At 39.8% G+C, this 114,177-nt stretch overlaps 2 protein-coding genes and 1 long non-coding RNA gene across 3 annotated transcripts; 2 read left to right on the top strand and 1 right to left on the bottom strand.

Moving 5' to 3' along the window:
- Window positions 1-149: 149 nt before the first annotated feature.
- On the bottom strand, window positions 150-88,301 carry XRCC4 (X-ray repair cross complementing 4). Its single transcript, XM_079332285.1, has 8 exons — window positions 88,215-88,301; window positions 73,728-73,877; window positions 70,857-71,044; window positions 33,896-34,062; window positions 28,930-29,082; window positions 28,464-28,567; window positions 1,465-1,612; window positions 150-174 (listed from the first exon to the last, which is right to left on the bottom strand). Exons 1-8 carry the CDS (start codon window positions 88,285-88,287, stop codon window positions 165-167), a joined length of 993 nt encoding a protein of 330 aa, XP_079188411.1. The 5' UTR covers window positions 88,288-88,301; the 3' UTR covers window positions 150-164.
- A 23-nt stretch (window positions 88,302-88,324) lies between these two features.
- TMEM167A (transmembrane protein 167A) lies at window positions 88,325-107,174 on the top strand. Its single transcript, XM_079332286.1, has 4 exons — window positions 88,325-88,433; window positions 97,818-97,927; window positions 102,611-102,645; window positions 106,514-107,174. The coding sequence occupies exons 1-4, from the start codon at window positions 88,431-88,433 to the stop codon at window positions 106,582-106,584; spliced, it is 219 nt and encodes a 72-aa protein (XP_079188412.1). The 5' UTR covers window positions 88,325-88,430; the 3' UTR covers window positions 106,585-107,174.
- Window positions 107,175-110,278: 3,104 nt separating this feature from the next.
- LOC306815732 lies at window positions 110,279-111,325 on the top strand. The gene is made up of 2 exons (XR_013777452.1): window positions 110,279-110,935; window positions 110,984-111,325. It is a non-coding gene; the product is annotated as an uncharacterized lncRNA (long non-coding RNA).
- The last annotated feature ends 2,852 nt before the right edge of the window (window positions 111,326-114,177 follow it).

A 114,177-nucleotide genomic window follows, 5' to 3' on the forward strand; every position in this document is an offset into this window, starting at 1 on the left:
CCATAGGTTTTCCTTCAACAATTATTAAATAAAATGAACCTGAACTTCAGGCAAACACAGGCAGGCTATCAAAATCAAACTGACCAAACACAATGAGGAAAGGGCATTTTCCATTGCAGTGGACTGGGATGTAAAAGAACAAAAAAGCCAGGTCTGACATATTTCTACACCATCCTAAAAAAAAAAAGAATTTTTTAACTAATAAAACAGTATTGCAAATTCAAACATTCCTAGCTGGCGTCAAACTGCAACTTTTACGTCAGTAAGAGATAATTCTCCTGCTGATGGAAGCAGAAATCTTTCCTAATCATGGGAAATGTCTTTGTAGTCTGCTTGTGTCCATGGTTGTTCAAAGAGTTTACAATCCATGGAATATTACAGATAAAAATGGAAAATATGTATTTTCAAATGTAATTTGCCATGTATTTAGGGGGAAAAAAGGGTTTTTGAAGAAAACATTATCAACCCCATGGCAGCTCTGAGGCAACTCTATGCATAACTACAGCAACTCCCAAAACACATGGAAATATTTCCAGAAGTTGCAATGGACATAAGAAAAATACTTTTAAGTGTTAAAAATCCTGACCCCATTTGTGTTTTAAGACGTAAGTATTTTTCTGCCTGGAAGACTTAATTTTCAGAAAAATCTATAAAAGATGGAATTGAGAGGTAATTTCTTTCTACTGGAACCCCAAAGGCAGAATCTCAGGGTGGAGAGCTGTCTTAGGTTGCAATACAGGATGTGACCTAAAGTTTGTATTCTGTCACCATCTTTAAACCAGCTGGGCAATCATCTTTATCTTCCCACAGCCCACCCTCCCTCCAGCAGATATCTCCTGTTCATGGCCACTGAGTCCCAGGGCATGGCTGATCAAATTCCATCATCCCACTGGGAGATGCTCCAGCCAGGGCAGGAGCCAAGCCTTTCCTACCCAGAGAAAAACTGACATTTGGGACACCAAGGCACCTTCTTTCCACTGGATTCCAGAGGAAAACCAGAGCCTTGCACATCATCCCTGGAGCTTCAGAGGAAACTGCCCCTTCTCCAGGAGCACTGCTCCAGCTGAGCCACATCTGCCCCTGCAGGAGGATGCAGCACCATGGAATGGGACTGTGCCACCACCCTGACTGACTGAGGGTGTCAGCTTGGATTCTGGCTCTGGCAGGGCTGGGATTGTTCTGTGTAATGCTGCATTGCTATTGGAATTGTCCTAGTGCAGAACTGTTATTCCTAATTCTCATATCTTTGCCTGAGAGCCTCTCAATTTCAAAATTATAATAATAATTTGGAGGGAGGGGGTTTACATTCTCCATTTCAAAGACAGGCTTCTGCCCTCCAAACCAGGACATGAGGTTGGAACTCCTCAACCAGAGGTTGTCCATGCCCAGCTGGTTTTGGAGTCCTACAAATCCAGAGAGATCTGTGAACACAAAAACATTTCAATACATTGAAAACCTGCTTACTTCTCCTGGGCTGGCTGCTCTGCCTCATAAGCAGCCACCTTAGCTCCTGTCCCTGCAGGTTTTGCTGCCCTTTGCCTTCGTTTTCTCCTTGGAGCTGGGTCCACGATGTCTGGGCTGGCCAGGAGGGAGGAATCCCTTCGTTCCAGAGCTGCCGAGAGGAAAACCAAACAAGGTCAAAAGAAATCTGAAATTTGAACTGTTTCAAGACAACCCTTACATTATTTATTTTCTGTAGCTTTCTCACAAAAATCCCTATGGTCCCAGGATGGCCTCAGAATAGGAGGGAGGAGTTTGTGACAAAAAGACAAGTTAAAAAAAACTGAATTTAACCTACAAAGCCAATCTTCCCTCAGTAAATCTTTTTAGCCAGAGGAGAGAAAGGCCAGCAACCCCAAACTGGACAATCTGTCTGGATTTTCTCTGTCTCCTCTGCTGAAGCTGAGTGAAGCAGGCTCTTTCTAGGTTCATCTACCTATTTAAATTACCATGTAAATTCATAAAATATGCTTTACCTACACTTCAACAACAAACCCCTCTCCACTTGGACAATTATGTATCAAAATTCGGATGTCAAGACAAACAGATCCTTCCCTAGGCTGAAACCCTCCATAAAAATAAAAACTGAACAACAAAATTCTATTAAAGCATTCAGAAGTCATACAGACATTTTTTATTCCAGCTACCAACATCCTGCAGTGTATTTTCATTTGGTATGCCTGCTTCCAAAATGAAATCTTTAATTACCTGTAATTTTCAAGACAATGATATCCAGAACAACAAAAACTTCAGCTGAAATATATTAAATAATAATATGGTGACTGAGGCTGAAGCTATGAGGGTAACTTTCCTGTTTATTACATTTCTGTGCATTTCAGGGTGGTTTGATCCTCACATGGATGAAAGATGCCATAATTTGAGATTCAACATAAATGTTTTTTGGTGTAAAAGTAAATAATGAGTCCTGTTTCCCTATTCCTTCCACAACTGTTACTCAAATGAAGCAGGGAGGTAAAACACAGTGGCATTTTTACTATTTCTCTAAAAAACATATGTTTCTGGCCCAGAACACTGACAAATTAATCAGAGGCTCCCTTGAGCCTCTGCTCACAGTGAAGCACATGCTTAACATTTAATAATATTAAATATTCACCAGCATGCACTACACTGCTTCACAGACTTGCAGATATTTGCAGGATGACAACAGGTATTAGCTGACATATTTCCAAGGCACAAGCCAATTAACAGGTTCCAAAGTCCAGCACAGACAAGATGCATTCCTACAGTAAATGCTGAGAAGGGTTAAACGACAGCCAAAGTCTCCATAATAAACTTTAACTAGATATGCATAGTTTTCCAGTGTTAAATGCTGGAAAAATGTTTGTGATAGTTACTCTTTACCTGCCTGGGGCATTTGCACAAGCATTATTTTATATATTCCAACATATTCAAAAGTTGGCTTCTTCATAAGGAATACACACAGAATAGTTTACTGTCAAGAACCCAAAAAACTTGAATAATTCTACTATCATAACTCCTATCCTTCCTTTCTGCAGTTCTCCTCCTACACCCTGTATTTTAGCCAAAAAGTAGATCCAGAGGTGAACCTCATGTACAAAACCTACATTTTCCAAACATAATAAAGAAATGTCTTTGTATTTTCACCTGTGCAATGTGCACTGGTGATCACAGCCCTTGTGCTCAGCATTTTTTTTTTGCTGTTTGCACAGAATTCTTCAGTACCTCAAATGAATTTTAAAAATAATTTTTTTCTTCTGTTTCTAAAATAATTTATTTTAATTGCACCAAAAGAAAGGGTTCTTATTCAGGCAGCCCAGAATTCAATCTCACAAACAGCAGCAAACTTGCTCATGGGTGAGGGTTGATCACCACAAGCTTTGGGGGTTTTTGTTGTGTTTGTTCCTTTCTTTTAAGCTAAAACTCTCAGAACTTCTGAAGAAAAGATGGAATACACTTGACTCTCACAGTACCATGCATCACCACTGGACTTTAAACACACACCCACTACTGCTACCCAAAAATAATTCCCATTAATGAATTCATTTATAGCACTTGACTAAAAGCCAAAGAAAGCTTCAGCAAAATATTATTCATTGCTCAATGTAAAAATCTTTGGAAAATGAGAGACAGTCTTAGGCACAAGTCTAGCTTTTCATTCTGAAAATATTTTCTGTCTAAATTTAAGCAACATTTTAAGGAAGGAAAGTTCCTTGACTCCTCGTGAAATTAAATTTCTTGCTTTTATATTATGTAATTCAATATGAATTGTTGTTATACCTTTGAGAAGAATATTAGCAATTTAAACACAGACAAAAATACTGCTGGTAATCAAATCTCCTACACCAAACACTGATTAGGAAATGAAAATATTCCCCAATAGATAACACACTTCCTGCAGGTGAGTAACTGCAAGAAATAAGATTGATAAGAGAGCAAGAAAGGGATCATGGTTCAAGTACTAGAAGAATATTTGTGCCAAGAAGAATCACAGCTTTAAGTAAAAACTCCTGCTGGTTGGAGGTTTTTTTGTTGTTTTGGGGTTTCTTTTTTGTAATTTTGAAGAGTGATATTATTTGGTGGGTTGAGGGAGTTTTCCAATAGGGTATTCTAGCAAATAACTGAAAACTAAAAATAGCTGTCACTGGTTTGGAAGAGCCAGGATGAAATTAAATCAGTGCAGCCCCACAATGTTGGGGACCTAGAAGGAGAAGATGCCTTTAACACAGAAAAATATCAAGACTCATCCTCAAGACATTTGGAAATGCAACATCAGGATCTCTGAAATGACAGAAATTAATTTCTGCAGCCTAGATATAAGCAGGCAGTCCTGTTAGATTCTACAATACACTTTTGCATTACTTTATTTTGATAAACAGAAGTCAGTTATTCAAAAGAGAAATCCAGTCTGTCATATCCACCTTTCAGTGTGAAAAAAACAACTCTGTGCATCTTCATCTGTGCATACCATCACCTCCAATGAAAACCTGCAGAATTGACTTGTCTAATTATTCATGGCAGTGTCACTGAGAAAACAGGATCCAGATCCTCTCAGTACAGCAATAAAGGGCTAAAATCAGCACCAAATGCTAAGGTTTGCCATATAAAATATAAACAGGGACCAAAGCAAGCAATAAGCAAGCAGAAATTTTCCAAAATTGAGGGATTTGTTTGCCTACAATGACCTAACTTCACAGAGACAGAATACACAGCCTCAGTGTCCAAATTATGAATGATGGACCAGAAGCAAGAAAAAAAGCTGCAATTCACTAGATTTTGCCTACAGGAAACTCAGTTACAGACATTACTTCTCTTCAGCTTGCTCTTATATAGTCAAGATATAACAAATGATAAGTGGATTCAAGGAATATTCAAATTTTCAGCCTGTACCACTAAATGAAAATGCATTTAGTTTAATCATGATACAGAACTTGCAGTTAGTAAACAAAAACAAAGGAAAAAAAAAAAAAAGAAAAAAAAGACAAGGTTTTCCAGATTAATATAGAACAGGAAATATTTTTGAAGGACACAGGCATTTACCCTGAAAAAAAAGCTTTTATTTAAAATCATCAGAGATTCCATCAATAGCAGCACAGAATTCTGACAATTTCAATTTGTCTTCTGAATGAAAATTCAGCTTTTTCACCAGAGTAATAAAGATGTAGCAAAATTTATTCAGATTTTCAGATCTTTAACACTATTGTAGCTGCCCCAAATTCCTGCCAGATCCCCCCTGTTAGCAGAGCAGAACTCCCTGGTTGAATTCTGCCTAACTCCAGGCAGCATGTGCTGCTCCATGGAATTAATCTACTGAACTTCCAAGTTCTGCTCTTTAATTAAGCTGATGATTTAATGCAAAACCAGCACCAGCATTGGACAGGATGGGCTGAGAGGTGGCCAAGTGGCCACAAAACCATCACCAGGAGGGAAGCTGCCAGAGAAAGGAAAAATCAGGGAGGGAGCAGAAATTGTCGCTTTAATCCCTGGCTGCAGTGTAACTCCAGCAGCCCCCTGGTTCCTCAATCCCAGCACATTCCCCAGGGATCACCCTGGCTGAGGATAATTAGCATCCCTTTGACAGCCTCAGCAGAGCCCTCTGAATGAATGGGTATGGAAATTAACACATCCCAGGGAGGCACAGGCAGGATCTGCAAGGCAGGATTAAGTCATTCCTGACAGGCAGCTGAGGAAACACCATTCCTACCTAAGCTGAAGTTATGCACAGATCCTGGCATTTTCCACCACAAATTGATTTATTCAGATCACTCAGGAATATTAAACACTGCTGTTTACAGTCCATGCATCTGCTTCAGTGAAAGCAACAGGTATATGTCACTGTATTAATTTTAGGAAAACAGTGAGAGCCAGTCCCTATTCCCTTTGTCCTGCCCTACTGTATATTAAATTCTTTGTATAAATTTGGGTTTACTGTACCATAATCCTCTGGGGCCAAGAGGCAGTTGAGACTGAGGTTCTATAAATTCTCTGTCAGCTGGTTATTAACGTTTATTTTTACAAAGAGTATCTCCATGGGAAGTGTTTATGAAGACACATTTTAAAACAACTCCAGCAAAAAGTTTAGATCCAGCTATACAAAATTTATAAATTGTATTCAGCTCAGTAAGGAAGTTTACATTTCACCCTTCTAGGCTGTATTACCACTGAGTTTTCTATTTGCAAAGTCTATTCTTTTCCTGACGTCACCCTTTTCTAAAAGCCTTTTAAATACAACACTTTAACTAAAAAAAAAAAAACCAAAGAAACAAAAAAACAAAAAAATGAACCAAACAAAGAGCTCCATACAAAACAAACCAAACAAAAAAATCCTACATAAAAACCCCTCATTTCAAACCCGCAGGAAAACAAATCATGTTATGGTAAAATCTGTTTGCCATAAGGTTTCCTTCTTAATGTTATTTACTGGGGATAACTCAGGTGCTCATCTGTTGCCATCTCACATTGCCTTGAACCTACATGGCAAAAAAAATTTGACAAGCAATAATAAGTTTGGTCAGGAAGCATGAAAAAGTCTCTTTCCATCTATCAAAATACAAGAGGGTAAAAAAAGAATGCATTTTACAGACATCCAAGAGACTCTGAGTGAGCTCATTAATTTTCATCATAGAAACCATGATCTGTAATAGAAATCCCTCTTTTAAAAAATACCTTGAGAAGGGAAATTTCGATGAAGCACATAATCAGATAAGAGATAATCATTTTCAATAACCCACACCAATGTGTTTTCCCAAAAACACTTCAGTAGTATTATAATTCTTAAAAATTGCCTGCTTAGAAGCACTGCTAAAGGTCATCATTTTGCTTGAAAATAATACAAATTTGCAGTGTGGCTGAAAGCCAGCATCTCCCTCTGAGCACAAAGAGAAAGGTTTGGGAAGTGCTCAGATGTTCCTGATGTGGGTCAGGCAGGAGCTCTGCTGAGGCAGACTTCAATTTGGACACCCCAAAATCTCCTAACCATTAAGGTTGTTTTTTCCCTGTTTGTTTTCCATGGGTGCCTGACAGAAGCAGCACCAAAGCTGGTGACTGAGATGCTCTGGGGCTGTTTGGGGACAACTTTTGGGCTGCTCAGCAACAGCTTTTCAACAATCCTGATTTACTGCACGGACCTTTTCTCCCTCTCTGGCTCTGGAATCTTCTCAAACCTCTTGTGTTAAGGAGTTTTCTGTGCACCAAGGCTGGATGTGCTGTCATCCAGCACGCAAGCACTTCCAAACCCAGGCATCAGCCCCCAGAAAGGTCGTGGTTTGAAAAGGTTTGGATGAGCTCAGTGTCCCGGGTGTGCCTGTTTGCTGCAGTCATCCTCTGGGCTCCCGGGATGTCCCGTTTGGATCATCTGTACCACCCAGGGTGGAGGCAGGAGGCTTCTGGACACAACTCCCAGGAGGCATGAAGCACCAGGCAGGTCGAGCAAACAAAACAGCAAAGGCAGACAGACACAAGGGCTGAAATCACGAGGCCACAGAGAGCTTTGGAAAAGATTTCTGGGCTGTGATGTCTCAATTCAACGTGAGGTAGTGCAGCCCGGAGTGATTCCTCACCAGGCTCGTAAAGCACAAACCTCATGCCTGGAATTCCATAGTTTCTGCTCCACTGGGAATTTCTGGTGTCTGAGCTGATGGTGCTCAGCCCACCCAGCAGATCCTGGCACCAGCAGGGGTGGGGCTTCCAGGGATCATGGCAGAAATCCTTATTATCCCCAATCCCTGGCAGTGGGGATGTGCAGCCACAGATCTGAAAGTCAGTCTTAAAGAACAATGGGAATAATCAATGTTATTTACTGACTTCAAACCAGTAAGTGATTGCTTTGCTAACCTTTATACAGTCAGAAAACCACAGAATTGTGGAATGGTTTGGGTTGGAAGGGATCTTGAAGCTCATCCAGTCCCACCCTGCCATGGCAGGGACACCTCCCACTGTCCCAAGCCCCAATGTCCAACCTGGCCTTGGACAATTTTGGGGACAGTTTTGGGAACTCCACAACCTCTGCAGCTAACAGTCACCTGTGCTGCTATTTGGAATGTGAAGGTAAGTAGCATATTGGTTCATGACCACTATTGAAAAAGGGCTTATGAATCAACACCAACAATAAGTTTCAAATCCCTTATGAGAGCTGCTGTGACAGAATCTTCACCCAAGTATGGCTTGGATGGAGAAATACACAGCACAGGCTGCAAGATCCATAGCCAATAAAGCTGTTTGACTTTATTTAGCTTTATTTTTACTTTTTATTTTTGACTCTGGGCTGTCCCAGTCATGGTGTGGCAGCAGGAGCAGGACAGTGATTTGGGGGATTTGGGATCTGCTCCCAACAGGGAACAGGGACAGGAGGAGAGGGAACAGCTCAGGCTGGGCCAGGAGAGCTCAGGGTGGAATTTCAGCAGGAATTTCCCCATGGAAAGGGAGCTCAGGGTGGAATTTCAGCAGGAATTTCCCCATGGAAAGGGAGCTCAGGGTGGAATTTCAGCAGGAATTTCCCCATGGAAAGGGAGCTCAGGGTGGAATTTCAGCAGGAATTTCCCCATGGAAAGGGAGCTCAGGGTGGAATTTCAGCAGGAATTTCCCCATGGAAAGGGAGCTCAGGGTGGAATTTCAGCAGGAATTTCCCCATGGAAAGGGAGCTCAGGGTGGAATTTCAGCAGGAATTTCCCCATGGAAAGGGAGCTCAGGATTGGCAGTGCCCAGGGAGGGTTGCAGTGCCCATCCCTGGAGGTGTCCAGGGAATTCCTGGAGGTGGCACTGAGAGCTCTGGGCTGGGGATTGGGAGCAGCTGGGACTCCATGGGCTGGGAGGGATTTTCCACCCTAAATAAATGATTCTGTGATTCCACCCCTTGTTAAATTCAATTTCTTACTTCTCTGGGTTGCCCTGGTGCTTGGACAGTGTTTGCAGCACCTGGGCTCCTGCATGTGCCCATCCAAGCTGGTTTGGAGGATCACCATCCTGACACAGCTTATTCCCCAAAAACCCCACAGGAATCACAAGCACAGGGAGATTTCCCCCAAAGGCAGCCTTAAAAACCCCCCGGTGCCCTGGAGCTCAGACTCCTCTGCCACAAGAATGATTTCTCTCCCTGTTAAACAACCTTTGAGGAAATCAATACAACTCAGGGGAGGCCATAACTCTGGAAAATGTATGTTTTCATAACAATGGCATTTGGTGGTGGATATATTAGCAACCTCTACCAATAACTTGATCATGCTGTACTTATAAGCCTAGGATTTTTTAATTTGTATTACATATTCCAATTTTTTGCATTGTAGCTCTTTTTACTTTAGGTTGAGAAAACATTTCAGCTGAAAAAATCTAAAATAAAAACCTATTTAAACTTTTCTTGCCTGTTTAGCAAAAAAAGCACAAAAACATTTAAACAAATCCTAGATTAAGAACAAAAGGTATTTTGCTCCTTATTTATACAGTAACATAAATACCTGGTTCTATTTCAGAGATAAAATAGCAACATAAATATGTGGCACTATATCTTTTAGAGAAAAAGACAGATTTAGAGCTTTAAAATAACCCACTCTAAAATCAGTCAGTGACACAAGACCTCTGCCCCCCTCCACAACAACACAGAGCTTTAACCCTGGAACACAAACCAGCCACTTTAAATCTGTCCTTGCATGTGAGCACACAGAATTAATGGCAGCACAGAGGCTAATCACTCAAAATGTCATTGTCAAAGGACAAAAGTTGAGAGGAGTGAAAGGGGAATGGTGATTCCTGGGGTGGGCAGGCACGAGGAGAAGACCAGGGTTGTTGAGCAAGGCTCAGACATGAGAAAATCTGTGATATAATGGCCCATGAGCAACTCTGATGGCCAGGGTGATTCTTCAATGTGAAAAATTATAAAGTGTGTCCACAATCCTTCAGTCAATGCTGATGGGGAACAGCTGAGGGTGAAAAGCCTAATTAATGCCCCAAAAAGTTATTCTGACAGGGCCAAAGGTGATGTTATGAACTAATTAAGGATACATATTTAAGACATTAAATGTGTTTTTGACTTCTAAAAACTTTTTTTTTAAAGTATTTTAAAGATTAAACCACTGCCCAAAGTACTCAATGCCTTGAAAAATGAAGTGAAAAAATGGAAAACAACCTCAGGAAAACCAAGCTTTGCCCCAGCACCCTCCACACTTCAGTGATGATCTTCAAAAATTTGGGGTGAAGCCTGTGAGATTTTGCACTGCCTTCTCTTATACCAATTCTCCTTCTCTTTCCCTACCTTTAGCAAACTTTGAGACAAACTGAGGAGGCTGTTGTGACTGGTAAAAGCAGATCCCTGCCCAGAAAGTGACAGAATTATTTCAAACTCCTTCCTTCTCAAAGACTGTTCCATGAGAAGCTCGTGCCCTTTCCAAATAACCTTTCCTGCAGAAGAGATTTTTGGAATATTTACATTGTGTTTTTTATATGTATAGACATTATTTTTTCCCCTGAATTTAATAAGCTTTTATTTCTTTTATTTCTACTTTGTATTTTAAAATTTTGTGTAACCAGCTGATACAGTTCCAAACTCTGTTATGCATTTCCCTGTATTTGCTGTAAAATGAGCAAGATGAACTGAAGTTTCACATGCCATTCACTAGGAACAAAGCTCTATTTACACTCTTACCTTTCTGGACCCATTTATTTTTCTTCAAATCAATATAAAACCTCCACTAAATAAAAAGACATACCACAAGTATCATCTACAAATTGCTGTCAGCTCTCTGCCTTTTTTTTTTCTTTTTTCGTCATACCGTATTCCTAAAAGGCTTTTCATGCTGTGAATTTAAAGACAGCATTTAAGATGTCATTATGGCATGTCTTTATAAACAGCTGCCATTAAGGTCTTTGTAATGGATTCAGAAATGATGAACATGGAAGGTGCCTCAGTCAGACATGACATTAATGTTTTTTATGGCAGATGCACTGGCACAATCTCAATCAACATCACAGGATAATTCTGCTTTGGAAAATGCTACAGGTAATTCTGGTTGCCCTGAGAGGCTTCGAGGGTGTATTTAAAGAGTTTTAAAGACCTCAGTAAGTACTTTGAGAGCAGCAACACATTAATATTTATTACAACACTTACTGAACAATGAACGTGAAGCGCGGTTACGTGCAAAATGTTCATACACGACAAACAAAAAATTATCAATCAGCAGGTCTCAATAAGGGTCAAGAAGTTGGTTTAATCTGTAACAGCTTCTGTTTAGATGCTCTTAAACACTCACACAGCATGACTTTTAGTCATTTTGTTATTCCTTGTGAATGGATTGTAACACTTGTGGCAGGACCCCAGACCTGTGCTTACACTCTGACCTGGGCTGGCTTTTTTCACCTGATCCTTGGGCAGGGCTCTCCTGGGCTGTGACCAAAGTCCAGCACTGACAGGGCACAGCCTGAGAGGAACTCAGCTCCAGGAGATGAAACCCACACCACAAAAACCCCATGGACAAGCTGAACATCCTCAGGGATTCTGGATTTTTTGGAGGGCGGTGGTGGGGATGAATGGCAGAAGACCATGGCAAAGCTGCTGGCCCCAGGTCAGGCAGGCAGCAGGGATGCAGAGCCAGGCTGCAGGGTGAGCTCAGCGTGTGTGACTCGTTGCAGGACTGGCCCTGCTCCCCTGGGACCCACTAACTCTGGGATAGTCTTTCCATATGGCAAAAGCTGCAGCCCTCAGTGAGAAAAAACAGGATCACGCCCTGAGCTGTGCTCATGTTCCACAGATCCTCCCCCTGGAGCCACCAGGGCCAGCAGACACCAGGAAAAATGTTTATTGAAATGGGAATGACCACCCAAACCCACTTGGAAAACAAACCCCAAATATCCAAGCCCAGGAAACATGGTATTTTCTTCTGATAAAGAGTCTCCCCACTAAGTTTTGCTGACAGGCAGAGTATCCTGATTCCTGATTCCTGAAACACAGCCTGGATTGGCAAAGCTTGATGCAATTCCTCTACCCCTCCATCAACGTGCAGTGATTCTAAAAAAAAAAAGTATATCTATATATAGAGATAATTTATGGTTGCTTAATATTTCATGCAAGCTCAAAATATCAGTATGTAAGAATAAAATGCTTTTCTATATTTAATGTATTTTTGTAATTTCATTACACCGGGCAATTCTCATGCCCCTCTACCATCAAAAATTCATTTAAATTATTAAGGCCCTGTGGAAATTTTAAACACTTCCTGACATTTCTCCAAAACAACAGTTACTGTAATGGTAAGGTTTGATTACAAAAAGTAATACAGTCTCCCTCTAACTAAATAAAGCTTAGAGAAAATGGGATTTAAATACAAAGGGTGTGTAAACACACACTCCTTTTCCCACCACAACAAAACAGACTGGTTTAGACTGAAAAGAGTTTTTCCTCTGGCACCTTGCTTCAGGAGAAATATCAAGGGATGATCACTCTGATATAAACCACATGCTAAACTCCAGTGATGAAATACTGTAAAAACACGATGTTGTCAAAGAAAGAATGCCAGTGGGTTATTTCCAGAGAAATTTGCTGAAGATGTTGGAAATTATGAATGATTTTATGACTTTTTCTAGAGAACCAAGAGAAAAAAAAAGGTGTTGCAGGCTACAAAGACCTGAGGAATTAAGCTCAGTAACAGTGAAAGCAGAATAAAGTCACTAGGTTAAGCAGGTGATGTTTGGGATGACAGAAAGCCATAACAAGGTTCTATAAGCAGAAAATATTGCATAATTAGATTTTTTTTTTTTTAGTTTTTCCAGAAAAAAAAAAAGAACCATAAAACAGAGAATCTTGGTACCACATTTTCTCAAATTAAAGGTTCCACCTTAGAAGTCCTTCAGCTATCCTGAGCTGAGTAGTGGTACATTAGAGAGCCTGATCCTTAGAAAAAAACCAATGTTGATTATTTAAAGCTAGAATTTTTGCTTTTAACTAATATTTTTTCTAACCATCATAATACTTGCCTAAAAGACCTTTGCACATTTCTTTTATGCAATGGGCTATTTGTCATTATATTGGTACAACTAACTTAACCAAAAAAAAAAAAAAAAGAAGAGGGAAAAAAAAAAAGAAAAATCAGAGTTCCAAATCAGACATTTAAAAAAATATTTTCCTTCCTTGTGTGAAGGCTCCACAGTGCTGCCCTCAGTCCCATGGTTGCTGGTACTGGGTGTTATTTTGGCACCCTGCCTCCCAGGAAGGCCAGTCTGGTCTGACTCCTCGTGGAGGAGAACACTGTGCAGAAGAGTGAAAAACGTCAGAGCAGAGCTCAAAAGCAGAGAAAGATACATCTAATCTTTGCCCATGCACACAACACCCTCTTTGTTGACCAACAAAAAACACATTAAAACCTCCAGGACTGGACACAAAGTGCTGATGTGAATAGTGGCTGCTCAGATGAGTAACACTTTTATTACATATTCAGAACTGAACACTTTGGCCAGGGATGGGGCCAGAATAAACCAGAGAAGCCTCTCTGGAAGTTAATGGAACCATAATGAATTACACCAATTGAGAATTCAGAGTATTATTCTGGGATAGAGCTTGCTGGTGAAATGCACAAAACAAAGGGAAAGGCTAATTGCATGCTGGGCATGAACACAGTCACTCCAAATTGCATTTCCTGCAAAGGCAGCTTGAGTAGTATCATTACCTGAAAACCACCTAGAATCCTTCTTGACCATTCCCTCTCTTGCAAAACCTCCACATAATAGCTTTTTTCTTTTTTGTTAAATTATATGAAAGAGCTTAAAGTCCATTACTGCTTTCTTTCCCCTGAAGCAGCAGGGGAAAAGCAGTACCATGACTAAAACATCCATTTTTTAAACTGCTAACACACCAAACCTACCCTGGAATATGAAATTCTGTATGATGCAACAACTTTTCCCAGCCTTGGAAAATCTGAAGGGAGATGTGTGGCCAGGGCAGTTTTGGGAGGCCATTCCCAAATGCTGTGATGGGCTCCCAGTCCATGCAGCTTGCTGGTCCCTGACTGCTGCTAGCCCACATGCTCACATATCAGAGCCTCTTGTTTTGGTGGTTTAAAAAAGGAAAATGCTCTGTGCCTTCACCATTTACCCTCAGGAACCCTCACTACAAAAATACCTGTTATTTCCTCTAACACTGTTTTCACTAATAACAACTATTCCAGCTGATAACAAGAACTGTGTTGATCTAGTTATCCAAAGATATCTAAGGAAAACAAAGCCACCTCCTGTCTGCCAGACAGGGATTTTAAAGCTCCTCAGGCCCATGAGAAACAAGGGGATGATTTGTTCTGAGAAGCAGACATGAATTAAAAATGTCAGTGTTGTCCTGAATGGGGACAGCAGCGGCCTGGGCACTGGGAGCAGCTCAGCTCTGGGACACCAGGAAAGATTTGGGGGCTGTTTTCCCTTCTAGCTTCCTACCCCAGACAAAGGACATGGATGCACAGCAGGGCTAATTCTCTGCTGCTGGGATAAGGGTCACAGCTGACTGAGCCACTGGTTGCTGTTAATAAATGTAATGTCACATCTCTCCTGCAGCAATTTGAGCAATCCACAGCGAGGAGAATGAAGTGGGAAATAGCTCAATCTCACTAAAATGCAGTGCCACTTCTTCCTGCCTGATATTCCATTTTTCAAAATACAAAGAAAAAAAAACATTAGGTGAAAATGCAACTTGTTCTGTCCTTTACTGCTACTACTCATTGCTGCAGGGGGATGGAGCAGCACAGAGTGGAGCAGACAATTCCCACCTCAAAGCTGCAAAATCCCTAATCTACCAGAAATTTAACACCCTGTCTCCCAACAGAAGACAGGAACTGTGGATTTTATCCCATTGCCCCACTAAGGCTCATCTCCTGTGCCCATTCCTTTCCCTCCCGCTCAACAGGGGCTGGCTGGAAACTCTCCTGCACAGGGGGAACTCATCAGTGATTTATTTTAAGGCAATTTTCTACTGTTTACGCAGTAAAAATTCTCCTCAGCACATCTTTAACGGGGCTGGGGCTTTAGAAAACTATTTAATGTTTTTTAGCCATGAAATATAAGTATCTCCTGAATATCTGGATGTTTGGTGCAGCTCTCTCTGTGACACCTCAGTGGCACAGTTGGCCTTTCCCTGCACATACACAGTGCACATAAAAGTGCCTACAATGGGATTGGCAGCATGTCTCCCATCCTTAATTTATCCTAAATAAACCATCTCCTCTCCTTGGCTCTCCAAAACTCACAGGTCCAGCATGGGGGTTGATCTCTTCTGCCCCCTCAAGAGACAGGATAAGAGCAAATGGCATTAAGTTGCACCAGGAGAGGATTAGTTTGGGTATTGGGAATAATTTCTTCACACAAAGGGTTTTCAAGTGCTGGAATCACCCTTGGAAATGTTCAGTAAATGTGTGGATGTGGTGTTTAGGGATGTGGCAGTGCTGGCTCTACCATCTAACTCAATGATCTTTGAGGCTTCCCCAGTCTCAGTGATCTCTGAATCTACAATTCCATCTTTCTGTGAGGTGGACAAGACCCTCCTTCTCTGCAGTGAGAATGATGCCTGTTTGCACTGTAATGTGATTTTCTGCCTGTTATTTCCTCAGATTATCAAAATTCAACTGTGCCATGAAGCTATCTGGGAAGTTCTCAGACATTGGAGCAGCTTTTTGATGTTGATACACCTAGAAAGAAAATAGATTTTTTTATTTGGCAGCTCCTGAACTAAGTGTTGCCCTGGGTAAAGAATAAAGCACCAGGAAGCAGCTCAGTAGCCTAGAAAGAGACATAATTCCCTCACACAGACACACAAACCAAAGGCCAATCACAGTTTTGACCTTCCTGGTGCTTTCTGAAAATGACTGACATCAATCTCATGATTCACATATCTCAAGGATAGCCTGAAAGCACTCACTCAAAACTCCTCTGCTGGGAATCTTCCAATTCCTGCTCTGCTTTATGGGGAAGGCTCCTGAAATCTCAGGACCCAAAATCTCAGGCAGAGATCTGATTTTCCCTTGGTGTGATGTGGTCAGTGTCATCAGCCTGCAATAACTGAGGTCAGCTGCTCAGTCTTATGGCTAGCTGAGCAATACCTTTCATTTCTCTTTCTCAAAAAAAAAAAAAAAATCAATTTAGGCAGAGGGAAGTGGCAAATAGAAGATCACATTTCCATCATTCACAGCCTGCCTCTATTTCTGATCACAAGGAAAAGACAGATGCATTCATGTCACAACTGCCAAAAATTCTTATCAAGTCCTTGGTGGGCAGAAGCACTTTTTACATTTCCCTAAAAGCTATAAGACTCAATCATTTCTGGGAAGTTTAAACTACAAGTTCCATAAAGAAAATAATTCTCTGTTCTCCACTTTGATGAAAAGTTAAGCTAAGTGCACAATAGGAGCTTATCCCTCCTGGGCATGCAGAGAGGAGGTGTATTTAATTTTCTTCTGTGATCTGGTGGCATTTTCTGCTGGTTAGTGATTTGTTAAAGTCCTCAGAAGTTACAGAAACCTGGCAGAACACCTTCCTAAATTTCAACAGTTAATGAAATAGTTTTAAACATGGGAGGGACAGAAAAAACAGCAAGGTGAAATAAAAATGGGGCACATCACACGAAAAATGAATGACAGCATAGTGAAATGACTGAAAATACACTTAACCTAAAAATCCACCTGCATTTCACATCACTCCCCAAATTTTCTTTTCCTTTAACAATCAAGGAAGGTGAAGACATCAGAACTGACCATTTTGCTCAGCAGAACTGGAACCAGGTCAGGTGCAGTTTGGAAGCACCAGCATGTTTGGAACCTGCTGCACAAAGGCTGGTTCTGCAGCAGCAGCCACACAAACAGCAGCAGTGTGCTCTGCAGGGAGGTTTATTCAGCACACACATTGCACATGGCTGGGAACTGTGACTCAGATTTGTTGGGAATCAGGGAACTCTGTCTTCAGGCAGGCTGCAAACAGGGACAGACTTTGGGAAGGGCAGGTAATTAACCCAGTGCTCTCAGTGCTAATTGAACCGAGGAGCAGGGCTGGAATAAGATGAGGATTCACCTCTGGACACAGATGGAAGCTGATGGCAAGCAGCAAACGGAGAGGAGGTGATCCTGATTGATGGAAAGGCTTTGTTTAGCAGGAGGGCTGAAAAATAAAAAACATGAACTGCTTGTTATGTGCTGTGAAGAAATTCAGACCAAGAAAAGCAGGCATGGGTGCTGTGAGGGTGGGCAGGTCCTGGCACAGGGTGCCCAGAGCAGCTGTGGCTGCTCCTGGATCCCAAAACCAGCCTGGGACAGGGGAAGGTGTCCCTGCCATGGCTGGGGTAGGGCTGGACTATTCTCAAAGTCCCTTCCAACCCAAACCAGTCTGTGTGATCTGCACACAACCCTGGTATCATGGATTTTGTGGGACTTTTACAGACAGGCCAAGAAAATTCCTTACTACCAAATATCCTTTTCATTTTGCACATCCTGCATATCTCCTCCTTCCCACACCAAGGGGGTGTTCCTGCAAATCCCAAGCAAAAAACATTGTGAGTCTCCCACATATGGAAAACAGGAATCCCTGATAACCAAGCACAAAGTGTCTTACCTAGCAAGGGAAATTCACAACACGCAACTGCTTTGGAAAAATCGTAATTTCCACGAGATTTCCCCAAGGTTGCTTACTGCACCCACAGAGATGTTAGGGGCTCTGTCAGGTAACACCCTGTGTGCTGTTTCCAATATAAAAACACCTTTTGGTTTCTGTTCCATCCTCATTCCCCTCACTCACACACTGATCAATGATGCAGCAAGACTCTGCCTCACTTGGCAGAGATGTCCCAAACCTTATCACACTTTCCTTCCCTGTCCCAGGCCACAGGGCAGCTCCATGGAAGTCTCTGTTTTTTCCTTTTTTATCCTCACCTCTTGAAATAAAACAAGAAAAAAACTAAACCTACCTAAAATAAAAAAAAGAAAATTTCACCTTTGAGTTCTAGCAAGACCTGGAGAATTTCAACAAAGACTGCACCCAAAATGTTTTGATGCTTCCTGCAGGAGCAAGGAGCTACTAGTGAATCATTTAGTTAATGATACTGCTCCCAAAGCAGACAAATGTCATGCCTAACCAGAGAAGTTAATATTTGTTGAGGTGTAATGAAGTAAACAATCAAGCAGGGAGCATACAACAGCTTTATTTTATATTTAGAATGTCTTATTTTTTTTATTTCAATTACTTTGAAGCTTTCAGCAGATGAGGTGCACCCACACTACATTGAGATGGTGGGACAAAATTCAAATAACTCACTGGAGAGTGCCAGAATGGCAAAATCACCCCCTGAAAGAACCCCTGGGGATTAGAGACAGGTTAACCAGGAAAGGTCTTAAGGAAATTGCTGGCAATCAGATACTCCTCTCCCAGGAACCCAGGTAATGAGTATCCTTGTGAGAATCCAGCACCTGGCTATAGATTAAAGAGCTGTTTTTCTCCTGACTGAGACAACAGCTCACAGTATGGCTAATCCCAAATAAACCCTGCTTTTCCTGTATGGAATTGGAGACAGTTGCAGGATCAGCAGAGGGAAATCTGGGGGCTGTGTAAGCAGGGACAACACTGCAGGTGAGCACACCTGGAAAACCCAGCCTTACCTGAGACAAAGCCTGCTCCAAGGGGTTCTCCTACAAGCTGAGTTTATTTCTCCAACTGAAACAGGCTCATTACAGAGACAAAAATTAAGATTTTTGGTCTTGCCTAAACTGGTTACATCCAATTTATTTTCAACCTGCTGATGGATTAACCCATTAAATCATGGAAATTACTCTGGTCACTCTTACAAGCTGAATTTTAGCTACCAAAGAGCTGCCTACTCACTTTGTGCTGAGCAAGTTATATATCCTTATTAAATATAAAAAACCCCCTTCTGCTCTCAAACTGAACAGAGGAATGCCTTGGCAGTGAACTGGGAGCCATTTGACATAGGCACAGTAAACTATTCTTCTGCCATGCACATCAACACTGAAAATTAATTTATTTTCATTGTGTCTTTCAAATGATTGAGGTAGTTACTTGGTTAAGAGAGGCTATGAAAAGCTAACATGGAATAAATGCCAGTTTTTAGTATTTATTATATTCTTAGTACATTCAGAAATACTGGCACAAACAAATGTGTGGTAATGTGTTTTTTTTTTTTTTTTTTTGTAGCTTAATTTTAATTACCCTGAACTTGGACACAGTTGGTATGTGCACAATAAGGTCTAAATTTTATCCCATATTCTATAAAAAAAAGACAATTAAAGATGGTCATTCATTTCAATTTATATTTAGATATTCAGATTTCTAGAACAACATGTTCTGAACTTCGCACAGAGCATCCAAATTTCTGTTTGCAGGAAGAGTGATGTTGTGCTTTTTTACACAGTGACAGAATTAGTAATGAGAGATAAATGAGTTATTACTGACATTTTCATAAGCTACAATGGAAGAAAAGGTTTAGAGCTTGACTACAGGGATATTTCCTCTGGAAAAGTGAATTACTGGGTTTAAATTTGGGAAGAATTTAAAAGAGGGCCCAATTATTTCAGTGTGATTGGTCCCAGGTGATCACAACCACATTTATTAACTCACAGGAACAGGGACTTGTGAATTGGAGATGAAAACTGCAGGAAGATGGATCCCTCTGTGAACATATCTTTATTTAAATCTACTTCTGCTTTTAAAACAGAAGTTAAATGTTTAGTTTCTAAGAGGGGAGGGTCATACTCAGGATGCCCAGAGTGGGTTTGGCACCTGTTACTCTAAATAAAAGTGCTAGGCTCTGAATCTCATGAATTTGACTCTCTCTGGAAGGTTAGGAGGTGTCATGTTTAGTGTGTCCTAACAGAATAAAATTAATCAGATATTTAAAAAACAGATTTGTATGTACATTTGTATGCATGAGGAAATACATGCTCTCTGTGTTCCATATATGTTGGGTTCTCTCTCCACCCAATTAAAAAAAGCATAAACTCAGGGTTTACAATACTTTTGCTTTGGCATTAGATCCTTTATTACTTTAATTTATACAGTAAATAAATAAAAATCCCAACAAACTAAGAAGATGCTGCTGACAGCTCCAGTATTGAAAACATCTCCCCTCTATCAGATCCCATATGGGAAAATTCACTTTTAGAGCAACTTTGTGTTTGATCTGCCTGGACACAGGGTGTGTAACTGAGAGCTCCTTCATGAGGTCATCTGTATATAAACCAGTGAGGCCAGGTTAAGCTTCAAAACCCAGCAGAATACAGCAAAATGCATGACAAAATCAAAAATTACTACCAATGCCATTTGTCTATTGTGTCTGGATTATTTTTAAGCCATTTTCCCCTTCCAAGTTTCACAAATTCTTAATATTCTGCATGAAATTTGTGCACATATGCAGAGTCATGGATGCTGAGGAAAAGGGTCCTTGAGAAGAGCCTTTCATCCTAAAGATGAAAAGGAACTACTCAGCCTTCAAAACAATGACTGACAAAACCCCCCCTGCCTTCCAGGAAGTCTGGCAACATTCCAAGTGATTTATGTGGAATTTGTGTATCAGTTTAGTGCCATCATTCAGGGTTTCTACTGAGTAAAGCAAATTTTTCTAGTGCAATTTTATCACCTCAGTCTCGGACTCTTGGCTTGATCTATGTGCCACTTTAAGAAGAAAAAGCTTAAGGACACAAAGAAAGGTGACTTTAGGACAGTACCTTCTACTTGAGATGGACACAAATAACAAAAATATCCAGTGAAATAAGCAGGACAGTAGATAAGAGAAGAAGGGAATAAGTTAAAAAAAAATAATTATGGGACTATTATATTCATGACTTTTAGATGAAGCAAAGACATTTCCTTCTTCTTAATGATAGGTGCATAATAGCATTAAAATAAAGACAGCTTTTTACTCCTATTTTACACAGTGTGCTGATTTTGACATTTGCTTAGGTGTAAAATCTGTTTCACAATGGCTACAGAAAGCAAAGCCAAACATGGAAACCAACTCTCAAATCCAGCCAAGACCCACCAGACTCACAGGGTGCAGCCCAGCTGAGAAAACCTCCAGTCAAAAACAGAGATGTGTGCTTTAACCTGGAAAAGCAATAAATCAAAACAACAACCACAGGGCATAGCGCAATCCTGAACAATCCAGCTTTTAATCAAGATAGGCTGTTTGCTGGGATGAGACACTGTAATACTGTTGGGAAGTCATTAAGGTAATTATGGCAGTGAGTGTTGCACAGGTGGCTGGAACAAATGACCTTACAGGGAGAGCCACACTCCAAATAAAAAAAAATAAACTGGTGTGCACGCAGCAGTGGGGAACTGCCTAAAACACAGAGGAAATGTGGAGTTTGGGAAGGCAGCTCACCAAATACTCAACTCAGCATCAGAAGAGCTGTTATATGGAAGGTGGAACAGCCACAGGTGACAGCAAGCTCTGCTCCAAGGTTGTGTTGGGTTGTTGTGGCCAGAAATGTGAATTTTGTCACCATCTGTGAAGCCAGCTGGGGCAGTGCCCCTGATCTCCTGGCACACATTCTCTGCTCATGGGCCATCTTTAAACCAGCTGGGCAATCATCTTTATCTCCCCACAGCCCATCCTCCCTCCAGCAGATATCTCCTGTTCATGGCCACTGAGTCCCAGGGCATGGCTGATCAAATTCCATCATCCCACTGGGAGATGCTCCAGCCAGGGCAGGAGCCAAGCCTTTCCTACCCAGAGAAAAACTGACATTTGGGACACCAAGGCACCTTCTTTCCACTGGATTCCAGAGAAAAACCAGACCCTTGCACATCATCCCTGGAGCTTCAGAGGAAACTGCACCTTCTCCAGGAGCACTGCTCCAGCTGAGCCACATCTGCCCCTGCAGGAGGATGCAGCACCATGGAATGGGACTGTGCCACCACCCTGACTGACTGAGGGTGTCAGCTTGGATTCTGGCTCTGGCAGGGCTGGGATTGTTCTGTGTAATGCTGCATTGCTATTGGAATTGTCCTAGTGCAGAACTGTTATTCCTATTCCCCTATCTGTGCCTGAGAGCCCCTTAATTTCAAAATGATAATAATAATTTAGAGGAAGGGGGTTTCCATTCTCCATTTAAAAGAGAAGCTGCTGCCTTTATTGGCAGTCACCTGTCCTCCAAACCAGGACAAGTGTGCTGCTCCCTGGTGTGGCAGCACCTACAGCATCCAGGGTTTGCTGTCTGGCACCCACAGGCAGCCCATTCCCTAAAATAAGGGTTTTTATCCCAATGTTCAGGATCACTACCCTCTCAGGAACCTTTCTTCCCCAAGAACCAATACCTCATCTTATTGGAAGGATCCTTCTCCAAGAGCCAACAGTGCTGGACCAAATGTCAGCTCCTCTAAAGCACAGACATATTTTCAAGACAGGAATCCAAATGCACTTTGTTTCCTGCATGCCAATTATCTTATTCTTAGTCTATCATGAAATATACCTAAATATTTTTATTTCTTCCTGTCTGCATTCCAGCTGCCAAAGGGCAGGGCTGGATGGGATTTTGGGCAGGAATTGTTCCCTGGGAGGGTTGGCAGGCCCTGGATCCCTGGCAGTGCCCAAAGCCAGGGTGGACATTGGGGCTTGGAGCAGCTGGGACAGTGGGAGAATAAAGTTCAGAATGTAATTGTGTGGCAGAGGTTTCCTGGGCAGGCTTGCTCATTCCTGTGTGCATTCCTCCAAGTATTGAAGAATAATTTAAAAGAATAAAAAAATTAACATATTCACATTCTTAATAATAAGAATTAATAATATGCCAGGTCTTTAATTGCACCAGATGCCAAAAGGACCATTACCCTGAGTGCTGAACAAATGCAGGGACTGTGGATTAAAGCAGAAACAAAAGCTGAAATGAGGATTGCCCCTGGCAGGTTGCTGATGGAGTTTGCAGTGACTCTTCAGCAGGGCACTGGAGGAAGATGAGGAAGAGCAGGGCTGTGGTGCCACAGCTCCAGCACCACTGATGCTGCAGTTTCACAACTGGGGAGTTAAATTCTCTACCTACAGGTGTCAAAATAGGCTTGGGCAATTATTATTAATGGAAGGAGATAACATTTATGAAGTCACTGCTTCATTAATGGATTTAATTTTGATTTATTTACTTAAGAATTTGAACTTTATGTCATTTATGCCCCTTTGCATAAACATATCCCCTGTCCCACAAATAATAATTCCACCTTTGTTCAAAGTGCACATTGCTGAACTGTTGACATTGCCCTGTTTTCTCAATTGTCAAGGGAAAAAAAACAACACTGGATTCACTGGTGTGCATCATCAAGCCTGGAATCATCAGCTTGGTCTAAAAATGATTCTAAAATAAGGCTCTTACAATTTAACTGAAATACAATAAAGGCAGTTAATTTGATGATTTATGCAGAAATTAAATTGCACTTGACAAGATTTTACAAATCATCAAGGAAATAGAAGTTCTTTCCTGTGTAACATTTAGTAGTATGTGGATAATACAAAAACAGACAGTTTTAAATTTCATGTTAATCAATGTTGTTGCACTTAACTGTGCAATGTGATCATTAGCTGCTATGAATTATATGAAAAAAAGATTAATTTTTTGGATCAATTACCAAACTTTCAACAGTCTTACCAAAGCGTAGATCTGGCTCCATTAGTTTTATTATATTACTGAATAATGACTCATTTTGGGGCAACCATATTCAGCTGCATCACTTTATGTGCTGAAGCAGGAGCAATAAGAACAATAAGAAACAGTAAGAATGCAGAGATATAAGCAATTTTTATAATTTCCATAAAAAAGACAAAGGAATATGTTTTAAATCCCTTTTAGTGCAATACTGAGAACAGGATTTTTAAAGGGGCATGGAACATCTTGATGCTTATATTGTAAATGTATTTTGGCCATGGCACCTGGTGTAATACAGAGGGAAATCAGTTTGGGAGCCACCAAGTATTTCAGAGGCACGAAACCATCAGGCTGTGAGGGAAAAATCAGTATCAAGTCTCAGGGGGAAATAAAAAAAAAAGGTATCTACAGGTTTAAGGGAAAGGGAAATTAGATTGTTCCTTGGGATGAACTATTTTCAATTGCAGCCTGACAAAAAGAGAAATAACTTAAACCCAAGGTAAATTAAAATGGCTAAAACTACTTAAAAACAGACTTTTAAAGAGAAACTTTCACAGAAGGAACTTTAACTGCACAGCACAGCTGGGTGCTGTGACAACAAGCTTTTTTTATTATTATTAACTTTGATCAAAGCTTTTTAACCAGCAGCACCAAGCCATCAGTGGATTGGGCTACACAGGAGAGCTAATTAAACTAAAAGGGCCACAAAGTCCTGAGGGCATAACACACAATCCCCAAGGCAGGAGCTTGAGTGGAGGGGCTGAGAACATTTGCATGGTGAGGCAGTGGGAGATGGCAAGGTGCTTGTTTTTATTTACTGTGAGCTCTGCAGGGAGTTTAATCCAACCCATTCTGAACCTGTCCTCGTCATTAAACCTGCAGAAAGTGTGGGCACTGAATGTCTGGGGAAATATGGAATATTTCCACACACCTCAGCAAGAAACACAGATCATAAAACTGTATTTGATCCAACAGGGCAGATCATGACATCCCTCCTTACCCTAAGGAGAGTTAACTTCCACCAATTATAATGTGAAATACTACTAAAGAATTTAGGATCAAGAGAAAATAAAACAGGATGCAAGCTGACTGTAAATTGGTGCACAGCAGCAGACACATATAATAGCATTTATAAGTGAAAATAACAACAATAAATCATACAACAATTTCTTCCATTCACTACATCCCACCTGCTATGTTATCCTTCCTATCTACAATAGATTGCAATGATTAAATCTTTCCCTGCAGTTTTGTCATATACCTGGGAGGAGGAGTAATATTCTCTTTTCTGGTCACTTTCCAGGCACTGTGAAGAGTAAACTATCACCCTCCATTCTCCTTTCAAGCTCCAGGGAAGGCAGCAGAGAAGGGAAACATTTATCCCATCCTTGCTCATCTTTTAAAAGCCCCCTGACATGTGGACCACTGAAACATTTTTCAGTTAATAAAAGGAGCTGATTTACAGGACAAAGCCATTATTTCCACCCATGATATCAAATTGTGATTTATCAGTCTGATATTGTCATTTTGACACCTCTAGGAGGAAGGGCTCAGTAGCTGGAGTAAGCAAAACCTGTAAAATCCAGTGCAGAGGGGAAGAAAGAGGAATTGGTAACAGCTGGGTTGTCCTTAACCAGAATTAGTGTTGAGTCACCCACTCACTCCTGTGGGCTAAGAGAAACACAGGCTGGCAGTTTCTGGGGCTTGCCATTTGGTTTGTTGGGTTTTTTAAAGAACAATTGTGTCCAGCTGGCACCAGCACATGAAGGGAATCACAGCCCTTATTCCACTCCACACTTTCTGTGGTATTTCCAGGTCTGCTCCAGATGGGAGAACTTTGCTGAAGCACCAGTAGGGAAAGCAACAGCTACACCTGGGTTTGGCAGCTCAAAAAATCTCACCAACCCTGGAGCAAAACCTGGAGCAAAGCATGACCAGCCCTGTCCTCTCCCAAGAAACATTCCTGACACTCCATCCATGAGCAACAGCAGCAGGATTTCCTTCTCTTCCCCCCTCTGTCAAGAGGAGCTCACAGGAATTTCAAGGACCTGACACATCATCTGTAGCTGCTGCTTCAGAATTTATTAAACTGCAGTGAGAGCTGGACTTCTGTGTCTTTCTCAAATTCACATTCACAGCCCTAAATAAGATTCCAAATAAATTCCCCTGTGCTCATGGCATGGTGGGCAAAGCTCTTATATAGACTCACACACAGTATTATATATTTAAATGTATTATTATTTATAAATGTTGCACTATTTCTAAGGGGTGTAATTCTCATCAGCTGTTTTTCTCAGTGCTTTAAAATACTTACTAATTCAATTTTAATTTCTTCCTTTACAATGCAAAGCATTAACTAAATCAGTGTAGGCAAGACATAAACTACCATGTTTCAGTTGATCTTTGCTTTAAGCTATGAAGCAGAAATTGTTGTGAGAAAGCAAACCATAAATCAAACCTACAAATAGTACTGGAAACACACAAAAAAAAGAAATAAGTAAAACTTTTAGGCTCCATATTCTGCCCCTTTACAAAGATTGCAATTAATCATTCTTACTCATTTTCTTACTGCTTTTCTTCATTGGGTCTTGTTAACAATATTTGCATCAGATCAATACCAGACTGATAACAAATAAGTCATCCAATTTTATTTTATTAAACATTAGCAGGATTTTCTTCCATGTCCACTGAAATACCCTGGTATTTCATTCAAGTGCCCCAAAAATTCAGGGAGAAGAACAATTACTGGTGGTTAAATAAAACCTTCCAACAGAGCTTTACACTCTGCTGGTTAACAAATCCTGATTTTTTGTGTTGCTGATTTTGCAATGTCTGGATTTCACAGCTCCTGTGTAACATCCCCATGGCTTGCTAGAACAGAATAATGTTGTGATGGAACCACCCCAAGATTTCCCCTCCCAATCACCTGCTGAGCACTGCTGCTTTTTCAATTAATACTGAATTATTTGGACAACATGCACATACAAAAATGTATTTTTACTGTTAATCTGTGTGTGCATACACACCCCTGCCTTCACTTTCCTTCAAATAAGTTTTCTAATTATGATCTTCTCTCTTGATTGTGGGCTTCACCAATATCTACTAAAATTACCCCAATGATCTTCTAATTCTCATTGACTCCTGCAATGACATTTCAAGTCCAAAAGGAAAAGAAATACAATGATGGACTAAGAGATAGGAAAAATAAGATGAACAGGAAAGAAAACCCCAAATATTATGTTGTATCTTTTACGTCTTACAGATCTTGATAAAGCTTTGTGCTTCATTATCCACTCATTCCACTCCTTCCTGAATCACTATTTTTTCCCTAAAGACATGATCTGCCTCTTGTTGAGTGTGAAAATTCCAGACTTCAGATATTCAGCACCCAGCTGTGCTTTCCACTGTTCACTGCAAGAGAAATCTGTGCACAAAGGAAGAGCACCAACTGACCTCAGGGACACTCAATGTGAGGGCTCAACAAAAACTCAAATGTGTTACCCAAAGCATTAACTTTATGGTCTTCTTCATGTTATCTGTAAATTTTGCATCTGAACTCTTCCAGTCTGGACCAAAACCCTGAGGATTGCATCCCTCAAAGGCAAAATAAAGTATATTTTTTGTTTGCACCTCAAATAAAAACACAGCTGGTGTATTTTCCTGTAACACTCATCAGTCAAGTCCCTCACTATTGCCAGGGCAGTGGGTGTTGTTTTCATTATTAAATAAATATCTCTGTCCCAAAACTCTCATTGAGCTAGTTAGGCCCCACTGAACTTAGAAAAAGACTCCACACCTTCCAATATTCCTTGCCTTTTCATAAAACAAAGTATTTCTCATCCTGTTACCTGAACTGACCAATTGTCACCTGACAGCAAAGACTTTGGAGGGCACAGTGCAACAATTAAACTATTTATGTGATTATGATTTCCTCCACTTGTCTGAAGCTCTGCCTAGTTTACACAAAGCCAGAAATTCCTCAGCAAACAGGCCCACATGGGTGACAAAGCTGTTTGCCACTGGCAATGCTGGTTCCCAATGTGCACAGAAAATTGCTGTTTTACTGGAACACACTGTTGCCTGGATTACCTTTACCTGTGGTGGAAATAAAAAAAAATCCACAGCAAACTTTGCAGACAAAAAGGGAAGTCTGTGCATGTATTTTTATATATGTATATATATATATATATATCTATGCATATATATAATCATATAACAACTATCAATGCAGTTTTGAAACTTTGATAGCATTTACCCTGTGTATTCCCACTAGTTTATCACAAACATGCCAAATTATGATTCACAGTTAAATATCTTGTACTGTATAATAGGCCATCACTGCATCCCACACACTTTACAAGGCTCTAGGCCTGGAAAAATTCATCAGATTAAGTTTCATGAGCATCTTCACAAGGCCAAAAATCCTCTGACAAATTAAAGTGGATTCTGCTATAAATACATTTTCATTCCATTTATGCACACAGCTCTTTTTATAGCTGTTAAACCTCCTCTCTTTCCCCTTTTTAAACACTATTGAAACTGTCAGGAGCTACCTTTTACACTTTATCAATCATGGCACACACATCATGATTCCTAGAATTTAAAATGGAATTGTTGATGGTTCAGATACTGTTAGACTGTCATTAGCTCCACAAAGTGTGTAATTTGTCACTTTGCAAGAAATGACAGTGCCTTCACTCGTGCAACGTGCTTTTAAACCTCCCCTCTCTAATTTGAAAATGCCAGTATTGTACTCTGCTTCAGGAGAGGTATTTTTAAGGCTTGCTGGCTGGCTTGTCACAGAGAAATCTGTCAGGTAGTATTTTGCCTTCCTTAAGCTTTATTCACACAAAGCCTGTCTGTGATAAAACAGGAAGACAATGCTTTCTGTCTTACCTGATGGCAACGAGGCCCCTGCTGGATTTTCACTTTCCTCATCAGTGCTGGCATCATAGTTGTTTTCTCTCTTTATAACCATCTGAGTAGCAGCTATACTATCCCTAAAAGCATCAAAAGAAAGGGAAAGAAATGAAGGTATTTTTGTTTTTAAAGGAATTAAGTTATTCAAGGGGAATATGTATGGAATTATCGCCTATGGAAAGGGCAGGGGTATGATCTGGTTGGAAAATCAACTGAGCAGAAAACAGGACAAATCCACCAAGTATTCATTTCTTGGCTACAGCACCCACAGCAATTTGCAAGGATGCCAGAAAGAATCCTCCTCTCCCACTTCCAGGATTGGTTTGGCTAACCCAGCACCCAGCCAGGAAGAACAGCCAGGGCCAAGGAAATGGAAACTGATCTGAGCTAAACTTAAACATGCACCAGGTACCACACCAAGAAACCCAGGGAAATTAAATACCTGGAGCATTTGGCATCCACTGCAGATTCTCTAGCTTCACTCAACAGCTTCTGCAGGTTTCTTATCTTGGCCTTCTTCTCATTCAGCACCAAAACAAACCTGCTGTAAAGGTCAGCCTCCAGCTCCTCTTTAGCTTCCACGCATTTTTCCAGCCTGCAGCACAAAATTAAGTGTTATACAAATTCCTCTGGTTCCTGGAAGACAATTCTGTCGTGAGGCCAGCCAGGAGTCCCCACTCCAAGCCAAGGTGCATGACTGGTCCAGCACCTTGTGCCTGAAACAGGACAGAAAAAGCTTTTTTTGTTGTTGTTGTTTTTCCACAGAGAAGTGCAATGAATTCTGCTTCCAAAAGGGAAAATTTCTCAGATCTGAACCTTTATTTTCATGCCTCTTTTTTTTTTTTTTTTTAGGTAGGTTCTTGCACACCTCCATCTGAGACAACTAAAATTTAAATAGGCAAATGTTCTTTATTTTCAATGCTGAATACAAAAGTGGATATACCTTAGCAGGATACACATAATGAGATTATAAACAGGTATGATTCACCTTGACAGATCTCAAATCTGGACCACACACTGGTGTGACATATACTTGAAGAGGAAAAGAAAATTCCAAAATATAAAATATGTTTAGAAGTCTTAATACCTTCAGAGAAAAATACACTTCAGATTTTAAAAAATTTTAGCATGCATCTGTGGAGAGATGAATGTCAATAAAAGGAAGTACAATGGGAGCATTAAATTAAGAATATGGGTGTATAAAGTCTCATAGGCAAAACTGGAATATAAGCAAACCTGAGCACACAAATCAAATGATTTGTGGCAAATGCAATTCTGGGTTTAATTCTTGTATTTCATAACCCTTCAGTCTTTGGGTTGAACCACAAACATTTTATTAGCTGTGTAAACAAGAAGCAAATAAATATCTTGATAATCTTACTGATCATGGTAAATACAGTAAATAGTCATAACTTTAAAATATTTTTTTTCACCAGCCTATGTAAGGCTGTAAAAAGAGATTAGAAGGCTTATCATGCTATTAAACCCAGACATGTAACAGACTTTAAAAATATCAATTTATAAGGCAAGAGATTTCAACAGACTTCCTACATAAATACTAATTACTTTGTTCACAGATCAAAACCATATATGATGTAAGAAGCAAGACAATAGCAAAAAAAAAAAAACAAACCACCTCCTGATTTTTATGTTGTGGTGAAATGTGTGAAATCTCATGAAGTATTAAGCCTACTGTTCAATGCTTTAGGGATATGCTTGATAGTTGATAAATAATTCATCTAATTTAAATGCAAATAGCAGAACATCATTACCATATAGATCAGTTCAATAATTCCTAAATGAAAGATCATAGGTACTAATCAACTATCAGGAGACTTTCCACCTACAAAAGGGAAGTTAACTGTTTAGTGGGGAATAAATAGACAATTCACAAAGAATCATAAACCCTAATGCAGGGCCCAGAAGAGCCTGGACATGCTGGATACTAATTATTTCCCTATACATAAAAATGGGGGGAAAAAAGGATTTTGCCTAAAATATGCTAATCCTGTCTGCATCAAATCCTGTAGAATAATCCCCTCTCCCACACATAAACCAGGAAAGTGTTTGCTCTCTGCTAAGGCTGGTTCAAATGTAGAGAAATGTGGCTGACTTGGCCAAAAAAAGTTTCATTTAAGATAACTCCAGTGAGGCCCTTGGGTGCTGCAAAGACATCTCCTTCTGAAAACCCACACAAATGGAAACTTCCAGAGAAGTAAAGTTGATGCTGCCTGGACTGTGAGGAGTGCACTGGAGAAACCTACTGCAAGACTAGCCAATTTCTTCAGTGTCTGGAGAAAAAAAAAAATAAATTAGCATCTTGAACATTAAAATTAGAATATTAAGTCTTCCCTCTGGGCAGATCCAATTAGTAGTATACCATCAGTTAATCTTATATGATTGTTTTCATTTATGTGAACACCTTTTCCTGACTTTTCTTTTCCCTCTGTTATTCAATTCCTCTGTTATTCTTTTTATTTCCTCTGTTATTCCAAACACATTCTCCAGACACAGAATGGCATTAATTTGGCAGAACACTCAATGCAAGAGCACTGATCACCACAAAAGCATCACATTAATGCTGTACTTGCAAGTTATGAGCCTTTAAAATACACTATCAAATGGCATATCTGACATTTTAAAAGAGGCTGGTAAAAGGCAGAGGTTTTGGGGGCAGAGATTCATTATGAGATGCACTAATTGTGCAGTGGGGTGTGTCTGTGGAGGATTCACTGGGATATTCACCCCCTGAGCTATGTGAGCACAGAGCAGAGCTGGCTGGGCTTCATTCCAACACCTCAGTGGCTGCAAACACAAACTTTAATTGCCTCTCCTCACTTCCCCTCCAACACCATCTCCCCAGGCCAAGTGCAGGAGCTGCTCATCTCACAGACAAGCTCCCAAAATGGGGTTTGGTTGCTGTTTGGGTGCCTCCCAACTTGTGCATCCTCAGGTCTTTCTGCAATGCTCCTCACGTGCCAAAATGCAGGCAATCAAACATCCTGCACAGCCCACAGAAACCAGACACTGTCAGGGGCTGTGACAAACAATAAACTGAGAAATTAACAACAAAAAACAAGATTTCAAGTGCTGGCCCAACACAGAGCAATCACACAGGCTCTACAGAGGTAAGCACGAGCTATGAAATTTAATGGCACTTCTTTAATTACTAGTGGCAACTTTCACAATCCAACACTATGAAGGAAAGAATTCAGCATCTCTGGCATTCATCCCTGTTCCCAGTGCTCTAAAATAATTCCTGGATCTCACAGCACTGCTCCCTTGCATTTCAGATTCACCCTCCCCCCAGCACTGGCAATGGTATGGAATGTAGATGAGCTAATGCTGAAGACTCAGTTTCAAGACCAAAGTACCTTGCTTGCATTTTTATAATCTGCTTGTGGTTTAGATACACTGTCACTGCAGTTGACCACAACAGAAATTGGCAGCTATTTTGAATTTGGCTTGTCTGCACAAATTTTAGACACCTGATAACAATATATATATACCCCACACACCAAAAAAAAAAAAAAATTGGATTTTTATTGTTAAGGGAATTCTTTTGCTACAGGTTGTTATTATTTAAAATTTGCCATGTCTATTACATTGGAATCACAGACTGGTTTGGGTTGGAGGGGATTTAAAGCCCATCCAGTGCCACCCCTGCCATGGGCAGGGACACCTTCACAATCCCAGGCTGCTCCAAGCCCCAGTGTCCAACCTGGCCTGGGGTGTATCAGCCTTGAATTTTCTATATGAAATAAAGAGAACAGCTATTCTGCTCTGGTATTTTAACTCATCCATCCCTGGGGTGCACACACACATACACTCAACCCCAGGCAGCCACCTGCTCACCAAAACCTCCAAGAAAATTCCATCAGGGAGATGGAAATGGGATGCCTGAATAATTCCACACCATGCCCCACGACTCAGGGGCACAAAAGCAGCTCTCAGAAGCCTGCCTGCTGTGTTTTAGCTCTAATAAAATCCTGAGGAGAGAGGCTGTGAGCAGAGGGAGCTGCAGGGGCTGTCCTGGCCTGGAGCACAGCTCTCCACACCAAGTGTTCTGTATTTGATGTTTCACCACTCAGCACCGTGAGTGGTGCAGGATGTAAATCCTGAAATCCTGCCTCCTGAACAAAGACAGGCACAGCTTTGTTCAGCTCAGGGCAACCCTGAAACAGCCAAAACAGCAAAGGGAGGCAGTGGGGTAGAACTGGGCTGTGCAAAAAGTAATTTAAAAAAAAAAACCACCACACCAAACCAAATTTTAAAAAAGAGCAAACAAAAAACCTCCCCAAAACCCCAACCAAAATACTTCTTGAATGAAAATGATTTTTGAATAATTTTTATTCTGTCAAAGAGTGGTGACCATAAAACCTTCAGCGTATATTTTGAAAATCCATTTTTCATCTGCTCAAAACTATAAACACACTAAAGAAATCCACCAGCTTGCACTGAGAACAAAGTCATGCAGCTCTGATTTTTTTTTTTTCTCTTTTTCCTCATTTTCTCTAGGGTTATTCTGTAAAAAGTGCCACCCCACCATGGAAATTGATACAAGCACTAATGCCTCTTACACATCAGCGTGTAATGAAGCACAGAACACGGGTTGTACAATACACTATTGTTCAATTACACTGCTAAGCAGTAAAACACTACTTAGGGAGGCCCTCTGCTTGTCAGGGAGACTGTCAGGAGAAACTGTTACTCATTTTAATGAGAGGGGAACAAAACTAACTCCTCCCTAAAAGTTGGCTCTCTTTTTCAAGGTAAATTAATGCAAATTAGGTACATTCTTTCATCAACCTTCCTAGATTGTGTTTTTTTCAGGTAAGGCTAGAGAAAAGCAAGATAAATCTCTGATTTAGCTCTGTGCTAAGTGTTTTATGCTTACTGAAACAAGCACAGATTATTTCACTACAGAATCACAGACAATTGAGATAGTAAATGCAACAGCAATTGCAAAAAATCTCATGAAAAATAACACCACTTTTTTCTGCAATACTGCATTCATTTTTCAATTCCAGCTTCTTCAACAAAGAAAGTAGATGAAACAGCAATTCATTCCCCACTCAAAAATGTAAATAATTTTGAATGCCAGTCCTAAGAATTAAAGTAAATAATATTAATATAAATAATATAAGTAAATAATATTAATGAAAAGGCTCCCTAAAGAAAGTGAAGCTAATTCCACAGATTATGAGGTGTTTGGGGTTTTTTCCTAACTCATAAACTAAAACCAATTTTAACTGCAAATTTTTAGTATCAGTTGCATCTTTGTCAAAGGGAGGAGCTCCACAACCACATGGATTGCATAAAAATTGCATTAAAAATGCATTAATATTGCATAAAAATTTCTGTCCTCTGCTGCTGACTTTCTCAGGTGAATCCACCTGGGAACTCACCTCTTCTCCACATCACTCCAGTTGCTGAAAAGCCTTTCATTTTCTCTCTGCAGATGCTCAGTTTTGGCCTGCAGCTTTCCCAGGCTGTCCAGGCAGTACCCAATGAGTTCCTTGACCACCTCTGCTGGGCTTGGGACTTCCTGCAGCTTCAGAGATCCAAGTCTGAACTGGGACACAAGGAAAGAATGAGTTATTTCAACTGTACAAGGAACTTCACTGGAGCCTTTGCTCCAGCAGACTTGAATACATCATTAATAAGCATAAGAAATACCTTACAGTTCTCCAGTTCAAAGGGAGATAATAAATTTGTCATGCAGAGAATGGAGGAATATGTGGAATAACAAGCAATGGGGATGCCCTACAGGATATATAGGAGGTCTGAACATATTTGTTTGCCTGGTCTGGGACAAACAACAGAAAACTGTTGTTTTTGTCATGTTTTAAAGGAAGAATAGGTCAGCTATACATAGAAACCAGTGCCAGCTGAGCTACAACCATGCAAACCTGGGTGAGGACACATTAACATCCAACACAATAGTTTGAGGGAGTGGAAGAAGGACAAGGGTCATCTCTCCCATCTTGAGACTATCAAAAAGACTGACATAAATTTTGTGGCATTTCCCTATGGAGAGAAGCATTACTCATCTTTTCAACTTGAATCCACAGGTATAACATATTGTAAAAATATAAATGTAAGTGGTACACACTATAGAAAAGGTCACTCTGTGTTGTGGCACCTCACCTATTAAAATCAGAAATGCAGTTTGTTTTTTCTCCCCATTTTTCTTAGAAGGGTATGGAAAATTGCATAAAAAACATCTATATATATTTTAAAAGCCTATTATTTGTTAACTTTTTTAAATGCAAGTTTCTCTAATGCCATGCTGAAGTTTAGGCTGAAAAAAGGCTTGGTAGAAACTGCTCCCAAAGCTTTCAGAGACTTTGTTTGAAACAAGGAGCAGTCCTTCCATGCAGACCTTTTATCTGTGGAATAAACTGCCACAACACATGACACCATCCTGACCTCCTCCAGCAAGGTCAGTCTGTCAGAAAACGTGGAAAACCCAAAGGTTTAACTCCCAATTAGCCACCAAATTCACATGTGCTGTCTCTAAAGCACTGTTGTCCTTAGCTGGCGTGCATCTGATGGCTGCAGATGAGAAGATGCTTCTAATTTATTTTTGGAAATTAGATTATGCTATCAGTAGTCCACAGATTGGCGTACACCCCCTGAATATCACACTTCTGTCTGACAGCATTAACAAAGATGGACGTTTGTGTAAAAGGAAACTGTTTTTCATCACTTGCAAGCCACCACCACGCTATTTGGATAAAGAATTCACAGAGATAGAGAGGCACAGTAGCACAGATAAATAGCATCACAACCTTTCACAGTGAAGGAAATAGCAAGGAGAGCACATCATTTTTGTCTTGTGCCTTAATATAGTCAACTGAGATCAAGTACAGGCAAATATATTTAATCAGGGCAAAAAAAATTACAGTTTTCACTGCACAAAAAGAATGAAAAATGCATAATCCTACAAAAAGCTGAAGTGAAGCCTGGTACCACTGCACAACTAAAATCATGCTAGACACACAGAAGATACTCCAAAAGTAATTGCAATTATATTAAAAAACCAAAAAGCTAACCAACACTGCTGCAGGGACACAGAGTATTGTGCCCATCTTTGCAAGTGTTGAAGTCCCAACACTGATGGTTGATCTTTAGTTTAGCCTTTAGCTCAATCTCTATGCAAAGCAATTGACTATTACATACTTTCTCACAATAAAATTCACTGTCGTGCTTCTGTGTTTTAGACATTGAGACCTCTGGTCCATTTTTAGGAGACCAAAAAGGTGAGCAGAGCAAAAGAACTTAAATTTATCAGGCAGGTGCTGACAAATCAATTTAAAAAGGAAAAAAAATAGCAAGGTTTTCTGCAAAACAAGTGTTCTGTAGCTTCCCTCCTCTCCCAAATCTTAATTTATCCAGCCACCTCCAGGAAAACACAGAATGTTTTGATGCAGCCCTAATTAAAACAAAACCAATGTCACAGCCTGGAACTGTGGAAGGTGTCTCTGCCCATGGAAAGGAGTGGAGGAATGAGATGGGCATCCCAAAAAGCACCCAGCAATTCCATGATCCTGGACTGCGTGTGCCACACAAAGTGCACCAGAAAACCCTTCCCCGAGGCTGCTCCTGCAGCAGGGAATTGTTCTACACCACCTTTCTCAACAGAGGCAGAGCCAGCACTAACAATAGAACTGCTGCTATCTGGGCAAACTGCAGCTGAGTGGTGCTTGCCCCACCAGGAGCCCGGGCTGAGAGGCTGATAAACCAAAAAGGCAGATGAATTCCCAAAGCAGGACTGAAACTACACAGAGGGAAAAAACAAACCTCAGGGCAGTTCTGCCCTGGAAAGCTGGTAGAGGAGAGGATGACAAAATAACACAATTTCACATCCAAGGACTCTGAATTTGGGGCGGGCATGTAAATTGCAGGCAGAATTATATTAAAATTAAATTCTGAATTTGGGGCAGAAAATATATAATTGAAAAGGAGATGTTCATTTTTCCCACACAGCTAAGATTTTCCTTGCAACCAAAGCAAGAAACGATGCAGTTATTTGTCCTCCACCACCAAAACCACAGCAGGGAAACTGCAAACAGACCGAGGGAGATGCAGTGGAAGTGGTTAAAGATCAGGATACCAAAACAAACAGTTAACTGGGTGGGATATCAAGATAAACAGCTCTTGCTTACTGCAGGAGTGAAAGAAAACATCATTAACACCTCACTAAGATAATTTGACAAGCAACACGTCTTGGGTTTGGATCACGTTTCCAAAGTGATATTATAAATTTGTAACGGTGAATTTTAATTTTTTTTTTTTTGTTAGCTTTGTAAATTCCTGCACGTTGCTGCTCCCCAGATGAATTTAAATTTCTCACCATCCTTACAGCTGCTGTAACTCTCTGGCTCTGCATCATCTGCAGATGTAACTAACGTGCCTTCTACTTCCCCTTTCAGATCATTCAAGAAAACACTATGTAAAATGCTGAAGCACTAAACACTTCATTTATACAGAGAAGGAGCAGATCTGGTAGAGGTCCCAGGGGATAACAGACTGACTGTGACTGATACACTGCTGCCCTTCAATACTTGTTTTATTGTTTGTTGGGATTTTATTTTCTTAAATTTTAATTTTCTTAAAGGCACAGGAAGATGAACACAGAAGCATTTAGGTAACTGTGTTCCCTTAATCAAAAATCACAGTTATCATGTGCCCACCAGGCCTTTATTTTGAGCTTAGGAAATAAAAACAAGAATTAGAAGCTTATGAAAAAAATGTCATTTTACCCTGACATCTCACCCTGCCCACTGTTGGTCTTGTAGAGATGAAGAAAGAAGCAATCTGAACCATAAGACACAAAATAATTCAGAAATAACTGAAAAAGTTTCTCAATTTTTCTTCTAGATGCATATGCTTATGCGAATATGTGCTTCACATAAAAACATAACAGTTATTAAAAAAAAAAAAGAGATAACACATTTTTCACAGAAGATGCCAAAATGGAAAGTTACTTCATTATATAGAGACAGTGAATTTTAATTTTGCATTAGGTTACACATATCTGCTATATAATCTCTGCATTATTACAGTCCAATAAAAATGAGAGTTATCATGTCCAAGGCAATAATTATCAGAGGTTATGCACTGAAAAGAGGAGACATTCACACAGCAATGCCTCTCTTCTGAGTCAGAATCTGAAACTAAACACCAATTTTTATTTCCAATATTATTTCCAATAACATTTTTCACGATGTCTGTAAGAAAAAAGAATCATCCTGGTAACTCTATTTACATCTGCTTTGCTGGTTGTGATTTCTCTCTGTATTAGTAAAATATCCTAACAACCCTTTCTAAAAGTATTTTTTACCCACAATATAACCAAGGAATTCTATACTTCCACAAGATGGAAAAAAATATTTGCTGTCCTGGCAGAGAATACCATATATATATGTATATATATATATGTGGATATATAATATATAGATATATAGATGATATCTAGATATGTATCTATATAGATAAATAGATAGAGATATAGAGATGGAGACAGAAATAGAGATGATAGATGTATTTGTAGATACAGATATGTGTATTTGAGAGCCTCTCTCTCCTATTAAATCTGAACCCGCAACATTTCAATTTTTCCTTCTCTGTTTTGAAAACTAATTAACGAATAATTTTTGGAGAGAGCACACTTGACAGATGCTTAGGTCTGATTTTGAAATGAAAATATTCCCAGCATGTGAACTGAATGGTAGAGGTTTAATCATGCAAGTCAACCTTGTAGAGCCTGTTACAGGCTCTAACTCAGCTCACTCAGCTTCCACTGCTCCAAGCCCTGATCCCAGTGCTCTGCCCCCAAAACAGCATTTCAGACTGAGCCAGCACACCCAGGAACACCTACATCCTTGCAGACAGATGCTGCCTCCTGCCAGGTATTGCCCAAGCAATGTCCTTTCACCAGGGAAATATTAAAGAAGAATTTGAGGGGGGAAAAACAAATTGCAGAGCAGCCCACCAGCACGGAGCAGCTGTGCAGTCCCTGTCTGGCTTCTTGGAGACCTGCAGACTGTGAAAGCAGCTGTGACCCCTGTGCTGGAGCAGGAGAGCCCTGCAGATCCACACAACAACAAATCTTTCTGTCACTGCCTGGATCTGAGCACAGAATCACAGAATCAGGGAATGGGAAGGGTTGGAAGGGACCCCAAAGCTCATCCAGTGTCACCCCATCCATGGCAGGGACCCCTCCCAGTGTCCCCAGTGTCCAGCCTGGCTTGGGCACTGCAGGGATCCAGGGGCAGCCACAGCTGCTCTGGGAATCCCATCCCAGCCCTGCCCACCCTGCCAGGAACAATTCCTGCCCAATATCTCACCTAATTTTCCCCCTCTTTTGATTTCCACCCATTGCCCCTTGTCCTGTCCCTCCATTCCCCATGCAGAGTCCCTTCCCTGCAGCCCTTCACATACTGGGGTCTCCACACAACCTGCTCCTTCACAGGGTGAACAAACCCAATTTTCTCAGCCTGTTTTCATAGCCCCAGTTCTTCTTCTCAGTTTGTGGCTACCTAGAAAACTCCTGCTCAGAGAAGGTGTTAAGAGCTCTACAGGTGAGCTACCCTGAAGTCCCCTACCTGTGCCCTTGTCCACTGCTGGTACAGGAAGCAAATTCTTTGCAGCAGAGGCTGAAAATCTTAATTAAAACTAATTAGACTAGAATTAATTTAATTCCAAAGAAATTATTATGCTTTGAGATATAGCAACTTTTTCTCAGTTGAGAGCTGGAGCCCTTGCAAGACAGACAGGCTGTGATTCCCTGTTAATATCAGCTACCTCTCCTACTTTGAAATAAGGTAGAATCAACAGCTGGATAAAAATAAGCTTTTGCTATGAAAATACCTAAGAATTTAAAAGAGAAAAATGTTAATGAAAATTCATGTACAGGGTTAAAGAAAATGACCTACAAATGAATGATGCTGACACTTGCACAAAGAAAGTATTGTTACAAGCTTGAATCTGGAAGGCATTATACCATTTTTATTTCTTAAGTCAATCAGTGAGTGGTCTTGATTTTTTAAAGCTGTGCCACTGTTACCTCGAGGGAAATCATTCAGCAGTAACTATGACATCCCTGGGTGTGGCAATAAAACCAGTACACTCGACTTGCACAATACAGTGATGACAACCTGAAAGCAGAAGTTGCTTGTGTAACAGCAAACTCTAGGAAGCTACAAAAAATTACACAGCACCATGGAAGCCAAGAAATCCAGCAGGTTACATCAGACGGTGTAAAAATATGATCACTAACTCCAAAAAACAAGTTTAACACAAAAACCCTGCCTGCAACAAACCTTCCCTGACGAAGGCATTGCATCTGCTCTGGAGCAAAACAGCTGACGTGTTGATATTTTTCTCAAGTTTTTACCACATGCTGCAGAAGCCTTCAGAATTTCCACCCTATCAGCTCCACATCCACTGGAAATTCAATTCCTTCTGGCTTCACTATTTAGCATGGGAGCAAAATTAAAAATACAATTAAAATATGATTATATATATACACACATACATAGATATATATATACACACATATATATACACACACATATACATATAAAATAAGCATAGAGAATAATGTAATAAAATATAATTATATTATTAATAATATAATAGAATTTTTAATAATATAATAGTATAAAATAATAATATGAGATATATAGATATAGATAGATAGATAGATAGATAGATAGATAGATAGATAGATAGATAGATAGATAGATATAGCTATATATAGATATAGATATATAAAATTAAAAATATAAAAATCTCCCACGTATTTTCTGGAGAGAACTCCACTGTTTCTCACACCCTCAAACCCCATCCACTGGAAGGATTGTGGAGCAAGGAGGCTTCACCTGTAGAGGAAACCAGAGAGGAATTGGGAGCATCACCAGGTACTGGAACACCTGACACCTGTCCCCATAAGGACAAGGGAGGTTTTGTTATTCCTTCCACCCTTCTCCAAGTTTATGCTCTGATCCTGAAAGCTCTTCAGCTGTGCAAGTCTGAACATCATTTCTGTGGAACCTGCAACTCTGTGCAATCACAAGAAACACTGTCACATAAACCCCCTCATACAGGAATTCAATTTTCCAAAATATTTTCTTCATCTCATTAGTGTAGCTGAGTTATTTTTTCCTATTTTCTCTCCTGAACGCACACACACGCCCAGTTTGTATCAATTTGTTCTAGGACATCTCTATTCCCTGGCTTACAGTGTTCTTTTCCCTCTGTCATGTTCAGACTGCATAATTTACAGATAAATCAATTTCTCAGCCAGTATTTTTTTCTGTTGGACTAAAATTCCATGTAGCTTTGGCTACGTGTTACTTTCTCCATCCCTCATACAGCCTTCCTCTGAATTTCAGCTTGCATTTCTTGACCAGTCCTGTACATTTAATTTCAAATATAAACCATCTCGAAGTAGACAGTGAAAATCCACAGAAAACACACACAGACCTAAATACTGATATATTCAAATAAATCTATTTGCATGTTTTGTTTCTCTCCTTTAACCCTGTCATGTGTACCCTGTGTAAGAATCACCAGGATACAGGGATTATCTACATTTTAGGATGCCTGGTTGTCCAGATAGTTTTGGAATTAAAAACAGTAAATGAAAATAGTAAGAACATCAGATAATTCTTAAATATCCCTCTCCCAAGGAAAAAAAAAAAATGCCATGTACATAGGGTAAAGTACCCTATGTACCAAAAACACCCACTGAGCAAGTAACAACTAATGAATGGCATTCTATGTATATGTCTTTCCTTAAAGCCTTTGGAAAACTTCCTTGTTTAATCTCTACACTCCTCAGAAACACCATATTTCACATATCTATACAATCAGCTACTTCTGTGAAGCTTAATCCCACCCAGGCTGAAAGGGTCTTTAGCTACTGAATTTTGACAGCTGTGGCATGGTCTGGTCAGGATCTACCCAGGCTGTGATTCCACTGCCTCAAAAGTGCTCTGAAACCATTTTCTCAGACTTACTCTAAAAAATATTGCTCATGAGAGCTCTTCCTTATGTTAACCACCCTTAAACATACACATACATACATATATACATACACACACACACACACACACATACATATGTGTATACATATATATATATGTATATCTGCAAGTTCCAAATCAGGTATTCATAAAAAGATATATTTCCAAAAAAGAAAAGAACTGAGTGAACTTGCTGATCATTTACATCACAGAAATGCTCATCTCTCAGGGTGCTAAGCCTTGCCACTAATTTCCATGCCCCCACCGCCAAATTTTTTTTGACCACTCTTCAATTGAATCCCTTAAAATCAGAAATATACTAAATACTAAAATGAATTGTGGTTGTAATACTCAGCACCTGTAAAATCAGGTATTTCTTCCACTTTTTCCCCCTTTTTTTCTCCCAGTGGTAATCACATAAATTGTTTCACTTCACCAAGGGAAAAAAAAATATCAAAGCAATTACAGTAGAAAAGCCAAAGGCAAAAATCTATAAAAATCAGGTGCCCAAGTTACTTTTTAGGACAATAAATATGGAACAGGCAACTACACCTTATAGTTCCACATACAATGATAACGTGATTACATGAAGAACCAACAAGTCAAGCATTTTGTTGGATTTGAGATGAAATTACTATTTCACCACACAAAAAACCTGTCAGGTTTGCATGCCATGCATGCACCCCAAATGGTTTATTCCTCCTCTATGCTTCCCCTCCTTTTATCAATCCCTGCTGTATTTCAGGCAATATTGTCCATTCAACTCCCAGCTCCCCCTCTGCCTCTGAAGTGAGCTCACAAAGAGGACTGAGGCAGGACACCCTGAAAGGACCTTTATTATTTTCATTTTTTTTTCATCTTTTCCCTCATTAATTCCGTGGCTCCGGGCGGGATCAGATGCGTTCCCACCTCGCTGAGCAGGCAGCAGGTCTGTGAGCAATGGAACTACTGAAGGCTGGTTTCCTATGGCTATGACTCTTGTGCTGGATCCCCTAATGTCTAAAAAGGTGAGAAATCCAGTCAAAGCTTTTCCCTTATTTAATGCATTCATAACTTCTCTCTCCCGTGAGGGTTTGCTAGTGTCTAATAATACAGTTGATCTCATTCCACGGCTTTTTCCAAAGCAGGCACATGAATAGGGTCTCTTTTTCTCCATCCAGGCACCTATTTCCATGAAACTAGTAGGAACCTGATATCTCTGAGACCTTTACTCCTGTCAAATCTGTTTGAAATTGTCCAGGAGTTTCAGAAGTTATTGGGGGGAAAGGGAGGAGGTAAGAGGCTGGCAGTCAGCAGAGGCACACAGCATGACCACATAAGCTTTGTTTCCTTAGGAAGCAGGGTAAAACACTTGCACTTTTCATTATTTTTAAAACCTGCCCTAAATGAATTAGGAAATGAGCTTTACTTGGAGATCTAAACTTGTTTTCTTCCTTGTTTTTCATGTAATTTATAGTGTGGCAATAATACAATAGACTCTAGACATAACATCTGGATTCAGGTCTCAGGGCTTAAATGCATGAACAGTTCACAACTGTGTTAATTTATATTTCAGAGGGAAAGCCTTATGAGATAGCTTAAATCAGGATTTATTTCCCAGAGAAATAAAGAACAGAACATGGGTCCATTACCATAACATAGCTGGCACACAAACTAATCACACAGCAGCTTCCTTGAGTTTGAGACTTGAGTCTTCCTGAAGTATGAAATTATATTTGCCAAGAATTTTTAATTTAATCTGTGGGATTTGGGGTTTTTTTTCCCCCAAATATTCTTCATTTATGTTCAGGTATCCAAGTTTAAAATTATTCCAGAAAAAAACACAACTTATTTAAGTAAAATGTTTAAAGGAAGCTTTTTTTCTGAACAGTCACAAAGCATACATAGTATGAACATGAAACACTGAAAAAAGCACCATGCAAGCCCTTAAAAAACTCCAGAGAAGTTTCTACAAGAATTATGAAAGGTAGACCTGTATAAATCTGTTCTCAGCCAAAAATCTCCAAAATAAAAGCAAGACTTGCAGGAGTGCTGGTGATATTACTGTCAGTAAGGGTTCCACGGTAACAAAATATAAATGATGAATACTTCCAAGATTAAAAAAAACACCACCACATCATGTGCTGCATAATAGGAGTATTTTAATTCTACCTGTCAACTGATCCTATTCCTACATGTGGAGCCCAGACTGCAGCCTTCCTTTAAGAACTGTAAAAAAGCACAGCTGAAATGTCTGGAGTAATAAGTGTCAGATATGAAGACAACTCGTCTTGGGAGCTGCTTCCCTTCAAACACTTGACCTTTAGGCTTTGGGAAGTAATGGAAACTGCAAAGTGCTGGGTGAATACACCCTGGAGCTGACGTGCCAACGTTCTGCAGTAATCTGGGTCTGATTCCCCCTGAATGTGCTGGCAGTAAACAGCTCCAGGATTGCACACGACTCCTTTTTTCTCCCTCCTCTCTTTGGAAAGTCAATGTATAACCACGTGAATAAGCATGAGATAATGCCTAGACCGAGGCAAAATATAAAAGTGTTCCCAGCTAAGCACTACAAACAATTTTCCAGTGTGAGTAATAACACTGCACTCATTTAGAACAACCACTGACTGTTTTCAGGATGGTATTTCACCTTTTGTTTGAAAAAAAAAAAAAAAATCCCTTCAGGATGTTGACAGCCACCTGCTGAAGCCTTCAAGATCCAATCACTTAACTGCTTAATAAAAATTTCACTGAATGGAGTTATTCTATGCCATTAAACAAAAAACAAAAACAAAAACCAACAGATTGAAGACTGTCCACCTAATCTGAGCAATCTGAACATCTGTGCATTCTGTGCCCCACCCTCAAACGTGGAAATAACTCATTGCATCACAAGATATATGCACTGAGTATGAAAAAATTCCAGTAAAGCCAAAATTCCAAGCCCTGATGAGTTCATAGAAGGACATGAACACTTCTATAAATTTTAAAGACATAAATAGAACATTTATTTGCATCCAAAAACCTAAAGAAAAACAAAAAAACCAAAAAACTAAAAAAAACAAAACAAAAACACAAACCAACCAACTAACCAACCAACCAAACAAAAAATGAAACAAAATAAAGGCCAAAATCTCATTTGCACCTAGAAGGAAACCAGTGCACCTTCAGATTCAGAAATGCAATGCAGGTGAAAAAAGTTCTCTCCCTATTCTTATGGTTCAATTTCATTAGCAGGAAAAGATTTCCCCACCCCTTAGGATACTCTTTTAAGTAAGCTTTAAGAAGAATAAGAATGAAAGGAGTATTTTTAATAATCAAGAAGTACTTCCCTTTGTTTCCTTATAAAACACTGTCAAGGAGAAGTTTGACAACCAACGTTTTTTCTAGACTACACACTCTGGTGATAGCAGGATGGAAATTTTTACAGCTGAGATTCTCACTTGGTTGCAGGTGGGTTGAGGGGTGCATTTCCCCCTTCTTTTGTCACAGGAATAACCCCTTCAACAACAGTGAAGTGTTTTTGTCCACACTGGTCCCAACAGGGACCCAAGAGAATTCCAGGTTCAGCAGGAGCAGTGGCACATCTTGAACTCCAGACTGGTGGTCCTTGGAGCCATTTCCCCCAAAAATGTCTGGAGGAACCACTGTGTGACTCCAGTCAGAACTATGTGTTCTGTCATGTAAAAATAATTAAAATATGTCATTTCTATTCCATAGGTAAAGGCCATTAACTCATTATAGGCCCTCTAAAGTATGAGTGATTAAATGTCACTTCACCCTGACTGATACCAGGTGATTATTAAGTTCTCTGTCAGATCCATTCATGGGCACTACAAATTCAACTCCAGCAAGCAATTTTTCTGTACAGATCATTATAATGATAAAAGATAAAAGGTAAAAGTCTTTGCATTCAAGAAAGCATATTAAGTTCTAATAATAGTTCTAATAAAACTAGGTTTTCTGGAAATTCAAATCACCTGAATCTATGCAAAGACAAAAAATTTCCCCCATCTTAAATCCCTTACCTAATTCTTAAAATGAATGCAATTATAATATGTCTTTTCACAAAGGAAGATTTTACTCAGATCAAAAGCTGGAATAGATTCAATTAGAAAATATTTTTCCCTGAAATCTTATAAATTCTCATCTGCAAAAGAAATATAGTTCACAGATAAAAAAGTTAGACTAAACTGGTTGCTAGCAACACAAACAAAACATTTACTTTCTTTTCCGCATAATACCGTTTTCAAAAGTTTTCATGACAAAGTATTTAGAGGATTAATGTTTTCTTAAGCCAAGCCAACCCTGGATGAAGGAAAGCATTTTTTTCTCACAATTAGGATCCTGCAGAGCACAACTGGAGACTTCCTGGGATCGTGTTGTAGGACATGAGGTGCTCAGACAAGGCACCAAAAAAGCCACCAAAAAATCATGGTATTTTATTTGCAGAAGCAAACAAGAGGCAAAAATTTGCAAGGAATCAAGTGCAATGAGTGAAGTCTCCTTAATTTTGCATCTCCCAGTGCAGAGACAAAGACAGGATTCCTCTGGACAGCCCCAGCAGTTTGTCAGAGGCCAAGAGCAGAATACTTAACTTATCACAGAAATGGCTCAATGTGACAGAAGACCAGAGAGTTTAATTTCATCTTTGCAGCAATTTCAGTGGAGGGAAAACACAATTGTTTAAGTCTGTTGTGTTTTATTTTCTTCATTTTTATTGGCCAGCAAACCAGATCAAGAGGGAGAATCTGTGGATTTTCTGAAATCTGTAGCAGTAGAACTAAAGGTTTCTTATGAACCAGAAAACGCTGGGGTTTAGTGGTTTTGTTTTTTATTTTTTGCTTTGTGATTGTATCATTTCTAAGCATTCATTTTATTAGGACACTAAGGCAACATCTTATTAGGATAATAATATAATATTAATATAATGGCATTGTTATCTTCTTTACTACAGAATAATAAAATACCAGCAATGGGATTATATAAAATTATATAATTATATTATATAAAATACCAGCACCTTAAAGAATATCTTGTTGAGCTAGTGCTGTTTAACACAATCAGTAAGAAGAAAAAACTCACTAACCAACCAAAAAAAAACCAAAAAACCAACCCAAAAAGCAAACAAACAACCCAACGAAAGAAAACCAACCAAAAAAACCAGCAACCAGAGAACAATGCTTACATTGAGATGATAAAAAAAGGCAAAGCTCAATAAACACACATATTTCAGTCAGCAGCAAGTTGGAAAAGAAGAAACCCAGCAGCAAATGCAAGCTGGAGAGGTAATTTTTCCTTTAAAGCACAAAATGTCTGTGCCACATGTCAGCCATCAGTTACCAGCATTAAAAAAAAAATTACTATTCTAAAATTATGAGCAAAATAAGAACTAAAGGGATGTCTCTATCAAGAAACAACTTTCCAGGGCAAGTTCTGGTTCTGGTGATTTGGGGAAGCCCTGCCCAGAAAGATCTGATGGAATACCTGACTGCAAGACTACCCTAAAAAACATAGAGCCCTATATACAGAGAGAGAGGCAAGAAGTTTAATTTTACGTTTTTTTCTTGTTTTATGTCAATATTTCACTGTCAAACGGACAGTGCTTGGTGAGACAATGGCATGTCCAGAGTTGAGGAGGCTTGACATGTCCATGTAGGTTCTTTTTTGATGAGGATAAAACAAGTATTTGCATTGTCTGAGCAGTCCTCAGGCGAGCAGTTATCTCCACTTTGCTAAATATAACTTCACTGAGGTTCTCAGCAGCTTCCTGCACTGCAAGCCTGGCCCCAAATAACATTTAAAGAAGAGACCCAGCACCATTTCTGAAACTGCAAAGCTGATCACTGAGCTTGCCTCCCACCAGAGTAACACGAGGGTTTCCTCAGGGACGTACAAACTGCTCCTTCGTGCAAATTTCACCTTGTGCCCGCTGAGCACATGGAAATACACGAGCAGGCTTTTGAGAAGAAGCTGCTCCAGGCTCTGGGAGAGCTGGTTTGCACTCAGGAGATGTGTCTGTTGATGCTGAGAGGCAAGCTGGGGGAAGTGGTGCTCTCAAGCCGCACGCAGCTGAGCTGAAACAGGCGAGGCTGGGGAGCAGAGCTGTGTCAGGGACTGCACCACACTAACACCAGCCAGGGATGGACCACAGCAGCTGCACAGCTCACTGCAACAGCTCTTTGCTGCCAAAAACCCAAAGGATAAGAGCTCATTAAAGAAAAAGGCGGGAGATATCCCTATCCTGCGCCTGACTTGCCAAATGAAGAACATTATTTCATGTTTTGCAAGACCAGAACCCTGTAGCCAGTAGCCAACATCACTCAGACCAACCTCAGAGTTTGCTGGGGTTTTTTTTTGTCTAGTTGACATTTAAACAAACACTAAAATAAATAAAAGTTAAGTAAGGATGCTCAACACTGCTAAATAATTTCTATTCCCTTACTTTGTGCCATTGGAAAGTGATGATGGTAATTACAGCAAATGTTGCTTGAAAATAGTACCAAGGAACAAAAGAAGATAGGTAACTGCTTTCCAAATTTCTGTTAACATTAATTATGTCAGAGCACACTGAAACTTGCAAAAGCAGCATGTTTATTGTCTCTACATTTTGCTTTTACCTACTGGAGTGTAGCAATTCAAATATGCTGGAAATTAAAGCAAAAATTATGCCATGCTAACTGAACATGTGGATGAAATTTCCAAGAAGCAAAACAGATCTGATAATAATTTCATCACCTCTGTGTGTTGAAATCTACCTAAAACACAGCCTTCCACAGCAAATGAAGGATTGTCAGGCCTTTAAAAATAAATTGGAAATACTTGAGTCTTCACAATCCAGAAGTTTAAACTTGAAAAACAAGTGTGATTTGTGCACTATCTGCCCATCCCAACTTCCAGCAAGTTGGGGTTCCTCAGAGACAGTGAGTGGACTGACCCAAAATACAAAATTCCTGCACCAAGAACTACAGATCAGCCTTCCAAAACCCATGGAATGGAGACAGGGTGTTAAAAAGGTCACTAGAAAATGCACAAAGTGCAAAATGCACGTTGTCTGTCCAAGTTTTCACACTCTTACCAGAAAGGTTTTATCTCACACATCTGAGCATCTCTATTTGGAAGATCATAAGGGAAGATGAGAGTGAATAGCAAATGGATCTAGTTCATCTCTCTCTAAATAAATGTGAGCAGAATCTTATGAGATAGGAGGTACCTTATCAGGTATCTCAAGAATCAACACTTGTGTGCATAGAATTGCCCACTGTGTGCAGAATTAAGAGCTACAGCTCACAGCAATCATGATTTGTCTCTTAAACTTGAAGTTAGAGGTATTTTACCACAAAAAATCACAGTCATGACCACCTGTGTCATGTCTGAATGAGATTCAGAGAGCCCCTTCCAGAAAAGAAGATGCACCACCAACTGAATAAACCCTCTGTGTCTCCAGAGATTACACAGTACGTCCAGGAAATCAGGCTTCTGCTTCTAAATAATGTCTGAGGAATTAACTGATATCTTACCTTCATACAAGTTTCATAGATTAATAATTTAGAGCAGTATTCTATAATAATTGATATATTTCAACAAGTTTCACAGAATAATAATTTAGGGTAAAATCCTATACAAAGAACAGGACTGCACCTAAAACTGTGCAAAAAAGCTGTTTCTAGGGACATTATTCTCTCCCCCCACACACATAGTGAGGCAGATCTCATCAATGGAGAACAAAACACTTTTGTTATACCCCTCCCAAGAGGAAAGACAGCTCTCTGCAGAGCTGCAAGATAATTCACGTCAAAACGAGGAGGAATCCTAACTACTATGAAAACAAATACTGTATTTCAAAACCCACTGGGAGGAGCCCATTGTGCAAGAGGTCAGGGTAGTTAGTGCTCCTCTACTTCAGTTCATTAATTGTAGCTAAGGATGGATTTATTTATAAATATGAGATAAGTTCTCTATCATGCCATGATTATTGCCTCTCTTCTCTAAGCCAGTAGCATAAGTCTTATACACAAGCTTCCTTTTCCTTTCCACTGGTTCTCAAGTTAAAAAATAGCAAGTGAAAAGCAAAATCCAAACAGGATGACTCCTCTCACTTTTCTCCTTGATAAATTGGAAGCAACATTTAAATATAACATTATATTTAAATAAGCCATAAGTAAAACAAACAATAACACAAATCAACTGTGATGGCAGACTTGTCCAGAAAGCAGCCACTTCCTGGCAGAAAAGTTGGGAAGCTGCAGTGCTAGAGGAGAAGATGAAACAATCCCTCCTAGCACAAGAGCTTCAGCTTAATGAAAAAGAAAACACTTCTCAGTTCAGAAAAAGACTTTATAATGCTCAACTGGGTTCGTACCACTTCAGACAGAAATTTTTGCAAAGGACACAGTTCAATCCCCCAGAGGGATGAAATATAACATATTCTGGCCCTACTCAACTTGTAAGAATGTAAGGGCATTACATTTTTCTAGCATTTATATTTTCAGCCATGGCAACACTGTGATTTCAAGAAAGGCATCTTGTAACTCCTGTGGAATTATTCCATTATCACAACAAGGTTCTCTGCCACTGTCTCCTCTTGTAGAATACTGAGGCAAAAACCCCTTCCACCCCAAATCCAACAAAAGTCAAATCACACCAAACCAAACCAAACCCAACCAGACAACGACCAAACAAAAAAAAAACCAAAAAAACCCAAAAAAAACCCCCCAAAAAACCCCCAAAACCTCCCAAAAACCAAACCAAAAACCCAAAAAACCCCAAATAATCAAAAATCAAATAAAACCCACCCCAATGAACAACAACAACAAAAAAAACCCAACCTCACACATATCAAAAATCTCCCAAACAAACAAAACTCTACCACCAATAAACCCCAAGCAAACAAAGAAAAATTAACCAAACAAGCTATAAATATAAGGGGTTTTTTAACATTAATCATCTTCTGGAGCATAATGGATTCAGAGTTCCATTTTCCACAGCATCAACCAGTTTTTAGTTTTGATGGAATCAGCCCTCTCTCAGAACAAATGTGTGTTTACAAAGACTTACAATAATATGCCAGCCATGGAAGAGTTTTTGATGTCAAGGACTCCATTATATGTTTGGGTGCAAGTTCAACAACAGCTGCTCCAGATTTAATGAAGGTAGTACTCAAGGGACTGACATTTCCTGGATTTATTTATGGGAGCTTACAGAAAATGTTCAATATGTACCAAAATATACATTGTTCAGAGACTTTAATGCGTGAGAGTGAAACTCTCAATGTTTGATTCATAATGGCTATTTCACAAGGGCTTACAGGAAATAAAACTGTTTATTTTAATTGCATACAGCAAAAAATGTTAGAAAAGAAAGATTTATGTTCTCTAGTGACAGTGAATGTTTTGGGCTAATTTGTCATGGTTACCAAGGACAGAAAATAAAGGAATACTATTCAAGCACTACTCCAATTCAAGCACTACTCCAATTCATAGACAACTTAAAGTATCAGCAAATACTCAAGTCCTGTGGCTCTATTTTTTAATCACTCATGTAAGCTTGCAGCACCTTTTAAATACAGCATAACTGCTTGTGCAAACCCAGCATTTTGCCTTTATTTTTCTTTTCCATTAACAGGGCTGTCTGTTCACATTTCCTGTTAATGGAAAATAAAAAATAAAACCTGTAAACTTAAGAGAATTTTAACAGCAATTACACAATACTCAAAAGACTAGACAGTAGTGATCTCTAATTGTGTCAAGGTGGTTTTCCAGTCCAGCTCAGGATTTCTCTTCTTGTTTGACTGTAACATGGCAATTTCTTTAAAACAGACAAACAAAAGAAAAAACAATTTTAAAAATGTTTTCCATTTTCACTTGCATAAACGAAAAAGTCTATGACAATGGAAAATGATGCATCTTCCATATTTATTCAAAGATCAGGGAAATTTGTAGAATGAGAATTTTGATAAAGATGAACACTGGAAATTACAGTGTTTCATCTGAAAATGGCAATCAAAATGCAAATTTAAAAAATACTGTACACTTTACCTTTTCTTTTCTTTGGATATTCCAACATCTGTATTGGCCAATGCTTTGAAAAGCAGTTCCACTGCCTACAGGTTCACCCCTAGTCTGTGGAAATTTCAGCTTTTCACTGTTTTGTTTATGCTTTCCTTAATTTGTGACCAGACAATGGTGTGGTCACACACTGCCAGTTGTTACTGGGTTTTCTTACATTGTCTCAGCTACTAGGGTGTTAACTGGTAATGTGAATGAGCAAAAATTAATGTCAGAGCATTACAAATGCATTTTGTCTGGCTGTTGAAATACTTCATTTTCAGCATCATAGCACCTACCCCAAAACATTTTCCTTTTGTATTCTGAGCTGCCAACTCTGCTTCAGCAAAGAGAAAACAGAAAACAGCAAAGGACAAATTTCACCACTATTTCAGTGTGTTTAATTATCTTATAACAGATAAAACTGTCATCCTTCAGCCATTTCTTAGGCCTCTCCAAGAATTAGAAAACTCAAATACCTTTCTGCAAGTGTGAGCTTCACTGTCCCTTTCTGCTACAAATCACTACAAATTCACTGTGAACTGAGACACAAAAATTAGAAGTTTGCCTTCTATTTTTCGTTACACTATTCCACTCTTTTTCTCCTTTCCTTCAAAACTCCACTGCTTTTGTCAGACTATTTCCCTCCCATCAATTTTTTACACTTGTTTATCAGTACAGATGAATGTGTCCAAAGTTGAGAGTAGTTCTTTTAACTCAGATTAATTACTTGAAGAATTGTTCAAATTGAAGCCACTTTACTGTTTTTGGGAAAAATGAACAGAAAAACAGAATTTAATTAAAACCAAAGTGTTGTTCTCAACTTGTTTCTTCTTTTCTAACACCTGCATTTAAAAAATGACAACACACAAGAACAATTCTATTTCAACCTGAAGCTAAACAGTTTTTTGCAGTACACAGCTGAGTGACAAATCAGTTATTTACACCATTTCCTTTCCAGACCTATAGAAATCATGATTATTTAATTTAAAAGTTACCTGAACAAGTATCTCCTGAGAGCAGATGGCCCACAATCCACATGCCTTCAAATTTTCCTCCAGTAACACAAAATTGGATTAGACAACCTCAGCCCTTGCTGAAAAGGAATATTAACAAAGCCCAGCATCCACTTTTTCTTGCCTTTGGCAGTGCTAATGAGCACTTCTCCAACTCATACTCACATTCTCCACAGGTTGGACTCTAAAGTCCTCGACCTCTTTTCTTAAGGATTTGTCCTTTCTCATTTAAACATTTAAAATTGTTGTCATTCAGAAAGAAATGTGGAGGAAGGGGTCAGTAGTGGCACTAGGAGAACAAATACTTTGTTTGCTTTTTCCATGCTAAACTCCAACACTAATGACTCATCCAAAAAGCCACCTTAAGAAAGACTTTTCATTGCTCCAAAATCCATAGGGTTAAAATTTATATTCTTTTAAAGTGTTAACTTGAATTAACTCTTATCTTTTTTCTATATGGTTTTCAATATTTTGAACTTTTTAACCATGCATTTTTAAGCTTTTCCCCCAAAGTTCACAATGAGGATTGCCAAAACTTGAGTGAAAACTAAAATTCCTGCTCAACTAAGCAACGTTGGTAGGCAGCCTCCAAATAAATAATGAGTTTAAGAAAATCAGTAAAATGTACCCATTTTGCCTTCAAACCTTGTATATTATTGTTTAGTTTGGATCTTTCCTACACCAATACTTTTTATAAGACATGACCTAAATGGGTCTAGATGCCTCTGTTATACACAGAAACTTCATGCAAAAAATGTGAAACATAATTAAAATTATATTTGATCAACAAATACAGGAGGTAGACTACAACCTCAAGGAAGCTAAGCCCTACAATTAGCATGATTTTTCAGTTTTCTCCTTCTGTGTAGCATTTAATTCCAGAACAATTTTCCCCACCAAAAATCCTATGTTAGCCCAGTAAAGCTAATGTGATTCCCTCAGTCCTTAGAAGACCCTGAAACCTATTTTTCATGTATAATAATCCAGTTACCAACATTAGAAAGCTCATCCTAAATCCATTAATTGCCTTTCCATCACAATATGGTGGCAGTGAGCAGCTTTAATCCAATTTGTAAATAAAATGGGGGGGAGGGGGAGGGAATTAATTAATTTTTCCTCAATATTACTGCTCAGCCTGCATTATTCTCTGCATTTAGTAGGGCTGAATGAAAAGTGAGAGCTATTAACAGCTGTCTTTTTAGTAGCAATTAGCTAATTAGTGTCCTTTGTTGGGCTGGCTGGTGTGACCACCAGCTCCAGCTCTGGCTGTGGTGACTCAGGTCACCAGTGAATCACTGGATTTGTAAAAGTGGAACTTTTATGATGCAGCTGAGACCTTCCCCTCAGCTCTTTCTGCCCCTCCCAGTGGGTCAGCTCCTCCCTGACGTGGCAGAATCACTCTTCTCAGAAATTATCTCCTGCCCAGTAGGGTTGTGCAAGAATCCTCATCAACTCCAGGCTTGTAATTATTGATCTGTTATTTTAATCTCACCTTTCCATTTGCCTACAGCTACTGAGATTGTTCTCCTTGCAAGGCTGACCTGGAAAACTATTGTTGATCTAAAATTCGAGGTACCTGTAAAAAAAAAATCAACATCAGCTTTTCAATCTCAACCAGCACACCTGAAGTGAGCTCAGAGGATGTGCACTGCTGTTCTCAAGACACATAAAACCATCACTTTGATGTTTCTCCTCACAAAAATGGTGCTCCTGTGTATGCTTCTTTTTTTTTTTTTTTGGTTGCTGTTTTAAAAACTGATGTAAATACACAATACTTCCATTGTTCACTCAGAACTAGCAATTGCTTTATATTGGATCTGTTATTTACAGCAGTCAGGTTTCAGGAGTTACACCCCATTTCAGCCCCACTCAGAGGGGGCTCAGAGCACAGTCCTGTCTCTGTGGTTCTCCAGTCAAGCCAAGAAGAAATAAAATGTAAGTTTATATGAGTCTTGGTACCAGAGTTGAAAGAAACTTCTTTCAAGGGAAGACTGGAACTTTTATTCACTCAGTGGCCAACGTGCAACTGAAATAGCTGGAGGGCAAGGCCTTAAAGCAATTCCAATCTGGACCAATTACATCAAGATTTTTAATATTTAAAACAGTTGCTTTCCCACAGGTTGTAAGATTCTGCACTTGTTGTACAATTCAGGAGAGAGAAAACAGTCTAGGTATGGAGCTGAGACTACTTTTTAATTAATTCAGTGGCCCAATACTCCTAAATTAACTGGATGCTTAGAGCAAGGGGTTCAAGAGGGCCACATCTGGGACTGTATTAGGATCATGGAATATCCTGAGTTTGATGATCCTTCTCAAAACTGGTTACAAATTGGTTATACTTAACCTCTTAATCAACTCACTTGGCCTTTTTTGAAGGAACATAAAGAGAAGTGAATGCAATTTCTACTTTATAAAACAAGGTGCCAACAAAATTATAATGGAATGATATTGATCTAATAGTCTTGATTCCATGAAAAATTCAACAAGTTACAAACTTAAGTGTGCTCATCTGTGTAATATCTTCCTTAGTAACTAATGGATCGTCTTCGTGACACACAAATATTTTTGCTTCTCAGATTAAGAAGGGGAGATGGATCAGTCTCAGCTGTCTAGAGATTTGCTAAAAGACTTACAAATACTAAGGAAATTATTTTAAAGATTGGTACAGAGTATTTCCAAAGCAGTCTGCATTAGACCACCACAGTAACTGCAACCCACCAACAAGAGCTGTGGAAGATGCTTCCAAAAACAAATGAGACACAATAAAAGTGATGGCCTGCAACCAGGGCTGCACAGAAGTCCTTCATAACTCAGGAACTTGGTGAAAAGAGCAGTGCTGCAAGCTTTTCCAGCATATTGTCCAGTGGGTGAGTAACCAGCAGGAACCACCCTGTCCTGGACCAGAGTGCCTCCCCGCCTGCCAGCTCAGCCTTCACAGCAGCTCCAAATTCCACTGCTAAGGTACATAGGCAGGGACTAAAGACTGAGCTTAACTCCTTTTGTTGGCTTGTTTGTGTACCTGGAGTGATGTCTAACAGGAAAAAAAATTAACAGAAATTAAACAAGACACCGTTCTATGTTCAGTGTCCGAGACCATCACAGCCAACCTTGTGCCGTGTTTTTCTTTAATTATGCAACATCCTAAACATCTACACAATATTCTTAGCTTTACTGAAATATAAACTTGGAGGGATAAAAAGCAGGCTGAGAAATACCAGACATGTTTTACAGATACTGAGCGTTGCTACAACGTGGTGATCACACACTACAGAAGATAATCTCGTTAAATGAACTGACTGCTCACACACTGTGAATTTAAGGAGATTGTCTTTTTTCTCCCCACTTGTTTATTGTCTGGTTGCCACAGCAATACACTGCCTGTTTGTTTTGAACATGACATGGAGAGCACATTTGTCCAAGGCACTATTTTCTCAGCTTCACACTGTACGTGCACTGATGGTCTCGGGCCAGAGGAGACGCAGGACTCGGAACGCGCAAAACCCGAAAGGATCCAAAATGAACTTTAGCCAATCCCGGTTTTACAGCACCAAAATGTCAAGCTACAGCTGTTCTGCCTTAATGAAGACATGTACTGCCCAGCTTAACACAGTGCTTCTCCCCATCTCCCCCCGAGGGAGGCTGATGACCCCGTGTCAGTCCATCTCACACAGAGGTTTCCTGCTTTGTGTCCTTCTTTTGTCACTTCCATCTCCGACCTCCACACAACTCACTAAAAACAATGTTTCATACAAATTTACAACCACAAAAAACAATGTTTCACACAATTTTACAACCCCACGACTAGTCTTATTCATTCCCAGAGATACCACCACCGAGAGCTTACAGGGAGAAAACAGTAATTTGCTTTTCCCAGTCTCACCCACTAAATTCAAGCACCAAGACATGAAACATCCATTTCACTTCCAGTGTCTAAGTTCTGACCTCTGCTCAAATCTCTTCAGCATGAAAAACTGCTGGCAAAAGCTACAAGCCCAAAATCCTCTCAAACCCTTTCAACAGGGTTCCTCTAAAAAAACTTGAAAGCATTTCTCCAATTTTGAACAACTCTTTCTGCTAAATTCTATGGTTCTAAGGCTGCTCACGTGTTTTGATTTGAAAAGATCACAATTTTCAACTTGCTTTTATTATGAAAATCAAGAAACTGCCCAGTTTCCTCATAATAACCATTTCCACCACTTGGAAAATGCACTCAGTTTTTCTTTTGCTCTCCATCTCAAAGTGATATCACGTTTCTTCACTCTGCAGGTGATAAGCCTAAAAACAGATAGGAGAGTCAAAAGCCACATCAATGCCCCAGCACTTCCAAAAATATTTAATTCCTGTATTTTATTTTGCCTTACCTAATTCAGCAAAAAGGAGGGATGCAGTGTAGAACTTGTATGGCAAATTCTCATTTCAAAGCAATGCAAGAATAAAGACAAAGAGTAATATGAGATATGAATGAAAATATGAGTGGAAATTCACTGACATTTTTTTCTCTGAACACATGAAAACACAGCAGTGATACCTCAAGGACACAACCTGCAGGGATGTCCTCAGATTTCATGGAGACTTTCTATCTACAGTAGACTTGAAACATGTACCACATACATTTCAGGGTTGAACAACAGTACAAATGTAAGAACCACAGCCATTACTTATTTCACTGAGTCTCAAATCCTCAGACATGTCACGGGAAATAATTAAATCCAGCTTTCGTGTAGAATATAGAAACCTCTGAAATGCTACCTCAAAAAAAAAATCTACTGTGATATCCTTCATCCACAGATTTCCTTAGCAATCTTTTTTGTTTCACTTCTAGGTCAGTCTAAGTGATCTTGACATTCTCTTCTTTGGACAGGAGTAACTATAGGGATGCAAACTTTGATCCTGTCCTACAGAGGGATTTTTTTTTTTGTAAAGGAAATTTACCAGCCAGAATTACATTTTCATTCTGTAATCCCTTTAGTATTTTAGCAGACTTGTCCATTACTTTAATTCCAGACTGACTATAGCACAGGCAGCTTCAGATTTCAACACCAACAAGTGGGATAGGATACCCACTGCATGCTGACAGAACAGTAGCACATTTTCAAGTCTTCCATAACTTCCCATGGATTTAGCATTAAAACCAGACTTGAGCAAGCCAGAAATCAGTTCAGCCAATTCTTTTTGCTCTCTTGGACACCATTTGTTTAAGGAGAATGGTAATTTAAATGTGTTCATCTATGTAATATCTTCCCTAGTAACTAATGGATTGCCTTTGTGACACACAAATATTTTTGCTTCTCAGATTCAGAGGAGAAATACTAATGGAACATCTTGGTCTGCTCTGAAATGATGGCAATTTTTTTCAGGATTATTCAGAGACCCAATAAGCCTAACAAGAATATAGGCCTAGAACAAAAAAAAAAAAATCACTTTTTTTTTTTTTTTAATTTCTTCTCATAATTCTATCAGTTGCAGGTTTTATTCATTATATTAATCTTATTCTAATTATCTTTTGTAAACTCACTTTTTTCTATCTAGTCTTTTGTACTTTTACACTCCCACTTAAGCAGGAAAAGCTTCATTTAAATGTGCTTTCTTAAGCAAGAAACAGTGAGACTTCTGATCCTTTAAATGTTTTAAATCTTGTTGATACAGATCTATGTACTCGATTCAACCATCTGTATGGTCTTTATTACCTTTTCTAAAGGCAAGGCAGCATAAATCAAATTAATCAAACAAGAATCAATCATCCTCTATATCTGTGTATAGGAAATCCACCATAATCTGCACACAGAGAACACACAGCTAAGGGAACTAAATCAAAGATATTGGCTTTGTTATTAAAAAAAAACAACAAAAAAAAAATAACCCTGCCAAACCCCAAAACTACATTCCTATTATTAACTCACAGAATTATTAATTCCATCTCATGTTTCTGTAATATTTTAATACCTCACTTCAGGGCAGCCATGAAGAATTTTCATAACTTCCAGAGTGATGGGAAGACAGATATGAGGTTAGCTCTGAACTCCAAAAACTCCCATGCAGCAGCCCTGGCTGCTGCCAAAAGAGCACAGATGGATGCCATATGAGCAGCTGAGACTGTGATGCTGAAGGGGAGCCATGGAAATTCTTTGCTTGTAATGTACTCGTGCAGTTCCAAGGTGTAACAAGCACCAAACACGGTGTTTCAGCAGTTTTTATCTTCAGCTTGATAATTTCATAGCTGTGCTCAGCAATAAGCTTCAGGGAAGGGACTCAAAAAAGCAAGATGACAGAAAATTAAAGTGAAAACAATGCAAAAAAGATTAATGCTATGAACAGACCATGAGAGACAAAATCAGTTTTGAGATTTTTTTTTTTAGCTGATTTTTTTGTGTTAACAGAATTTAGTGTAAAAATGCAATTATGCTTTTCTTTACAAATCCAGTCACTGATTTTGTCACAGTGACTTTTTTTTGAAGAAAAGGAACAGGCTTTCACTTCTGTTCAGAATGAAGTCTCCAAGTTACAAGCTATCTGTGAATTAAGTCCTTTTGTCTTTTGATAATCAAAACTATTTTCAGAAAGAGCCCAGAAACAGCTTCTCTAATACTCCAGAATTGCATATGACTAATCCAGGGGGGTGGGGTGGAAAAGGGGGATGGAAATCTGCCTGGGCTGAGTCACTGTGAAGGCACAGTAAAGAATGACTGATGTACAAGTCCAAAGCTATTGAGACATAAATTGGCTGACCTAGTAGCCAGTTTTTAAGGCTTAGCACAAATATGAGAACCAAGCCCTCCCTTGACATCTCACACTTCCCCTTTCAACAAATGAAACTTCTGAGTTGCACTGAGAAATAATTTTCAACTTACGAGGACGCCACATAGCTGAAATGATCAAAATTTAGAAGCTTCAAACTGAAAAGCTGCTGCTTCAGCTGTGTTTGATTGTTTGCTCCAACAGGATCCAGCTAATGGACTGAACAATAAATAGTATTTCTGAAACCCAAACTCGCTTGTAATTGTGTTTGACACATAAGTTAAAAGTTCCAGGTTCTTTTTCTTGGCTCTCTGTTCTACTGCTGACTAAAGTATTGCACATCACTCTCTCTCACCAGTGTGAACTTCCTCATGTAACACTTGGAAAAGGTAAAGCAACAAAAAAGACAGGCTGAAATGCTTCAGAGAACATGTACACAAAACCTCCTTAAGCATGAGAAGACCTGCAGGCAGACAGATCAGCTTTTAAAGTCACCACGTAGACAGGACTATGAAAAACTGATTTCAGGGAAAAAAAACCAAAAAACCAAAAAAACAACAAAAAAAAAAATTAAAAAACCCCAGCATTCTCATAGTGTTAATCCCATTGGAACTTTCAGAAAAAGATATTTTATTTGGACAGAAGTGTCCAAACTGAAATACCTACAAGAGCACTACAATAACACAAGCTAGTCTCTGTGCCACTGCCTGCAACTGCTGCCATCCCCACCAATCACAACAGTGAATATAAGTAAAATAAAAGAACACTATGACCTAAAATGCTCTGAAACAATCATTTGAAGGGCTTATCTACAGAATGTTTTAAAATTAGCTTCCATGCCCATGGGAAAGAGCTGATGGAAACTCAAGATCTTGCCTATCTTCCATAGGTGTCAAGTTGATAATGAATGGAAAATTTAGGACCTGTGGAACAGCTGGGCATCCACTGCAACCAGAAGATAATCCTTAGAAAACAAACAGTGAAGGGAACCAGATCCTATCTCTCAAACAACTCTCCTTAGCCCATGGCTATGAATACTCACTCTTCTTCACTGAGGAGAGCAGCTGGGACCTGTAACAGGATGGGCTCCCAGCTTAAAATGCCCAGCTTCAGGGCAAACCAAGAGTCTGTTCAGGCATCACTTGGGAAATCCTTAATTACTGGGGGGGAAAAAAAAAGCCCTATGGGGCTCAAATGTGTCTTACCTACAACTTCAGGTTTTATTGGCACCTTCTTTTTCTAAAGTAAAAATACGTGTTCACTTCTCAAAAGGCATGTTCCTTCAAAAAGGTCACTTAAGTTAATTAACAGGTACTTTTATGTACTTTTTCAAAACTTGTAAGTTTCCAGTGGAGTTTCTCTAGAAATATGAGAACATTTCAGCTAATAAGATCATTGTGCAATCCACAATTTGTGAATGTAAGAGACAGGGTTAGTTCCTAAACTACCAAAAGTGTGCATCTTGGGTGTTAGCAGCAGCCAATCTATGCCATTTGTCAGCAATACACTGTTTTTGAGCACTACCCAAAAGCTTTAGGAATAAATACAGTCTCCATCTTGTCACACAGTACTCAGAAAACAGTAATTACATAAAGCTCATGGTGGATTCAAGCATCCATTACAGACTGACACCACATAAATGTTACCTCTCTACTATAAATTTACTTTTCTGAATTCTAAGAAACAGGAAAAAAAAAATCTTTAGCACAATTTCCCCTGTGTTTCCCAAAGCACACTCCAATGTTCAAAAACCAATTTCAGAATATTTTTTTCCTTAGCTGCTGCTTTAGCCTTAGAGCAAAATACAGATTTCCTTCTCAAATCAATGCATACCACCCTGATCTAAGGCTACAGAGAACTCAATATAGCCTGGAAAACTTGGGGTTTCCATCATATACCAGTAAGTTGTAACATTTCATCTTGTTTTTAAAAAGAGTGCCTATGATAAAAACCACTTTCCCTCAATTGCCATTTTCTCTTCAAAGGCACTAAAACAATAAGGCAACAGAGGGTTTATGTCACCCACCAGACTACTGAAGCATTAACAGCTTTATGGAGAAACCCACATGAATTTTTCAACAAATATGACTACATTTCTTTTACCACATGGAAATATATTTCTTTCCAATGTCATGGTCTAGATCAGGTTTAAAGTTGCAGCTGAAAGGAAAACACTCCTCTGTCATGGAATCAATGTTATTTTCCTAAAGCATGTGACCTGACATCTAGGGACTTTCTTTAATTTCTTTTTTAATTAAAGTAGCTGCCATTTGTTGAATGACATCATTTTCCATACTCAAGTACATAAAATACCTAGTTTTGTAACTGTCACTGAGCACAACCTGCAGAGTCACACACACACCATGAAATACAAGAGTTTCTTCAGGTAAAAGTGACAGAGAACTAAAAATTAATTTACTAAAATCCAAGACTGGCAGATACCTGAGAAAACATTTGACTGCACTCAATTTTGATGAATCAAAACCAAGCATGTCAGATGTGGTAAATTTAACAAAAATAAGTAGTAGAATTTTCTTGACCTCTGAATTAGCTGTGAAGTTGCACAGACAGCCTCCACTACAAAATGATTGTGTCATGAAATTTTAACCTGTGAAAGACACACAGACACATCACTGACTCACTTTTAATCTTCTCTTTTACTATAAGGAAACTCTAACTGAAGAAGCTGTATGAAAAACTCTGAGTTTAGACAGATAGATTTTGTCAAAATTTAGCTTAAAGCCTTAAAATTGCAATTTTAAAAAAAGAGCAATTTAAAGGTTAAATTTAAAATAAAAAAATCTTTTCTAAGAAAAAAATTAGTTTGAAAAAGGAGAAAGGTCTGGTGTGGTTGTCTCACCAGCTCAAGGACACTGGGATTAACTAGCTGAGCCTTATCAAGCAGTACAGCACTGTCAGAAAAGAGACATTTCCTCCTACCCCACTACTTTCATAGGAAAAAGAAACCACAAGCAAACCCACAACAAAACATTAAGTTGTCAATAGAAGTTATTGTTAAAGCAAAACACCTTTAATAATTGCCATAAAAAATTTACAAGACATTCACAGAAGTTGTCTTTAAGGTCCTTACCAGCTCTGTTTATTGTATTGTTCTGCAAGAAATGGAAAAGATAAAATTGAGTGTATATTTATGAATCTTTATCATTATATATATATGAATCATTCAAATAGCATGACTGTCATCTCTGAACACACACATTGCCTGGCACACTTCATCTCCTGGCTCTTACCAGAGGAATTAACACCATCTCAAACATGTTTGCATTCTCTAAGAGCTCTTTTAGTACCCAGCAAAAAGAACCAGCAAACGTTAGGAGAGCTTTCCCACAATAAAGAAATTGTTCAGAAAAATATGTGGAAGAAAAAGCTCACGCTTTTGCAACACAAAGAAAGGAGCACAGCAGATGTGAAATGGTTTAGGGGATGTTTCTGTTTAGACAGACCTGGAAAATGGAGTCTCCTAACAAATAAAAGATAGCAGGCAATTCCTATAGGCTTAACAATCCTCCACAACGACTCTTGATTTGTTATTATTACCACAAAGCTCTTTAAACAACTTGGACTCTGAATAATATACACAGAAGTAGGAGAGATTATGGACAAAGGTACTAATTCCAGAGAAGTGGCACCCTCTGGAAGCTTGCTACCCCGAGCTGTGAGTGGTGGGGTCAGGCAGAACACATGTGTGACTCTAATTCTGGCATCCTGCTGATTATGTATACTGCTCCTGCTAGCCTGCCCACAACAGTGGTCTTGATTAAAGAGCATTGTTCAGGAAGGGGAGCACATGCATCTGCAGATGGCATAAACATGCTGCAGTGACTAAACAACGTTTGATGAGCACATGCAGCCCTGGCAGAGCCCCAGGGACTGCAAGCCCTGCCTGACAAACTTGAGATAAACCACACAGCTCGGCCACGAGGGGCAAAGGCAGCAGCTCCCCACTCCCAGCCTCAAAAACAGCTGGTAATAAAGGTGTGTGAACAGATGTCACACTCCCAATAATTTGGTATTATAAGGTATTATTTTAAGGTATTATAAAATACCTGTAAGGTAGGTATTTTATTTTAGGTGTTGGTGTGTCCCACAGAAGTTAAATCCAAAATGAGTTAAGTACCTGGAGTCTTCCATCTTGTGTTTGGGTTCTTCAGAGGGGGAGAGCCCAGTTTTTACCAGACCCTGATCCAAAAAATTACTCTTATTCTCTCCACATTTTATCTGCCCTGATTATTTCCCACAAATCACCCTTAGTGACAGTGCATAAAGTCAGTCTTATCCTGTAGTAAATACTGTGTAAGTTTACATCTTGGCATTCAACAAAGAAAATGGTTGTTCTTGAAAAACAGTTTAAAAAAGTTCTTGAGGACCATTTTCAAAAAGGAAAATTTAAAGGACTGGCACCTGAATGTTCTTTTCCAGGGAATGTCCTTTTTGAAGTCATGTTGGTTTTATCCCCAGATTACATCACTGAAATAAGAAGTGTCAAACTACAATTATGTCAGGTAACTATCACAGGTAATAGTCCTCCTTCCACTGGCAAGCACAGCACTTTTGTTACCACATGTCCACATAAAATCCCTTTCCCAAACATCTTTAGTGATTCACCCACGGCCTGCAAGGATTTTTTGGGAACAAAACATCTTATTCTTGTAGCTTATGGGCTTTTTAAGCTAGCACACACACATAAGAGCAGGCTGATTATTTCTCTGATCTCTTGAATACGAGACAACTCATATTTAGTTATTTATTTATAGTCAAGGAAAATGTGGGTTTTCCCCTCATCACAGCTAGCAAAAGCTTCAGGTGGTTTCAGAAAGCTTGTTTTCTTGCACACAAATCAGACCAAAAAAACCTACTATATATATTAAGGCAATTCTTATATGAAGTTTTGACCCATGTCCTAGACATTGTCTCATTAGTTATTAATGAGATGAAAACTACAATGCACAATGTATTTCAGTACACCAAGTCAGTAGCACTGGCAAAACCAAAATTGCAGTGGTGAATGGCTGATTTACAAAAAACACAGCAGGTCACAGGACTAAATTTTTAACTCCTCTCTAAGTCCAGGGAAGTAAAAGATGGCAGTAAATTTCTCTGCTTTCAATTATTAGCAAAAAATACCCCCCTTACCAAAATGGCAAACAAAACAGTGCTTAAATAAAAGGCTAGACAAGCTCACAATTTTTCTTGAACTGTAATTCTTCCCCACATCACCTCAGGCTTAGACCTCTCACCTAAAATTTGCTAGTCAGTAGCTCAAGTTAGTCTCTAAAAGACACATTAGTTAAATCCTCTTCTTTTCTTATTTTCCTGAGAGTGATTCAGCTGAGAGGAGAATATGGATTCAGGATGAGTAGAAAGAGTAGAGTGAGGTTTATTCCAACTAAATAGCAAAATTCATCCCTGCTGATGTTCCTGGGATGGATTATCTATATAGAACAACTAATTCTCATTCCAGCTGGAATTGAACAGGTACAAAACACAACTGCAAGGCAACAAGTTCAGTGTGAATTAATGGAAATAAATCTACCATTGTTTTGCAAGATGTACAGCCATCAGTTAAATGAGCAAAGAACTAGTATAAGAAAAACCTCACTGCTTCCAAATTCCAGTTTTTGGCACTCTGCAGCCCCTAAGAGTAATGACTATGTTCTGTTACAAATCTGTGTTAAGCTAATAACCTACACATATTATTCACACACTGAATAGACAATGTGCTTTTATGAAGAGAACAAAAAACTGTACCTCAAACTCTTAAAAAACCCAAAGCTTGTCTGAGAAAAAAAAACACATACAGAAAGACTAGGATTTGGGTTCCAAAAGTAAGGAAAAAAACAGTTACACTCTGTACCAAACCAAGCAATTGACATCTAATTTTAAATGAAATGTCATTATTTGCAGAAGCACCTGAGAGGAACAAGAAGAAAAGAGAATGAAACAAATAATTTTCTATGGAAGAGCTTTTTTCCTGGAATGATACTACCCAGAAACCTAATCTTGAAATTGTGTGCTGTACCTGCATTTCTGGGAAATGTATTTTTGCAAGAAAACCACATTCAAGACTTGGATGAAGAAAACCTACCTGCCAAAGAATTTTCTAGTAAGATTAAAATATTTCAGAGCAATTCTAATTGAATAGTTTGCTCACCAATTCCAAATACATGTGCAAACTGGCTTCAAATTTTAAAACTCAAAGGCTTTCTCCTTGTGATAAAAAACCACTCATTCCACATACTGACATGTAGCAGGCAGTAATTAGCATTCTGTCAAATCCTAGGCAGGCACAACACCTCACAGGGCTTTTAGGGAACCCTAAAAAGCAAACTCATTGTAGTGCTGTTCCACTGCAGAAAAAAGAGCTGAACCTGCTGTGCTCACTGGACACAGAAATTAGGGACTTGTCTTCACTGTTCAATTTCATTTTTATGTGTGGACTGCTAACACAGGCTGACTTCATAGTCTTTGGAAAACCAAAGATAAGTGTATTTTAAATCACTGCAGCTTAAGGAAAGAAATCAACAGAAAGTGTAATACTTTCCTCACTGCACATTCTGCAGCTCCCTTATTTCTTCCTCCCATCACCGCACGATATTCCCATATTTGTCACTTTTTAAAAAAATACAGGACATCTTGAATTTGCCCTTTTCTTACATTTCAAGACATTTTCTGTAAGTGCAGCAGAAGCAGTAGAGCTGCTGAAGTTGCTCTGAGGGTTTAAACACATCCATTCAATATTTTATACTGGAAAAGGTGCTATTTTAGTGAACCTAAGAGTTAACATGAGCTGGAGAGCTCTCCTGTGCCTTTGCAGGTAGAAAGATGAATGCTTCCTCTGGAGCTGTGAGAAAGTTTCTGAAGAGAAACCACTGGTGAGATTCTCATTGGTTTTCAGGCTCACAGAAAATACAGGACTGGAGTCTTGTAAAGGTTTAGAGCCCACACACAGTAATGTCTTTTCCAGAGCACCTACTGTCCTCTGTAATTTGTGTTTGGGAAACTAAAGCTTGTCAATAGGCCATGATTTAAAGATCTCTTCCTCCTAAAAGGAAAGCATTTGTACTCCATTCTGCAAATGAAAGCAAGCCTTGATGTCCACACAGGGATTTGAAATGCACAGCAGGTATTCCAAAAAGGGAAAATCTGAAAGAATCGAGAGGAAAGGAGGAGAGACAACACAGTAACACCAAGGGGGAGAAAGGATAAATGACAATTTTTCTTACACAAATCCAAATCTGTTATTTTATGAGTATACCTGAAATACATTCTGACTCTCATTGTACTCAAGAAATAAGATGATGCCCTTTAAAGCATAATTTAGAGTAGGTTTTAAAGCAATTAAACTACCATTTCTGTCCAACTGGATAGGTTCAGTGAAATACACAAATCTTAACAGGTTGAGAAAAAATGAAGATAATTTAGTCATCACAGTGTTTGATTCTTCCTTTTCCAACAATACCAGTTTTAAAGGCATAAATTACCAGTATTTTAAATTAATTTCTCCAAACCACTGCTTATCAGAAGCCAAATACATAATCTAATAGCTAAACAAGGAAAATAGCAGAGCTTAATTAATTAATTCACCAGGACTTCTGCCACACCTTGTACACCTACAGCTTGTAGGTGTATTTTACACCTACTAATATGGCAGGGCATCATTCTTTCAGAAATGTTTTTTTCTTACCTCAAGGCTACAGAAGTGATGCACTGCATTTCCAGTGTGCCTGAAATACCTGAAGGTACACCCAAGGTGAGATGGGGAAAAATCATGTGTCACTCAGAATTCTGAGCTTACCTACAAGATAACACTTAATGTTTCCATTATATAAGGCACATTAGAAGCCAGCTATTTCTAAAATGGGCTTCCAAGAAAGCCATTCAAGTGTCCACTCTCAGTTCCTGAAGTACACAGACATTAAGTGGTATAAGTGATATGAGAGTCATTACTTTCACACTGACCTAAGGATTAATCATTTCATCTTCCTCTCTCCTCAGCTGGTGGAATTGCCTGGGAAACAACCTGAACTCTCCGTGACCTTTGCTAACCAAACAACACATCCTCACTGGTTTGGAGCAAAGTAACTATTCAGACCTTGAACCAAGACAGTTTGGACAGCACAAAGAGCTCCACCAACTGCACTTCTCTCATTTAGTATGCTGTGAAAAGTTTTGGTTAGCATAAGCTTCTCTAGCTTTTTTTTAGTAAACTTGTAATGAACTCACAGGCCTGACCAGCAAAAAGCAGCCACAGGAAATGGAGGAGACAAATAACAGCATCTCTTCCATCATCCTAATTAGCAACAGTGCTGAATCTAAGGTGGAATTTGTTAAGCTCTTACCCTCCCTGTTTACAGACTTAAGCAAAAGGCAAGGAAAAAAAAAAAAACCCAGAGCCTGTCACATTACTGTAAAAAAAGAGACTGCTAGCACTCAAATAATTGTTTATCAAAGGCTATTTAGTCTATTTAATTGCCAGCCCCAAAAAAAAAAAAAAATAAAGAAAAAAAGAAAGAAAGAAAGAGCGAGGTTGCCGGATTTCCATTATTTATTATATGTGGAGTGACTCGCTGAAGCACTTGGAAAGATTTACTTCCCCGTGGTCACCTACTTAGATCAAGCACTAAATCACTGCCTCTGTGGCTGGTGTTTGTTTAGGTGGCAGCAGTTGAGCTGGACCAGCCTCCCTGGCCCCTCGCCGGGGTCTCGGTGTGTGTGGCCCGTCCGGGGCTGCAGCTGGATCCGCGCACAATTCCCACTGTGCTCCACAGACATTGTTATTCCAGGGTCCTTCCCCACACCCCAGGCACCCCAGATGAAGGCAGAGCCACCTGTCCTGAGGGAGCTGAACCACAAACACGCTGGGATTTTCACCAAAGTTGTTGGAATTCTCACAAAAATGTCAGGATTTTCACTGAGCCCGTCGGGATTTTCACCAAACGTGTCACAGCTTTTTAGGCTCAGCTGCACATCCTGAGGCACAGCCAGAACCACTGTTCCTAAAGCTCAGACATCACTATCTCTCCTGACCAACACCTCAAGATAAATAAGTATTAAAACCCTTATGAACATGCCTTGAATTGGATTATTTTGCTTAATTCTGTCACTTCTAAGCTTTACAGGCAGCCAGGGCACTGCAAAACAAAGACTGTGCTCTGTCTAAATCAGACAGAAATCCTTTGTGACTTGAGGAAGTTTTCCCTCCATTCAAAACTCAAACCATCAGCAGTCATCCACTACATAAACCTTACCTACACATCACTGTTATAAACTAGTGATTATGAAAACACTTTTTAAATTATATGAAGATACAGGTTTGTTTTCATGCCATCAAAGCAAAGTCCTTTTAAACACCTAGACATCAGTTCATGGAAGGAACGTATTTGTTCATTAACTGAACAACAGCAGGTGAATCAAACACCTTGTTAAGTCATCAAATGCACTACAGTGGCAACGCAGGTAATTACAGTGCATTTTTCATTCCAGACCCTTTCAAAGCAAGGGGCACAATGGGGCTGCCAGCACTTCCTCCAGAAAACACCTGGGCAGTAAAACAAATTTCCATATCAGAAAGCATTTCCCAGTAATATACCTATGTTTTCCTTTGCTTAGCATCACCCCACTATTTTTATTTGCACTCCTACAGACCACCCAAATGAGTTTGGGCACACAATTAGACTTTATGGAAGCAGAGCTTCGGCAAGATGCTGCAAAAAAGGTAAAATTTCTTTCAAATATCATGGTTTGGTACAGCCATGCAAAAAATAAATCAGTATCCAGCTCAGAGATTTGCCAGCCACTAGTGCCACATGGGATGGTGAACTGAGACAGAGCTCAGCTCTGGAAATTACTGGGTACAGGTGACTGCTGCTGATCAGCATAATGTTCTAGGCAGGTCTCATTTAAAATAATTAAAATAAACTAATTTCTCTATATAATCATGCATGTATTTCTGAAAATAAGGCAAGGCATATTATTGATTTTCCAACACTACAAGATTTACTCTCAGGCACCCATACACCATAATGAAAAGATTTTGCAATAATTTTTACTTACATGAATTGATAAGCATTTTATAGCTCAAAGTGTAACAATGCATTTCAGAAGTTTTACTAGAAACTGTTACTTATTAAACTGGTAAGAGATAAACACTGAATTTAAGTCATGTTTAAGCTGCAGAGTAGTTTCTCTAGGCTTCCTCCTCTAAATTTACATTTAGCTGAATATCAGCCATTTGTACAGAGCCCAGAAGATTGATTTCCTAATGTGATGCTGAAAGAGAGAGATCATGAATGCTTCCACAGGGAGTTTGCAAAATGTTTGGAACATCTTCTATTACACACCTGAAAGCTATCTCTAATACCTATTATTTAATTCTACATAATTGCTTTGGCAATTTTATTCGTAGGCATTAAGTTTAGTACAGAAGGAGGGGAAAAAAAAAAAGGTGCATTTCACCAAATAAGTCCTATCTTATCTAAAAACATTATATCAACACCCAAAGTTTAAAGCACACATTGGAATCAAGGTTCTTTGCATTTTCAGTTTATTTGGCCAGATTATTTCCCCAAATTGACATAAAGTTGTTTTCATTCAAATTAAATTTGTCATAAGCCTTAATTGATTTAAACATGTATTAAGTGACCCCACAAACACGAGGATGTTTTTACTTAATAGAAATACAGCATGCATTTAATGTGGCCTGCATTAGAAGATTAGAACACAGAGCAAAAACAACAAAAAAAAAATTCTTAACCTTACTGCTCTCAATTTTTGAGTAGGTTTGGTTCTAAACTTGCAACATCATTGTGAACAATCAAACAGCTCACAAGATTTAGGGTCAATATGGCCTTGGGTGAATTCATAGAAATACTTATAATGCAGACTGGAAGATTTATATGCCCTAACTTTTGGCTCATCAAGAGCCAAACTGGGCTGAAATTTCCTATACTGCACAAGGAAAAAGGCATGTAAAAGAATTTTTTAAAAAAGTACAAACTGGGAGATTCACCTTAAATTAGCTTCTTCCTCAGAGAAGTTTTAACACAGCAAAGCACAACCTGAAACATCCAGAAGTATCTATAGATACAGATTATACTGTTTGAAGAGGTTCTTTCCCTTGGCAGCCAAGCAAACAGCATGAAACCATTTTCCCATTTTCAATTTAATGCAACAATTTCAACCTTAGCTTACAAAATATCTAAAGTAGTAGAAAAGCTAATGTTAAAGCTACGTTTTAGTGTTTGAAAATAATCCTGTCTGATTTTTATTTTTTTCTAGTTTGGGTGAGTAGTGCAGAGAGAAGATGAAGAAACAAGGAAAAACAGAGTACACGGGAGGCTACAACTGGAAAAAGGCAGCATCCATCCCAAGCCACCCAACTTCCTTCCTAGCTTTGGCTCATACAAGAGCTCACAACACTCATGCAATTTGGAATGAGTACCACAAGTCTTTCTGATTTTAAAGACCATAATAAAATACAAAAATGTATTTCATTCTTATAGTTTAGCAAATAAATTTAAACATTTATCTACTTACAGAGCCGTCTTTCAGGTTCCTTTCATAGGAAAAGTGGCAGGCCTTATTCTGTTCATCTCTTGAAATCACAAAGTTGTATTTGCCAGCTGACTCTTCTCCAGCTATCAGTGCTTTCCTCAGCTCTTCCACATATTTTTCTCTGTCCATTTCTATGTCAGCAGCCTCCCTAGAAATGTCTGCTTCAGACACTACCAGAAAGGGATATACAAGGAATATCCATATGTGAACAAATATATGCATTATACATTACATACAAAACATATATTAATGTACATATATATATAAAATACTCTATTTATATATACTTACTATATATAAAAATAGTACACATTTTGTATGTTTATATTTACTATATATACCTTAATATATATACATTTTTTCATACATATATATTTGCATGAATATACAGACACTCACTGACTAGATAGCTTTTATATTCCCTTCCAACTCAAGGCATTCTGCAATTCTGTGATTCTGTGAAATATTAGAAGATTATTTTTCCCTTGAACACACACTGGTGTGTTGTTTCCACCTGTGCAAATGTAGCAGAAATACTGTGTTTTTCAGAAGTTCTGTCCCCTTTTTTCCCTGTGTGGAAATGAGTTATTTCCTTATTGCTGCTCATCCACAATTATAGCTGCCTGAAGTCACCCAAAATAGTACAGAGAGAAATGTGGAATCCATTGCAGCAAGAGGCAAAGAGGGGTAGAAAAACAAAGTTTAAAATATTTACAACAGGAGTGTTTGTCTGAAACAGTGATTTCAATAATGTGAAAATAAGTTTTTAATAACAATAAAAAAGTAATAAAAAGAAAGACACGAAAATGCTGCAATAGAGCCCTGTGGAGTTTTTTGGTTTTTTCCCCTGTATATGCTGCATGCTCCTTTGTGATCTAAAACCAGCAGAACTGATCAATCATTAGGGAAATATGATATGCATAAATCCTCACAGATGTAGTTCTTTAACCCAACACCAAGGAAACACACTAGATTACACTGCACATTTGTGTGCTTCTCCTCCCCTCCAACATTCACTGTTTTCACTCTCTCTTTAAACAGGACTCCTAACACATTTCATCATCACATTAAACATACAAAACCCATAAAAGACAACTCCATCAGCAACTCTCACCCTCTTCCTGGTAGGTCTTGCCAAAGAAAATAATCCACAGCCTGAGAAACCCAAAAGGGATTTCCCACAGCAAGAATATTCTGACCATTGCTTTCCCTCCCTCCAGGATTTGAATTTAAAATGGAAGCAGTCTCAGAAATGATGTAATAACTTTAGAAAAGTGACCAAAACTGATGTTTTGTTGAATGACAACACAGATCAGTGCAGTAGAAAAGCCACATGCACAAGAACATCAACTCCTAATGAAATTATTCAAGGAAGTAGAAATTCAGTAAGAATTTATTAGAAAAGGATCAGATTCTTCCAGAACAGAAAAAAAATCTCTCCTTAGGATGAGCACCCAATGCTCATGGCTGAACTGTCGTGGGTTTCTTTCTTTCCTTTTTAATGGAGTGAAGTCATCCTGCTTTCACTGCCCCTCTGTTTTGGGAGATCATTATCCCCCATTCTACCAGATGCAGGAACTCTACAAAACGAGAACTGTGTCTGCCTATTTTTTTCTGTACACTCCCAGCTACAGAGGCACAGTCCTCACTTGGAAAAATAAGAATCATCTTTTTGTGAATTCTGAATTTGGAAGTCGCCTAAGAACGAGAAGATCCTCCAAAAAGAAAAAAAAAAATATTGGTTAGTGTTAACAACCTTTATGTTATTTTCAAAATAACTTGACTTTGCTCTTGTTAAGCCAAGAAAGAAAAACTTTTCACTACTGGGAATCAGGGTTGGAACACATGTATTTGCTTTGTGCAGAGACCCCTAATTGATGGGAGTGTTTGGAATATTAAAAGGAATATGGAAGATCAGATTGAATTTATGTGTTGATTTTAATTCACATTTATCTAATCCCAGACCTGTATGTAAGCTTGGTTTAATGTAGGAACTGAGGAGAAACAACATCTACTGGGCAGGAGGGAGGGAGGGAGGGAGGAGGGAAAAAAGGGAAAGGGAAAAGGGGAAAGGGGAAAGGGGAAAGGGGAAATGGGAAAGGGGAAAGGGGAAAGGAAGACATGGATACTTCTTAAAATTCACACAAAGGGTCCAGAAAATGGTTTTGCCTACAATTGATTGAAATTATACAATTATCTCCTCCCTTTGAAATATTTTTGCTACTGAGCGAAGGGCTTTTGATCAAGTATTTGACATTTCTCAAAGAACACACAAATCCAACCCTTTTCCACTAGGCATGAATGAGAGAAGCATGCACATATGCAAAGACCCATCCTCTTACTGGGGCTCCAGAGAGGGGAAAAAAATCCCACAGCCTAACTTTTTCCCACTGATAATTTACTGTCCCTTTTCCTTCCCAAAAATTTACTTCAGTACGAAATACAGCTACCTTTGGCCATTAAAATTTCATTAAAACATTCAAAAAAACATCTGCAATTGAAAGGCTTCATGGACCCCAGTTTGCAAATGGAACTTGCATCACATTTGTTCAGGAATCTGGAGAAGACACACAAGTGTTACTTCAGCATCACTCCAAGAAATTATACATTCTTGAGCAAGAACAAAACATTGCATATCCATGTGCTGAATGAGTTAGTTTTAGCTTTGACACACCAGATTTTAAAGTTCTCTGGCCACATCCCAGAAGATCATGAACCTCACCTCCTCCATCACTGGGAACAAAAGCTCCATGAAATTTTCATACAATTTGTGGGTCATGGGTTAGAAAGTTTTTAAAAAGGAGCAATTAAGAGCAGTAATAATTTAAATTAACGTATTTTTCTTCCCATTACCTTTCCCAGTCCAGGCACACTGACAATCACTAAGAAGTAAACTGAAGCCAGTGCCTAAATCCTTTTCCCATGACACCTGCAGAAAATAGGTTGCTTCTGGATCAGAAACTGGATGAATTCTGTTCAATGTCTTCTCCATCTTGCCAATACCTGTTTAAAATGCAAGATAATGTTGTTAGAACCACTGGGGTGCTTAACAGCTTTACATAACTAGCTTGGGGGTTGCATGTGTGGGGAATATACAAATACAAGCATGCTTGTAATTTTATTCTACTTTCTTCCCCAAATTCAGTTTGTCAGAGAACTGGTGATACTTGCAAATAGGAAACTGGATTATAATAAGTAAGGTTTCAGTGCCAACAATTAAACATGCTTGAATTGTCTCAAATTAAGAAGCTGTCAGGAACCTGGGGGATAGGAAATTACTACACACAAGCTCTTCCCCATGGCTCTGTTTTCAACTCACTGCTATCACCCAAAGTACAGAAAATTTAACATAATTCAAAATAATCAATATTCATCTGGAAGACTGCCACATGAAAGCTGCTACTAAGCTTCACAGCAAAGCAGAGGGTGCAGCAAATGCCAGCAACCCTAAGGAAATATTTTAAGCACTGGATTCTGCAGAGAACAAAATATATGATGTTACAGCAAATACTTTTGTTCTATGGCAAAGCAACTTGGCAACCTGTGCTTGACCTCAGATCTTCTCAAGAATCCCACCTAGTTATACACAGCCTGAGTGGAGTGACTGAGAAAAGGCTAGGTGTTCACTCACAGACTGAAAACAGCATGTAAAAGGAGGAAGAACCCAGATGAGGCATTTAAACTACATGCCCTGAGTACAGGGGTGCTTGGGCAGGGATTAAATGCTCTATCGAGGTTTCCATCTAAAGTGCAGCAGTAAATAATCGAGACCAGGATCAGTTCAGGCCCTGAGGGGACTGTTCTCCAACCACGAGTAGAAGGAAGCTCTTTCCTTGCCCCTGGGCATGGAAACAAATCTAGATACGGATTTAACTACCTTGGCTTCCCCTAAAATTGGCGTTTTCAGGTTAGGAGGAGCAGCTTTAAACTGCAGTTGACTGAACTGTTCCTGACCCTTGTTCAACTCTGCACCCAGCAACATTTCAAAATGCCTCTTCCTTGCCCAGACAAATGCATAGCCTTGAAAAGCAAAAAGTATATAGCAACAGCATTCAAAAACAAAGGGGTTTATAGCTCCATCACTACCAGCTGGCCATTTCAGAAAATCTACAGCGTGTTTGTGCACCCGTAAGCAAGAACAAAAAAATTAAATATTTGGTGGTGGACAGCTGGAACAATGCCTTTGCAATTAGTGACTCTGGAAATAAAGGCATTTTAAAGATTTGTGGGGCACTGACTGCCTGGCCATAGAAACACAAGCATGCTCAAGCACACATGCATGCACTCTCCTTTGCCTGTCAGATTCCCTTTTGCTTCTTGTTAATTATGGAAGAATATGGTTTCTCATCAAATATTTTCATAGAAGTCCTCCTCTAAAAGACAATGTTCCAAAAAATATTTCAATTAAAGACTACAACAGTAGCAGACAACCCAGACAGCACACAGGGTAGTTCAACAGGAAGGTTTTGCTTGTTTTATGTGATTTTTATCACAAAGTAGAGCAGCATTCAGTGTAAAACACCTGCACTAGAGGCTTTCTTATCAACCCAGACTGTTTATAACAAAAAACAAAGCAAAAGAATTAGATTTTTCTATTTATATAATAACGATAAAGCGAATGAAGTGTCAGTCAGTGCTCAGTGAGGAAAAGTGAGGTCAAGAGTAGCAGAGGAAAGAAGCCTGTTCATTTATTTAAATATCACTAACAAGATCTCTGAGCCTGAGACTAAATTCATTTGATACAGTGATACTGTTTCCCATGCACACATCAGCATTTCATTCCAGTGATGTAGCACAGCTAAAAATGAAAGTTCTGTTTAGACAACACTCTAGGTACCCTGTGGTAGAACATAACCTCAGCAGAATGAGGAGACAAAACCAAGAATAACACCCTCAACTTCAAAAAAAATGCAACATACAGTCTTCCTGCTTTTCCAAATTTTATTGTGCATCTCTGAAAAAAAGCATTTTCCAAGAAAGCAAAAGTGAAGATACTTTTTCTCCCAGCTTTCATTTCCTCTACAGTGGTCAGTGGCCTTTTGAAAGGAGAATATTACTTATTACTCAGGAGTTATTATTCAGGAGCTGCCTCTCTAGGCAGAGCTCAGCCAGACTCCATCTCCAAGCACTCAACTCTTCCAACCCATCAGCAACAGCTCAAGGACCCCTGGCTGTTTACAATACAATGGCTATTATATACTTCTCTTCAAGAGAAGGAAAAAACCTCCTTCATGAAAATTAGTCTGACCTACACAGCACATCAAAACATCACTGCAAACATTAATACTCTACCTTACTGCTCATCTGAAAACAAAACAATTACAGCAACAAGCTAAAAATCCAGATCCCTTTTCCCCTAATCCCTTTTATGTCCTGAGAGCACAACTCTGTCACAGAGTTTAAAGAAGTATTCAGTAAATGGATAAACCACACAGTTCAAGCAAAAATGAATGCAGAAAAAAATATCAAAGGAGTTCCCTACTTACTTAATAACTCGCAGTTACTACTAAGAAATTTAAAAAACAGACAATAAATGAGGGCATATTCCTTATTCATTCACTATAAGGTGATTGCATGCATTTCATTCACTCTAAAGGCAAATCTTAATAACAGACATGCAGCACCACATTTCCAAAATAAGATGTATTGCTCTGTATTTCAAGAGGTGAAATAACACTATCTCCTTGAAACTAATCTGCCCCAATGCACCCATCTGCTCACTAAATTCATCACCCCATCAGCTTCCAATGTGTCAAGGCTTATGTGACCATTCACAGATCAAATACTTCCACCAGGTAAAAATTTCATTATGAAATAATGACAAAAGTATAAAGGAGAGGTGAAACCTTGGGAGTTATTTTCACTTTCACATCTTTGGGGTAAAAGGGTAGGAACTGTGTTAATGCTCAGAAAGGTTAAAACAGGCCCCTAAATTTTTGGAGTGTCACTATTTAACAGTCTAGCTGCGCTGAAGCTTAAAAAAAGGAAAAAAAATACAATGATTGTGCAAAAGCAGACTGTATTTTTATTGGTACCCAAATTACTGGAACCAGCCTCTAATTATGGCAGGTAAAAGGCCCCTCTGAGTCCACCAGGCCAGAGGAGCACCCTCGAGTGCCATTCAGCATCCAGCCCTTCCCACTCACCCTTCCAGGCTCTTCCAGGCTCTTCCCATTCACCACCTGGACAAAACCAGAGCAGTGGGCTCTTTCCTCCTTCCCCCTTAAAGCAAAGCTGCAGAGAAGCTTTGGGATTGGGGCCACAGAAGGGCAGAGTTTCTTCCCTGAGGCACAGGGGGTCACACACACACACCCCAGCACCTCTCCACGCCAGGGCCAGCCTGCAGGTGGGGACAGCAGGGTCCCACCCCAAAAGTGTAAATCAGAGGCTTAATTGAGGCCCTGGAACAGTTGGGGATTGAGCTGTTTATCTTTAGCACTTTGTCCCCCTGGTCTTTGGCTCCCGTGATTGCCATTAGGCAATGTTTCCCTCTGAGGAGGAATCAGCTGTTGGCTGGTGCCCTCGGAACAAACAGAGCACACAGGGCCCTCTGAATGAACAAGACACTCTTAAAATGGGCCCACAAAGAATTTTATATGTTGTTTTGGATGCCACCAGGCATAGACCAAAAGCCAAATCTTTCAGGCTGCTCCAACACAGCATCATTGATAATATTCTGAACTTCAGCACTTCTTCTTTTTTTTTTCCTCCATGCAGACTAATGGCTTTTTTTTTTTTTTTTCCCAAATTGGTTGTGCTGCAGGTGTTCCAAACCTCAGCAGCTATGCTTGGAAGGCTACTTACAGACCAGAAAGAGCTACTATGTCTTTGAAATGGAGCAATTAACCTAAGTGCTTTCTTGCTGAGGAAAAATGGGAGCTATCCACAGGGAGTCCAGAATAGGAGACCACACACTGCTATTAAAGTTTACAGTTTGGTTCCTTCTGACACTGCCCAAACTACAGATCGTAACCTAATAATCAGAAAAAGTTAATAGTAAATTCATAATCAGAGAAGAGGTACTATTCAGGAAATGCTATATCTACTCATAAGTGGATAATTTGAGATTTAACCAGTCAAGAAAAGCTCAAGATTGCTTTTAAAGATTAAAACTAGCTATTACCACATTTTCTAACAGAAGGAAATAAGATAATGCCTATATTTATGCATATTTCCAGGGATATATTTCATACAAATTGATATTCTCTTGTGTTAATTTAAAATTCCATTAACTCCAGTACTTCAGGAGTAAGAACATTAAAATACCTGACAAAAACCTCAACTCTCACTCCATTAATCTTAGAACTACTGCTGATCCAGTAGGGACTTCCTCTTTTCTCATTTCTATTTGGAAGAACATGACTGGGCCAATGAACATGAAGACAAATAACCCAGCATCTTTCCTGTCCCATCTCACAATAATCCTCCCACTCCTCTGGCCACATTACTTGTTGGGCACTGAAGAATGATTCAATAATAACCTTCATGTGGAACTTAACAGATAAATCTGAAAGTTGAAGAAGAGAAAAAAATCAGAAAGAGATTTGTTCCCTAATGCAGTTTGAGGGGCTAAAACATTTCTGTATTGCATGCATCCTAAATAATGTTTAGTTGCTCTTTTATTTAACATTGCTCCGTATTAAAAGCACACGGGTTACAATTTTGCCAGAAATAAAATTGCCTGAGAGATAAAAGAAACGAACCAAAAATTAGCACTTGGGCATGAAGAAGAGATCTAATTATTTTCTAACTTTGTGCGGAGGGGTAAGTGGGCCATGTAAGAAATTCAGTGCTCCATGGCAACATTTGATCAGGAGATCATGGGCCCAACTGCAGAGTGGAGGCTCACATGGCTCACATTTGCCTGCTGCCTTCCCACTGTTTCGTGGCAGCCACAGCACGATTGGAAACATGCACATGCTTTCTGTGCAATTGTGTGTGTGTCTGTCTCCCAAAAAAAAAAAAAAAAAAAAAAAAAAAAAAAAAGAAACCCCAAACCAAAAAAACCAAAAAACAAATTAGTTCTGAGCTTGTCAGGCTCCACGGGACAATAGGATATGGAAGATTTGCCACAGAAGATCTGGAATCCACGATAAGGAACAACCCTTGTCAGGCTTATTTACTGCAGTCACCAGCTGAAAAATGAGGAGAAACAGAAGGAAGCAGACAGTCAACAACCTTTATAGTAGGAATCTTACTAACAAGCCTTGATCTTAATTGCAGCCTGGAGGCAAAGCCCACCCTGGTGTCTTTCATCCCCTCGAAGTCTCAGGCCTAACCCACTACCCACTGCAGGCATCCAGCCTTGCCAAGCTCTCTTACAACCAGCTACATTAAGCTATAATAAGGTTAAAAAAAAAGGCCTTTGGTGTGTTAAAATAAACACCAAAATGGGCAATTATACTAGCATATACTAGCAAGTAAGGGAGTATGGAGACAGATTTATAAAAGGGGCAGACCCTTCTTTCTCACCCTTTTTGTAACAATTCTTCCCAAAACTAACATTCACACTGTCAAATCCTCACTTTCCAAGGTGCAAGAATAACCAGGTTATATTAACAGAAAAAAACCCGCAAAAAAATGAAATAAAGTCACACAACTGTCACGTTTCCTGATGAAAACTGAATTTTAGTAGTGAAGTTACTAAAAAGTCTGTGTGGAAAGGAGCAAAGATCAAAGGCAGCAACCAGCCCAGCCTCCAGAGGATAGATCTGGGATGAAAAGTCAGCAAGGCGTGTCTCAGACCCAGACTCCCTTTCTCTGCTGCTTCTGGAAGATGCAAGTCCCAACAAATACTTTATAACTCTAACTTGGCACAGGACACCCTGGCTTTCCAAGGTCCTACCAAAAACAGTGGTGGCACTGTGCCTTCGCTTGAAAACCACAGGGTATTTATTAAGAAAAATAATTCACTTCCTCATCAAATAAATTTTTGAAAAAAAGTTACACGCGTTCTAAATATTTATCGTTTTTCCACATAATTTCTCTGAAAAGATAGCATTAAAGCTGCTGCATGTTTTGCAAGATAAAAAACAGAAAAAGGAAGTTTGTGCCAGACACAACCTTTGAGCCCAGAGTAGACAGTCAGTTAAGAACAAAGATTTGGGAATTCCAAGTCTTATTTTTAAAAACATCTCTGCTGTTTTCACTACCTTAGTATCATCCATTTGAGGACAGTAAAATTGAGGAAATTTTTGGGGGGAGGGAAAAAAAAAGCAGCGTGTTTTAATCACCCTTTGTCCATCCATATGTCTTTTTGATGTATATTTGGATAACAATGTAGTCTGGCTGAGGTATCATCTGTTTTCCAAAACACTGCCTTCTTTGGGATTAAATATTATCAGGATATTCAACACAAATCTGTAGCACAGATTTCCTTTGTTTTCTACTTTTTAGTCCCCATACAGACCTATTGCAATTCCACTCAGTCTGATGTGTTTCTGACTCAACATCACTGAGCGGATTCCACTAAAATCTATTTTTTTCTCTCTCTTCTTCCGTCTTTTTTATCTTTAAATTTTAATATCAAATAAATTCAATACTGTCAAATCCACAAGAGATCCACAGGCAAGAGCACCCAGTTTGAAACGAATTAAAATGAAACAAAGAAATCAGTGTCGGGTAGACATGGATGGATATAATCCTGTACATAAGATTTTCTGAGGGGTTTTGAAAAATTGAGCCCAGTAACCTGGAAAAACAAGTTTCACCAAATGTTGCCACTTCAGTGGGACAAGGGCAGGTATAAATATGAAGGCTTACATATCTTTCTCTCCTCCCACCTCTACACCCAGGACTTTTCAAAGAGATGGATTATTTTAATTTCCCGTCCCTGTCAAATTAATAATAAAAAATAGACCTAGGCTCCAACCTGCTTTATCTTACTAAACAGTTTCCTCAGGCATTTTCTTTGAAGAAAATTCCTGCATTACCCAGTCTTCACTTACCAAAGTTTTATTATGTTTTTTCTTTCCATCTGCTATTTATCTATTAGAAAATGCAACACTAAGCCCCCCTGAAAACAAAGAGCTCACGCGGCTTAAATTTATTAATTTAAAAATTGTAATTCATTTTGCTTTGCCTGACCCTCACAGAGAAATAATTCACAAGGAACTGAGACATTCGCTTTCAATGCAGCTAAATTTCAATTTTGCAGCTCTTTATCCAGCTACGTTTATTACTTGGCATTGAACATTAATTACTCTGCTGATGGATTAGGCTGAGCTTGAAGATAAGGGGAAAAGACACATATTGAGCACCAATTTCAGCTGTTTCCACACACAGGCACAGGTCGAGCAGGGGTTTAGCTCAGGCTTTGTGATAATCCACATCTGACACACCAAAGCAGGGCAGGAAGCACCAGTCCCTATCATGACATGTGCCAGTGTTTTAGCAAGGAGGGGACAGAGGACACAAATCCCACCACCTCACCAAGCTCTGAGCAAACAGGCAAATTTGTTTAAAAAAAAATAAAAAAGAAAGAAAAAAAAAAGAGGAAAATATATATAAAATAAACAAGGACGCAGTTCCACCAAAAATTCAGAAGTCACTCAGTCCACACCCTCAGCCAGCACTGACAAATCTACTGGTTTGTGCTCAATCAGCAGCACATCTACAAACCATATTTGGAAAGGAAAAAGGGCACAAAGAGCTTCACAAGAGACACTTGTAACATCACAAGTTTTGTACATTAAAAAAAAAAAAAAAATAAAGCCACTCAAGACTCATCAGCTCACTTCTTTCCCTCATTCATTTGGGGCTTTTGGGGGTTTTTGTTGTTGTTGGAGGGGGGGTTGTTTTTGGGGGGGTTTTTTGTGTGTTTTTGGGGAGATTGCTTTTTGGTTTTGAGGTTTGTTTTTTGGAGTTTGATTTGGTTTGGTTTTAGGGGTTTTTTTTGTTTTGTTTTTTGCTTTGTTTTTTATTTTAGTTTGGGTTTTTTTGGTTGGGTTTTTTCTTGGTTCCCACTATGGACTGGGCAAAAAAAACCCAAAAAAACAAAAAAACAAAAAACAAAACCAGAACAACAAAACCCTACTCAAAAATTTAACCCTTACCCAAGACACTTGATGCCAAGCAGGGGGTCTACTCCAGGAAAACAGCTTTTCAGTACTAGTGCTCCTTTACAGCTCCTAAAGAATGCTTGCAGGGGAGTGAAAAGAAACCTGCAGGCTGAGATGAGGGCACAGCAGGGGCACAGCGGTGCAAAAACGCCACTGGGACTCGAGCTGAGAGGACAATTAGCTGCTCATTAGCAAAATACAGCACAAAACTGCTTTGGCACTGAACCAGGCAGACACAAGCCTGAGACCTTAAAACGAGAATTACAACAAAGCAGAGATGTGAAGCCCCACAGAGGTCTGAGGGTGCAGTGTTAAGGATGCAAATTGTTGCTTTCACAGGTAAGTTAATGGCGATATAAAACATGGGGAGTGGGGCACACGAACTGCACAAAGGGGTAAATATTTTTAAAACGAGTCTCAGTTTATGTTGGGGAGCACTTTGTGTTTCTGGCTCCTGACTGCAGCTGCAGATCAGTACCTGGAACACAACAGTGAACAAACACAATGGTTCTGAAATAATGCAGGTATATGAGCATAAAAAAACAGCCTTTGAGCACAGGGGTCACCTCTCCACAGCTCCAACAACTTGTTCCAGTGCAATTTTAGATAAAGAACCTGACACTGCATTTTCCTCTCTTTCAGTGCTTCAAATGCCCCTATTTATTTTGCCCTGTCAAAAGTATCAAACTCAAAATATGAACCTAAAATTAAGACTACACTAAAAACATTCCTCCTCTGCCTCTCTACATGAAGAAAAAAAAATCTGGTTTTAGGACAGTCAGGATTAATCAAACAAATCCCTGCAGCAGACAAGAGTACAAAAACTATAAAATACAAGGCACATTCTTCATCATAGAGTTCTTTAACCAGGGCATAGAGAAAAAAACCCTCCTCTCTAATACTGCCTTCAGGAGATCACAAAACATTATTCAGGTAAGTATTTCCAAGACACACAAGAGTGCTTCAGCTAGTTCCCTGCCTCTTGCTTCCGAAAACAATTATCCTCCAAGTCAGCTTACAAATAAATTAACATTTCTGCCCCATCTCCTGATCTGTGGCTGCTGCGTGTGGACTCTGAAAATTAATGTTCATTTTCTCAGCTGGAGTAATTCAATATAAGCCTCCACAACAGAGTCTGATGCTTCCCTGCTTGGCTTGGCCAGCACAAATCTCTCCCCAGGATTCTGAGAGGTTTCACCCCAAGCCTGACACAGCTGACAGCATTTGGAAAGCCCCAGACTCTCTCTTTTCCTGTCCAGCTTCTGTGCTGAAAAGGGTGGCCTCTAAGACCCCTTTGTAGATCTGTAAACAAACAATCCCTTTCATAATCATTTGAATAATTTATTATTAAAAAAAAAAAAACAAAAACAAAAAAAACCACCACAAAAAACCCCAACAAATGCAGCCTGTGATGGGATATACAGCCTCACTCTTCCTCTGGTTGCATTAATTTTTCTGTCCCAAGATAGCAAGCAATTTGGCTGATGTCTAGATCAAGGGCACAAAAGTCCTCAGTCTCTACAGTCTTAGAAGTCACATCAGATCAGTCTCCCTTTTTTTCTGTTTCTTTTACAATCTGTGCCCTAGCTGTCTGCTCTGCTGGAGGACACCCCATCCCAGAAAAGCCACTTAATAGTCTGCAGAGCAGATGCAGAAATATTCCAAAGCTTTCCCAGATTTGTAAATTTGGGCAATTTAATAAAAAATTGTTTGGTGAAATCACCAGTACACCTTGGAAAGCAATAGACCAGAGGACCTTGCACAAGGCACACATTTAATGAATTGTTTTCTTTTTCCAACTTGGAACTTATCCTAAAAGACATGTTCTTTTGTGTTGATCAGATTTGACTGTGTTAGATTAGCAAACAATAGCAATTTGTTTAGTAATTATCTCCTAAATTTTGCCTTAGCTTGTGTCAACATGGCACCATACATAATTCAGTGAGTCTTAGTACCTTGACATATCTTGGACAGCAGTCCTCACCATTTACATTATATGTTCTATGAATAATCTTCAAATTCACAAGAGGTTTCTGCCACCTTTCCCTTTTTTGCATCTCATATACAGAAGAAAAGCATGTGGAGAAGACTAAGATCCACAAAACATTGATTACAAAAAGCAGGAAATGAAGGCCATTGTTTCCTAACCTAGGAAAGGGACACAGCATAGGTCAGGGATACAACTAGAAAAAAAATATTCATTTTGGTGGAAAAATAAATAATGCCAAGAACCATTTAAGGTTATTTTACAACAGCTGTCTAAATTGGAATCTTGATTATTTAGTGATGTTGATTCAGAATTTATGCACATAATTTTATATGCTCCTCACAACATCACCGAGCACTACATTACATTTCTGCCAAATATAACAGTGAAGAAATCACAGCAGCATCCTACTAACCTTGAAGAATCAGATAATGGTTTTGAGTCCTTGAAAATCTCACCCTCAGCTCTGGGTGGTTCCACTTACTCAAGGACGTGCGCTGCTTTTCCATCTGGGGCTCCCAAGCTCTAACACAACCCCTGAAAAACATTCTCCACCTCCTGTTAATCCCTGGGTGACAAGAGTTAGGGATTAAAATTTCTCATCCTCAAGTGGCACTGCAAGATAGGGAGGACATCAGAAACAGGCATTGAGACAAAACAGCAAAGTGACCCTGCAAGGCCCATGGCACACCATGAGCACACAGCACGAATATTTGCTATACTGCTTTAATGAAGCCAACATGCAGCATAGAAAACCACCCTAAATTATCTCAGCTGTACCGAAATTGATGGGTTTTGGTGGAAGCAGAGCACTGTGAGACATCCAGCACACCAGCAGCAGGGATTGTCAGCGTCAGGAGAGGCACTGAGGTTACCCACATCAGGCACAGCATCACTGTTTCTGCAGCAAGGCCATCAGACCTTGGGTGTTTTTACAATCTGGAGTACCTTGCTAAGTGATGGAACACCCTTTGCATCAGTCCATCAGTTGTATACACACGAACTCTGCCACAAAAAGCAGAAATATTAAGGTGCAGGAATTCCCACTTCTGTAGGAACATTCCCTACCACACATCAGCCTGTGCAGTAACTTTATATTAAATTTCTGGTTAAAATACCAGGCTAAAGCACCCCTGACGTGAAGAATTAGGTTAATTCTCTCTCAGAACAGCTGCAAACTCCAAGCATTTCACAGCTATTGTGACCCATCCCACTGCAGTGAGTATCATGTGCACTTCTGCCAGGTGACAGGCAGCGGCAGAGAAATTAAGAGATAGAGGAGCCAAACCTAAATGTAGATGGTTTTGATTTGTTTTTCCTTCAAAACAGTGTTAGCAAACAAAATACCATGCTCTAATTACCACTGTCAGCACACAGAACACCACCTACCCACAACAGGCTTGCCTGTAAAATGCACACCCCCGGTGTTCCACCCCCTCTTTACTCCAGATAGCGAGCAGGGCAAATCTGTAACAGTAGCAAAAATGCAAATAAATTTATAACAATTCATGCCTGTGTTTGAAGATACTGGCAACAACAGATACGGGCATCACATAGAAGACAAAGAAAAGCAGTAACAGCTTTTTGCCAGTCACTCAAACTAGCATTTCTCAAAAAAAACCCCAACTGACTGCATTTATAGTTTATTTTCAAGTGTTGTTTTCACCTCATACACACACATGGATGTGTTAAGCAGAAAAACATATTTAAACAGATGTACCTGTCATGTCAATCACCCACCTGTGGTATTTCTAAAACCATTTCCCCCTGTTATCCTCCTGATGAAAGGTAAAACACACAGAAGGTAAAACCCAAGGTTTCCACGTGCAATTGTCATTGTTTTGTGGTAATTCTGCCTACAAATTAAACCTTTTTTACCTTTCATTATAGACACAAATTCCTTGGTGTGCTCTACTACTCAACTGAACAGCATGCAAGCCTTTCACTACTAAAACATTTCTCAACACCAGGAAACACCATGAACCCTCCTCTTAACAAACCTAACAGCAACAAAAAAAAAAAAACAACAGTATTCATCCTAAGTTTTTATTTAAATATGTGAATATTGCTATGTAGACCGATGTAGTTGTTTATTGTTTAAACTTATGATTTATTTTTTAATCTTCACCAGACCAATGTGGCCACCCAGCCCATTCCTGCAGACAACACCAACCAAGCTGGCCCAGCTCCTCAGAGCTGCTTTTCCATGACAAGATATAAATTAGGAGGGAAAAAAAGTACAAGGGAAACTGAAACAACACCATCTGAAAGCTGATATTCCAGTCAATATCCCATGCCTATCACAGCTGCATCCCAGAAGACACTTCCAGGTACACCAATATTTTAAATTATGCCACCAAGGATACCACGAAATCTTTAAATGGCTTTTTTCCCACCACAGCAGATTATTCACCTGAAATTATTGTAACACAGCACGTGATCAGTAAAAATTCTATTTCGAATAACTGAGGCTGTTGAAACCTTCACCTGGAAGTTAAACATCTAGATTAAACAAAGACCATTTTTTGCAAAAATCTGCAATGGGTTTCAGGTGGGAATTTGCCAGAAACTCTCAAAGTAGAAAAAATTTTAACAAATCTATCATAAAAGGGCATGTTTGCAAATAAAGCTACACTAGAGGAAGCCAGATGACCTCAAAGCAGGCTTGGCTATGGTGTGAGCAAGAACTGACTGCTGGAGTTCCCCCAGATGTTACAGAATATTTTCAATTTCTAATTCCCATTGAGGATCCAAAAGGGAGTCCAAGGAGGCAAAATAACCCAGTTTAGGCTTTCTATCTCCAACACACATAACAAAAAGTTCAAAAGTATTACTGCCTTTACAGTCCTCAGTCACGTTGACCATCAGAGGCTGCACTGGTCAGTGATTGTACAGTGATTATTAACAACTTATTCCTCTCTACAAATGTACTTTAATGTAACATCACTCAAACACTTAAAAGTGAAGTTAATCCTAGAATAAGGCCATTTTTATAACTGCCTTTATGCACTTAATGACTTTTTCTAAAAATCCAAAACCTTGACATGTGGTGGAAAGAATCCAATCTACTGAGTATAACTCAGTAATAGGAATAAGGTGTATGAATATGTTGTGAGAAAATGAGCACACAGCAAGACTACCTGTTATGACAGATGGATAAATCTGCAACTGAATGAACCTCTGTAGTCACTAAACAATCTAGAGAAAAATCAGAACAAATCCAGAATCAGCACAGTGCCTGAAGTCCATAGAACAAAAAACCCCCACAATTTCACAGAGATCTGTAAATTATAGTGACCAAATCTACTACTGCTAAGGAAATTGCTCTGTAGAAGGCATAAAGAGCATTTTAAGTGAATTGTGTACGTCTTATTCATTTTAAACTTGGCTTCAGTAAACCACTGCCTCAATTCCATGGGATAAATACATTTTATAGTCAAAAAATACCCAAACAAACAATTAAAAAAAAAAAAAAAAAAAAAGCCTTCTGGAGGGGAAAAAAAAGTTAGAAATTCTTGGGCAGGTGCAGCTACAGAAGAGGCAATGAAATGCTCAAAGAGAAGAAAATATAGCACAGGAGCCAGAATACAATATACCGGGAAAAACTGTCTGGGGTTCTCCTTACACAGCAACAGAAGTAACTGTAAAAGGGCCCTAATTAAGAAATAGCCTCATTAAGGCGTTTTTGATGTTATTTAAGGCATCGGTAGCCAGTGGCTCACTCCAGCAGGGAGGTGAGGGCAAGGAAACACACCCTCACTCACAGCCAAGAAAAACAACGACCGAAAAAAAACCAATCAGAAACATACCAAAAGAACCATCTGGGGGGGGTCTTTCCCCTCCCCCCCCCCCCCCCCCACCCCGTTTTTTGATTTTTTTTTTTTTTTCCTCTCTTTTTAGTTTGGTTGGGGTTTTTTGGTTGGCATTTTTTTGTGGGGGGGAGGAGGTTAGCTGTTTTGTTTGTTTCGCGTCTCACTAAAAACACTTGCCGAGGCTCGGTGCGGGGTCAGTGAAGGGCTTATCCCGGTTGTTTCCACACCGGGACACGGCGGCGCTCCCCCCCCGCTCCCCTCAGTCCCGGGGCTGGGCTGATCCCGGTTTATCCCCACACCGGGACCCGGGCACACCCGCAGCTCGCCTCGGTCCCGGTGAGCGGTCAGTGAAGGGCTGATCCCGGTTTTCCCGGTGTTCCCGGCTGTTCCCACACCGGGGCCCGGCGACTCAGCTCCCCTGCCCCCCCACTCCCCTCAGGCCCGCCCGCGCCGCGCGCGCTGGGCGGGCCGCCCGACCTACCTCCCGCGCCGCCACTTCCGCCTGCGCCGCGCCAGCCAATCAGCGCCGCGTCCGCTCCTCCGTCCCGCCCCATGCCGGCAGAACCGACCAATCAGAAAGCCCCACGGCTCCGCCAGCCAATGGCGAGCGTGCCCGCGCCCCGGCGCGCTGAGGGCGCGCGGTGCGCGCTTCCGCCCGCGGCGGCGGCCGGAAGGTGATGTGGCGGAGCGCGGCGCGATGGTAAGCGCGGGCCCTGCCGGCCCTGCCCGCCCCGGGCCGGGCCCTTCCCGCCGCCCTGCCTCTCCGCGGCCCTAAACGGTGCTCCCGGCCCGGGCCGTGTCCCCAGAGATCCCTCGAGCCGGGGGCCGCGGCCCGCGGGAGCGAAGCTGCCCCGAGGCTTTGGTGGGAGTAGCGCGGGGCGGGTTTGCGTCAGAAATTTAGTGACGGGGGCAAAAAATCCGATTTATGTCAGTGCGGGGCATCAGCAGCGGGTGCGAGGTCTGCCAGGTGCTGTGAGTGTCTCTCAGGGCCTCGTGACGTCATTTTTGTGACGTGTGACGTCATTGTGGGGTATGTGACGTCATGCTCGCTGAGCAGTGCTCTGAGCCGTGACGTTGGCTGTTGTTCAGGGGTGTTATCAGAGGCCCAAGTCCATTTGCTCATGAAAACTATGCATTATATATAAAGCTAGATATGTTATATAAGTACTTAAAATAACGCATATATAAACATGTGTATATATATATATATAAATATATATATACATATATATATATGTGTGTGTGTGGATATTATATATAAAGCTAGATATGTTATATAAGTACTTAAAATAACGCATATATAAACATGTGTATATATATATATAAATATATATATATACATATATATATATATGTGTGTGTGTGGATATGTACATAGCCTTAATTCAAAATTTATATATTTACAGCATATATAATTATTAAGAATATAGAAGTGTATATAATATAACCTAAGTACTTATTTTTTAATTTATTCATACCTGTATAAATAGCTAAAGTGTGTAAATACACAAAAAACCAGGTAAGTACATCTGGAATAGAATATTTGTTCTTATACATGAGTTTATAATGTTTGTAACAAATATATGTGGATATAAAGGCACGTACATGTTTATAGCTGTATACAAGTGTATAATTGAATATTTTAAAAGTTAAGTGGTATATATTACCAATATACCTTTTCCTATGAACCACACACATAAAGAGTGTGTGTATAGATACTATATATATATATAGATATATGTGTGTATATAAAATATATATGTTTATAAATATATACACTTTTTAATGTAGCTGGTCTAGAGGCACTTCATTGACTTTTTGTCTTTTTTCTTTGTTTGTTTTCTGCCCATTTTTCCAGTCTCTGTGCAGGTAATATAAAAGAAATGTTTGCACTTCTGTCACAGTTGAAGTTGAGCAGTGAAATACTTTTTCTTAGTCAAGGTTTATGGATTAAATGTTTGTGTATCAACAATGCTTAAATGTGCAGAGCAAATATATGAATTTAAAATTAAAAGGAAAATTAAAGGAATAACAGAGTTGAGATAAGCTTTTCCTTTTGTAAGTGATGTATAAGAAATGTATAAGAGTAACTTAAAAACAAAGGTAGTGTTTAAATCTAAGAAGATTTAAACAAGTGTATGAGATTTTGTTAGGATTATCTTCTCCACTTGTCCCTGTTCCTTGCTAGAGGTTACTCTGTGTGCCTCAAGGACTCTGAAGCAAGAAACTCTTCTAAGGATGGTTTGCTTATGATTTAATGATGAAAATAAGGTGAAAACAAGTTTTTTCAGCTCTATTGTGCTGTTTAAATTTCTTTAAGGGAGCAGCAACCTTCCAGGGCTTTGGGTCCTCCATGATGCCACTTCTGGTGTCAGGGCATTTTAAGGGGGAAAAAAAAACCAAAAATGATAATTTTTGAGCTCACATTGGAGTGTGAGAGAAGAAACAGCTGCTGTCAGTGGGTCATGAAATGGAAGAGATTAGAGCTACATCTCCAATTTATTCTCCAATGTCTAAAGAGTAAGAGCTGCAGTTGTGGCAAACCAGCAGCAATCTGAATAGCACAATTTTCTGAAGCACGATTTCCAGAGGACTTTATCCCTTGGAAACTTTTCATCCTATTGTTTTCCAGACTTCCTTACCACATCCTTCCCTGCTAAGCAGGTGGAAACTTGTGCTGGGTGAATGGCCAGCTGCTCCAAACAGGGGGAAAAAAAAAAAAAAAATTAGATATATATGTGTGTGGGGTGACTTTTACCTGTCTTTTATGTGAAGGCAGAAATTGTGAGATGTTTCTTTTCCTCTTCACTCCCAGTGCATAGGAAAAAAGCTCACCATTTTGACTTTAAGCAGAACTCTCACTGTTTCAACCTAAAGCAGCTGTGGAAGCCACTAGAAGTTTCTCAGTGGATTCCAAGCTTCCTGGAATGGGAGGGATGCACCAGGGATGCACAGTTCCCTCATGTTTTTTAGGAGCAGGATGTCTGTCATTTGCTGACTTCCACAAATCAGTTTGTCCTGCCAGCTTCCAGGATTTTGTATCTGAAAGCTTGAAAAAAGTTTTCCTGGTGGGCTTGGAAAGTTTGGAACGTGCATGGATGGAAAGAGGGAAGAAGCCAAAGTAACATTGAAGTTAATGAGGAGCCTCTCTCCTCCTGAAGGGTGGTCTTTACTTTCCTTCATAGCAAAAATGTGGAGTTACACTCAGACAGAATTTGGTGATGGAGAAAACTTATTTTCTGTCTTCTTCCCCATCACCTTCTGGCTGGGGCTGATCCTGGCCCTGCAATGCTACCCAAAAATTGATTTGGGAACATTCCACGAGGACAAACATTTCTGTCACAGTCTTTGTTGCTCTCTTAGTGTGGTGTTTATAGAAGGAAGGAGAATTGCTCATAGAGCCAATTGTAAAAACATTCATTAGTAAATATTATTTCAAACCAAGCTGTTGGATATAAACATACCAGAACCCAAGACACTGCTCTGAAAAAAGAACTTTCAGGAGTCTTCAATGAAAAGTTTTGTGTTTGTCTTATTCAAAATTACAAGAAGGAATCAACCCTGATTCAGATGTGCTAGCAGCTTTGTATTTATAATGATCTAAGGGTATATAGGTTTAAAAGCATCTTCTAGCTTATCTTGGAGTCTTAGAGTGTCTTTGTATTGTGAATTTATTCCACTTGAAGTGTTCGGGTAAGACACTTCTGTGATCTTAGAGGATGATGTCAAAATACATTGTCAGTGTTTTATTTCTGTGATTATTGAGCTGAGGAAAGGATTCTGTCAATGAAAGATGGTCTCTTTTTGGAAGAGTAGTGTGCAGTAAGTCTGTGTCAACAGATCTACCCAGAATGACACTGGTTGTGAGAAACCATTTCTTTACTGAATGACATTAAAAAGTGAATGTCACAATTTAATTTTTGGTTGTCTGCAACCTTACACACCACACACATTCATTGTAACAGATGCAGCACTGAATATGTTTTTCTGCTAATGCACAGAGCTGGGTGTTCAAACCCAGCAGAAGTTCTTGATTTTCAGCCTTGTGACTGTGGAAACAAGGTGGGAACAGCTGTGAAAAATATTACCTGTCTTCCAGATGCTAAATATTCAAACCATGCACCTGAACCTCTGCCAAACAGACTTGCAGAGGTGCTGGGGACCTGCCCAGGGCCATGGGACGTGACAGACTTAGCAGATCGTATCATTTCTTGACTAAATACATTTTTTCCTCATAATTCCCATGCTTTAAAGAGATGGTTCAACTATGAATGAACAAAAAAAAAATTGATAAATAGTATACATAATATACATATACATAAAATATTTACACACAATATTCACAGCTCTGTTTTGTAGTTCTCAGGTAAATCAGAATACATCTTTTTGAGAACTTAGACTTTTTCCCATGGCCATGTTCACACATTCCTGTAGCACCTTCTGTTACAAACTCCTGATTTTTCCATGCTGCTTTTATTACAGGAAGAATATCACCTAATTCAAATTGTGCTTTACTAGGACTCTTCCCTCTTCCATTCACACACAGAGGTTTTACTGGTTTTTGAGTTTCAGTACTAAATTCGTGGTGAACTGAACAGCATGGTGTGAAACTTCAGAAGGGAGAGTTACTTTAAAAAAGGGTCATTTAAGATATTGCATTTATCTGGTGGGGGAAGACAGCAGAGGAAAAATACCTCTGTAAAATTTAACATTGTATAATCTACAGAGAGGACCCGGAAGAAAACATATTATAAGATTTTACTGACATACCCAGCATAATTTTGTTTGTTTAGTAAATATATGGACATGCACACCTTTGTATTACAGTGACTCTAGTAAAAGACTTTAATAGTCACTTTGTTTTTAATAGTGAGATATTTTAGTGAAATGCTGCATCTGCTAGCTGCTTGCAGCAAAAGTTCAGTTTTCAAACCAGTTATTGGGGCAAAGAGGAAGGAATTCAGGCAAGTGCAAAATTTCAGCACCATCACCTTGAGGTGTCTTTTCATTTCTGGTCTGTGGATTTTGATTTCAGTAAAAATCCTAAGTGTGCTAAAGTCAAGTGAGCTTTTTTAAATAAAAAGACAAGGAATGGGCAACTGTGTCCATATGCTTAATTAATTGTTTAATTGTTTGAGGTGACAACTTGTTAGTTGTGCTTGCCATTTAAACTTGACAATATGCTTTTTCAGGAAATGAGTAGGAAAAAAAATACTATTCCTCTAATCAAGCTTTAGCTTACATTCCATGAGTGCAAAAATACATATTTTAGACAGCAATGTGAGTGAATATTAAATACTGTTTTTAAATTTTTGGAAACAAAATACTGAGGAGACCATGCTGTAAATCCGAAGTAAAAAACTCTATTTATGCTGTAACAGCTGCATCTGGATGGTATTTGGATACTTATTAACTCCCTTTGCATAGTTTCATTGGGTACTTTTGCCAATAATTGCTTCAAACTTAACTAATTTGTACTTTTTGTAGTTGTTATAGTTCTAATTAGCATGCGTCTTTCACAAATGCTTGTTTTCCATTCATTTTGATCAGATTGCATTTGGCAGCAGTGGGAAAAATAATTATTTTTTAATGGATTGGAAAATAATACAATTAGATGCATGTTTTAATTAGTGTTTAGCAATTGCTTTGGCTTGTGGGTTGGGAGCAGTACTACGTGATTTATATCCTATTATTTTTATCAGTATTATACTTCTAAAAATTTGATTTTTACTGATGAATTAAGAATTGCAGAAATGGAAACCCTACATAATGAGCATTTTCTCTTACAGCATTGTAAGGACCTCTTCATTAAAATTTCATAGCTTGATTTAACTTTTCTGTGATTAAATTTTTATCAGCTCTTGCTTAACTAAAGTTTAACTGCAGTATGCAAGCACTTGCTCATATTCCAGTTTAAGAAAGGCAGCTGAATAATTTGGTATCCATATTTGTTTCTTTGGCTCCAGAAAACATAATCATTAATCAATTTTAATATTTTGGGGAGAAAAAGAAAGAAAGCCATTCTAGAAAGACTTAATATTCTGCAGCGTATTATACAAAGACTTTATTTACTTTAAAGTATTGGAGTTACTTATCTGTGTTTGCCCACATGAATTGGTTATTATAATCATAACCACAGGGCAAAGTTTTGCCACTTGCTGGCACTATGATGGCCTCTGCTTTTATAGCACAGATGGATGAAATCATGTTCATGCTGCAATCAGAGATAAAATAATCATTTTGTAAAGACTTAGAAGCGTAAGGAAGGTTAAGCTTTGGTTTCAGTGCTGAGTCTGCTGAGATAAACTCAGCTTTTGTCCAAGTCTTTCTACCAACCCAAAAGGGTTTGTATTTTCCTCCTGCATGTTTTGTTTTCCTTGGAACCATGATACAAGGTGGTTTATTTGAAACCAAAGTGTGTGAGGTAAGGGGAAAATCAGCAGGTCCTTTGTGACCCTGAGAGTTGCATCAAAACCTAGGGTGTGATTTATTACTGTGCTACCCAAGGGTTGCATCAGCAAGTGTTTTGAGAGTGTGGTGCTGTCTGCAAGGACTGGGAACAAAACCATGTCTGAAGCACAGAATATTGAGGTAATGGAGTGAGTAAAAACTGCAGAGGTGGATAAATTACAGTGTCTTGTCTGTGGCTGTTATCACTACAAAAAAAGTGTTTAGAATTAGTGCATTCATTATGGCTATTTCAGCATATTGAATTAAATACTCTTGTGAAGTGCAAGACCTGTTGATAACCATAACTCTGAGCTGCTGCTTTTTTGCTTCTGCCCAAGTTTAGTAAATTTAGTGCTGAGGGACAATGTTGTCCATAATGAAGTTTACAGGTGCTGTGCCACTGTTATGATTCCCTGTCACTGTCACATAGGTAGATTTTAACTTTCAGTCAGCACTTTCTAAAGTGCATTGAACTTCAGTTTAATCTCAGATGGGAATACATTCAGACACCTCTACTACACCACTTAATTTCCAACTACTGTATATTCCCATGAGCATTTATTTTAATACAAGCCACTGCTGTTAATCCCAACACAATAAAACTTTCAGGAGTATTAATTCTTTATGGTTTATTATATGGAGTTTTTACTGAAATATATGATTGGGAAATAATATTGAGGCTTTTTTTAAAGGCCTGGTTTTGGGAAGGATTTAAAACAGCCTTTGGGCATGTAGCTCTCGGAGCTGAAGTCCATGGTCTTAAATTTCCAAAGACATTGGAAAGAAGTTGGCTCATGGAGGTTCAGGTGAATACAATACCTTGTTAGTGCTGCAGATGAGGTGGTGGTGCTCCACACAGGAGGGGCCACAAGGGGAATTACACAGAGTGCAGCAACTGAGGTGTTCCTACTCTGTCAGAAATGCACTAAATGCAGATATGGAAATTTTCAGCCTGTGGAGTTAAAGCTTATATGGTCTAAATCCAGAGTAAAATGCCATTGCTGGTTCTTTCTTGCATTGCAGCATGAGTCTTAGGAAGTTAGTTGTATTTTCACCCTCATGGAGACACAGTCTAAGAGGCAGCCCCACTTTCTGCATGTGCTGAGATCTCTTTGTTGTGGGGATGAGGCTCACAGGACCTACTGTAAGCCACTCAACACAAGTCAAAAATAGCAATTAATACGTTTTCATCAGAGGAGCCCAGTCTAAACAAATGAACAGCAATGCTTCTCTGTTGTCCAGGCAGCTTCATATGTGGATGCAGCGTTTTATAAAAGCATTCTGAGCAATGTATAACCCTTGCAGCAGTTTTTAATTACATTAATTGAATCAGCCAGATGTAGATTGCTGCTTTCTGTGAATTCAGCTGGGCCATGAGAATTACTTCAGATGTGAGGAGCGAAGCTGTCTAATTCAGGAATAAATCCTCATTTCCAGAAACTGTAAGCCAATTTTGGAATGCTCACATCTGTCCTTTCGAGGTGGCAGTGCAGATAAACGTGTCATTCAGAGCACATTTCAGTGGAAGGGCAGATGCAATTACAGCAGCACATATCTGGGGAAACACGTGAAAACCCCAACAAAGGACAATTATATATAATTATATACTGCCCCAGTTGAGTGGCTGACAGCACATTTCATGAGTATACATTTACAGGGGGAAGCAAGTGTGCCCTTGTGCCATTTTGCAGGGTCAGAGTGCCCGGTGCTGCCCTGGGAAGCAGCTGCAGGAATTCTTGGGAATTCATGGGAATTCGTGGTGGCTGGCAGGCTGAGGGCTGGGAGCTGTCAGAGCAGCTGTCTGTCCCACAGGACTGATCAAATTAATCAGTTGATAGGCAGTATCTGGCTGTTCCTAGACCCGCAGGAGCCAGGGGGAATTGAGGGAATTGAGACTTCCCTGGTTTCTGGAGCTGGCAGAAGCTTCTGCTGAGCACAAAGGCTCCAGAGGCTGCTGCTACAGGGGATGGCAGCATGTTGTTCCTTTGTGAAGAGTCTGCCCATTATTTATGGTGTGATGGGGCACAAGGGGTGGCTAGCTGAGCTAAAAATCTACATTAAACATGATTTAGCAAAGGCTGTGGTGAGGCAGAAAACCAGGCAGCCTCGTGTTTGAAACAGGAAGGCTCCAGATCTGTTTGGGTGTGGGATCACTGCTCCCTCATCACAGAAAGAGTGGGTTTCAGGGGTGCTGAAATCTGTCCTATACAAGGTGCAGAGTCAGAGCATCCCTGTGATGATGTTTCTTAACAGAGTGGCCTGTTGGGCCCCATTGAGTTAGATAATGAAATTACTATAGGTAGCTAACCCTGCCTAAAGCATGTGTTCAGACTGGCAGCTGTGCATGCCCTGGAGCTCATATGATTCTTGGAGACTTCTAAATAAGCTAAAGAAGTTTTTTGTTTTGTTTGGCTGTTGTTGATTTTGGGGGAGTTTGGTGACCAGGGTTTTTATCTCAGTATCACAACACTTTGTGTCTTCCAATGCCTTTCCTTCTCCTAGAGCTTCTTGTTTTTACTCCTGATTTCCTGCTAGTGCCATACTGAACTACAATATTGTGATTTTCTTTTATAATTCCCATTAGCTAGATAGATTTGATTATCTTCAAAATATGGTAATTTTGTGACATAGGAAGAAAGCATGTGCACATCAACAGAGATGTGCCTCAGGCTGTGTGGAAATGAAGGCTCTGATGTGCCCTAAAATATGCTTGGAGAAGGAAATGCCAATGTAATATCCCTGCCTAAGTGCTAAATATTTACCTTTAATTAAATACCACTATTCAGCCAGCTGGGTTGAGCAGTACAACCACAGGAGACAAGAGTTCATCAGAATTCCAGAACAGAGTGAATTTATTCCATTTTCTTTGACACTTTTTTTTTTTTTTTTTTTTTTTTTTTTGGAGCTCACACTAAAACAGATTTGAAAATGAGCGTAACAGAGAATGTAAAATAAAGCTTTTTGAAGTAAGAAATTGCCTCTTATACCACCTGGTGCTGAGACACTTAAGAGAAACCCCAAAATTGTAAAAAAAAAATTTAAAAAATAGTTTATGGGATGCAGTTTAGTAAATTCCCAAATATTGCAGCAGTTTCTCAATAGTTGTGTCTTCTTATTGCCACTAGGCTGATCAGTGTTTGCTATCAGCAATAGAACTTCTCAATCCTAAGGCAATTTCATCCATTTCTTCAGGACTTACCATATAACTAGCACTTCTGGAAGTGGATTTACAATAAAGATGTTTTCAATGTAAAATTATACTGTTACTTGAAATAAAAGTAATCAGTTATCATAGTTCAGGTGGGCTTAACTGTATATATTCTACAAAACTGTCAAATTTGGCCTGTAGCCTTTAAAAAGTGGTATATTAACAAACCTCCTGCACATTTTGTGTTATATTTTGTCATGGCTACTTCTGGTTTACCTGCCAGTCTTTCCTCACCTCTGCTGTCACCTCCACCACTGTATTCCATTGAAATTCCATTGCATGCCAAGGTTTTATGGCTCATGGCCATAGTAGGTTTAATTTCTGGTGTTGTCTAAGGGGTCACCCATATTTTCCAGAACTTCCCCTTTGAGACAGGTCCTGCACTGCAGAGATGTAATTCTTTTTTTTTCTGATTCTCTTCCCTAGTCTGCCATCTTCAATTTCCAGAGCCTGCTGACTGTGATCCTGCTGCTCATATGTACCTGTGCCTACATCAGATCCTTGGCTCCCAGCCTACTGGACAGAAATAAAACAGGGTATGGCCTGGTAATTTCAAACATCCTCAAGCTGTGTGGTTTCATCTGCAGCCTTTCAGCATCTCCAGATAATGCAGATCCCGCTTTGAGAATTTGCTCTCTTTAAAGATAAAAATCTTAATTTTGTACCTCACAATACAGTGCAGGAAGGTATTGGCAAGCACTTAGTTGCAATTTTATTGAAAGGATTTATTAGCCTTCTAATCTCGCTAATACTGTGTTATTAATCTTCTAGATTTGTAGTTTTGTTGTTAGATGCTTATTAGAGATACAGAAATGAGAGACAGAAATAAAACATTCTCCTACATGTGGCTATTGTTGCAGTGATTTATTTTTGATTCCTAGGGTGGGTAAGAAACCAGCAGAAACTGGCTTTTTGTTTGTTTTCAAGATAGGTGTTTTGCAGATACCAGTTTGAAGCACAGCTTTGGCAATAATCTGTGACTAAAAGAAAACTAAAAATACTTTTTTTAAATAAGCAATGCAGTCCTCATGTGTGGTCTGTTTAAATTATGTTTTTTTATTCTCTAAGGTGAAGGGATTTGTAGAGGAGTTTTTGAAAGCTTCTGCAAACTAACTATTTTTTTTTTTAATCATGTGTATGCTAGCTGTGATCAGCAGAACTGTGATTTGAATGTGGTGGGTATTGAGTAACCACTGGTCATTTCTGACACAAAAGCCTCTGGGGCTGTCCATAGAACTTCAGTAATACTGTCACCTAAGGGAGTGCAAAGGAGATGGTATTTGTAGAAGCCAGAATAATTCCAGGTGGAAAAACAGACCAACTTTTGGATGCTAAGTGTTTGACTTCTCCACTTTTTCCAGTAGGCAATTTCCTGTTAAATAAAACATTGTTCTTCCTTAAGTGTCTTCCATCAGTTTCACATTTAAATTTAGAGGTGCCCAGTTTTAAATAGACTGTTGTGACCAAGAATCCTGCATGTTTGTCTTCTGAAAATCTTCATTGTAATTAACCTTTGGGGTTGCTGCTTTATTATCCAGTTGTTTTTTTTTTTAGTTTCAGCAATGTAAGATACCCAAAGTACGCCAGCTTTTTTTTCTTAATTTGGAATTGTAGCATGAAAACACTTGTGTCCTTTTATATGAGGCCATGAAATTGCCACTGGCATGAGAGGTTTCTCTGGATGGAAGTAAAGATGGAAGAAAGGATGACTTTATGAAGGGCTGGGGGTGGGGGGACAAGGGGAGTTTGGGTGTCTGCTGGTGCAAGATAACACAATAGTCAATGAGGTAGACACAGTAAGAAGTAAGAATGTTTATTTTACTGATTAAAATTTTAGTGCTGTTCTTGGCAAGGAGTATTTCCTTTAATCTGGAGCTACTCTGTTTATTCTTGAGGCAAATCTGTCTGGAGTACAATAGAACTCTCTTCATCAAACATTTCCAGAGGGTGCTGACACTGTGGAGGAGTTGGGCGTTTGATGTGTAGGTTTGTATTTATGTAGATGTAGGACACACCATTTTGTTTCATGTATATATATTTGTAGACTACTTTGTACTGGAGAATAAAACCTTGGCCTGGAAGCAATGAAATTTGTTTCCTGTATGGTAGATGTTTATTTGGAGCTCATATTGGGCTAAACCACTGTCCCCCTCTTCTAACATGCTCCAATTGAAATGTCTGGACATGTGAGATAAAACAAATTGTAGTGATCCTTCACTTTACTACAGAGATGCTCTTACCTCATCATTCCTCAAATCAAAGGCATGAAAAAGTAGCAATAAAGTACTAAAGTGACAGAGAGGAGGAATGTTGATAGTTATTCACTGTATTTCTGAGTATTGCTGAGGATTTAGGTCTGATGATAATAAGTGAAGAAATGTATTTCTGTTGGTTGAGACACGCCGTTGCACAGTGATGTCACCCATCCTCATAACTCTGTATTTCCTCCTCCTCATTCCTGCCAAAGTGTGTTTTTTTCCTACCAAGCCAAACAGAACTTTAAACCTTAATTTTCCCTGAATGTTTCCATGTGCTCGGTCCTGAGCAACAGTGTTAAAGGCTGGGAAAGCAAGTGGGGATTTACTGTTTCATGCTAACTAGAGGAGAGTGTGCACCACAACATAATTCTCTCCTCCCTGCTAACCAGAAAGATGTGTTAGCTCATGTGCAGCAGAAATCCCCTTTGATTTTCCATCAGCATTGCAGTGGGGATGTCTCACACTCCCTCCTGCAGTGGCACTGGGCTTCTCCTGGTGAACACATGGCATTTTGCAGCACACCCAGCCTTAGCAGTCATTGCCTAAGGCTCCACCAACTCCTCCTCAGCTTCAGAGCTTCCATTTATCTGGGTTTTTTGTTCCCCAGATAACCACCACCATTTTTTAGGATGAGTGCTTTTAGCATTCAGAGATCCAGGAATATGCAGCAGCTCATGCACAAAGTAGCAGGGTCAGCCAGACCACACCTTCACCTGCATCCAAACAGGGATGGAGCAGAGCATAAAGGGTGGAGGAGGAATAGAGCAGTTACACTGAGGAGTTGCTGCAGGAGGAATTGCTTTGGAGCAGAGTTATTCAAGGCAGCATCACTTCTGTAATAAGCAGGTTTTGACTTGAAGAGGTTCTTGTTGTGGACCTGGGATGAGCACTAATGGAAAAACCAGGAGAGCAGGAGCTCTGCACAGGATTTTCCTGCAGTGGGAGCTCCCCAGTACTTCCAGAGGGTTTTTATCTGAAGGTCCAGAATTCAACCTGCTGCTCTTCAGCAGCAGGTTGTGTGGACAAACCAAGGTGCTGAGCTGCTCCAGTAGCACAAAAGCCTCCTAAAATGTTCTGATGTCATCATGGGAAGGCTGATCAGGCCTCATGTTGGTGGCTTCAGGTTCATAAATTGTTAATTGCAGTTGTTAAGGGCAGCTGGTGAGACCCATCCTCTGTTTTGTACCTGGCACATCAGGTAGCAAAATTCCTGTTTTCACCAAGAGGGATTTGTAGGGAAATGTGCAGTAGTTGCTTCACATTAGTCAAGAAATCCCTGAGAGGAGATAAAAATACCCTTGCTTAGATTGTGAGGCAAATTCAACAGACTTCCAGGCTGCCTGAAAGGGTGAGTATTCTTTTTCCAATGCAAGATTCTTCAAAAGTATATGAGGAGAATGGTAATGTTTTGTTTCTTTGAGCTCCTGGGCAAGCTTCTGAGAGATGGCAATATGAGAAGCAGGGCTGTGGAAGTTTTCCTGTTGGTTTTGCAGCATGCAATCTGTTAATTTTAATTTTACAGAGAGTGAACAGCAGTTTTGAGAACCTGGGGTGCTATCAATGGAGCACTTAAGGGCTGTGTATTTTGCTCTCTTGAGATTTACACATGAATGTCTTTCTACCTGCATGGATCTTCAAAAAGGGCATAGATGTCTTCAGGTTACTTTATTGTGTGACCTCTTAGCCTGGAAAAGTGTGGTGGTCTCTATGCAGGGATCATTACTTCTGCTTGTGGAGCTACATAAAAGCAGGAAAGAAAGAGCTTTGGCTGTATAGAAATATAGTTAAGCCCAAATATGTATGTGTGTGTATATATTTTTTTTTTTTTTGCTTGAGGTAAAACTAAAATCTAAAGCACAGATGAAAATGCCTGTTTTCTACAAATGGAAATGGAATGCTGTTCATGATGAATTGGTCAGCCAGGGGTGCATAAGTCAAAAAGCTTTTCACCTTGAGTTTTAACACCTCAGTCACACTTGGTCTCCACCTGCCCAGCTCTGTATCTTTGTCTCAGAAACAGAGGAGGCTGCTGTATGCACAGAGAGATGCTGGAGTAAACCAAGGCCGTAAAAGAGGACATGAAATGCAAGTAGCAGAGAAATAAAAGTGCATGTTGACCTGCTCAAGCATGCAGGAGCAAGTGGCCCAAGCCTAGCTGTCTGCATTTGAATGTGTAAGGAGTAACCAACTCTCAGAGCCCAAAAAAGGGCAAGGACAGACAATCAGACCTTTGTGGGTGTGAGTTCAGGGCATTATTTGTGGGGCTGTATCTATTGCCTGCTTGATGGCAGTTCTCCAGGTGCTTCCCCACAGTGTTCTGTGCCATGCTGTGAAGGAAACCTTTCTGCAGACAAGCTCTGAAGGGATGGAATCTGCCTTCTTAGGACACCTCAGTATTGTTCCCCTTGTCTTCCTCAGACCCCAAAGCATTCCTGCTCCTCTGGAGCAGTTAATATGAGATAATTTTAGTTACACAGAGAAATTACATGTTTGTGGCATTCCTTTGGGTGTTCCCTGTGTTGAATTCTGCTTTTCTCTGTTGCTGTTGTCCCTTGTGAGAGGTAATGTCCTGAAACAGCACAGGAGAGACATGAGCAAGGTAAATGTTGATAAAGGAATAAAAACCAGAAGATTGGGGAAGATTTTTTTTCTTCACAAAATCTTCTGTCTGGGGTACTTTATTGTAGATAAATACAGGGTTGTGGTGAAATCTTCAGATCTGGAACACAGAGTGAGTTAAATGCATCTTGGCATGCAAAAAGACCCCTGCCAGACCTAGAACTTTGCCACTTCTGTAATTCATAGTCTGTACCCTTACCTGCAGGTATCTGCTGTTTTCTGGTGTTCAGAGGAGGGTCAAGTTGACAAATTACTGTCAATTCAGATTGTTTTGACATAAAAGAAAGAAATCGATTGACATGGATGTATTAAGAGCCTAATGAATTTATTTTATCTTTACAGACTGTTGGGGATATTCTGGAAATGCGCCAGGATTGGTAATTTTTTTTTTTTTCCCTTTCAAAATCCTTAAGATCAGTCCTATTTCTAGCATAATTTATTAGGATAATGTTACCATGTAACAGTGAAAACCATACCTATCTTTGTCTTCAAAAATGCCATTTCAACCTCCATGAAATAAGGGGGCAGGATATTGCTTTCCTAGATTAGCATAATGGAAATCCTGCATATTCTCATGTCAGTTCACATATCTGGTGTTACATTTTCAAAAGCCTTTTCCACTTTCTGCCACATGAAATAACCAAGGGTGCATTTCTAACATGTAAAGAAATCAATGATTTCCTACAAACTGCAGTCTGTTTGAAATTGCAATGGACTGTTGGAAAAAAGCCAGATATTTACCTTATAGTAATGAAACAACATGGAGTTCATAATGCATTAAGGTTCTGTTTAAACATAAATGTGTTTTTTTCTCTCTCCTTTCTTTACTCAGCTTCTGTGCACTTTTGAATTACACAGAGCTGTTCATGTCAAGTGACATCTGCACACAGGCTGATCAGCTCTATCTGATTCTTGACATTTTCCCATAACATTGGTTTTATATTTATTTTGATCCTTATCCTGAATTTATTTTGAGAAGGAAATTGGAATATGCAACAGAAGTTTAGTCTTAACATTAAGGTATATCCACAATTTAGGAAAAAAACCACTACAAACCCCTCATCAGTGTTCAAATTGCATTGTTAATTCAGAGCAGAAACTTTGATCTTGTAATTCTAGATCTTCCTACTAGTCATTGAACCTAAAGACAGCCTGTATGATTCCCTTTCTGCATTCCCAGGCAGAACATTTTACAGGATGTCAAAAAAGCATTGACACAAAAAAAATAGGGGTTTGGTGTAATGAAGAATGTTGTTAAAATGATTGCAGATATTGCCCTATTTAGATAATAGGCATAGCAGGATCAATTTTAGTGCTGTAATTGAAAGGTACTGGAAAAGTGGCAGCTGTCAGAAATTAATTTTGAGTACACCAGTGAAGACAAATGCAAAAATACAGCTGCATTTTGGTTTTGTTCAAGGTTGAAGAGAACACCCTGCCTTGCCATCTTCTTTGCAATTAATTAAGTGCAAAGACTTTTTCTTTTTCAATTAGCTGTGTCTCTTTTGCAACTTGCATTTAGAGTGGACCACTTTGACTTTAAGAACTGAGAATGGGCTTTGGAGGTGATTGCTATCATTTTGTGTGTGTTAGTCACACAAAGGCAAGTAGAAAGTGTAGGTTTTAAAAATGAAAATGTCTGCTGGCTTCCTTTACATTTCACATCCCTGGTATGTTTAAACAACCTTTTCACATGTACATAAGATCTTAATCACAGGCAAGTGGTTACATATTTACAAAGTTGTGCAAAATAATGTTTAATCCTGCCACATGGTGATTTCTCTTTTAAGAAAATTAAGAGCAGAAAAGCATAACCCATATGAAAATTGTAATACCCTGAACCGTAGGAGTTGGACTTCCTCAAAATTTATTTTAAACAGATGTGAAACTGCAGACATTAATTCGTTCAGTTATTTGAAGTTTAATTAAATATATGCCAGATCATGAGCCATCTTGTAATGTCACTGGGCAGTCAGTCCTGTGTATGGGAGGTGTCACTGCAAGAATTTTATTTTTTTTTCACTGTGGAGAGTTTGTTCCTTCTGTGTTTAAAGGTCCTGCTGGTAAAAGAAAAGACTTTTTTCATAGAAATGGCACCATGCTAGACTTGGGAGCCTTGGTGGGTTTTTTTCTTTAATGCTTCTCTGAAAACTTTGTCTCTGATAAGGTGGTTTGTCAAGACAAAGGACCTCACACAGCAAAAGGAAATTGAACTTTGCTTAAAGCAAACAGCCCCAGCTCTGTCTTTATACTCCTAGGTGTGTAAAAACAGGGATCTTCTCTCTTTGAAGACACATTTCAGTATTAACACTTCCTGACAGTTCTGTAGGCTGGAGATACCATCCACTCTTGGTCTCTCCAAGGAGAATTTAGTGGAACCATGGAAAATAAAGTGTAAGTGTAAAAATACCCTGCTAATTAATGGAGAAAGTGCTCATGTAAGTAGGATATGTTAATCAGTCTGTTTAACATTACTGGTGTTCTCCTGGTTGTGTTCTCCACCTAAGAGTCTTTTTTTTCTTGGTGAAGAAGAGATCTCTGTAATGTTCTGTCCTGCACCAAATGGGTGGGAATTGATCTCTCACGATTGCTTTTGCCACCAGATAAAGTCTGTTAATGGAGTGAACCTAACTTGAATTCATAGTTTGCCCTGGGGAACTGTGTACCAATTTGAAACAGTCAGAAAATTGAGATGTTTGTTCAGCTTCTGTTACCTGCTGATCATTTTTATCAAGGAAATCTTGATAAAAAGACCAGACCCTCTCCACATCCAACCAATGTTATGTCTTAGCAAAGCAAAAAAAGGCAGGCATCTGTCCCTGTCTGGGCAGCTGTGAGCTCACAGCTCTGGCTGCTGCATGGCACAGAGGGTTCACACTGCAGTGACAGGAACCAGGCTCAGGCTGGCACAGAGCAGCTCCTGAGCAGCCACAGAGGAGCAGAGCAACCAAAAATGGGGTGTCCTGGGCAGCTTTCACTGCCTGCTCCTTGACTCTGGCACTAGGAGGGAGCAGCAGCATAAAACTGCACCTCAGAAAAGGTGTTTGGTAGTGAGCTGGGAGCCTTTACATGGGCCTTTCACACAGACCCAGAATCACCAGCCCCACCCCTGCCATGGCAGGGACACCTCCCATGTCCCAGCTGCTCCAAACCCAGTGTCCAATGTGCTCTTGGGCACTGCCAGGGATCCAGGGGCAGCCACAGCTGCTCTGAGCACCCTGTGCCAGCCTGTCCCAGTCTGGGGTTCCTCCTCTGCCCCGAGATCACCCCAGAGGGACACGAAGGTGGTTCAAACCCTGGTTTTCCCCGAAGCCACCAAAGAGAGATTGCAGGAGACAGTTTTCTCTTTTTCCAAGGACAGTTTATTGTTTCTTATCTCTGGGACACTTTGCCTGGCCAGCAGCGGTCTGCTCAGCCTGGCATCCATGGTGGAATCTGCCTGGTCAAGGCAGGGCTTATCTTATATAGTTAGTACTACATATTACATGTTTACAAAATGTTCCCAATACAATACAATTTTATTAAATGGCCCAGCCCTGACCCCATCCAATCCAAGAGTGCCAATGTGTCACCCAGCATGGATGACATGGAGAAGAAGGAGGAAAAGGTGTCCACCCCCCAAATTCTCCATCTTGGCCACGTGTCCCTTATCATAAACATTCAAGAAAACCTATTTATCTACGTTCTAACAATCTAATTTACACTCTACTCATCATTATTTTCTGTGTCTCTTCTCTCAATGTGGGCACATTTTCCCAAGGAGCCAAATCCAGCCCCTGCAGCTCCTGGGCAGCACTCAGGGGTCTCTGAGGGGTCTGCCAGGGGGGTTTTTGCACCCCCAAAGGAGCCAGGGAAAAACCCTGGACTCCCACACCAGCCCTGCCCACCCTGCCAGCCAGGAATTCCCAAAATATCCCACAAATCCCTGCCCTCCTTCAGCTGAGGCCGTTCCCCCTTGTCGTGTCACTCCATGCCCTTGCTCACAACTGCCTCCCTAAAAGCAAAGAGCCCCAACTCTGTTTTTGTGCAGCAAAATACCCTGCCCTATGTCCAAATTTCCCCACTGCCCACACGTGTTCTTTGTGAATACACAGCTGTACTTCTGTCTGCCTTTCTCCAGCCAGAACTGTTGATTATCAGTTTGCACGTGCTGCAGCACAATTACAGCACTGAGCTAGGAGCAGGTGGGTCTGTTTAGCCATTCCTGAATTTCTGTTTGTTCTGGGTTCTCTCCCCTCCTGCCAGGTGAGAGGAAGAGCCCCTACGTGGCCGTGTGCTGTGTGGTGATGGCCTTCAGCATCCTGTTCATGCAGTAGCAGCTGGAGAGTGTCCCCAGTGCCCAGCAGCAGATGTGATGTCTGGAAAGGATGGGAAGCCTCACCAAGTCTCCTCCCTCACGATGGATAACCTGTCTCCTGCTGGACACCCCTGCAGATGGACCAGCATTAGTGACCACAGCCCAGATGAGATGTGCTTGTTAGTGCCAGGTCAGCACTGACACTCCTGCTGTAGCTCATGGAAGGGTGTCTGCTGAATGAGTGTCAGGGGAGCTCTTTTTTTTTTTTTTCCCTACACCATGCAGTTGAAAAAGTTTGCTGTTTTTAATTCTTTAAAATTTCTTGTCCAGTAGACCTGTTGAATGAAACCTTGAAATGGTAAATCAGCCACAGCAATAAGACCACTTTGAAGAATAAAGAGTGTTTTGACTCTAGGGGATGTTTTTTCAAAGTATTGCTGCCTGAACAATTCCTCTTGATTTGTAAGTGATGGCTCCACTCCCATCCAAAAAATACAACCTCTGTCTGACCTAAGTTACACTCAGCTATTTGTTTCCAAAGTTGTAATTTCTCAAATAATCTATTGATATTTTTGTTGTTAAGATGTGAAATAAAGGCAGGGACCATAATTGTGGTGATGTCTGATCAGCTGCTGGGAAGGCACAGATGGGGGATCTGGACTGCTCTCTGTAAAATACCACATGTACTCATTTCTAGAGGTTTAGGTCTCTCAGGTATGTCATTTCCCAGGTTCTTCCAAAATGTTGAGATGAGGATTCAAAAGGCTCTGCTGCTGCTGTTGCATGTATGGAAGGGTTTCTAAATTAGCAGAATGAACAGTTGGCTGCAGATAAGGAAGTTGCATGTCGAAACAACTACATCACATCCACCAGTTATAAAGATTAGATTACTTCTAATGATATCTTCCATTAGTACTTATTTCTTAATTTTGCACACTTTCAGTAATCTAGTGACTTCTTTAATAATGCCTGACAGGTGTGTGTTGTACCAGACAACTGAGTGACTTCATACTGGCTGCATTTGGGAGAATTATCTGTTTGCAGTATTGGTTGTCCTGAAAAGGTTTGTATAAGAAAGAACAAAGCTAAAAAGTAAAACACACTGAAAGGTATATTAACTGTTGTCATTTTTGTTTGAAAACCTTGTTTTCATCAATCCAAGTTATCCTGCAGCTAGGAAAAAAGTGATTTTGAGTAGTGACCTTTGTGTTGTCTCACATGTACCTGCAAATCTAAATTACTATCAGGAGTAGTCATGCAAAACTTTTGTGATCTGGGCTCAGGAAAAATAGATTTCTCCAGTTTGGGCCAAATGAATACCCCTGGCTGTGAACCAGAGCAGGGCAGAGCTGTAGGACTGTGCCCATGTCAGGCACACACAGAAGCCTGGGACAGGGTGGGGAGTGCAAAATCTGCTCCTGCAACTTTAAATGTGGATGCTGCTGCAAACGGCATCAAATCAGAGCTGTTCCTGAGCAGGGGCAAGGGAGATTCCTGAGGAGTCTTGGCTTTTCACTGTCAGATTTGTACATGTTCAAAATATGCAGAGAATCATCTGGTAACGTTTTAAGTTGAGCAGTTATATTCTAGTTACTACTTCTTTTAATAAATGATGACATTTTTATGATACACATTTCCTAGTCATCCAAGCTTTTCTAATTGCCAGATGAATTCTTAATAATCTCTGGGGTTTAGCTTCAAATAGGAACACCAGTAAAAGAAACCAATGAAATTTTTTTGTTCTGAGTCTCTGAAAACTACTAAGATGAAGGAACTGTGTTGCAAAAATCTTCTCTGTTAAGGTTTTATCATCTAAGAAGCTCAGACAGCTTCTTAGCTCAGAAGCTTCTTCCTGTTCATTATTTGTTGTTCAAACTTTATTTTTTATGTGGTAGCTCATCCTTTTGGCCTGAATGTGGGTGATGGATACTCCCTAGTTGGGTTTTTTTATTTTATTTTCACCCTTAAATGGTGTTTTCAGGCTGTCCATTATGTGCTAGCTGCACGGCTGCCCCACAAAACTATCTGAAAACAAGATCTTTAAACTGACAAACTGCAGTTGTTTTGAAATTGCTGCTTCAGGCAGGTGTTTGCCTCAGGAGCAGTTCTTTGGTTTTCAGGATTTTGGCTTTTAAGAGATTTATAACTCATCTCTTTTAGTAAGATAGAAAATACTGGTTTCCCCTGTTGGAATCTTAAAACCATTTTGTTTCTTGTCTTCCTTTTTGTCATGCAGAAGAGTTTGCACTCACAGCAGGTCTGTACACCTTTCCCTGTGCAAAAGGGACAGTGATTAAATGTGCCTGAAGCTGTAGTTACACCTGCTACTGTGGAAAAGTATTTCCACTTTGGGACTGCATCCTTTTTTCCTCAACAGCATCATGGATGTTGTTGATACCCAGATATCTGAAGCAGTTTGCTCTTGGAACACACAGTATCTTATGTCCTTGCATGTGCTTGGTATGGATTAATATTAAATTAATTTCCATCCTCATCTGCACCTTAAATGACCTCAAACTCAAAGGAGGGATTTAAGGAAGGCTGAATTGAACATCAGTAATTGCCATGTTGGGAAATGAGTAAAGCATGAGTAAGAGATGGGATCACTGTGAAGGTCTGATGTTCTGGAGGGACTGATAAGCAGCTGGGCAGTGGCTGGTGGAGGAGGAAAGACAAAGTGGAGTCCAAGGATGACAGGAAGATTTCCTGTTCCTGGAACAGTGTCCCTGTTCTGTGAATGCCCTTTGTGCCTCTGTAAGCACAGCAGTGAGCAGTGGAAATACACTGTCACCAGGAGGTGAAGCTGCACTGTGTTGGAGGGAATAAATGCTGTGTCAGTGCTTCCATTATTTCAGTTTGTCTCCAGTTCTGTCCCACTGGCATCAGGGGCAGAGCCCACTCTCTAATGCCCAGGAAGGCTCACCATGATTGAGTGATTCCTTCTCCCCTTCTCCCTTTCATAATCATCTTCTGGAGAAAATAAAACCAACATCTTCCTAATGATTTAAAATGCTGAGCATGGTGAAACCCACCAGAAGCCAGGAAAGTGTGATCTAAAACTGCCTCTCATACTCAGGCAGCAATTTTACTTTATCTAGTCCAAGCATTCCCAGTTAGGGAAGGTTTTCCAGCCAGTTTTCTGTTCCCTTCCTATTTTCTTTTTTTACCTGAGCGTTATTACTCATTCCAGACACATTTGGGGAGTGCTGCCAGCCTCCATTACAAAGCCCCTGTAGGATCCAGGTGTATTTGATGGCACTTGGCTGCCTAGAGAAGCAGTTTTCCCTTAGTTCCTGTACTGCAGTGTAATCAGCATTCTGGGCATGGGGGATTCATCTGCACACTGAAAAACAGGATTTGAGCATGAGGCTTGAATGGTTTACCTGGCTGTTTTACAAATAGCACCTCTTCTCATGACACCCCAAGGCCATAAGGCAAAAGGTGTGGAGGAATAGTCATTCTGCAGGATCTAGTAATTGGGGAAAACTCTCCCCAGGTGCAGCATGACCAGTGTCACACAGCTAAATTGACACAGTGTGAAATTTTTTGACACCATTTCAAACCTGAAGGGCTTGTGTGGCCAAAGGTGCACCTGTGTTGTTCAGTCAGTATCTGGCAGGGTGTAATCCATCTCCAGAGGTTTTCCTAAATTCCCTGTCTCAGGGACTCAAGCATTACCTGTCTGCTCACCCTTCCCTTTGACAGGTGGAGCCCACACTCTGATGAAACACCAGCCAAGCTCAACCTTCAGACACCTCAGAAATAAAACCACCTTTGGCACTGCAGCTGCCCTGTCTCTTCCTGCTTCACCAGCAGCTGCAGGAAGGTTGCCCAACACTTCCTTAATCTGAATGAGAAAGACCCTGAGAAGAGTGTGTCACTAACTCATGTACTCCCCACTGGCGTGGAGGGATTTGCCAACATTTCCTCAAGGACTTGGGTATAAACATTTCCAGGGACACAACTGCTGCTGCCAGCTCCTAGGACATCAGTAGGGGAGATAATTACTTAATTAAGGAGTGAGGAAGTTCCTTGCTGCCCTGTCACATTCAGAACTTATTCTATGAGAGCATCTCATCATCATTTTTGTTGTTGGAAAGGGCTCTTTGGAAGCTGTGCCACAGGAAAAAAGGTTTTCCCTCCTGCCCAGCTCTCAGTGAGTGGGAAGCAGTGAGTGCCCATCCCCAGCTGCCACATTTCAGTAAATGGCCAAGTTTGTGCAGGTTCAGCTAAGCACCAACCCTCCAGTTTGTGCAGGCCTAATTAACCTCTATCATCTCTTTTTCAGAATAACACAAACATAAGCTAAACTCACTACATCAGCCTCCCTGACACCCTCTGCATCACCTGTTATATAGTCAGAGGAGCCTGTCACATCACTCACACCACATAGCAACACTTTCCTTTGACAAACTCAGTGGTTAAAATACTGTATTTTCCCCCCAAGGAAGACAAGGAGGTTTTAAAAGTGTAAAATCATATATGGCTTCATCTATTCCATGGAGAAAAAAGGGTGGAGGGGGACCTTGTTTTAAAGCACAAAAGACTTGTTCTAAAGTGAAGAAGTCAAGTCAGGTCAAAATATAAAAATACACTTCTCAATTCTAAGATCTCCACAGCTGGTCATTCCCACATGCAAAAACTTAAATAACCTTTCAGAGCTGTAGTAGGGCTAACGAAAACTCCGACCAAATGATAGATGTATTTGGACATTTGGATGTATAAATGTCACACCCAGTGGAATTAAGAGGAAATAAATAGTAATTTGACAGCATTGGCAGGCTGTGTTTTCGACTGTGTAGCACCACCAGCATATTTTACATGTGTATCACAGTCATGAATAAGCCAGTCCAGACACACATTCACAGACCAGTTTGGATTTCCTATTAATCTACATGCTCATTTTCTTCCCCCCACCCTTTCCAGCTAATAGGGAGCCAAGGGAACGAACTGATCCTTGTTTCTTTGGAACAAATTACCTCCAAATTCTCACAATTGATTCACACTGGCTGGTAAAACTCCAGGAGACAGAGGGAAGGAAAAAAAAAAATCCCTTCCCAGTGATAAGGCATTCTTGACATTTGAATTGTTTGTCATTTACTAAGGACATAAAACCCTGATACCAAAGATGGCACTTGAAATTATCACTGGAGCCCTGCCTGGGGCTGGGGCTCCCTGCTGCAGAGGGGATTCTGAGCACACTCGAGGAGTTAGTGTGTTCTCCCTTCACCTCTGCCCTGCACAGAACATGCTCCTGCCTGCCCAGGGACAGGTTCTGGCATCAGTCTGATCCCTTAATGACACCCCTCCTGCACAGACCGGAGGCATGGAAGAGATTCTCATCTCCGAATTCACCCCGGCTTCTGGAAGTAATAAAAATTGTTTCCTCCTCTTCTCCTCACAAAGAAGAGCAAATCCTTTGAAATGCAGCTGCTTTCAGGTCATAGATGGGTTGGTTGGTCTGGCCACATTCTCATTAATGGAATCACAGACTGGTTTGGGCTGGAATGGACCTTAAAGCCCATCCAGTGCCACGGCAGGGACCCCTCCCAGTGTCCCCAGTGTCCAGCCTGGCTTGGGCACTGCAGGGATCCAGGGGCAGCCACAGCTGCTCTGGGAATCCCATCCCAGCCCTGCCCACCCTGCCAGGAACAATTCCTGCCCCAAATCCCAGCCAGCCCTGCCTGTGGCACTGGGACCATTCCCTGTGTGTGTCCCTGCAATTGTCTCTGTCCGTGTTTCCTGCAGCTCCTCCAGGCATGGAAATAACACTGATTAACCTCCCAGTCTCCTCAAGGAAAGCAGCAGGGTGCCATCCCTATTCCACCCAAATTCACCCCTAACACTGGATGAGGGGCAGGACACGTGAGGAAATTCCTGTGCCAGGCAGCAGCACAGGGCTGGAGAGGCTGCCCAGGACACAGGTTTGGGCCAGGGAGGGTGAAATTCACCCAGACAGTGCTGAACCAGCACAGACACACAGCAGCAAGCTCCAGAGCTTAGCAGCACTTTTCCTTTTATCCCTCTAAATCCAGCTCCAGAAGCTGCATTAGAGCCTCTGATCCTTGGAAGTGTCTGAGCAATTTCTATTGCAGTCTTTCCTGTGTTTAAACAGCTTGCAGATTTTTACTTCTTTAATGAAAAATTCAACCTTGAGCATTTTGAAGGTAGGAAAATTCAGTCTACAAACACTCCTGGTTAGAGCATACCATAGTGATGGGGAAACTGGCAGAGAGACAATTAGAGACCTCATCAAAGTGGAGTTTTCAGCACATTGCTGTTAAGCAATTCCACTGCTCTATTAGGAATCCTGAGGCATCTTTACTTGAAGCTATTAGGAATCAGAGAAAAAACTGCACCTAGCCACATGTGATCTTACTTTAGGAGGTCTTACTTCCCTTTAGGAGGTTTCCTGGGTTCTTTTGCAGCACCAAATCCATGCAGTGAAAACACCAGACCATGTCTGCTTGCAGCCAGAGCATCCCCCTCACCTGTGCCCTGGTGCCTGCAGGTATTTGGGCAGTGAGCTGCTCATTGATGGATGAGTCCTGGGTGAGAACACAGAACTTTTCTCCTTCCACCATGTCAGAACACCCACCAGCATTATGGGGAGCAGCACTCAGGGCAGGAGAGGAAAACCTCATCCACTTTGTGTTCTGAGAGAACCAAGACTACTAATGAACTATTATTTATCTCTGAATAAGGTGAAGGATGTATTTCTAAGTTGTATGTACAGGCAGAAAGAGTGGAATCTAGTCAGACTTTAAATCAGCCAAGTTATTAAACTGTAATACAGATCTCAGTGATTTAAACAACATAAGAAGATGTTTTATCAATTTATTGCAAATTGTAATTTAAATTCTAAGGTCTGTGCTATTCTGCTACAGATTTTGGCCACTTCCACCTTCCAAATTCCTAATTCTCTATTGCATGCCCAACTGGAACAAACTCACTTGGGATGACTAAATAACTTTACTTCCAGAACCCTCTGTTCCAACAGACTGCTGTTTTATTCTCTTGCAAGCTCTATTCTTAGAAATAAGGCCCTTATCAAAACTTTCTATCTCAGAAAAGACATTATTAGCCCCCATTTAGACATAAAATTGTCTTGTTTTGGAGTGTAAATAATTGTTTCAACGTAAATGTAAAGAATAGTGCCTCAAAATGTCTACAAAATTTATAAATCATTATTGTGTATGATGCTACCAGATGATACTCATAGGGAATGACAATGGAAGTGTGTCCAATTGGATATTACCCCCATTCCAAAAGTGCAGACTAATCTTAGCTGTCCTTGTGATTTACTGCATCACTAATGGAAGCAGTTTAGCAACATTTTCTGGCAAGCAAGAGCATGTACACCAGGGAGAGGGAAAATATCCTTCACTGGAGGGAGAGGATGTGTTTGCTGAAGGGGAGAAGAGTCCTGTCAATGTAAAACACACAAATAGAATTAAAACATTCTGGTTTTTCCTCTGTGTTTCTATATATCTATTAATGAGTTCATAAATAAGACTCACTGGCACTCATAATTAATCTAAAAAATGTTGATAATATCAGGACCCAAACAGGGACAAAATTATTTTAACTCATAACTTGGTTGTTTTCAACT

The sequence above is a fragment of the Erithacus rubecula genome (genome assembly GCF_903797595.1).
Source record: "Erithacus rubecula genome assembly, contig: scaffold_204_arrow_ctg1, whole genome shotgun sequence".
NCBI classification, from domain to species: Eukaryota; Metazoa; Chordata; class Aves; order Passeriformes; family Muscicapidae; genus Erithacus; species Erithacus rubecula.

What these genes read in the sequence shown, in the direction of transcription:
- TMEM167A (XM_079332286.1), top strand. An exon ending in CTGGACAGAAATAAAACAGG is followed by an intron (nt 97,928 to 102,610) that starts GTATGGCCTGGT and finishes TTATCTTTACAG; the next exon opens with ACTGTTGGGGATATTCTGGA. An exon ending in CTGGAAATGCGCCAGGATTG is followed by an intron (nt 102,646 to 106,513) that starts GTAATTTTTTTT and finishes CCCTCCTGCCAG; the next exon opens with GTGAGAGGAAGAGCCCCTAC.
- XRCC4 (XM_079332285.1), bottom strand. Translation starts at nt 88,287, where the DNA reads ATGGGGCGGGACGGAGGAGCGGACGCGGCGCTGATTGGCTGGCGCGGC. An exon ending in TGGAGTGATGTGGAGAAGAG is followed by an intron (nt 29,083 to 33,895) that starts GTGAGTTCCCAG and finishes TTTGTGCTGCAG; the next exon opens with GCTGGAAAAATGCGTGGAAG. An exon ending in GTGGATGCCAAATGCTCCAG is followed by an intron (nt 28,568 to 28,929) that starts GTATTTAATTTC and finishes TGATGCTTTTAG; the next exon opens with GGATAGTATAGCTGCTACTC.